At 60.8% G+C, this 118,179-nt stretch overlaps 3 protein-coding genes and 1 long non-coding RNA gene across 4 annotated transcripts; 3 read left to right on the top strand and 1 right to left on the bottom strand.

The window, feature by feature from the left end:
• Nucleotides 1-23,731: 23,731 nt before the first annotated feature.
• Nucleotides 23,732-25,308, bottom strand: LOC133069700 (uncharacterized). The gene is made up of 2 exons (XR_009695932.1): nt 25,108-25,308; nt 23,732-24,119 (listed from the first exon to the last, which is right to left on the bottom strand). It is a non-coding gene; the product is annotated as an uncharacterized LOC133069700 (long non-coding RNA).
• Nucleotides 25,309-25,777: 469 nt separating this feature from the next.
• TMEM9 (transmembrane protein 9) lies at nt 25,778-37,888 on the top strand. The gene is made up of 6 exons (XM_061161296.1): nt 25,778-25,826; nt 26,254-26,356; nt 27,367-27,458; nt 31,100-31,208; nt 32,044-32,175; nt 37,076-37,888. Exons 2-6 carry the CDS (start codon nt 26,291-26,293, stop codon nt 37,220-37,222), a joined length of 546 nt encoding a protein of 181 aa, XP_061017279.1. The 5' UTR covers nt 25,778-25,826; nt 26,254-26,290; the 3' UTR covers nt 37,223-37,888.
• A 16,193-nt stretch (nt 37,889-54,081) lies between these two features.
• ASCL5 (achaete-scute family bHLH transcription factor 5) lies at nt 54,082-54,624 on the top strand. The gene has a single exon (XM_061161295.1). The coding sequence runs from the start codon at nt 54,082-54,084 to the stop codon at nt 54,622-54,624; it is 543 nt and encodes a 180-aa protein (XP_061017278.1).
• Nucleotides 54,625-56,043: 1,419 nt separating this feature from the next.
• On the top strand, nt 56,044-112,431 carry CACNA1S (calcium voltage-gated channel subunit alpha1 S). The gene is made up of 44 exons (XM_061159814.1): nt 56,044-56,195; nt 57,468-57,573; nt 70,506-70,645; nt 72,746-72,888; nt 73,019-73,171; nt 73,566-73,771; nt 74,946-75,049; nt 77,303-77,448; nt 77,847-77,928; nt 79,651-79,811; nt 81,562-81,787; nt 82,360-82,567; nt 82,747-82,867; nt 83,184-83,298; nt 83,682-83,775; nt 84,357-84,426; nt 84,933-85,065; nt 85,632-85,761; nt 87,123-87,182; nt 88,831-88,937; nt 89,299-89,386; nt 89,635-89,742; nt 91,716-91,768; nt 91,977-92,123; nt 92,505-92,706; nt 93,024-93,182; nt 94,202-94,312; nt 94,827-94,910; nt 99,900-99,956; nt 100,753-100,881; nt 101,486-101,551; nt 102,191-102,282; nt 102,823-102,982; nt 104,331-104,458; nt 105,440-105,536; nt 106,230-106,332; nt 106,981-107,082; nt 107,283-107,407; nt 109,046-109,174; nt 109,788-110,038; nt 110,962-111,047; nt 111,669-111,760; nt 111,936-112,076; nt 112,180-112,431. Exons 1-44 carry the CDS (start codon nt 56,044-56,046, stop codon nt 112,429-112,431), a joined length of 5,619 nt encoding a protein of 1,872 aa, XP_061015797.1.
• Nucleotides 112,432-118,179: the final 5,748 nt, after the last annotated feature.

The raw sequence follows: 118,179 nt of genomic DNA, 5'->3' as shown, positions 1-118,179 counted from the left end.
TGAGTAGTAACCTGAAACTGTTACAGCGATGTTTGTTAATCGGCTGTGTGCTCAGTTGCCCAGTTGTGTCCGTCTCCTGTGGGCTCCTCTGTCTGTGAGGTTTTCCCAGCAAGAATACTTGAGTAGGTTGCCATTTCCTCCTCCAGGGGATCTTCCTCACTCAGGAATTGAACTCCCGTCTTCTGTGTCTCCTGCATTGCAGGCGGATTCTTTACGACTGAGCCAACTGGGAAGCCCCATTAATTAGCACTTAATTAGCACCCAATACAAACTTAAAAATAAATAAAACATGAGTAGCGTATTTTAAATGTTTACATTGGAGCACTCGGCACCTGTAGCCCAGAGACTCACACGCCAGACACCGTCCTGGCTCCAACCACAGATGACCACTGGCGATGAACGGCTAATCCTTGGTGCTCTGCCAGTAATGCAGCGTGGGTGTGAACACCATCTGTGCGTGGAGATGTAAAATGTGCCCTTGTCTTTCGCTCCCATCGGTATTTTCTCTGACCACGTGGATGACCTACTGGAGATCGTGGGGGCCCTGCCTCGGGAGCCCTGGAGGCAGCCCAGCTCAGTCTCCTGACTTAGACCCTGGGGCCCCTTGGAGCCCCCAGCGGTGCAGAGCCTGTTTGCCCTGAATCTGAGCTCCTGGTGGTGGCCGAGATTTCTCCACCCACCAACACCCTCCCCCACTCCCGACCCGCATGCTTGTCCGCTCCAGCTCAGGCACACCGGCCTCTCGACCCCTGCATTCACCCTCTCTCCTGTCCGCAGGATGACCCGCCTGCCCTCCTGTGACCCCCACATGGAGCATCCAGTCCCTGTGGCCCCACGGGCTCGCCTGCACTCGTCTCAGGCCTGCCTCCCCCCTAGCCAGGGGTCCCCCAGGGCCCGTGATGCCTGCCTCCACCCTGCACCCAGGCAGTTTCTCCCGCACCCACAGCCCCCAGGCTGGCAGCTGATCAGAACTGTCTTTACCCTGTGCCCTCCCCGCCCCCAAGGACGCGTCCCCTCTGGGCAAAGGAGAGCGCCGCCTGTCCTGGGGGGGCCTCTGGGCTGGAAGGGCCTTCACCAGCAGGCCCACCCCTGCCAGCACTCATAGTGATTTCTGCACCTGCCAGGAAGTTGGTATTTGTTTTGGAGTGGGTGAGGAGCCGCGAGAGGTTGCCAGGCAGAGAAGTGACAGGGCTGTGTTTTAGGAAGAACTCTTGGGTGTCAAATGTTGGCTAAATTGAGTGGAGAAATGCTGAAGTCAGGACCTGTCTCCCCAGTAGACTGGCACTCCCAGGGGAGGGGCTGGGTCTCCCTCATTAGCCCAGGGCTTCCAAGGGCGGGGACGGGGACCCCCACCCCTGTGCCTAAGCCCGAGACACCCCCAGGGAGAGCTCGATGCTGTGGGCTGCTTGACCCGGGGAAACTGAGGCCCACTGGGGTCATGGCTGCCCCCAGACCCCCATGCCCACTGCCCAGCTGGGGCCAGGACCCCGGCGGGGGGATCGTCTGAGGCCGCCCGCCTCTGGTCCCAAGGGCAGCAGGGCTGCCTCCCGGGGTCGGCTGTGTTCCGTCTGGCACCAGCTCCCCAAATTCCCAGCAGCCTGGCCGCACGCAGCTGGTGCTAAAGATCAGGCTGAAACCCCATCCCCGACCTGCGGTGCAGCCTGGGGGAGCCGTGCCCAAGCAGGACGCCGTGGGCAGGGTCCAGCCCAGGGCCGGGCAGGGAGCTAGGCTGCAGCCAGCACTCGGGTCCTCGGGGGCCCAGCCGTGGAGGAGACATGGCTGTCAGCACCCCACTGAGAGATCCATGGACGGGACCCTCCCAGGGGCCCGGAGTGGAGACCACCTGCCCTGGGGTGGGGGCGGGCTCCCCTTCCTCCTCAGAGAGCTCCCGTCCAACTGGGAGGCTTCAGCTGCATGGCCAGGCCGCAGTAAACGGCGTCTGTCCCTGCCCCAGGCGGCGCTGGCGGCCACAGTAGGGATGGGGAGCCACTGGTTCTGAGCCTCTGCAGCGGGTGGCTGAGCGGCATGGGCACTGTGGTGTCACTAATCACCTCGCCTGCCTTTCCGGTTCCCCCTGGGGCGGTGGGCAGCCTCTGCCCGCCTCCTCCTCCTCTGACTCTCCAAGGCCAAGTCGCTCCGGCCACTGTGCTGACCGAGCCCTGTGTTTGTTTACTGGCCCTCTCCCCAGTTCGCAATGTAACCCCCAGCCCCCTGGCAGAGATCGTCTTCTTTCCTAAGTTGAGAGTATGCTTGGCCCTCACTGGTTGAGGGAACGACCACCTCCCACCCCCACCTAGAGGGTATTCGGGGTGCAGACACTTCTGGTCACCACTGCTTGGTTTCAGGCGGGCACAGGGGGACCGCCTGGAAGGATGATGCCTGAACGGCAGGGAAGCAGGAGCCTCGTCTGTGCTCTGTACAGGAAAACTGGGGGGACAGGACCGGTGGGCCTCCAAATGGGGCGGGGCCACGAGGATCACACAGGTACGTCAGCAGCAGCTGTGAGAAGAGCGCTTGGTCACAGCCTCAGAGTGGGGCCTGGAGGGTGGGGGGCCGGGCACAGGATCAGTCGAGGGCACTTCCTTCCTCCACCCTTGCCGCATCGTCCCCGAGCCATCCACTCCCCTCCTTCTGCGTGGAGAGGAAAGTGAAGTGAAAGTGAACGTCACTCAGTCGGGTCCCACTGTTTGCGACCCCACGGACTGTACCCCGCCAGGCTCCTCTGTCCATGGGATTCTCCAGGCCAGAATACTGGAGTGGGTAGCCGTCCCCTTCTCCAGCGGATCTTCCCAACCCAGGAACTGAACTGGGGTCTCCTGCATTGCAGGCGGATTCTTTACCAGCTGAGCCACCAGGGAAGACCTGGGTGGAGAGGGGGGGTTGGTTAACATCAGAGGACACAGAGGGAACCACAGCCAACAGGCAAATCCAGCTTCCCTTCATTGATCAGGGGCTCAGCTCCCAACCCGAATCAGAGATGCAAAGTGTTGGAACTCCAGCAAAGAGTTAAATGTTCTCGAACACAGACACTAGAGCAGCAGCAGGCAGTAAGCACCGAGTCCGAGAGGACTCAGGTCACTACATAAGGATGAGAATTGCACTTTACGAGGGCCGTCCAGTGAGACACAGGCACGGTCTGCACACGCTGGAGGAGCCAGCCTGAGAGGTCTCAGCGCTTTAGACACACGTCCCCTCCCTAACCTCCGCCAAATGCTTCTACTGCAATTGGTCCCCACGCAGTTAACTTCTCAAACGTGGCTCCAAATAAATGCTTGATTTCTTTTCCAAAGCCTACAGTTCAAGATCCCAGGAGATGTGGGCTGCTGTCAGAGTCCAGGTGATGACGGAGCGGTCGGGCAGACGTGACAGCCTTGACCAGATGGTTGCCGAGGGCCCTGACCTCATGGCAGGCGCCTCCTGGGCTCTTGTAGGCTTGGGCACCTCAGCCCACAGCTATCCTGCGGGGGGTTCCTGTCGCCATGAGACGCTGGGGCTGGGGAGCCCTGACGACTCAGCCACACGGCTGGGAAGGGAGCCAGGAGGACACACCTCTTTGCCCCTCAAAACAGGGGTTTCTCCATTTATAAAATGAGAGACCCAGGTCTGCTCGCCCACAAGCCTGTCCAGTCCCCACTACAGATCTTCCTCCTAGGCACCAGAAAAGACAGAAAAAGAAAGAAAACGAGGAAGGAGCAAGAAAGAGAGAGAGAGAGAGAATCCCTACCACCCGTAAAACAAAGACTATTCCAGCAGAGCAATAATCCAGTGCCAGTCACGAAGGAAGGTCACTGAGCCTTTGGTTTGCTGGCTCAGTGACACTTTGGTGCTGCTCCTTCCAAACGCCCAGCCAGCAGCCACAAGTGATTTCAGGACCCAGAGGCGCACCTTTGCCTAGGTCCCCAGTTCCCTCTTCCTAAAACCCTCATGCCTCCCACTGTCCTCGCAGAGAATTCTAGAGAATGCCCCCAGGCCGCCCCGGGCTCCCCACCGACCACATCCGGGGAGGGGGCACCTGCCAGCCTAGGTCGTTGGATGCCTGCCCCGGGGAGATTGACAGCGGCCGGCTGGGTCTCACTAATGCCCATGGCGGAAAAGGAATTTACTGCCTGGTGACGGGTTTGTGCTCCTGGAGGCGTGCTTGATGGGGCCCTAGTGTGCTGGCTCCAGGGACTGGGAGCCTGACCACCTGAGGCCCAGTCGCGTCCCAGCCTGGTGTCCACCCTGGAGGAAGTAGCCCTGGGCCCATCTCCACGCGGGAGAAAGTAGGCCAGGGCCCTCTTGTACGGGCGTGATCTGAACCGTGTGGGTGGGACATGGCGTTCGGAGCTCGTGGGCCCCTCAGGGGCCTGGTACGCTTTCCTCTGCTCCCCGGCGACGGTTCCGCTGATGATGCAGCGAAGGCCGGCACCCTCTGAGACCGGCCTGGACTTAGCCTCTCTGCAGAGGCTGGGGGCAGGTGTGAGCTCAGGCCTCCCAGGGGCCAGAAGGCTTTTTATTTACAAAAATTATGGGGATGAAAAAATTGCCCTTACGTGGTGGGTAGCATGAGCATTTAAAGGAAGAAAATTGTCGTCTCCTGGCTTTCTGAGATGGGTTAAAAATGATCCCAGGCTAAAAAGACCAAGCCTACAAGTTGGACTGTTGAGGTGGTTGTTCAGTTGCTAAGTCGTGTCTGACTCTTCGCGACCCCATGGACTGCTGCACGCCCTGCAGCACTATCTCCTGGAGTTTTCTCAAACTCATGTCTATAGAGTCAGTGATGCCATCAGACCATCTCATCCGCTGTTGCTACCTTCTCCTGCCTTCAGTCTTTCCCAGCATCAGGGTCTTCTCCAATGAGTCGGCTCTTCGCATCAGGTGACCAAATATTGGAGCTTCAGCTTCAGCATCAGTCCTTCCAGTGAGTATTTAGGGTTGATTTCCTTTAGGACTGACTGATTGTTTGATCTCCTTGTTGTTCAAGGGGCTCTAAAGAGTCTTCTCCAGCACCACAATCCTGAAGCATCAATTCTCCGGCACTCAGCCTTCTTTATGGCCCAATAAGCTGGGCAGAGATAAAATCCAGAGGAATCTGGTGGTAGAAGCGAACAGCCAATGACCTTATTACCTGGTCAACACTAGTGGACATTTGTGATCTTCTAGAAGAAGTGGTGGGGTCTGCCCCAGGATTTAATTCTATGGATAATGCTGATATAATTTCCTAGTCACGTAAGCATAGCCTGGTCTCAAACTTATTTATTTGTTTATAGGTTGCATAGCAGGTGGGACTCGGCTCCCCAACCAGGGACTGAACCCCGGTCCACAGCAGTGAGACCACGCGTCCTAACCACTGGACCGCCAGGGATTCTCTAAACATGTTGAACATCTGTTTTCTCGTTGGTAAAAGAGGATGATACTGTTCTCAATGGAAAGGGTATGAACGCTTGAATCAGATGGACTCCGGTTTAAATACCACTTTTACAACTGGAAGGCTGTGAGCCTGGAGTGGTTGGGACAGAGGGAAGCAGAGGGAATTTTGTCAGCCAGGCAGAGGGTCATCAATCACCGGGGCCGCGGGCCGTGGTGATGAGTGGCCTTGTGCTCTGAATAAGACAGCAAGCCGCTGCGGTGTCCTGAGCGCAGGGATCATGAGATCTGACGTGAGCTGGTAGTTCTCAATATTTACTTATTTATTTTACGTATGTGGCCGTGCTGGGTCTCCGTTGCTGTGCGCGGGGTTTCTCTAGTTGTGGCGAGCAGGCTTCTCGCTGCAGTGGCGTCTCTTGTTGCTGACCTCGGGCTCTAGACACGTGGGCTCTGTAACTGGGGTGCACAGGTTTAGTCGTCCCACAGCATGAGGAACCTTCCCGAACCAGGGACGGAACCCATGTCCCCTGCATCGGCAGGCGGATTCTTAACCCCTGGACCACCAGGGAACTTGCAGACGTGCGTTTCTAAAGGACCCCTCCGGCTGCTGGGTAGAAAACAGATGGAAGGGAAATAGAGTGTGCAGGGGAGCAGATGGGCTTCCCGGAGGGCTCGTGGTAAAGAACCCTCTGCCAGTGTAGGAGACGCAAGAGACACAGGTGCGATCCCTGGGTCGGGAAATTGGGAGGAGGAAATGGCAACCACCTCAGTGTCCTTGTCTGGAAAATCCCACGGAAGAGAAGTCCATGGGGCCGCAAAAGAGTCAGACACGACTGAGTAGGCATGCACACGCCGCCGGGGGAGCAGATGAGTAGCCCCGCAGTCATTCGGAGAGAGGAGGTGCCCCTGGGACCGCAGGGGAGGGAGACCTGGTCAGGTCCTGGAAGCACCAGCGGGCAGGACGATGGCGGTCTGGCTGGACCGTCACAGTCTGTCATAGAGTACTGGGGGGTTACATCAGGTGTCAGTTCCCCTGGACTGAGCTCCCGGGCAGAAACGTGAGCTGCTATTGTCGTCCACCGATGGAGCCCAGCTCAGCCGTACTTGGTGAAGGACTGTGAACCGTGGCTGCACCCACGTGCCCCTGACCCCAGGCCCTCCTGCCCGCCCTGGCTGTTCTGACTCCAAGGCCAGAGGAACGGAGGGTGGGGTGGGGCTGCAGCCACAGCCAGGGGCCTGGAGGAGCCCCTGCTGAGGCGATGGGCAGGGAGGGCAGGAGCAGAAAACCCCCGAGGCTGCAAGAGGAGTGGTGAGGGGAGGGCCCGCGAGGAGAGAGAAACAGGCCTCTGCGAATACAGCTGGTGAGGACTTTCCCAGCGGTTTAGAGGTCAGGAATCTGCGCTTCCACTGCGGGAGTCGCAGGTTCAACCCCTGGTCGGGGACTAAGATCCCACGTGCTGTGTGGCACAGTGCAGCCAAAAGGAAAAGAGGAAGGAAGGCAACAAGAGGCGCATGGCTGACCTGACGCTGGTTCTAGGGCAGCCCACCAGCCCCGTGGTCAGGGGAACGGGGAGGGAGGGGGTTCCTGCACACCTCACGCAGGAGCTGGGCCCCGAGGACGCACCCACACCGTGGCACCAGGCGACTTAGCCTTTGGATGGAGGGCCTGCCTGGGTCCCATCTGCAGAGAAGAGTCTCGCACTGGCCAGCAAATCTCCAAGGGCTGTGGTCCTGCCCACCCGAGGCCCCCCAGTTGCCTTGAGCCCTGTTTGGATGTCACTTAAACTTCCCTGAAGCGGGGTCATTTTCTTTCTGTCAAGCACCATTCTTTAAGGCCTGCGAAGGCCCTCCTCTGCCAGAATCCTTCCCTGGTTCATCCGTCTTCACCCACACTGCCCCCTGTCCTCCCGTTCCAGCTGGTGCCATTCCAGCGTCGCACACACGCCAGGCTGCCTGCCCGCGTGCGGTCCCCTCTGTCCTCTGCGCCCCCCGAGGAGAGGATGGCGCCACCGTCTCCCTCTGGCCGTCCCCACCACCCCATCCTTGGGTGCCTCCTGGGAGTTACTCAGCCTTGGGAGCCGCGCCAGGAGATGGGAGCCTTCAGGCAGAAACCTGAGCAGATGCAGCTGATCACATGTTCGAGTGATGACTGCAAGGAGAGGGGAGGGTCGGGCCTGGCAGGTGGGATGGTGGTCGTGGCCGGCCCGGGGCTGCCGGGGAGCCAGGCCCAGCGCCCTTCCCACGTGACCTACGGGCGGTACCCTCGACAGCTGGAGAAGGTTTAACGGGTCTTAGCGCTGGCGTTTCATGAGCCAGCCAGGCTGTTAATTGCTTCGTCAGCTTTTCTGCCAGGGCCACTCTCTGGCGAGGACAGGAGGCGAGAGGCTGCAGTGCGGCCTGGAGTCCTGAGGGCAGGTGTCTGCGGGGCCGGGAAGGCCCTGAGGGCAGTCAGGCTCCTGCCTCCAGGGTCCCTGAGGAGAGTAGCAGAGCAGAGGACAGGAATAGGAGAGATGATGTCTTTGTCTGAGATCTATTTTTTGCTGTTTTGCTCATCACCAAGGCCTGGCTGAGTTGGCAGGCAGGCTCATCCCAGTTGCGGTCCACCCGCTCCCCCCCACCCACCCAAAGGTCATCCCATCAAAGACCCAGAACCCTGAAATCAAAAGAGGCAGCCACTGCCCAGTCTCAGGCTGGTGTAGTGGGGCTGTGACCCTGGGGGCCCTGGGGCTGTGACAGTGGCCGTGTAGCCTGGCCCCAACGAAGAGCTGACAGACATCCTCAGACAGGCTCACTGAGAGGTGAGCAGAGGTGGGCATGAAGGAGGGCAGCCTTCAGAGCGGGGGGACCCTCTCTCCGTCCCTCTCCCCGTCTGCCCCTCCCCCCACCACGTGGAGCCCATGCAGCCTCTCTGGACCTCGGCCCTGGGGGTGGTCCTGGGCTGGCAGGGAGCAGCGCTGCCCCTGCAGGGACCACGACAGGGGAGGGGGCCAAGGGACACAGCAGGAGCCAGACAGTGGCCTTGGAGGGTGGGCTGCGATTTCAATTCAAATTCCCGTGGACTTTTGACCTGATTTTCTTCAACTTGCCTCCCAGGCTACCCAACTCTACAGCACCCATGTCCGTCCCTCCTGTCCACTGGGGACACGGGCTAGCCTGGTGCTGAATCTTGGGGGACAGCTACTGTGCCCACTGGGGTACTTCAGGGCCCCTGGACCCTAAGCCTGGCCTCTGTGCCCCAGCCGGGAGGTGGGGGCCGCAGGTAACCAGCGGCAATGCGGAATCCTGACCCAGATACAGCCAGTGAGCTAACAACAGGCGAGTTCAGAAACCCCCTGTAACAAGAAGACCCTTCCAGCCACTCAGAGATAACATCCACTCTCCGGAGGGTTCCTTCACAGACGCAGATGCCAAGTCTGACTCCATGCTGGGTCTGTTTCTGTGACTTTCAGTTCAGTCACTCAGGGTGTCCAGCTCTTTGTGATCCCACGGACTGCAGCACGCCAGGCCTCCCTGTCCATCACCAACTCCTGGAGCTTGCTCAAACTCATGTCTATCAAGTCAGTGATGCCATCCAGCCATCTCATCCTCTGTCGTCCCCTTCTCCTCCCTCCTTCAGTCTTTCCCAGCATCAGGGTCTCTTCCAATGAGTGGGGTTTCTCGCATCCAGTCCCGTCACTTCATGGCAAATAGACGGGGAAACAATGTGGCCAAAGTATTGGAGCTTCAGCTTCAGCATCAGTGAATATTCAGGACTGATCTCCTTTACGATGGGCTGATTTGATCTCCTTTCAGTCCAAGGGACTCTCCAACACCACAGTTCAAATGCATCAGCTTTCTTCATGGTCCAACTCTCACGTCCATATATGACTACTGGAAAAACCATAGCTCTGACAGGATGGACCTTTGTTGGCAAAGTAATGTCTCTGCTTTTTAATATGCTGTCTAGGTTTGTTGTAGCTTTTCTTCCAAGGAGCAAGCATCTTTTAATTTCACGGCTGCAGTCACCATCTGCAGTGATTTTGGAGCCCAAGAAAATAAAGTCTGTCACCGTTTCCACTGTTTCCCCATCTATTTGCCATGAAGTGATGGGACTGGATGCCATGATCTTAATTTTTTGAATGTTGAGCTTTAAGCCAACTTTTTCACTCTCCTCTTTCACTTTCATCAAGAGGCTCTTTAGTTCCTCTTCACTTTCTGCCATAAGGGTGGTGTCATCTGCATATCTGAGATTATTGATATTTCTCCTGGAAATCTTGATTCCAGCTTGTGCTTCATACAGCCCAGAGTTTCTCATGATGTACTCTGCATATAAGTTAAATAAGCATATAAGTTGATATCTGTGACTTTAACCTTTGTTTTTCATTGCTTTTGTTATTATAATAACACATAATGACCTCCTAAGGAGCCCCACCCCTCTGTTGAAGAGATTAACACACCCCTTTCTGATGTTGGCCATTCCTGGAGATATTTGAAAGATAATGGTCTTTCTTTCCTCACCTCCTCCCCTTCTCTGTCCTATAAAAGAAACTGGCACCCAAACCCCAACAAGATGGTTATAATTGGAGACATTATTTGGCCATCTTCTCAGTCAGATCACTTTCTGACTAAAGTCATATTCCTCGCCTCAGCACCTCATCTCTGTTAATTGACCTGTCACGGGTCAAGCAGTTGGAGCTTGGACTCAGTAACACTACCACAAGCATATCACAACACCCCACGGATACACACCAGGAAAGTGAAAGTGAAGTCGCGCAGTCGTGTCTGACTCCCTGCGACCCCACGGGCTGTAGCCTACCAGGCTCCTCTGTCCATGGGGTTCTCCAGAATACCGGAGTGGGTTGCCATTTCCTTCTCCAGGGGATCTTCCCAACCCAGGGATCAAACCCAGGTCTCCCGCATTGCAGGCAGACGCTTTACCCTCTGAACCACCAGGGAATGCCACACACCACGAACACATTATAAATACACCCCCCCAAACCCCCCGCAAACACCCCACAAACACCCCCCCCAAACCCCCACAAACACTCCACAAACACCCCCACAAACACCCTACAAACACCCCACAAACACCCCACACAAACACCCCCACTGAAGAAGGAATTCACAGGGCCTGGACTCCATCTCAGGCCTGTCTGTGCTGATCGTGCGTGGCCACCTCTCCAGTGGACTCTGAACTCTGTGCTTAGCGCCTGTGGGAATGACAATGGAAGGATAAGACCCCCCTCTGGGCAGGGGAATCTTGAAGAAGAGAAAACAGACCCTAATCACCCCTGCCTCTGGACACTATCTATCAGAATGTAAGCACAGGCTTATCAGTTATTAACTATTTGGAATGTAACTGCGGGCTTATTGATTATTGACTGTTTGAACACATAACACGTGAATGATGGGGTTATTGTAGTTGTATTTACCCTTCCTTTGTTTATGTAAGTCTCAAGGGAATTGGGGTAGTGGGTTTGGACACATGGGGTATAAAGGATTTTCATAAATGCTGGTCGGAGTCCTTGGCTAAGAGGAGACTCTGCCTTGGGCCCGCCGGTGTAATAAACTGCACTCCACTATCTGCATTGTCCTTCTGAGTGAGTTTGTTTCCCGGAAAGTGTGGCTATAACACCACAAACACCCTACAAACACCCCACAAACACAGTAACTTTCCACTTGTGAAGGTGTCAACTACAGTCGGCACTTGCCAAGAGCATTTGCCAGCGACTGACCGACAACAGTGTTTGCCATCTGCCCCTGTGGAGACTGAACACCCGTTGCTGCAGCTGTTGACCTCAAGACCCCCTGGGGGAGTTCAGGGTGGAGTGAGGCACTCTGTGCTCCAGGGAATCCGGTGGATCTCTACATAGTTAGATATTTTCAGGACCTGGCTTCCTGATCCCAGTCCTTGTATCTCCTCATATCTGGAAAACCACTAGATCCCTTCATGGTGACATCAGCTCCACATGACTGGCAGAAACCCTTTTGTGAAGTAAGAGCTTGATTGCGCTGAAGGCCCCTTCGCGGTTTTCTCACCTGCGGACCTTCCCCACCGCCCCTCCAGAGCAGCCTCTCAGAGCTGCCTGATGTGCTGTCTCCCGGGCACACCCTCATCCACAGCCCTCATTTTGCCCCAAATAAAACTTCACTCACAAGTCGCAAGTTGTGCATGTGCTTTAGTTGACAAAGGAAAACGAAGTGACAGGAAGTGACAGGAAGCGACAGGGCACGAGGCAGGCGGGAAGCCTCGTTTCAGCAGAGCTGAGGGAAGCATCGCCCCAACCCCCGCCCTCCCCAGGCGAAGGCCACTGACAGAACGTGCCAGCCTCCGCCCAGACAACCCGGGCGTGTGTTCAGGTGTCAGTCCATGGAATCGAGCTGAAATGGAAAGTCTGTCTATATCACCACAGAAAGGACTGTGAACAGAGAAGGTGGCCGTCCCTGGAGAGAGGACTGGGCAGAGCCTTCTTGACAGAAGAGAAGCCATTTTTGGCCTGAGCCACTTTGTGATCTGAGCCTGGACACAGTGCTTGTCCTTGAATAGGTCTTAGAAACCAACGCTCTCAAGGGGCTCCCTTGAGAACAAATCGTTACTGGGCAAGAGCTGTAACAACAGCAATGACAATACATCAGTTGTGAAGACTCTCCAGTTCCGAGTCAATGGTGAAGATCAGCTTGAAGCTTGGCCACCGGATAGACAGGGACACACGGGAGGAGGACGCTGACCTTTTCTGACCCCATGACTTCAGTCAGCTAAAGGCTGGGCTCTGTGGACCTCTGCCCCGATCATGTGCTGACTTCTCCCCTGCTCAAGCCCCTTCATGAACATACCTGTGCCCTTAGCTTAAAAACCCCCGAGTCCTGCTGCTGAGGAGACACCACCTTGGGAAAGATCCCATTTTTCTTCTTACTTGTTACAGGAAAAATAATAATAATAACCCTTCCTTCTGATCTCTGGCTTGGTTGTGTCTTCTGGCTCAACACTCACCAAAAGGCAAACCCAATTTTGGGGGTAACTGTTTACCCCAGACGTGCTGGGACTTGAACCCAGCCAAAACCCATGGTACCTGGTTTCAGGACCTAATAAAGCTCAGGTTCTTGATGTCTCATCACAGGAAGAATTCAGTGAGAGACAAACTGATAGGTAAGAAGCAGATTTATTCCGATTCAAAGAGAGGTTCACTCCACAGACAGAGTGTGGGCCATGGCAGAGGGTGAGTGCAGCCCAAAAATTTGGCGTGGTTAGTTTTTATGAGCTGGGCAATTCATATGCTAATGGATGAGAGGATTATTCCAACTGTTTTGGGAAAGGGGTGGAGATTTCCAGGATTTGGGCCACCACCCACTCCTTGGTCTTTCAAGAATGCCTTGGAACTGTCATGGCACCTCTGGGTCTGTCATTTCACTTGCGGATTGAGGATCAAGGTCTAGCCTTAATCTGCCAACTTGGTCCCATTTGATTTCAATTGGTTTATGTTGTGCCCCTGGGTTATGTCATTCTTTCAAAAGTTGTGCCCTGCCCCTTTCCCTCCTGTCACAGCAGGACCTCTGCCCCCTCCAGCTTCTTGGGCAGTTTAAAGAGGGTGTGGCACACACATTTATTCCCACAGTAGTTATGGGAAATCTCTGCCTGTGACGCGGGTGAGATCCATGCATTCACCACATTAGTATTTGTCAAGCAGCTGCCGTGTGCTGGGCGAGAGCTGGGGTCCTGCCTCCCGGGTTTTCAGTCTGACTCACATTCTAGCCGGAGATCCGGGAAAGCATGCAATTGTGAAGCAGGAGGGAAGGGGGCAGGTCTCAACTTCTGAAAGAATGAAATAGCCTGAGGACACGCCAAAAACTGATTCGAACCAATGGGTCCAAGATGGCAGACGAGCCCACCTCCACTGGACCTGGAGCCTCAGTGCACACTCACCGTGACACACGGCAAGCTACGTGACACGCCCAGAGTCAGCGTGACTGTTCTGAGACTGACCACCGAGCACCAAAACGTGAGGTGTGTGTGCTCAGTCACTTATGTCCGACTCACGTCGCTCGTGTCCGCCTCTCTGCGACCCGGTAAAGTGCAGCCCGCCGGGATCCTCTCTCCGTGGGATTCTCCAAGCAAGAATGCTGGAGTGAGTGGGTGCTGGTCCAATTCCTGGAAATCCCACCTCTTCCCCCAAATACCTGGAATAATCCTCCCACTCATTAGTTTATGAAATTACTCAGCACATAAAAACTAACCATACCAGATTTTGGAGCCTCTCTCAACTTCTCGGATGACCCACACTCTGTACAGTGTGTTTCTCTCTAAATAAATCCACTTCTTACCTATCACTTTGTCTCTCACTGAATTCTTCCTGCCATGAGACAGCAAGAATCTGAGCTTCATGAAGTTCTGAGATCAGGTGTGTGATCTCAGTTAAAAGATCACAGGGTCAAGTCCCAATGTGAGGTTCAGTTCAGTTCAGTTGCTCAGCTGTGTCCAACTCTTTGCGACCCCATGGACTACAGCACGCCAGGCTTCCCTGTCCATCACCAACTCCTGGAGCTTACTCAAACTCATGTCTAATGAATCGGCAATGTCATCCAACCATCTCATCCTCTGTCATCCCCTTCTCCTCCTGCCTTCAATCTTTCCCAGCATCAGGGTCTTTTCCAATGAGTCAGTTCTTTGCATCAGGTGGCCAAAATATTGGAGCTTCAGCATCAGTCTTTCCAATGAATATTCAGGACTGATCTCCTTTAGGATGGACTGGTTTGATCTCCTTGCAGTCCAAGGGACTCTCAAGAGTCTTCTCCAACATCACAGTTCAAAAGCATCAATTCTTTGGCGCTCAGCTTTCTCTATGGTCCAACTCTCACATCCATACATGACTCCTGGAAAAACCATAGCTTTGACTAGATGAACCTTTATTGGCAAAGTAATGTCTCTGCTTTTTAATATGCTGTCTAGGCTGGTCATAGCTTTTCTTCCAAGGAGCAAGCGTCTTTTCATTTCATGGCTGCAGTCACCATCTGCAGTGATTTTGGGGCCCAGAAAAATAAAGTCTGACACTGTTTTCATTGTTTCCTCATCTATTTTCCATGAAGTGATGGGACCAGATGCCATGACCTTAGTTTTTTGAATGTTGAGTATTAAGCCAACTTTATCACTCTCCTCTTTCACTTTCATCAAAAGGCTCTTTAGTTCCTCTGCACTTTCTGCCATAAGGGTGGTGTCTCTGTGTATCTGAGGTTATTGATATTTCCCCCACCTATCTTGATTCCAGCTTGCACATCAACCAGCCTGGTATTTCACATGATGTACTCTGCATATAAGTTAAATAAGCAGGGTGACAATATACAGTGTTGACATACTCCTTTACCAAATTGGGAACCAGTCTGTTGCTCCATGTCCAGTTCTAACTGTTGTTTCTTGACCTGCATACAGATTTCTCAGGAGGCAGGTAAGGTGGTCTGGTATTCCCATCTCTTGAAGAATTTTCCATAGTTTGTTGTGATCTACACAGTGAAAAGCTTTGGTGTAATCAATAAAGCAGAAGTAGATGCTTTTCTGGAATTCTCTTGCTTTTTCAATGATCCAACAGATGTTGGCAACTTGATTTTTGGTTCTGCCTTTTCTAAATCCAGCTTACACATCTGGAGGTTCATGGTTCACATACTGATAAAGTCTGGCTTGGAGAATTTTGAGCATTATTTTGCTAGCATGTGAAATGAGTGCAATTTTGCGGTAGTTTAAACATTCTTTGGCATTGCCCTTCTTTGGGGTTGGAATGAAAACTGACCTTTTCCAGTCCTGTGGCCACTGCTGAGTTTTCCAAATTTGCTGACATATTGAGTGCATCACTTTCACTGCATCACCTTTTAGGATTTGAAATAGCTCAACTGGAGTTCCATCACTTTCACTAGCTTTGTTTGTAGTGATGCTTTCTAAGGCCCACTTGACTTCACATTCCAGGATGTCTGGCTATAGGTGAGTGATCACACCATTGTGGTTATCTGGGTCATGAAGATCTTTTTTGTACAGTTCTTCTATGTATTCTTGCCACCTCTTCTTAATATCTTCAGCTTCTGTTAGGTCCATACCATTTCTGTCCTTTATTGAGCCCATCTTTGCATGAAATGTTCCCTTGGTATCTCTAATTTTCTTGAAGAGATCTCTAGTCTTTCCCATTCTATTGTTTTTCTCTATTTCCTTGCATTGGTCACTGAGCAAGCCTTTCTTATCTCTCCTTGCTATTCTTTGGAACTCTGCACTCAAAAGGGTATGTCTTTCCTTTTCTCCTTTGCTTTTTGCTTCTCTTCTCTTCTCAGCTATTTGTAAGGCCTGCTCAGACAACCATTTTGCCTTTTTTGCATTTCTTTTTCTTGGGGATGGTCTTGATCACTGCCTCCTGTACAATGTCACAAACCTCTGTCCATAGTTCATCAGGCACTCTGTCTATCAGATCTAGTCCCTAAAATCTATTTCTCACTTCCACTGTATAATCGTATGGGATTTGATTTAGGTCACATCTGAATGGTCTAGTGGTTTTCCCCACTTTCTTCAATATAAGTCTGAATTTGGCAATAAGGAGTTCATGATCTAAGCCACAGTCAGCTCCCAGTCTTGTTTTGCTTCTCCATCTTTGGCTGCAAAGAATATAATCAGTCTGATTTCAGTATTGACCATCTGGTGATGTCCATGTGTAGAGTCTTCTCTTTTGTTGTTGGAAGAGGGTGTTTGCTATGACCAGTATGTTCTCCTGGAAAAACTCTGTTAGCCTTTGACCTGCTTCATTTTGTACTCCAAAGCCAAATTTGCCTGTTACTCCAGGTATCTCTTGACTTCCTGCAGTCCCCTATGATGAAAAGAACATCTTTTTGGGGTGTTAGTTCTAGAAGGTCTTGTAGGTCTTCACAGAACTATTCAACTTTAGCTTCTTTAGCATTACTGGTTGGGGCATAGACTTGGATTACTGTGATATTGAATGGTTTACGTTGAAAACAAACATAGATCATTCTGTCATTTTTGAGATTGCACCCAAGTACTGCATTTCGGACTCTTCTATTGACTATAAGGGCTACTCCATTTCTTCTAAGGGATTCTTGCCCACAGGAGTAGATATAATGGTCATCTGAATTAAATTCAACAGTATGAAAAGGCAATGTGAGGTACATAGTTTCGAGTACAATGAGGTAAGGGGACTTTTATTGACTATGCCAAAGCCTTTGACTGTGTGGATCACAATAAACTGTGGAAAATTCTGAAAGAGATGGGAATACCAAACCACCTGACCTGGCTCTTGAGATATCTGTATGCAGGTCAGGAAGGAACAGTTAGAACTGGACATGGAACAACAGACTGGTTCCAAATAGGAAAAGGAGTACGTCAAGGCTGTATATTGTCACCCTGCCTATTTAACTTATATGCACAGTATATCACGAGAAACTCTGGGCTGGAGGAAGCACAAGCTAGAATCAAGATTGCCGGGAGAAATATCAATAACCTCAGATATGCAGGTGACACAACCCTTATGGCAGAAAGTGAAGAAGAACTAAAGAGCCTCTTGATGAAAGTGGAAGAGGAGAGTGAAAAAGTTGGCTTAAAACTCAACATTCAGAAAACTAAGATCATGGCATCCGATCCCATCACTTCATGGCAAACAGATGGGGAAACAGTGGCAGACTTTATTTTTTGGGGCTCCAAAATCACTGCAGATGGTGACTGCAGCCATGAAATTAAAAGACGCTTACTCCTTGGAAGAAAAGTAGTGATCAACCTAGACAGCATATTAAAAAGCAGAGACATTACTTTGTCAACAAAGGTCTGTCTAGTCAAGGCTATGGTTTTTTCCAGTAGTCATGTGTGGATGTGAGAGTTGGACTCTAAAGAAAGCTGAGTGCCAAAGAATTGATGCTTTTGAAATGTGGTGTTGGAGAAGACTCTTGAGAGTCCCTTGGACTGCAAGGAGATCAAACCAGTCAATCCTAAAGGAAATCAGTCCTGAATATTCATTGGAAGGACTGATATTGAAGCTGAAACTCCAATACTTTGGTCACCTGATGCGAAGATCTGACTCATTTGAAAAGACCCTGATGCTGGGAAAGATTGAAGGCGGGAGAAGAAGGGGATGACAGAGGATGAGATTGTTGGATGGCATCACCGACTCGATGGACATGAGTTTGAGTAAGCTCTGGGAGTTGGTGATGGACAGGGAGGCCTGGCGTGCTGTGGTCAATGGGGTCGCAAAGAGTTGGACACAACCGAACGACTGAACTGAACTGAACTGAAGGGGACTTTCGGGGTTCAGAGGGAGCATGTGGGGTGACCCCAGGGACAAGACAGTCTGAGGAGCCTTCCTGGAGAAAGTGACTGGAGGAGCAGGGATTGGTGGTGGTTTAGTCACTAATTCATGTCCGACACTTGTGACCCCATGGACTATAGCCTGCCAGGCTCCCTTGTCCATGGGATTTCCCAAACAAGAGTTCTGGAGTGGGGTTGCCATTTCCTTCTCCAGGGGATCTTCCCAACCCAGGGATTGAACCCGGGTCTCCTGCATTGCAGGCAGATTCTTTACCAACTGAGTTAAAAGGAGGAAGATGGAGGAAGAGTGTTCCAGGAGAGGGAACAGCATCTGCAGAGGCCTCCAGGTAGAAAAGAGAAAGATGCCCCAGAGGAAAAGAAATAATTCTGTCTGGGAGGATTCCTCCGGCCCCTCCCCATTAAGGACAGGAAAGTCCTCACCAGCCACAGCCTCAGGAGCCCTGGCCTTGGGTTTTCTCCCAAGCCCGGCAGCAGCTGAGGGTGTCAGCCCACTATCAGGCGGGGGCCTCCCCCCCTCATCTGTGCAGGTCACCAGGGCTCCCCCCCGGGGTCGGCACCTTGGGGCCCCATTTCCAGCTGCTTCCAGCAGCAGCCCCGACCCTGCTCCCCAGAGGCTTCTGTCCGCTCAGGATCTCTGCAGGGGTGGGGGAGGCAGGTGCAGGGTGTGCCTTTGTGCCCCGCCTGGGGCGGTGTCGGTAACCCCGGCCCCCAGGCCAAATCCAGTGCAGCCTGTCTTTGTCAGGAAGGTTTTACTGGAAACAGCCTCACCCTTTCGCTAACAGGTCTTCTACCTTTGTTTCTGTGTTACAACAGAAGAGAGTGGCTTCCAGGGCGCTTGTAAGGCCTGAAAAAGTAGCCTGCAGACCTCTGGGCTAGGTGCACAGAGTACCTCAAAGCCTGTAAGGACCCTCAGTAAATTCCTGGAGACCTGCCGCTCCCCACCCTTCCCTGAGATCCCATCTCAGCAAAGCACTGGTCTCATGGCTTTGCCATGGCTGAGGCCTGTTGACCAGTTTCCTGAGGAATGTCCTACCAGGGAGATTTTCAGGGAGAGCTTTTGGTGGGCAGGGAGGAGGAGATGGGGGCTTCTTAGCCCTTGGAGTGAGCTGGGACCAGGTGGCCAGGGAGAACCTGGAGGGTCTCAGGAAAACAGCAGCTGTGTGGGGCGGGGCGGCTGGAAAGGAGAAGGGCCGGGTCACGGGGAGGCCAGGGCGGGAGCGGGCAGCAGGCTCGGGGCTCAGCCCTGGGGGCAGTGAAACGGAGACGCCTGTCAAGTGATCCCGCTCCCTGGCGGCTGCCTCGTCCGTCAGCACCCCTAATCCCGTGGAGTTTGCACAGCCCTCTGCCGGCCCACGACGACAGCTGATGGCCTTCATCGCGAGGCCGGACCAGCCTGGGGACGGGGCGGAAAGGAAAGCCAGCGAGGCCGGGGAGCCAGGGCCTCTCTCGGGAGGGTGTGAGGCCGGCTGGCCCCGCTCCGGGGACGGCTGCACCCGCGACTGGAGGGCAGCCTCCGGGTGAGGACTGAGTCTGGCCACCACGGCCGGGAGCCTCGCCCCAGGCCCGTCCTCTCCGAGCAGCTGCAGCGTGGTCCCTGGAGCCGGACAGCCGGGCGGGAAACCCAGCCCTGCCACTTCCTGCTCTGGGACTTTGATCAGATAATTCAACCTCTCTCCAGGTCCGTTTCCACACTTGCAAAATGAGGATGAAATAACACCTGCTTTGCGGGGTTGTTGGGAATGGAAGTGAGACGATACCTGAGTAACGTGCAGCAGGGCGGCTGGCATGGGGGAGTCCCTGCGCGTGGTGCGGGGGTCCCAGCCAGTTAGGCGATCCTTGCTCCTAGTTTATATTCACTTGCTGTTCTAGGCTAAAGCATCACAACGAGTAGTCAGAGTGAATCCTTGCTCCTAATCTATAGTCACTCGCTGATGTTCCAGGCTAAAGCATCACAACAAGGAGCTGGCAAAAGCAGTGGCAGATACTTCCTCTGATTTAGACCTTGAGGGGACCCGATGGCTCCGTGGTTGCTCTGGGGCACAGCCTGACTGTGGTAGAACATTCTAGAACAGGACAGCTGGCCTTCCTTCCCCCTCTGTTCTGAGAAATCCAGGACTCTGTGGGCAGGCCCGGAAGACCGGTCTTCCTGGTCTTGACCCCGAGAAATCCTGGAGGCACTTCGGACTTCAGGACCCAGAGCCCTCTGACTCCGAGGCTGTGGAGAGAGAAGGAAGCTCTGACTGTGATGTTCACATCGTGACCGCACTGGCCCGGCTGGGGCCCCACCCTGCTGCCCCTGGCAGGGCAGAATCTGCCCCACGCTAAGGGGCTGCCTCTCTGCCCTCAGGGCACTAACAGCTGCAGGGATCGCGCGTCCAGCCAGCAGCTGAAGCCCCCAGAACCTCTCCTTCCCTCTCTCCTGGTGGTTGGGGGGTGCAAAACCTCTCAAATACAGACTCCCTTCTAAAGCAGTCAGTAAGCACCTACTGTGCGCCAGCCACCGTGTCGGGCACTCTGCTCAGGCCAGGGCATCTGGGGGGGGTGGCGCGTACCAAGAGGGAGACCCCAGTCGCGCGAGTCACCACGTCCAGAGCACGTGTTCCCACCGGCTTCCCGGGACGGGTTTTCAGTTCGGGGTAACTGAAAGAGAAGGAGGCCCCTGTCTGAGCCAGCTGCCCGTGGCTGTGATTGATGGCCTCTATTAACAGCACGCTGTAAACTGATCGAGCGCGGGGGCCAAGCTCTCCCCCCTCGCCGAACCCCCACCAGGGAACACTCTTCACCCCCCCAGCCTGCTGGCCCCGGCGTGAGGACAGCGTCAGAGAACGCGCCGCTGTGCTGAGCCGCTCCTGAAGCCCAAGCCAGTCCACCAGCCCCTGGCAGAAGGGCCCAAACCCCGGAAGCCGACTCCTTGCGGGGGGCGGGGGCAGGCTGGTCAGGAAGGACATTCCAGAGCGACCCTGGCCGGCAGGTGTGTCCCTCGGGCAGGTCACACGCCCTGTCTGGCCTCAGCGTCCTGGTGCGTCACAGGAGCTGCCTCCTCACCGGGACCTTTACAGCGTCTCCCTCCCCGCCCTCCCACTCAGCATCCCTGAGACAGGGCCTGGGGATCAGAAGCCCTCACCCAGGAGAGCACCCCCACCTCCTCCCTCCCCTGGACAAGCAGGTAGCTGGGGGTCCTTCAAGTCAATACAGACTTTGCAAAGGGAAAATAGCAGGCAAGCCAGAGGGGTGTGAGGGTCCCAGGCAGAGGAGACCTCTTTACTCCAGATTGACAGGCTTTAGCTTTTCAATCTCGGTGGGGTCTCTCTTTCATCCTTACAAGGCAGTGATGTGCAACCAGCTTGGTCCACCCATTGAACAGGTGGGAAAACTGAGTCCAGAGAGAGGCTGCAATCTGGAGCAGGGGGGGCCCCCACCCCTGAGGCTCAGTCCCACCGCGGCCCTCGTGCTGAACCGACCCCAGCCCTGCCCCGATCCCTCCAGTTGTGAGAGGGAGGAGTGATGACGGTTAAAAGCCGGGGATGAGTGTCTCTGCAGGACCCGCTGGAGCGGTGACCTCAGGGCTCAGAAAGTCAGGCTGGCGCTAGAGCCCTCGGGCAGCGCCCCCCGCAGTGGCCTGCTGCTTCCTGCCCAAGTCTCTGCTTCCAGGTGCCATCTTGGGTGGGCCGGGGGCTAGCGCTGGAGCTGGGACCCCCACGGAACCACACTGGCCACCCCGTGGCTCCAGGAAAGGGAGGAGACCTCCCCCCCAGTTTTCTCCCCCCGTCTGCCAGACCCAGACCCGGGGCCTTGCCAAGGAGGCCCAGGGCTGGGCAGCGGCTGCAGGGCGGGCCCAGGGACCTGTCACATTTTTTCGGGGTTAATTACCACTGCTCGGAATCTGAGCTGTGCCCGTCTGGGCACAACAAGCCTTGTGGCCGGGTAGGGGCCCTCAGTCTTTCTCAGGTGACAGCTGCTGGCCCAGGACAGAGCTGTCCTCATTCTGGGGGCACCACCTCCCCAGGGGACCCCAGCCTTTGGTCGTGAGCAGGGCCTTGCAGGTGGAGGGTGGCAATCAGAGCGTCAAGATGTGAAGTGGCCCATGGGTGGCACAGGGGCCACGCGAGGGTGGCGGGGACCCAGGCCAGAAGGGCGTCCTCCAGGGCCGGCCAGTCGGTCCAGCCCCGGGCGCTGCAGTTGCCCTTTGCATCTGAAGGGGCAAGTATGTAACCTTTCCATTTTTGCACCGGCTTAAAGAGTCTCGGTGCCCAAGGCAGCGCTGGACGCTCAGCGGGCACCCGACACCGTGGTGGGTGGCGCGTCCCCCCACCCGCCTGTCCCCCAGGGGAGTCGTGTGCCCGGCGCTTTGGCACCCCAGCCCCCGCCCCCCCGTGGGTGAGGACGTGTCACATGTGCGGCTGGTGAAAACCGAAGCATCCAGGGGGATGCGTTTTCACTTCTAAAGATAAGCTAGAGCCGGCTGGAGAGGATTCCTGATGAGATGTGTCACATACTCATTCTCTCAGCACCGAGGTGTCACCCTGATACCCGAGACGAGGGCGGTGTGCGCGGGGACCCTGACTGTCGCTTCCCTGGAGAGGCGTCCCATCCCTATTTGTCTACAAGCCCCTGTGCATTGATTACTTCAGCCCAGGCTCACTGTTCTGTCTCTGGAAGTCCACCCGCCCCGGCACTGTTGGTTGAGAAGTTTATCGTTCCTCCACCGCTTTGCACTTTTGTCAAAAATCGGTCACATGTATTCGCATGGACCTATTCCTGGGTCTTCTGTTCTGTTCCATTGATCTATGCGTCCATTCCTCCACCAACAGCACACAGTCTTGATTATTGTGTCTTTTAAAAAGGTTCCTGGTGTGTAGAAGATGCTTGAGAAGTGGTCATTATCATTCATTCATTTGTCAGATATATATATAAACATCACTACTAACAGAATTGCTGATATTCTTTCTATTTCATTTGCAGGAAAATGTAATGAAAATGAAAATGAATGAAAGTGAAAATGAATGAAAGGAAAATGTAATGAAAATGAAAAATGAAAAATCCAGAGGCCAAAATTTTAGGATCCCAAGTTTCTTTGAGTCCTAGAAATGACTACCAAAAATGTCTTTACATTTAAAGAATCAAAAAAGTTATTTTCCAAAAAGTGTACATGTAGAATTTAACTGACAGAAAAATGGATTCCAGATGGTAGAGTCCTATCTGTTGATACTCAGGAAAAGTACCCAGGAGTTACTGGAGCAGCATTTCCCAAAGTATGCTCCTTGGTACATGAGTCTTTAAAGATGCTTCTCAAAAAAAAAAAAAAAAAGAATTTATCATCAAAATGTTGGGGAAACATCAGACACAATTATATGTATTTTTAAAGGGATTCACAATGTGTGTTATCACACTGAAGCATTCTAAAAAACCCTGTACTAAAATCCACATGTGCAATTTGCTTTAAACTAAGGTCTCCCAAGAAGCTTCCCAAAGGGCCTCCCAGGTGGCTCCAGTGGTGAAGAACCCCCTTGCCAATTCAGGAGACTCAGGAGACTCAGATTCGATCCCTGGGTCTGGAAGATCCCCTGGAGAAGAAAATGGCCACCCACTCCAGTACTCTTGCCAGGAAAATCCCATGGACAGAGAAGCCTGGCGGGCTACAGTCCATGAGGTTGCAGAGTCGGACACGACTGAAGTAACTTAGCATGCAAGGCTTCCCAAACTAATTTATTCATAGAAACCACATTTCTCCACCCCCCACAGTAACATCCCGTGATATTATTCCAGGGAACATATTTTGAAAAACACTATCATGGGGGATTGCCAGAAAGGCCACAGCATGTTAGGAGTCTGGGGCTTGTATATGAGCAGTGTTCACAGTGTGATCTGAGGACCCAGGGCATTCCCAAGGCTCTCTTGGGGAGATCAAACTGTTTCCTAGCAATTCTAAGAGGGGATTTGCCTTGTTCACCCTCATTCCGCTGCAAGTGCACCGTGCTCTTTCCCAGAGGGTGGGTGACATGTGATCTCACGAGGGGCTGAGGGCAGAAGCACATGTGTGAACCCAGCTGTCTCCTACTAAACCAGACGCAGAGGAGATTTACCAAAAAATGTCAGACAACACCACTCTTCTCACTTGATTTGTTTTCTTTTGGAAAATGTTAAGTTTTTAGAAAGCTCTTTATTGGTTTTGTTGCTACTTTCAGCTGCGCTGGATCTTCGTTGCCGCGTTCAGGCTTTCTCCAGCTGCAGCCAGGGCTGCACTCTGCTGACGTGCACAGGCTCTAGGCACACAGGCTTCAGAGGCTGCAGCTCACGGCCTCAGCAGCCGCTGCGTGGGCTCAGCAGGCGTGGCGTGCAGGCTCCAGAGCTCAGGCTCAGTAGCTGGGGTGCAAAGGCTGAGCTGCTTCACAGTATGTGAAATCTTCCCAGACCGGGGACCAGGAAACTGTGTCTCCTGTATTGGCAGGCGGATTCAGCGCCACTGGACCACCAGAAAAGTCCTATTACTGTCACTCTAAAACAAATACATGTGAAATCTCTGTTGTAATTTTAATGCTATAAATATTGATAGCTATGACCATATACACAAAGCTTTTTGGGGTCCTCAATAATTTCGAAGAGTGTAAAGGGGATGTGAAAATGGAGAAGACACTCCTGTATCCCTTACTGTACTCAGCCATTTAAATCAATACTTCTGTTACCAGATGTGGGTTTCCACAAAGCAAGCAATTCCTCAATACCCGCTGGGAGTCTGATGCTAACGGATTAGCACAGACTCACGGGCTCAAGACTCCGGCCCACAGGTGGACGCGTCTCCCCCAGCTTCAGAGTCAGTAACGAGTCCTGGTGGTCCTTGAGCTTCTGACTCGTGGGTGTAGACAAGGTGTTTTTCCAGGACCTAAACTGTCCCTCCTGCCCCTACATAGCAGGCATTCTCTGCCACAGCCTGCTCCCCAAAGCAGCCACTGTGACCTCCAGAATGAGCTGAGGTCTCCATTGAGAGAGCCCTCACTGTTCCAAGTGCTTTGCACAGGTAGACTCATTATACTGTGAAAGTAGGTCACTTCATGCACATTTAATGGATGTGGAAACAGAGGCTCCCTAAAGGATAAACCAACCACCCAAATTCCCCCAACTAGGAAGGAAAGAACTAGGATTGGGTGCCTCCTGCTGGGAGGACTTAAATTCTACCCAATCAGGGACACAGGGACCCTGCAGGTGCTAAGGATAAAGGGAGGGACACCGATCAGCAGGAGGAGCCAACACAAACCCCATGACCCCCACAGGAAGCGCCCACCCTGTCCACAGAGCCTGCGGAAGGCTGGGGCTGACCACTTCAGGCCTCCTGGACCCAGCTGACCCCCATGCAGGCCACATTAAGCACCCCCCGACTCCGGAATCCCAACATAGGGACTGAAAAGGTCTTTGCATCCAGCCAAAGTATTTCACAGACAAGGAAGTTGAGGCGGGGAGGTGTCTTCCAGGTTCACACCACTACTTACTTAGTGGCAGAGCAGGGCCAAAGCCCAGATGTCCTCACCGGGGTCGGCGTCCCAAACTGGGACAACTCCTCTCTTCCCTTCGCTGCTGGACCGAGCTCACCCCTGCCCCTCAGCGGCCCAGAGGCCCACCGCCCACCCCAGCCTCCCGCACACCCTGCCCCCGCCTGCGGGGTCCAGAACCCGCACCCGGCAGGGGGCAAGGCTGGGGGCTGCGGGGCGCACCCTTCACGGGTCCAGCCCCTCTCGCCGCCCTGGTCCCTCCTCCTGTGGGAGAAGGAAGGGGCCGCCTCTGCAGCAAACATGCGACTCTAATAACATTTCCGGATTGTGAGTGCGGAGACAGCCCTTGAATTTGCTTTTATCGTTGTCTTTGTTTATCAAGACATTTCTCTATAAAACGGCAAGACTGAACAGCCCAGGTCCTCTCCAGAACCCCGGCTTTTAAGTACTGCAAGGGGCGACCTCGGCGGTGGAACTCTGCTGCCGCAAGGAGGCCAGTCCCCTCCTGCTGCTCGTTCGCTTGGCCGACGCTCCCTTTTCCTGTTTGGTCGGGTTGAGAAATGCCTCCCTCTCCCTTGCGCGGATCCTCGGCGCCCCGGCGGAGGCGGGCCTTGTTGCCTTGGAGACAGCCAGGTAGCGTTGAGGGGTCGCCCCGGCAGCCAATAGAAGCGTGAGGGGCGGGGCCAGTCGGGTTTGTGCGGCCGCGGCGGGGCTTGCAGGTTAGCAGGGGCGCGTTGGGGGAGGGGTAGCGGGGGTTGTGGGGGTCCTAGGGTCCCGGATCCGCGGCCTGGTCGTGGGATCGGGGCTCGGAGACTCAGCGCCCCAGGGTCTCCTCCGCCCTGGGGGAGGAGCCGCGGGTGGCGATGGGGGAGGGCGGGGAGACGCGAGGCGGGGGTCGCCCGCCGGCCTCGTCCCGGAGATCCCAGGCTCTTCCTCCCGCCCAGGAGGCCCCGCCGCCGAGTCCGCGCGGTGGGCAGTCGGAGACCGAGGCCCGGGCGAGAGGGAAGCGCCTGAGCGGCCGGGCTTGGCATGCCCAGGACCCCGGGCCCAGCCCCCGCCCTCTTCCCGTGCCGGAGCAGGCCGGTTCGCACCGGGGCCGAGGGTGCCGCGTGGTCATCCGCCCCTTCCCCGCCTGCGTTTTTCCAGGTGGGGGATCTTGCCGGTCCCGTGAAGGCCCGAGAAGATGAAGCTCCTGTGTGTGGTGGCCGTGGTCGGAAGTCTGCTGGTGCCCCCAGCGCAAGCCAACAAGGTGCAGCGCCCATGCACAGCCCACCCTGCCTGGGCCCCGGCGTCCCGGAGGAGGGTGGAGGGGCTACCGCTCCAGGCCGGCCCCTCGCTGCCCTGCGGGCCGTGCCGGGCCAGGGGCGTGTTCTTTCGGGCCTAGGCTGCAGGCCCCTGGGGAGGGGTGGTCCGCAGGACCCATGTCTGGATCTGAAACGCTCAAGGTGGAGTTCCAGACAGGGTCCTGTGTTTGGGGAAGTTGTCTAGGCTCTCCGGCCCTTCCTTTGCTCTTGAATGTCTTTGGGCTGGTGCCAGTAGCACCGCTGTACTGGGAGCTTCAAGTCACCTAGGGAGTGGGTGTAATGTAAGGGGTGTGAGGTTTGTGCAGACGCAGGTTTCTGGGTGGAGAGTCCTCACCTCTGAGCAGGGATTCGAGATCACTTTCATTCTTTAGGGGTAATGACCCGGAGCTGGGTTTGAGTAGGTCTCTGGAATTTGAGCTTGTGAAAATTCCTGCGGCTTTTAATCCGACTGAGTCTGTGGTCTGCTTCCAGTTCCTCTGTGCAATTCCTAACTGGAATGAAAATTCTGTGTTGTCTCTGACCTGTTCCAGAGAGGGAGAACTTCCAGAGGGTTTGCTAGAGTGTTTCCACGGAAACATCCACTTTCTGTGGTTCACCCCAGCCTTTCCTTTCCCTGACCCTTACCTAAGAAGTTGGAGGTGGGGTGGGGAGAAGAGGCCGGCCACTAAGACTGCTGGACCCCGGTACACACAGGTGTGAGGCCCAGGGCAAAGGGCTGCCACCTTGCTTGCCCCTCCCTGAAGCTGTGAGTATCATTTGCAGCCCCAGACAGTTTCTTGAGGACCCTGTGGTGTAGCAGCCTTCCTGCAGATGTCATTCCTGCTGAACTTGGGCCTGGGAGAAGGTCGGGAGCGTTCATACAGTCACTTTACGGAAGAGGGAGCTGAAAGTTGACAGTCTTGCTTGAACTTGAACCCAGTGACCCTGCCCACCTGACCCGCGACTTCTCTTGCAGAGTTCTGAAGATATCCGTTGTAAATGCATCTGTCCGCCGTATAGGAACATCAGTGGGCATATTTACAACCAGAATGTGTCACAGAAGGACTGGTAAGGTGTTGCCCAGGCTGGCCCTTGAGGTTGTGGGTGCTGACTGGGCCTTGTGGACCCCTAGAGGATAAGCTCACTCCCCCATTTCCACGGAAAGCCTTACAAAAGAATATTTTGTCCCAGGTCATACATTTGATTGGAAATAAGACCCAGATGTCTTTAATTCTAGCTAAGGGGTTCCTGGTCTGAGGAGTGGATTTTGCTTTGTTTTGGGTGTTTGTTCATGTCTGCAGAATGGTAACACGTCGGGAGAGAGAGGTTTCAGGGCCACATACTGTGGGAGTTTTCTCGAAGCTCTGTTAGCTGAGTTCTTTGGTGCCAGGGTTGTAACCACCTTGTGAGACCATGCTCCCGTGAAAACTGCAGAGACGGAGGCCCAGAGAGAGTGTCCATTCTACTCCTGGAGTCTTGAATCCACTTCTGGATGCCTCACTTCAGAAAAGAGGGAAATAAATAAGCATTCATTCAGAGAAAGGAGGCCCGCTTGTTGAAGGGAAGTTTCAACGTGCTGTCCTGGGAAGAGCGGTTTAAGGACCTGTAGTCCTTAAAGGAGTCCTTAAAGGAGAGGCCTTGGGGGCACAGGTATCTGGAAGGGCGGGGAGTGGTGGTGTGCTCTGGGGGGGCTCCGTGTAGGTGCGTTAGAGCGGCGGGGGACCAGATTGCAGTGTGGTGTGAGGGGCCGCATCCAGGCCGTGTCAGGAGCTGGGGCGTGTGTCCTGAGGGCTCTGAGCACAGGGGGGCTGATGCCTGGGCCAGGTCCCTGTGGATGGGGTTCCTTCACATGGTGGGAGTTGGCCCAGGATCACCAGGGGGCTTTGAGAAAATAAAGAGTTCCAGCACCCCCTCCCTTGAGATTTTTGGGTTCTTGTTGTTGCCAGCTTTTCTGAGATAAATCAGACAAACGACGTTGTTTAAGGTTTCAACGGATGGTATGACTTGAACACACATATTGTGGGGTGAGGTTAGATAACATCTCCGTTGCCTCGCCTGATTACCGTGGTGGGGTGGGGGGTGGTAGATCGTTTAAGATCTCCTCTCTCAGCAGCTCTCCCATGTATATAATACAGTGTTGTTAACTGTAGTCACCACGCTGTACAGTTGATCCCCTCCCTGCAAAAGACTTGGATTCAGTGACTGTGGGGGGTGGGCACGACTGTGATGTGGTGCTGTGGCCCAGAGACCACGTGGGGATTTGAACCCATCCTGCCAGCCCTGAGTCGTCAGAGTGTGTGATTTTCTGAGAACCATTCTGGTCAGATGCAGACCCTGGATCCAGCCTGCCCGCCTTCAAACATAGCTCTGCTCCTCGTTCATTGGGAAACTGGTTGCTTAATCCCCAGTGTGTTCTGTTTCCTCATCTGTAAAGCAGTGGCAGTATTCCGAGTTTTGAATAAGAGTGTGTGTGTGGGTGTATGCATGCTTGCGCAGTGCGTGTACAAGCATAGCACTTGGAACAATTCCTGGCATGTGGTGAGTGCTGTATAAACGTTGGCTGATAGTAATGTATATTGTGGCAGTCTGAGCAGTTAGAGAAGAATTTCCAGACACAGAGTCTTGTAGAAAGGAGTGTTTATTAAGAGCAAAGAGCAGAGACGATGAGGGCACTGCACGCATAGTGGGCCATCCTCCTGGCAGACCAGGGACAGTTGATGCTTTTTGTGGGTTGTTGTCATTGTTGTTAAGTCGCTAAGTCATGTCCAACTCTGCGACCCCAGGGGCGATAGCCGGCTAGGCTCTTCTGTCCATGGGATTCTCCAGGCAAGAATACTGGAGTGGGTAGTCATTTCCTTCTCCAGGGAATCTTCCCAACCCAGGGATCAAACCCCGGTTTCCTGCATTGTAGGCAGATTCTTCATCTGAGCCACCAGGGAAGCCCCTTTGTATCTTGTGGTTTTCATTCAAATGGCATCAGGAATAAATGGATAGACTGTCCCAGCCTGACACCGGGTAATAAGGCTGCACCCCTCAGGTCCTGGGGCGAGAGTAAGGCCTGAAAACGCAAGCGTGGATTCCCCTGGAGGACAGGGTCCTTCCTGGGCCTCTCAGGCTGCGGTTCATCTCCTTCCTGAGCAGTCAGTGTTAGGGGCTCCAGTCCCATGAAGGCTGGTGGGTGGAAACATGCTGGGACGTTAGACCCCAGGGTCCTGCGACCCTGTGACCCTGGCCATGGGCTGTCACGAGGGGAGGCATCACAGACTGCCTGGAGTCCCTTCGGGAGGAGTGGGGCCTGGCCCTGTGATTCTTGACCCTGGTGCCGGGGCCAGAGGAGCCCAGCCGTGTCCTCAGCCCCTTCCCCGGGCCCCGGGTTGAGCAGGGGAAGCCTGGGCATCTGCGCTGCGCAGGCCTGCTCCTGTATTGCCGTGCTCTGCCATCTTGTGGTGGGGGTTCCCGTCCCTGTGAGGGGCAGAGACCCCAACACCTTCTCCCTGAGGGTGGGGCAGCCCCGGAGCAGCAGAACACCTGAGAAGCTGGCTAGGGCAAGTCTTCCATATTTCTAAAAAGAGAACCTTTTTTCAAACAAATCTGTTTGGAAACACACCGAGTAAAGCAGTCAGGACTGCCCTCCCTCCAGCCTCCCGCACAGAGGGCCCTCGGGTGCCCCAGGGAGCATAGTTCAGCCTGCTCTGTCTATGAGGATCCCGAGGCCCAGAGAAGTTATCCACATCACCTGCAGAAGACAGAGCCTTCAACCAGCTGGCGCCTCTGTGACCCTCTCCCCTAACGTGTTGTAACTGATCCCCCTGAAGGTGCATGTCACGGTTTCACCGATTCTCGGGGGGAGAGCACATCCCTGGTGGGGAACCCATAAATCCTGCTGACCTGCCAGAGTGACCTCCCAGACCCAGGGAGGAATCCGGGCCTCGGGAGGTTGGCCCCTGAGATGGGAGGCCCCAGGAGTGATTACCCAGTGCTGGGAGTGGGCCTGACCCTGTCCGCCTGTCGGCCCTTCCCTGGGTGCTGCGCTGAGTTAGAGCAGGGAGCCACACGTCCAGCGCGAGAACTGGAGTCATAGGGGTTTAGGTAAAATCACACCACATACTGGACTTCTAAGGGGACAGAGGCCACGGAGGACAGGCCATCCCACACTGTTGGTGCCTCTGCCAGAAACCCAGCCTCAGCCTGAGGGGCCCTGGGGCAGCTCAGGACAGGCCGGTTGATTTCAAGGATTCAGGTCAGAGCTGGAAGGGAGGGCCTGGAGGGCCATCTGGCACTAACCCTGCAGCTCCTTGGGAGGGTCAGGCCGGGGGCACGGTCAGGGCACGGTCAGCGCCAAGGCACAGCCCCGGCTGAGGCAGGAGTGGGAGGAGGTAGGGAAGTGGGGTTCAGAGACCTGGAAGGAGGCCAAGTCACCGGTGGGAACTTTGGTGGATTCATGGGTCTGACCTGGTCAGGGGAGCGGCTGGCGGAGGCGCTGTCTGCAGGGGGACAGACCTCGGACCCTCGGGACTGGAGGTGGGGTGGGGGTGGGGTTTGTGCCGGTGGGGCCCTCACCCAGTGAGTCACCGAGGGCAAGGGCCCTGAGGCTGTGGGCTGGGAAAGGGGTTCCGCCCCCGCCCCCAACCCGTCAGAGACCCTGCCCGCCCTGGGGAGCCTTCTTCCCCACGCCGCGCCTGGCCCCCACAGCCCTCTGTCTGTTGCAGCAACTGCCTGCACGTGGTGGAGCCCATGCCGGTGCCCGGCCACGACGTGGAGGCCTACTGCCTACTCTGCGAGTGCAAGTACGAGGAGCGGAGCACCACCACCATCAAGGTGCCCGGCCGGCCCCGCCCACCCGCGGCCCCGCCCACCGCTGCAGGCCCCGCCCCGCGGCGCCCTGGCCCCGCCCTGCACGCCGCGGCCCCGCCCCCCCAGCCTCTCGCTTCCTTTCGGAGCCGCTCTCCCCTCTGACACCGTCCCATCGCAGTTGCAGGGGGAACCCGGGAGAGGGGCTGGAGACCCCGCCCCCTACTTTTCCCTTTTCTCCTTCCCGCCTGCCACGTGCTGAGCGGACAGTGGCAGGGTTCCCGTTGTGCCGTGGGCACCGTGCGCCGTTCTGGGAGGGGAGGTAGCCGCCCTCCGGAACCCCAGGTTTGGTTAAGCTTCCAGAGCAACACCAGAGCCACAGGCCTGGCAGGACGGGTCCCAGACGCCCCCTTTCCTGCCCCTGAACCCCGTTCCCGTGGGTCACGGGGAGACTCGGCAGAGCTGGTGGGAGGCTGGGAGAGGCTGGTCCCTGGCCCCTGCCCCTGCCCCTGCTCCAGGCCAGCTTGCCTCCTCCCGCTCCACCCCTACCGTGGTGAGCCAGGCTTGCTTGCTGGTTTCCAGCATAAGCTCCTCCTGGTCCAGCCAGCCTTCACGGGCATGTCTGTGTGTGTTGTGAAGGGTCTGGAAATAATAGTGTCAGGAAAGAACCCTCCAGAATTTGGCAGCACTGCTGAGCCCTCATCGTCTGTCGCCTTGGTGCTGCCAGAGGATCCTCGTGGGGTCCCCTCCATCGAGGGCGTGGTCAGTGAAGGTGGGGTGCGCTGTCTCCCCACGTCCGAGGTCTCCTGGCCCGTCTGCAGGCCCACAGTCCACAGGGCAGCTGGGTCTCTTCCGCACGCAGGTCATCATCGTCATCTACCTGTCTGTGGTGGGCGCCCTCCTGCTCTACATGGCCTTCCTGATGCTGGTGGACCCTCTGATCCGGAAGCCGGACGCCTACACCGAGCGGCTGCACAATGAGGAGGAGAGTGAGGTACGGGCCCTGCCGGCCCCCCTGGTCCCCGAGTGGGGGCCGTGCTCCCCGCCCCCGGGCCCCCATTCACTCTCCTCCATTCAGCGTTCTCCCTTCTGCAGTGTTTTCCTCAGGGAGGGCTGCCCTTTGCCCTCCCAGGCGCAGCAGGGCTGCCCTGAACCCCGCTGACCTGGCATCAGGCAGCCTCGGCGCACTGGCAGAGGGGCGTGAGCCCGCCCACACGTGGGTGCTCAGGCCTAGCGTCCGGCTGACAGTGGGCTTGGAGCGGGCGCCTGAAGAGTCAGCAGAGCCCAGGGGGGCAGCTCTTTGTGGGCGTGGGGGCAGGGCACGCCAGGCCCAGGGTGCTTTCGATGTCGGGGGCCCCCTCGGGCCTGCACCTGTGCATCTGTGCCCGAGACAGGGGTGAGAGAGGAGCCCCAGCATCTGCACGGGGCGGGGCTCAGGGCGCCTCAGGCCCTGGGTTCGGGCTTCTGCGGGCAGGGGCCACGGGCTGCCCACTGCTGGGGGAGATGCTCCTGTGTTCTTCCAGGGGGGGACTGGGCCATGCATCCCCTGGGGGCTGTACCAGGGCCATCTGGTGGTGGAGGGTCTGAGTCCAGGGAGAGTTAGTGGGAAACATGGAAAGATGTTTTAGCATGAAAGAAAAACAAGTCCAGGCTGAAGAAGGTGCATGAGAGCCTTCCTTCCGGGTGTCTCACAGAGCTCGGCCTCAGCCTGGTTTACGTAAAACCAGGGCAGAGGGACCAGAGCCGGGAGGTTAGCGCCAGGTCAGAGGGCCTCCTTTCACAGAGACAGGGTGAGCCAGGGCGAGGGGTGCTCCGGTGAGGGGGTGAGTGGTCACTCAGGGCACCAGGCTTAGGCTGCCCTGCCACCGGCCTGCCCCCTTAAGAGCATCCCATGCAGTGCACGCCTGGAGCAGGGAAGGGCAGGTCCCCACCCAGAAGGTCCGGGACTGAGGCCTCAGGGTGAGGCTCCCGGCCAGGTGGGGCCCTGGCGGGGCCTTGGGCCTCCTGGCCCCTCCAGGGTGCGTGCCTCCAGCCTCCTGCTGACACGTGCTTAGCAAGGTGGAGCCAGGCCGGGAGGTGGCGAAGCTGGCAGTTGGGTGGTCCACATCCAGGAGGAAGCCTTGAGCACCTACCTGGTGATTAATGTGCGGTAATAGCAGCTCTGCTGGGGAGGAGCCCGCGGCTGAGCACCGGGCGATTAGGGGGAGGCGGTAATTGCAGTCCTGGCCGGGGAGCGGCTGAGAGATGGGCGATGATTACACACCCCACTGCCTCCCGGAATGCGTGCCTCGGGGCTGCGGGGCCCCAGGGGCGGGCGGCCCGTGTGGCTCTGTGTGCGCCCTGTCCTGGCGCCCCGGCCCCTCCTGCGTCCTTTCCCTTCCTCCTGCTGTGTCCGGGCCCTGCGGGTGCCCGTCCACACGGGCACAGACCTCGGGCTGAGCCCAGCAGGGGTGCAGGATGGATGTTAGGAGATGGCATGGGGGGCTGGGTGCCTGGGCGCTCCGGACAGGCAGGAGGTGGGCACTTCCTCTTTGGGTGTCAGTGGGCGAGGGCTTCCTGGCAGTGGGGCTCCACGGGGGGGTGCTCGAGTGCTGAGGGCGCTCGGGCTGAGTGAGTGGGTACTCGGGTGTCTCCCGCTGTGCAGTGCACGTAGGGTCTGGGAGGGGGGCCTGCCAGGCTCAGGCTGTGTGTCCGGGTGACTGGGGTCTGAAGAGCATGCCCCTTGGAAGGATGGGGTCCCCCTGACGCTGGTAGCCAACTTTCATCCCAAGAGGAAGAAAGGCTCTAGGCCTGGGCACCTCAGTGACCTTGAGGCAAAGGCCCCCCCCACTCTGGGAGTCGGGGTCAAAGGTGAGATGGGAGGGTCCACCGCGTCCCAGGACTGGCTCCCCTTGGTTCGGCGCCCCGTCCCTGTAGCCGGGAGCTCCTGCCCCGGGGCTCAAGGACTAGCAGGAAGGGGAGGCCTTGCCCGCCGCCTGCAGGAGATGAAAGCCTCGCTCCCTTTGAAGGCACCGGCGGGCTTCGGTGGGCCCCGCGCAGGGCGCTGCCTCCCCAGGATTCCAGCGTCATCGGCGGTAATCCCCGGGCTCAGACGCCCTTTGAAAGGAGGAAGCCAGCCTGTTTGCTGGGCAGAGATGGCAAACGGGGCCGCGTCACATGTGCAGTTTGGGCCCCTTTGAAGACAGGAGGGAGGGTTTCTGCACCTCACAGGCGTAGGCCTGAGCTCTGAGGGTCCCCCGAGATCGCAGCCCACGGTGGGGGGTGGGCAGAGGAGGGAGAGGGACTTGTGGAGGACATGACCTTGCTGGCAGCCGGGGCCCCCAGCCTCCGAGCAGCCCTCTCCTGGGCGGAGGGGAGCCCGAGATGGGCGGTGTGCTGGCCCGCTGGCCAGGGCAGGGCCAGTGGGCGCCCCTGGAACGGCTGTCAGGACCTCCCGGCCCGGGCGCTGGGGGCGCGGTGCTGGCGTTGTGGGCCGCCGCGGGCCGGAGCCCGCTCTGCACACGCTGCCCCGGGGTTAACCTGGTCAGCTCTCCAAGTCTGAGCTCCTGACCCAGTGTAGCTACGGCAGTGCTGTGTGTGCCTCGAGAAGGAGGCCCCTCGGTGGGGCCCCAGCACAAACCAGCGCCCTGACTGCTGGGGGGGAGGCCGGGCGAGGGTGGTCACCGGCGCGGCAAGGCTGGAGACCCGGAGCCGGGGAGGCCCGCCCGAGGTCTTGAGTGCGGGGCTCAGGACGTGTGGGTCCAAGTCCGCCATGACCTTGGGCAGCAGGCGCGTGGCCTCCGGAGCCGCGGACGGGCCAGTCTCCGAGCCTGGGGATGGTGCAGGTGACGCACCCACGGAGCGTCGGGTGCCTGGAACGCCCGTCCTGCCGCCCACATTCCTCCCGGTCGGCGGGGCTCCCCTCCCGCCCTGTGTCCAGAGGCCCAGCTCTAGCGTGGTAGCACCTGTCTGTCTGTCCTGCCCTGGGTCTCTAGGACAGGGGTGGCGTTTCTAATCACCACTAATCAGACTGTTAGCAGTGGAAGCGCGCAGCCGCTCAGCTGCAGCTCTCCCGCTTAGGAGCTGTTTATTAAGACTTTATGTGAAGGAGAAACCACGGTCTTGCGGGAATGTGGTGAATCTCAGCTGCTCACTTAATGCCCCGCTCTTGGCTCCCTCTGCCTCCCCCCAAGACAGGACAGGGAAGCAGCCAGGGCAAGAGTGGCCTGCCCGCCCGCTCCCAGGAGGGGCAAGGGCGGCCTGTCCCCGGCTCCCAGGAGGGGCGAGAGGATGGGCGGGCGGGCAGGGAGAGGACCCCCGGGGCCCCGGAGCCGGTGTGGCTCGGTCCTGGCGGGCCCACACCTCCATGGCGGGCTTCAGCACCCCGTCACCTAGGCGCCCACGCAGAGCCTGGTCCTGAGCCCGGAAGGAAGGGACCTGAAAGGTGGCTGTCCCCCTCCGCCTGCCTGGGGGCTCCCAGAGTGGGTCTCAGCTGGCGGTTGTTGCTGTGAATTGAGCAATCTGCCAGGCGCTGCTGACCACCGAGCTCACTGTCCCTGCGCGCCGCCCACGGCAGGGAGCAGGGGCGGAGGACGCTGGTGCCCGGCACTGCGCCCCCGCTCAGAGCCCAGGTGCAGGGGCAGCTTTGAGTCCACGGCCGTGTTCCCACCCAGGGCTGCTGCGGGCTGTGTGACCGCCGCGCCGGACGCCAGCGCAGCGATGAGGAGCGGGGCAGGGAGTGAGCGTCCTGTGAGGCTGTGTGTGTGTGTGTGTGTGTGTGTGTGCGCGCACGCGTGCTGGATCGCCTGGTGCATGTGATTCCTGCCGACAGTTTAGTCAAGTTGAAGACGGGCTTTATTAAGCTGGAGCCCGGGTAGGTAAGGTCGCTCGTTAGGGACACACAGCTGCTGAGTGGCTGGGGGCGGAGAGCGTGCCCCTCGGGGCCCAGGCCCGGAACCCAGGGGTCCTGAGACGCCGCCCGCTCGGCCCTGCGGCCCTGGTCCTCGCCCAGCCGGGCCGAGCGCGCTTCTTCGGGGTCTGGGGCAGTGCCCCTCTCCAGCTCCCCCGGGGCCAGCCCGCCAGCCTCGCCCCTCCTGCTGGTGCTCGGCCTGCTGTCCCCTCACCCCCACTCCCCACCCCCACCCCCGCCTGGCAGCTGCTTGGTGACAGAAGCCGTGCCAGCTCGGGGCATTAGCAGCAGTTGCATTTACTGGGCGGCTCTGGGCTTGGAGAGGTGTGCTAATCCCTTAAGAGACGTGTGGCAGGGGATGAGAGGCAGGCAGAGCTGGGGAGGAAATCCCCCGGGCTGTGGGCCTGGCCCTCGGCTCTAATTCCCCCAAAGATCAGCTTGGGTCCTGCAGGAAATGCGCGGGCTCTGGAGCCTCAGAGGCAGGGAGGTGGTAATTAGGGGACCACGCTGCCTTTGACAGCCGCAGCGTGAGGGCGGGCACAGCAGGGGGAGGCTGCGAGCCCCGGGGCGGAGGGGCCTGGGAGGGCATGCAGGGCGGGCCCCCCGCGCCGTCTCTGCCGGACACCACCCTTCCGGGAGCAGGCTGGGGTCCCGGCCTCCGCAGAGCAGTCCCGGGGGGCTCCCTGCTGTCTCTGGCCAGCACGGCCGGGGTGTCCAGCCTGGTCCCAGCCATGGGGCCACGTGCGTGCATTTCCTCACACGACATGATTGAGTCTGTGCTGACCAGGCGGGCCTGAGGCTGAGTCTCTGTGCTCCCCTCAAGGGTCAGGGATGCCGGGGGTGCAGCCGGGCCTCGCCCAAGCCCCGCTTCCCGGAGCCCTCGCGTGCCCCCCAGCCACTGCCCTGTGCTGGCGGGGCCCTCCGGGAGGCCGGACTTGAGGGCCGCTGTCCCCGCACCCCTTGGGTGTCGGGCGTTTGAGACACCCTGCTCTCCTTCCCACGACAGGACGCTCGCTCTGCGGCGGCCGCCGCCACCTTCGGGCCGCGGGCGAACACGGTCCTGGAGCGCGTGGAGGGCGCGCAGCAGCGGTGGAAGCTGCAGGTGCAAGAGCAGCGGAGGACCGTCTTTGACCGGCACAAGATGCTCAGCTAGGCGGCCGGCTCAGCCTCCGGGCCGATGGAGCCCGGCCACTCTCGAGCTCCATGCCCCCTCCGGGTCTTCCCCTTTAGAGCCCCGGGCAGCTTTCATTCTCTCCCTCTTTTGAAATGTCGTGCTCAGCTGGGTGACCCAGGAAGGGTGCTGGTTCCCCGCTCAGGGTGAAGGGGAGGAGAGCACAGCCAGCCAGGGTTCTTGGGGCTGGAGCAGGCCTGTCTCCTGGCTGGGCCGTCCCCACCCCAGCGCACGCACCACCCTCCCGCCTCCAGACCCTGGGTCATCGGGAGCTGCCTCCCGAGCGGACCCCCCAGCCCTCGGGCCGGCCCTGCTGGGAGGGCTGGGTACTCAGCCCGTTGGTCCTCAGGGCCCCTGGTTGTGTTCCGGCTCCTCCCCCCGTCGTCTTCTCTGGTTGACTCACTGCCCTGGCCCCCGCTCCCACCTCAGGAAGACAGGCTGCCCCCCCAAGCCCGTTCCTGCCCCGCAGGCTGCAGTTGCTGAGCTGTTGGTGGGACCACAGGACCCCGAGGCCGCGCGGTGGCCCCAAGCCCCTGGGCCCCTGTCCTCAGATGGCCACGTGTCCCTGAATTTCAGCGTCCCCGTGCATGGAGACAACTGTCCTTCTGTTACTCGCCATCATTAAATTGTCTTTTTTTTTTCCTCTCACTTTGTGGATTTTGAAAGATTCTGAGACCTCACTGTTTCACAGGCGGACCCAGGCGGGGCCTGGAGCGGTATCCTTGTGGACCCGGGGCTGGACGGCCCTCGGGGCGGGGGTGGGGTGTCTGCCCCTCTCAGGCCCTGTCCCCTGCAAGGAGCAGGTGGTGGGCTGGCCCGGGGGCTCTCCCGAGTTTGCGTCTCGTCTTCGTGAGTCTCCTGAGTGAACAGCGTCTGAGGTCAGCACCTTAGGGACGCCGCGCCCGGCGCTCACGGAGAAGCCCGCTGTTGGCCGTTTAGTCGCGGAGTCACTGCGACCCCATGGACTGCACCCCCCATGGAGTGACCCCATGCAGCACCGCGGGCTCCTCTGTCCGCCGCATTTCCCCAAATAAAAACAGCAGGTGCTCAGAGGGGAGCGGGGCCAGCAGGTGAGGCCGCGCCCCGGGAGAGGCTTCTAGCCCTCAGGGCTGAGGCACCTCCAGGCGTCCCGGACGTGCAGTGAGGGGCATTTCCGGCAGAAACAAGGACCTGGAGGCCCAATGGGATCTGTTTGAATCTCCACCCTTGGGGTTTGCCTGGGTCAGCGCGTTGAGGAGCCTGCTGTGGAGCCCTGAGCCGGGGTCTTGGTGAGGTGGGCATTTCAGGGGGCAGCAATGTGCCAAAGTTCAAAGTTCAGAGCCAAGTGCAGGTAGTGGGGGGTGTGTGGGGGGTGATGCGTCCATGGGGCTCCAGGAGGAACCTGGAGTCGGGGGCGGCACTGGAAGCTAGTGAGGGATGATCGGAGGGGTGGGTTTGACCGGGATCCTCGTCCAGCAGGGAGCTCGTGGCGGGTTACTGGGAGGTACGTGCCCGCGGGTGGCCGGTGGAGGGGCCCGCGCTGGCTGCATTCTTGTCCTCAGTCAGCCTGGCGTAGGCTCGGCTCCGGCCAGGTCACGTGCTGTTTCACAGGCCTCGGTGAGCCTGAGAATTCCTCCACAACGGGGACGCTTTCTGCTGGTTGGCACACAGGTGGCTCAGCGTATCAAGAATAACCCATCCAGAAACTGGCATCTCAGATTCCCAGATACCCCTGTAACCCCACCATGGGGGGACCTGGGTCCCCTGTGTCCCTGAGTTTCGGTTGAGTCCTACAAGCGCTCTGACCTGCCTGTGATGGTCTTAAAGGTTTGGTCTGTGGCAGGCAGCTGCTGTTGACTGTCAGGAAGCCCGATTCACGAGAAAACACTAACGTAAATGTTGAGGAGTACCTCTTCACTTTCCTTGATGGTTAAGCCAGAAGTCCAGCGTCTCCACACGCTTGGACTTCACACGAAAGCTGCTGTCAGACGCCCACCCTGATGTGCCTTGGAGGCTTCTGTGCATGACCCTGGAGCAGGGTCCCTGCAGCCATCTCACAGACACCAGGTGGAACTCTTCACCTCGTCTGTGGGATGAATTCTAGGGCTGTGTTCAGGAATCTTGTGTGTGTCCCATCAGCCCCACAGCCACGCTGATCTACGAGTGGTTGTTGCCACTTGGGACAGACAGACGGGTTGGTTTGGCCCAGGGGACCGAGCCTTGTGTGTCTGCTCAGGCGACCAGTCGTGTCTGACTCTTTGTGACCCCATACACTGTAGCCCGCCAGGCCCCTCTGTCCATGGGATTCTCCAGGCAAGAGTACTGCAGTGGATTGCCATTCCCTTCTCCAGGGAATCTTCCCGACCTAGGGATCAAATGCAGGGCTCCTGCATTGCAGGAGGATTCTTAACCTTCTGATCCACCAGAGAAGCCCTTGAATACTGGAGTGGGCAGCCTATCCCTTCTCCAGGCGATCTTCCCAACCCAGGAATGGAACCAGGGTCTCCTGCCTTGCAGGCGGATTCTTAGCCAGTAAGGTCAGTCATCCTGTACGGGGAGGGGATGGGGCAGAGAGGGAGGCGTCAGCCTGCTCCCCGGGGCCCCTACCTCTGCTCCTTACCCAGGTCAGCCCCAGCGCCTTGGCTCTCTTGCTTCCTTGGGTCCATTCTTACCCTGAAGCCCCCACTGCGGGTGTTCAGCCTGGCCTGTGCCCCCGGGCAGCTCAGTGCTTCTCCCAAGACTGAGCAAGACGCCTCGGGCTCCCGGTCTGCACCCGCGTCTCCCAGCCCTCCAGGGTGCTGTTAGCCCTTGGCGTTAATCCTGGGCCACCTTCCTGTTTGTTCTCCCTCTGCCCGCCCCGGCAAATCCTCCCCGACTGCTTCAGGAAAAGCCAGGCCATTAGGCGTGGTCTCGCTGCTTCCTAACCCCCACCCGCAAAGTCTCCTTCCTGCTTATCTCGACTGCTTTGCTTTGATCCTGGAGATGGCGTGTCCCTCCTGTTCAAAGCCAGCCCAGCGGTCCCCTGGGACTTCCATCACCTCCACGCTAGTCCCGCTTCCAGTCCCTTCCAGACTATCAGCTCGCTCAGTCTCCTGCCTGAAAGACCCGTCCGCGGGCTCCGTGCTCACCTCTGGCCCCGGGGGTCCCCTCTCCTTCCCTGCAGGACCCCGGGCGTGTCCCGGCTCAGCGCTCTGGCCCCCCGCTGCTCTGTGAGGGGTCCTCCTCCCCAGTACTGCAGTTTTCCGGGTGGTCCTGCTGAGCCCGCTCAGCTCCATCTACAGTTTAACGTCTGAGTTCTCTCCCTGAGACTGTTCTCGCCTGTGGTTTCGTGGTGTTAATTCTAGAATGCCTGTTTCTAGCCCAGACTTGACCCCCACCTCCAGACCATCTGCCTGGCTTTTAGCTGGACCCTCCCTTCGGGGACCACAGAGACTGTCAAAATCGGCACGTCTGGAAAGTAAACTCATCCTCTCCCGGAAACGGGCTGCCTTTTGGTTCCTTCATCTGGGCGCGTGGTGCTCCCACTGGCCGAGATGCTCAGGCCAGAAACCCGCCACACTTCGCAGCCCGTGGGATCCCAGTTCCCCGACAGGCAACCTTCCTGGGGCCTGAATTCTTCACTGAGGCCCTTGTCCGCCTGCCTCTCTGGCCTTTGACCCCAGGTGGATTGGTGGGAGTTGCTGGTGGGGCCCCTGAGGCCCTGGGAGGGGTGTCGATGGCCCCCAGACACGTGCTCACAGGGGGTGGGGGTGCCTGCCGTAGGGGCCCTGTGTCCCCCGCAGGAGACGCTGGCAGGAGCTGCCGCCTCCCCCAGGCTCCCCAGGGCCACTGCCCTGTCCAGGAGGGCTGGAGAGTGGGCAGAAACGGATGCCCAGGTCTGGCTTCTCTGCCCATCCCTGAGGAGCTTTTCTCCGGTGCCAGGGAGCTGGCAGGGTGGGCGGGCGGAGCCGGCCTGGAAGCAGGATGGATCTGGCTTCCTGACCCCGCTCAGCCATTCCACTCCTTCACGTCTGAGCCCATCTCCTCCATAGTATCCCGCGGCCTGCGGCCTCGTCAGATGAGGGGCAAGGATGAAAACCCCCAGAAGGCCGGTCTGCCATCTAGTAACGCAGGCAGGGCGTTAGAAGTGGGTGCAGACCGCAGCTCTGCCTCTCTCTCCACGGCTGTGTAAGGAACACTTTGCGTGTAAAATGCCTGGAACCACCCTGCACTCGGCGTCACTAAGACAGCACTCCGCCCGCCCAGCCAGAGGGCCGTCCTCGCCGAGAGCTCGGGGCCTAGGACGCCAGGGGCCCTGGCCCCTCGCTGGCCCCCCTGAGGGAGCTCTGCACTTCCTGGGGGCTGGGCCGCTGCGGCCCCCAGCTGGGTGTGGAGCAAGTGGCTGGAGGCGGGCTGACCCTAGGGACTCCTGCATCCGGCGGCACCGTGGGTGAGGCTCCCCCGGGCGTCAGGAGCCTGGCCCGGCCCGCCGCCCCTTGCCGTGTGACCGGCGCAGACGCGCAGACTCCAGCTGGTGCCCGGGAGAGCACTTGCTACTCTAGCGGTTGTGTGGTCATGCTAATAAACTAGGTCGAAACGTCGCTAGCACAAACGGCGTGACTGTGTGAATGTCAGTGTGAAGGGGGCAGGTGGGCACGTGCAAGGGGAGCATCAGGTGCTCAGATTCCGGAAGGAGCAACATGCAGCCCTGCCGCTCGGGACCCCCGCCCCTGAAGTTGGCTTGCAGGCCGCCGTTGGCCCTGACGCCTCCTCACTGCCGCCTCCCCGTCGGCCTAGTGGGTGACAGGGCACCAGGAGGCTCTCGGCCTGCTCTGCTGGCTGGGCACGGTGTCGATGGCCCCCAGACACGTGCTCACGGGGTGGGGGTGCCTGCCGTAGGGGCCCTGCGTCCCCGCAGGAGATGCTGGCAGGAGCTGCCGCCTCCCCCAGGCTCCCCAGGACCACTGGCCTGTCCAGGAGGGCTGGAGAGTGGGCAGAAACGGATGCCCTGGCAGAAACGTCAGTCTCCGCACGGACCCTGACGCGGAAACCCCGGACTTCCCCAGTCGGGAGAGGATTTGTCGTGCAGCGGCCAGGTCTGGCGGCACCGGGCCAGACTGCCTGGGTCCGGGGCCAGCGCCGACCCTCCCAGCTGCGTGGCCTGGGGAAGATCTGTGCCTCCGTCTCCTCAGCTGGGAGAACGGGAAGAGGAAGTCATGCCACAGACGAGCGTGTAAGTGCCAGGTGGCTGTGATTTGTGTCTACATCAAATGTGAGATGTGTCTCCCCACTGTGCTCCAGGGGGGCTGCAGGCCCGTCCACAAGGGAGCAGCTTGGGGCTCCGCCTGGGGCGAGGTGACAGGAGGGGCCGGAACACGGGGCTCCCTTCCCCCCGTCTCCCCCAGCGCAGTGGGTTTCATGTTAGGGCTGGGCGCCCAGGCCCAAAGCCATACCAGCCTGGCCTAGGCCACATCTGTCCGCTCTGGGTGCCAGCTTCCTCCACTGACCACCAAGGAGGGCGGCCTGGGTGGCCTCCAAGAGCCCCGCCGGCTTGGTGGCCACGAGTCCTGGCGGGTTGCCCGGCGGCCCCCAGCCCTGGAGCCACCTCCCTGGAGGGGCCACTGTTCTGGCTCCCAGTCAGCCCCAGGGGTGCCCAGTGACCGCCCACCCAAACTGGTCTCACTGCAGTCCGCCCGGAGACAGGGCCGTCTTCCCCTAAGCACGAGCACTTCCCCGCGGGAGCCCCTGCGTCTCCCCGAGCCCCAGGCCACGTCCTCCTGCCGCACAGGTGCCCGGTGAGAGGCTCTCCGGCCACGGGCCGGCTGTGTTGGCCCTCCCTCGGCCCCGGGCGGGCAGCCCTGGAGGACAGCATCCCCACCGCCCTGGGCTCCGGCCGGGGCTGCGTGTGTGTCCCTGGGACGTGGGAGCCAATCATTGAAGGCGGGGCGGTCCCCTCTCCCCCCACCCGGGGCCCATCCCAGATCAGAGGCGCCCCCAGCCCGCCCCCCGCCCTCCCCTTCTGGGTGTGTCGCCGTTTGAAGCTTAATCGGGTAGAGTGTACCTGGCTCCCGACGGCAGGAAGCCAGCCAGAGGCGGCCAAGGACGCAGCAGGGGACGGCGAGCCCTCCCGGAGAACCGGTCCCCGTTCCGCAGCGGAGCCCCCGTGCGGGGAGCAGCCCAGAGGGAACGGCCTCCTGACGCGTGGCGGGGGGCGCTCAGCCACTTGCAGGGGGGAGGGGGGAGGCCAGCACCTGCGCTAGGGGCAGCAGACGGGCCAGCCGTGCGGCCTGGGGCATCGCCGCCAGCGGGGTCCATCCGTGGGCTCACCCTCGGGGCCACTGCCCGCCGCCTGCCAGTCCCCGGAGACTGAAGTGTGGGCCTTCTGGGTGGAGATCGTCCCGGGAGGCGTCCTGAAAAGGAGCTGCAGGTGAGGGGTGATGGCTGGGGGAGGCTGGGCCCGGGGCTGACTTGGGAGTGGGCCCGGGGCTGCAGACAGCTGTGCAGTAGGCTGACGGGGTCTCATTCACGGCCCTGTCTCTTACGGGCTGAGGGACCACAGGCCGCTGGCTGGGCTGGCTTCCCCCATCACCTGTTAAATGGTACCTGCCTCGTCACATGGCAGTGAGGGTCAGACGAACCAAGAGGTCACACTCGTGTCCAGCACAGAACAAGGGCTAGAGAAGTGCTTCTGTTGCTTTTTCAATCCTGCCATTCATGCAAGCGTGGGCTTGCTTAAGCTCATGGAAGCTGTCCGAGCCTCGGTTTCCCCATCTGCAAAATGGGAATGAAAAGTCACCTCCAGGGGGTTAAATAGTTTCAAGCACAAGGCAGGTGCCCTGTGAGGGCTCCCTGTCAAGTCAGCTGAGGTCTGTCCCCGTTCAACCCCCACATTCCCTGCATTCTCACCCCGCTACCAAAGGAAGCCTCTGCATAGAAGTTGCACATGTTCAGCCCAGGGCCTCTGCAGAGCTGCTCTGCACGGATATTAGACGGCAGAGGTGGCCTGTGAGAGCACCTGCTTCCCAGTGGCGCCCTCCGATCAGGCTGGGGCCCTCACGTGTGACCACACACATGGGCACCCCTGGGAACCAGGAGAGGGGCCCGCCCTGCAGGAGGCGGCTGGGACGCGGCAGGCACCGGCCTTCTCCTGGGGGAGCGAGGCACACAGGTGGTGGGGGAACAGCAGGCCAGAGACCTCCCAGGGAGTGTCCCCAGAGGCACAGGCCTGAGGACTCGGGGAGAAGGAGAAAGCAGAGGGCAGGAGACGGCAGGGGCGTTGTGGACACGGAGAGACCAGACTGTCTGCAGGGGGGATGGGTGGCTGGGAGTCGGGGGTGCCCCAGGAGGGGAGCTGCCCAGCTGAGAGGGGAGATGGGGAGGAGAAGGGGGCCACGGGGCTGAGGGCCGGGCTGGGGGCGTGGGGTAGGGCAGCAGACACAAGGGCCTGCGGTCCAAGGGAGCAGTGGTTAAAGCGACCTCTGGAAGAGGGAGCTGAGTGCAGAGGAGTGTGTCCGGGTGGGCGTGCGGGCAGGCGGCGGCCGGGATGCTTCCTTGCAGGGTCCCCCAGGGCGGTGCCGCCCCACAGTGAGGGCCCGGCCGGCCCCAGGGCCTGGCTGGGAGGTGGTCGTAGAGGAGGTGGTCGTAGAGGCCGTGGTTGTAACCGCATTTCGGCCAGGCGCAGAGAGCTCCGACTCTCTCTAAAACGTGGAAACTTCGTGAGCGAGACAGACGGGAGGGTCCTGGGGCATCCTGAACCCACAGGGGAGGGACCCGGGGGCACCTGCCAGCCCACGTCCTTCCAGGGACTCGGGGTGAGGATCCTCCCTCGTAGGGACGTGCAGATGGCCCTGGGGGACGCACGTGTGAGCAGGGGAGTGCACTTCTCCCTGCAGACCCAGGCCACGGATCTGTGTCCCCGACGACCCGCGGCCCGGTGTTACCTCCCGCTGACAGATAGCCCGGATCCATGCAGGGGGGGCTCGGGAAACGAACTTCTATTCTGTGGCCCCCGAAGGTTTTTTCCCATGAGACCCCAGCCACCTAGAAGGGAGGCTCCCTTGGGCGGTGAAGGGAGCGGAACTTCCTCCTCCATCCCCAAGCCGGGGCCTTGGGTACCTGGGGGTCGGCGCAGGGCCGGGGCAGCAGCCCTGGTGGGAGACGGGCATGCCGCTGGCCTGGCAAGCAGCCCGCGGGGCTGGAGGCTTCTGTGCTGTCCCCCTCGCAGGGGGGACTGGTTGCCGGGTCACACAGCAGCCCCTGCAGAGTCGCCTACTTTAGGCTCACGGTGCCTTTACAGTCCCTGGAGGGTGATTTCCCTTCCTCTGTCTTCTCCCTGGTATCAGCCCTGACCAATCCCAAGTGCTCTGAACCCCCTGGAGGGCGAGTCCTGTGCTGGCAGCGACCGGAGGGCCCTGCGGGACGTGCCTGGGGCAGCAGTGTGCATCCCTCCAGCCGGCTAGGCCCCCGGCGCCCGCTGACCTTGTAGCTAGGGTCCCGCCTTTGCTTCCCTCCCCCAGCCCCCCACCTGCACCCCCAGCCCCATCCACTCCCACGAGCCTTTGGCGTCTCTGAGCTTTTGCTACCCGCACCTCTCTGGAGTCTGCTGAGGGCCCGCTTTAGCTTGGTGAGGCCTGTCACATTGGCGCTGGGGGGCTCTGGGCTAAGCGTCCAGATGTCCCAGCTCCTCCCCACCCCACTGTGTGCCGCTTACAGCGGGGGCGGGGGGCTGCAGCACACCCTCCTGAGCCGCCTTCGCTCCGAGTCTCGGGCTTCCCCTCTCCTCGGGCTGCTAAGGAACACGCATTCCTGGCAGCCTGAGGACGCCTGGCCAGCCCAAGGTGTACGCCAGCCTCTCTCGAATGCCACGTTCCAAATGCATCAGCTGTGTGACCCTGGGAAAGTCACTTCAGCTCTCTGTGCCTCAGCTCTCCTATCTGTAAAGCAAGTGTGACGATCATCCCTACTTGGAGGATTCAGTGACTGTGCATGCATGTGTGAGCGTGTGCATGCGTGTGCGAGCATGTGCAGGCGTGTGCGGGCGTGTTCATGCCCAGGCGTCACTGAGGAGAGCGCCTCCTGCCGAGGACACCGCCCTGTGTCTTCACTTGCTCCTCACCTCCTTCGGCTCTTGCCTCTCAGACGCCTGTAGCGAGCAGTGTTTACCCAGGAGCCCCAGGCCTGGGGGTGGATCTCCGCTCTGCGCTCTGCCAGCCGTGTGACCCTGGGCAGCTCTGTGACCTCCTTGGGCCTCCGCGTCCTCATCGGTAGCAAGGGGCCGCGGGCCCCCCAGGGCTGTGGGGAGCACGCTCAGAGCGGAAGTGAGGTGCTAGGCGCCGCCCTGCCTCACCCACCCCCCCCACGCCGGGCACAGCAGTCCAGGTGGTCCCCTGTGAGTGTCCCAGAAGGGGGTCAGGGGAGGTTTGGAGGGTGGATCCACCCAGCGGGAGGGTGCTCACCGGGTGCGTTCAGCTTCTTCAGAGACTTGTGTGAACGCAGTTACCCCAGTCCTTCAGAGACCTGAGGAAAGGGCTGGGCCCTCGTGTACGGAGTCTCCCCTCTGGACGATCCCCAGGACAGACGAGGCTCTGGGAGCCGCTGGACGCTGTCCGTGCTGGGCGGGGGGCGGCACCTGCTGCCTCAGGCCCGTCAGAGCCACACTGGAGGATCTAAGGGCTCCGGGGGTCCTCCCAGGGCCCGGCTGGCCGTGCTGGCAGTGCCAGCTGCCGGGGATCCCTGGCACGGTGCTCACGTACGGCTGAGGCGTCCGTGCCCCCATTCTGCGGGCGTGCAGACTGAGGCCTGTGCAGTGGCATCTTCACAGTCAGGCAGAGCCCAGGACCCAGGCTGGGAGGTCCGGCCTGCAGCCCCGCCTTCCCCTTGTGGGGCTGCCACTCGCCCGGGGCTCCTGGGCCATGAGCCGTTCCTGGGAGCCCAATAGTCCTCCTGGGGGCTGGGGGCAGCCACCTCCAAAATCACCCCTCCGTGACTTCCCATCGTCATAAATGCTGGGTACAGTCAGGGAGTTAGGAAGGATGAGCCCCTCTGCCAACGCTGGCCCCCAGGAAATCCTGTAAAGATGAGGACTCTTCCCCCAAGAGTGGGGCGCCCCTGCCTGGCTAGGAAGGTCCTCATGGCTCAGCCTGGACACAGTCTGGTGAGCCGACCCCCGCCTTGGGACCCGGGCGCTCCCGCAGCCCCCCTGAGCCGCAGCTCCTCCTCTGTAACAGGCTGAGGGCTCCGGGGCACAGACAGCCGGGCGCCCACCAGTCTGGCCTTGGAAGGGCCCTGCCCACGGCCTTCCTTCTGCGCTCCCCTCCCCCTTCCAGAGTCCCGGCAGGAAGCCCACTCAGGGCTCTGCAAGGCTCCTCTCCAGAAGTGGCTGCAGGCGGCAGCCTGGGGAAAACCGTGATGAGGAGGATGGCGTGGGGGGCTCACAAACAGCACGGCCTCGTTTGTTCATCACATGCCAGTGGGGCACAGGGGCTCAAACCAGGCACCCAAACCCTGCGGCTGCCCAGAGAACGGGGCGTCACTGTCTAGCCTCGAGGGCACTCATGGGCTCATGGTCGCCGGGCCTGATGCCCCTTCTCCTTGGTCAGATCCAGAGTATTTTAGAGATTCTGAAATGATCATTGTTGAGTTGAGCGTGTTGAATATAGATGGGGGGAGAGTGAGGCTATCCTCCTAGAAATAATCACCGGCTATCAGACAAACTCCCAAGGGAGATTGTGACATTTCTTATTTAAAAAAAGAAAAATCATTTGCTTATGCTGGAAATTTTAAGGTGAAATTCCCTGAAATGTATTCTACCCAATGTTGGGAGGCTTGAGAGGCCCACTGGCTTCTGGGTTAAAGGCAAGCAGTTCTCCACTGCAGGGTGTTGTCTGGGATGCGTCTCCAGGACAGGATGAAGGGGCTCGTTTCTCGAAGTGTCTGACCACGGAGCACTCTGGGGAGAGCTCTCAGCAAACACCTTCCCTGGAGGTGAAGGCCACGCGTGCTGTCACTCCCTTACAGGAAAGCAAGAGCGTAGGGCTGGGGGAAGGGGGCCGGGGGGCCAGGTGACAGTGGACACCTCGGAGCAGGAGGATCCGGGTGGGCAGGCCGTGCTCCGGAATCATCAATGAGAAGCTGAGATGATGCACTGTTGGGGTGGGGTGGGGGTGTGGGCAGTGAGAGCCTCCGGCAGGATGCGGACAAGGAGCTAACAGTGGGGCGGAGGGGTGGGGGGAGCAAATGCACCTGATGCAGAATTACGAGCAGCGAGGATGAGGGAAGGGAGCCCAGGAGACCCCGCTGGCAGCTGCCTGACCAGCGCCCAGGGCAAGGAGCCCAGCCTGCGAGGAGCCAGGTCTCTACAAGGGTGGAGAGTGTTACTTCAAGGCCTCCCTTCACTAGCCACTAGTGCCTCGTGGGCGGGGACAGCCCCCCAGGCACTATTTCAGAAGCACACTTTTAGCTAGTAAGTTGGTTCATACTGACACAATCTGCTGTTTTTTTGTTCAAACTCCAAAATATGTTTAATGATACATCTTTTCTGTATCTGTATATGACGAACGGTTAACTGATGTGAGCTGATCCACCCGCTCTGGGAGAAAAGTAGTCGATGTTAATGGAAAATCTCATGGCTCTTTTTGGGGATCCTCCCTTAAGCTGAAGTTTCCAAAAGCCCTGGGGACTCAGGTTCCGGGCGGGAGTCGCAGTGGATTCCCGACCTTGAATTTCAGCAAACTGCAGCTGCTATTGCTCCTCACCGCCACGCGGTGTCGCTGTCGACAATGGTTCCGCCCAGTCAGGGCGCAGAGGCCACGGACTGGTCCCCAGCCGCTGGTCAGATCCGGCTGGGGTTCTGCCAATGGAGGAGGAGCCCGGTTCTGGAGTTCTTAAGCTCAGGCAGGGGCCTCCTCGCCGGGCCCCCAGGGGTAGGGCTCCAGGTGCTTGACTGTCTACCTGGTCCTCTCCTCCCGCGGCCATCCTCCTTAGAGCACCTTCGAGGGGCATCATCTTCCCAGGACCACCAGCTGGCCTCTGGCTCCACTCTGGCCTGGCAGGAGCTCGGACAGCGCCCTCATCTGAACCTGCAGCAGAACAGCCCCTCCAACAGGAAGCATAGATTAGTAAGAGGTCAGCGCTGCTCTTTTGAACTTTTGATTCAAATAGGAAACTCTAGGAGAAAGAGAGGGGGAGCTGGGGTGTGTGAAGATGGACAGGAATGATAGTTCATGAGATCACTAACTGTGGAACCTTGGGTAAGTAACTTCACCTGCATGAGCCTCAGCTTTCTCACCTCTAAACCAGATGAAAGGAGCATCCCTGGTAGCTCAGTCAGTAAAGAATCTTCCTGCAATGCAGGAGCCCTGAGGTCCATCCCTGGGTGGGGAAGATCCCCTGGAGAAGGGATGGCAACCACTCCAGTATTCTTGCCTGGAGAATCCCACGGACAGAAGAGCCTGGAAGGCTACGGTCCATGGGGTCACAAGAGTAGGACACACGACTTAGCAACTAAACCACCACCAGCTCACAAGAATGGTGTGGGAATAAATGTGATGTTTCACTTGAAGCACTTGGCACGAAGCCATGCACATCAAGGGTAATAAATGACAACTGTTAGTGTTACTATTTCACTAAGCGTTTTGTGCCTGGCTCCATCCCAGTTCCCAGGGCAGTCCCACGCACAGACGCCCTCTTGAGGATAACCTACACCCTACATCCTTCTGCTCCTCACCAGGGTAGAGCGTTCCACAGAGGAAAACACGGATCACAGTTCACCTGCAGCCACGGCCTCACCTGAGCCCACTGCCACCTTATCAGTCCGTCAGGTCAGCCTCTCAGTCGCATCCGACTCTTTGCGACCCCATGGGCTGCAGCACGCCAGGCCTCCCTGTCCATCACCACCTCCCAGAGCTTACTCAAACCCATGTCCATTGAGTTGGTGATGCCATCCAACCATCTCACGCTCTATCGTCCCCTTCTCCTCCCGCCCTCAATCTTTCCCAGCATCAGGGTCTTTTCCAATGAGTCAGTTCTTTACATCAGGTGGCCAAAGTATTGGAGTTTCAGCTTCAGCATCAGTCCTTCCTAGGAACACCCAGGACTGATCTCCTTTAGGATGAACTGGTTGGATCTCCTTGCAGTCCAAGGGACTCTCAAGAGTCTTCTCCAACTCCACAGTTCAAAAGCATCAATTCTTTGGCACTCAGCTTTCTTTAGAGTCCAACTCTCACATCCATACATGACCACTGGAAAAACCATAGCCTTGACCAGATGGACCTTTGCTGGCAAAGTAATGTCTCTGCTTTTTAATATGCTGTCTAGGTTGGTCATAACTTTCCTTCCAAGGAGCAAGCGTCTTTTAATTTCACAGCTGCAATCACCGTCTGCAGTGATTTTGGAGCCCCCCAAAATAAAGTCAGCTACTGTTTCCACTGTTTCCCTATCTATTTGCCATGAAGTGATGGGACCAGATGCCATGGTCTTAGTTTTCTGAATGTTGAGCTTTAAGCCAACTTTTTCACTCTCCTCTTTCACTTTCGTCAAGAGGTTCTTTAGTTCTTCTTCACTTTCTGCATAAGGGTGATGTCATCTGCATATCTGAGGTTATTGATATTTCTCCTGGCAATCTTGATTCCAGCTTGGGCTTCTTCCATCCCAGTGTTTCTCATGAGGTACTCTGCATATAAGTTAAATAGGCAGGGTGACAATATACAGCCTTGACGTACTCCTTTTCCTATTTGGAACCAGTCTGTTGTTCCATGTCCAGTTCTAACTGTTGCTTCCTGACCTGCATACAGGTTTCTCAAGAGGCAGGTCAGGTGGTTTGGTATTCCCATCACTTTCAGAAATTTCCACAGTTTATTGTGATCCACACAGTCAAAGGCTTTGGCGTAGTCAATAAAGCAGAAATAGATGTTTTTCTGGAACTCTCTTGCTTTTTTGATGATCCAGCAGATGTTGGCAATTTGATCTCTGGTTCCTCTGCCTTTCCTAAAACCAGCTTGAACATCTGGAAGTTCATGGTTCACGTATTGCTGAAGCCTGGCTTGGAGAATTTTGAGCATTACTTTACTAGCATGTGAGATGAGTGCAATTGTGCGGTAGTTTGAGCATTCTTTGGCATTGCCTTTCTTTGGGATTGGAATAAAAACTGACCTTTTCCAGTCCTGTGGCCACTGCTAAGTTTTCCAAATTTGCTGACATATTGAGTGCAGCATTTTCACAGCATCATCTTTCAGGATTTGAAATAGCTCAACTGGAATTCCATCACCTCCACTAGCTTTGTTTGTAGTGATGCTTCCTAAGGCCCACTTGACTTTACATTCCAGGATGTCTGGCTCTAGGTGAGTGATCACACTATCGTGATTATCTGGGTCATGAAGATCTTTTTTGTACAGTTCTTCTGTGTATTCTTGCCACCTCTTCTTAATATCTTCTGCTTCTGTTAGGTCCCTACCATTTCTGTTCTTTATTGAGTCCATCTTTGCATGAAATGTTCCCTTGGTATCTCTAATTTTCTTGAAGAGATCTCTAGCCTTTCCCATTCTATTGTTTTCCTCTATTTCTTTGCATTGATTGCTGAGGAAGACTTTCTTATCTCTCCTAGCTATTCTTTCTCTTCTGCATTCAAATGGGTATATCTTTCCTATTCCTCTTTGCTTTTCGCTTCCCTTATTTTCACAGCTATTTGTAAGGCTTCCTCACACAGTCATTTTGCTTTTTTGCATTTCTTTTTCTTGGGTAATATCTTGATTCCTGTCTCCTGTACAATGTCATGAACCTCCATCCATAGTTCATCAGGGACTCTATCTATCAGATCTAGTCCCTAAAATCTATTTCTCACTTTCACTGTATAGTCATAAGGGATTTGATTTAGATCATACCTAAATGGTCTAGTGGTTTTCTCCACTTTCTTCAATTTCAGTCTGAATTTGGCAATAAGGAATTCATGATCTGAGCCACAGTCAGCTCCCAACTAATTGTCATTTATTTATTTATTTACAACTAATTGTCATTAGATGTAAATAAATGTCTGATCTCTATCAAATTATATTTAAATAAATTGAATATGAATAGGCAGGGATCACACGGGAGAGGACAGTCTGGATCTCATATTTTTATAAAACAAGAGGACTGAATGCAGATAATTTTGAGCACCCCTTCCATGCCCAGCTCTGGCAAGGGACTGAGGGGCACTGCCTAATAGTAAGAGCACGCCCTGCTCTCTGGCAGCTTACTGTCTGGCTAAAGACTCAGAACGCACAGCCTCGAACGCCCATGTCGAGGGCTGGAGAATCCAGGCAATCAGCACAGGCGGGACTGGGGAGGCAGAGGGGCCACGACCGGCCGGGTCTGTGTCAACCGAGGGGTGAGGTCAGGAGCATGCAGTGTCAGGGGAGACTGGTCCTGATGGAGCGAAGGGGCCATTTGGAAGAGATTGTCTGGAACCATCCCTTGAAGGAAACTTCCCTCGCAAGGGGGTCCCTTGGGGGCCATGGAGCGGGGAAGGGGTATGTGGTTTGTCCCGAAGCCTCATGCGCTCATTCGAGAGCAGGTGCTTAGGGGGCTGTTGACTCCCCAGAGCACCTCAGTGCAGAGGGCGGGGTAGCTGGGCCCAGCTTGGGAGCTGGAGGAGGAAGTGATGAGCAGGTGCAGGAGCCTCGCGAGGGTCTGAGCGCATCCCCCACTGGGGACAGAGTCGGCCCTCTGTCACACAGAAAGCCTGGCCCGGCTTCCGGCCCCCACTGCCCCATCACTGCCCATGGGGGTGGGAGGACCCTGAGGTCTCCGGTGGGGCGGGCATGATAGCAGAGCATGTGACGGGGCAGAGGGTACCGGCGGGGCATGCAGACACAGGGAGAGGGCGGGTCAGTGACAACAGAGTGGCAGCTGATAACCGTGGATGAGGGGGCTGGGGAGGGGGCGCATTTCTAAAGCAACAGCGCCCCGGAGTCTGGGAAAGGCTGTGTGTAACTTAGTCCCGCGACCAGCCCAGCTTCCTGCCTCATCCCCCCTGTCAGTTATTCAACAAGCACTTATCTGTGCAGACTGCCCTGGCAGGCTCTGTGCTCACGGAGGCAGGAGGGACAAACCCAGGAGGCCTGAGCCAGCACACGCCCCCTTCACCCCCTGCCCCCAGCTCCCCACTCCTCCCCCAGGCTGGGGGCCTCCGGGTGTGAGGCCCGGCAGGTGGGAGTGACCAGACCTGCCCCTCACTCTCAAGGGAGAGGACATCGCCAGGCACTTTTATAAGGCAGGCCCTGGAGGTGTCTTCAGGTGCATTTCTTTTCTTACTTGGTCCTCATACAGTATTATTCTGGGAAGGATGTTTTAATTCTCTCCCTACTGGAAACCGTGGCTCAGAGAGGTCACCCCAGCAAGAAGGGGTGAACGGGGGTCCAAACCCTGCTACACGTGTGTCTTCAGCAGCCTCTGCTCGTGATGCTTACAATCGCCTTGGAGGGTCGCGGGGGTGGGGGCCCCACAAAGGAGCCCACAAAGAAAGCCCTTTTCTAACTGACATGTCCACTCTCCTCTTTAGAGACGGTTCCCCGGGAGCCTCTGCGGCGTGGCGCACTCCAGGCAGCAGGCCAGGGTCCCCGAGGGCGGCGAGGACCAAGAGCGCAGCGCGGGGCCGCGGGAGCCACAGGGTTGAGCCCCTGCTAAGGCCCGCACCCTGCGCCGGATCCCGCCTCTGCGCGGCCGCCCAGTCCGCCGCAATGGTGCGCCTTAGGGGGACCTCGGAGCCTCCCCACAGAGCGGAAAAAAGCGCTGACCAGTCCGTGCGCCCCCAGCCGCGGCCGGCGATGTGACTCGCCCCGCGCGCAGGGCGCGCAGACCCCGAGCCGGGGCGACTCGGGGATCGCTTGGGTCCGGCTCCGAGCGGCACCATGAACGACGACTTCTGCCGAGCGCTGGCGGCTCGCCGGCCCGCGGCGGCCCCTGGGTGCCTACCGCTGGGCATCGGGCCCCCTCCGCGGCCGGCGACCCCGGCCGGCGCCGAGCCCCTGGGCGCAGTGCCCTTCCTGCTCTACCCGGGCGCCGCGGGGCCGCCCTACTGCGACGCCTACGCGGCCGCCTTCCCGGGCGCGCCCTTCCCCGGCGCCCTGGGCGCCTGCGACTACCCCTTCGAGCCCGCCTTCATCCAGAAGCGCAACGAGCGCGAGCGCCAGCGCGTCCGCTGCGTCAACGAGGGCTACGCGCGCCTCCGCGGCCACCTGCCCGGCGCCCTGGCCGAGAAGCGGCTCAGCAAGGTGGAGACCCTGCGCGCCGCCATCCGCTACATCAAGCACCTGCAGGAGCTGCTGAGCGCCGCCCCCGACGGCGCCGCGTCCCGCGAGCCCCGGGCGGCGCCCTCCCTGGCGCCCGACTCGGCCGAGCCCTCCTGCGGCTCCTCCTCGCCCTTCTTCGAGTCGGAAGAGTGCAGCCACTGAGCAGGCTGGGGCCGCCCGGGCTCAGGCGGCGCCGGGTCCCGGGGTCCCCGCCGTCCGGCGCTCCGGGGCCGCCGCATCCTCCCTGCGCCAGCGCCACCCCGGCCCCAGCCCTGACAGCCGGCGGACAAGGGGCACGAGAGAGGCCACCCCGGGGTCGGGCTCCCGCTCGGCCGGCCCCGCGCGGGAACATGTCTAAAAGCCCAGGTTCCGGTGTGTACCCAGCCATGGCGGCCCTGATCCGTACCCCCGGGCCACAGGCGCAGCCCAGAAGGCGAGCCTGCTTTGATGGGCGGGCCTTGCCTGGACTCTCCAGGAGACGGCCTCAGACACCAGCGTCTCTTTGGGAGCTTGCCAGCCCGCCTCCCAGGGACACCTAGAGGGTGAGCTGCAGGCCAGGCAGCTCGCACTCAGCCCCGGGGTGGCGAGGGGGGTGGTGGGGGGGGTGTAGAGCGTGTGGTCCATGCTGCTCTCTGACTTCCTTAATGGAGGACTCCCAGCCCCCAGCCCCCAGCCCCCAGTGTGGCCTTTTCCTTTTTTCCCAGGTGGGGAGAGGACTGCTTTTTCCCCTCATGCTGTACTCTGTGGGCATGCAGACCACGTGGGTGTGTAGCACCGTGTTTGCACCAAGGGGCTAAATAAAGATGCTGAGTTCTGTGGTTCCGGGTCATTGTCCACCCTCTTTTCCCTGGCGACCCAGTCTCCTTCCACTCAGAGCACTTGCCTCCGGGGTGTGTGGGGTGTTCTGCTCACTCATGCATTCAGCTGACGTTTATGGAGAACTCACTACCTTCCAGTAAACGGAGGGGACAGAGTCCTAGGGCAGACACCTGCCCCTTGCACAGTCGGGGCGGGTGGGGTGGGGTGGGGAATGGAGGTGTGCACGCCCAGGAGCCCCCACCCCGGGGCGTGGGGTGAGAGTGGAGGGTCTTGGCTGGACGGCTGCGGGCCAAGATGGCAGGAGGGCTGCGGACCCCTCCTGAGCCGGGCCACCCAGCACCTTTTCCGGACGGTGCCATGGGACAGGGAGGGGGGCTGATCCTGACACCCCGGAGCTGGTGTCAGCGGCCCCTCCGTGGGCCCAGTGAGGCTGGGGGCTCCCGATCACCTCCTGAACCCTCTGTCCGCTGCTCCAGCCTGGGCCCGTGTGTGACCCTCCCCCTGCCTCCTTGGGGACATACCGGGATGCCGCCGGCTGGGCCGGGGAGGGGTGACAGCTGCCTGGCTGCGGAGCCCAGGGCTGGCCAGCGGGGAGCCAGGGGAGGCTAATTTTACCCCTGGAGCAGCGAGAGTGATCCCGCCCCACCCGGCTGGCTCAGCAGGCCAGGCGCCCCAGCTCGGCCGCCCAGTCCCGGAGGCGGGGGCGCTGGGACGCGGGGAGGAGAGGGCAGCGGTGGGGGAGCAGGACAGGCCACGGGAGCCATGGAGCCGTCCCCGGCCCAGGATGAGGGCCTGCGGAGGAAGCAGGCCAAGAAGCCCGTCCCGGAGGTCCTGCCCAGGCCGCCCCGGGCCCTGTTCTGCTTGACCCTCCAGAACCCCGTGCGGAAAGCCTGCATCAGCATCGTGGAGTGGAAGTATCCTTCAGGGGCCGTGCGGAGGGGAACAGGGGGCTCACAGATCTCAGGCTCTGGGGGCCGGCACTGGGGCCCGGGGTGCAGCCGGGGGCCTTTGGGAAGGCAGCCCTGACGGAGGCCCAGGGGCTGGGGGTGAGGCGCAGGGCCCCGAGGCCGCCTCTGGAAGGTGCTGGAAGGTGTGGAGGCCCTGACATGGGAGGGGGTGGCGGGGGCCGGCGGGCTGGCTGGGAGGCTGGGGGTGGGCACCGAGCCCTATGCGGCCGCACACCCTGGGCACGGGGGCGGGAACCCCCCCTCACGCTGGCATCAGCTCCGGGAGGAAGAATGATGAAAATGCCTGTCTTGCTGGGGACGGGGGGCGGCGGGGGGGAATGGAGATGAGGACAGAGGGAAGGCCATTGTCATGGGGTTGCTGAGGGCGCTGGCTGGGAATATTTGGAATATTTCTGAGGGGTTTTGGAAGACTGGGCTCCCACCAGCTGTTGCCTAGAAGACAGTGAGGGAGCTGGAGCGGGCAGGGAAACCCGGGAGCCGGGACGCCTGGGTGGGACCGGGCCTGCCCCCACACCACTGTGCCCACCCCGGGCCCCCTGCCCGCTCCATCTGGGGAGCCGGGGGCCTCTCTCGCCTGCCTCCCGGCGCCTCTCCAGGCCTCTGCCCTGAGGCCACCTCTCTTCAAACCCAAGGAAGGAGGCTGGGAAGGGCACGGGGCCTTCCCGCCAGCCGTGGACACAGGGCGCTCCCCCACCGCCCACTCACGCACAGCTCTGCTCCTCGTCTCCACCCCCACCTCCCATGGTGGCCTCCCCAAGGGCCCCTGCTGCTCGCCAGCAAGTCCAGGGAGCCTGCGGGTAGTCTCCCCTGCTCAGGCCGCAGAGGTTTCAGGGCGCACACCCGCTCCCCGTCCCGCCCCGGGGGCCTCGCCCGGCTCACACCAGCCCAGCCTCCCCGGCTGCTCCTCCGAGGCCCCGAGGACTGTCTGACTGTAGCGTCTTCGAGGGGACAGAGGGGCTGGGGGCTGGGCGAGGGGTGGGGGTGTAGGGACTGAGATGGGACTCAAGACTCCCTGAGCGTTGGAGCCGAGTAGCCCCTGGACAGGGGCCAGCGCCTCACGGTCCCTGAACGTCTCAGTCACCCCCTGTTGGAGGAGGGTCCCCGCCCCCCCACCCCAGGAGCATAAGAGCCCGGCCTTGTGGTCCGCACAGACCCCCAGCACACTCTCCGATCCACCCGCAAGTCCCAGGCCTCACTCGCTCCTTAACTCCGCCCCAGACCCTTCGAGACCATCATCTTACTCACCATCTTCGCCAACTGCGTGGCGCTGGCCGTGTACCTACCCATGCCGGAGGACGACAGCAACAGGCTGAACCTCGGCCTGGTAAGAGCGTGGTCCTTCCCTTGCTGGCCATCCCCCTCGCCGCGCCCGGTGGGGGATGCTGGAGCTTCACCCCCACCCCCCGGGAGGATAGAGACCCCTGTCCCCGAGACCTGCAGGGCGGGCTGAGCAGCTCTGAGCTCCTCAGGGAGGCCTGGCTGGGCTGGACTCCGTCATGTCCGGGGCCAGCACTGAGCGAGCACCGCCGAGCCAGCTCCGTGCCCAGCGCTGAGGCAGTCCAAGCGCGGGCTGCAAAGGAGTGTCCGGACTCAGGGCATTTCAGAAGGGAATGAGTTTGCTAAGAACAAAGATCAGAGAAAATGTGGGCACTGCGAGCTCAGCGGGGCTGACCTCCTAACAGACCTGAGACAGGCAACGCTTTCCTGGTTTAGAAGCCAACTTTTACAGCCTCAAGACAAAGCAAGTTCCTGCTGGAAGGTTGCTGTTAGGTGACTGGTTAGGGTGGGCTTCCCAGCTGGCACTAGGGGTAAAAAATCCCCCTGCCGAAGCAGGAGGTGTGAGCGACATGGGTTCATCCCTGGGTCGGGAAGATCCCCTGGAGGAGGGCATGGCAACCCGCTCCAGTATCTTGCCTGGAGAATCCCAGGGACAGAGGGCCCTGGTGGGCTACAGTCCGTGGGGCCGCAAAGAGTCGGACACGATTGAATTGACTTAGCTCGCACGCATGCATGATTGGTTAGGGTGCTATAGGGTGAGCATGGGGGTCAGCATTTTGGCCTAATTTGGAGTCAGGAAGCTTGTTAGTGATGATCAGGGGGCTTTGGCAAAGGTTACAAAGGGCCTCGGTCAGCCTCGGAGGTGACCTTAGTTCTGGCTCCACTTCTGTGGCCGTGGGGCCTCGCGCCTGTGGCCTTGGGACTCACCGCTGTGAGTGAGCTGTGTCCCCTGCACCACAGCCCCTAAACCAGTCCCATTTGACAGATGCAGAAACTGAGGCTTAGTAAGGCCAGTAACGGGGCTGAATGCTGACCTCCCTTCCCTGGATGTAACTCGGAAGAAACTTGCTTCTGTGGAGCTTGCTTTTCTGGGAGAGTTTGTGTTAGCACCGTGCTCCCTTCAGCCCAGCACCCACAACACGTCCACAGGCCAGGAAAGGCCGCAGCTGGAGGGGGTTTTCCAGGGTCAGGTTGTCCTGGCTCCTCCCCACCTCAGCCTGTTTGTGATGAGAAAACTGAGGCTTGGAGAGGATAAAAGATGGATTTACCCGAAAACCAGGTCATAGTCAAATGCCCGACTTTGCCCAAGTGCTTATTAGATGCCCAGTTCTGCACTAAATATTTTGCATTATTGTCTCTTTTACTCCCCCGTGAAGTCATTAGACCCATTACGAGACAAGAAAGCTGAGACGCAGGGGGTCCTGGTACCCTGCCCGGGGCTCCCGCACATGTCCGTCTTCCCAGAGAGTCTCAGACTCAGGTTCTGACTTTCAGACTTGACTGGATCACTGTGCCACCAACGTGGCGACAGCCCGGATGCCCTGGGAAAGCCCCTGGAGACCGTGGCCCCGGGCATCTACCGCCCAAGCTCCCGGGGGGCAGGGCAGTGGGCACCCCTCATTTCAGCAGGCTTTTCGGGCACTATCTCTGCATGGTGGGCAGGGGGAAGCTGGCCGCGTGCGTCCAGGGCCTGGAAGGACAGCGTCATCTCTGCCTCTGCGTGGCGCCCGTCTCCATGGGACCCATCTATCTTCAGTTGGGGAGAAGCTGGGAGTCTTGAGTGTGTGCTTGATGATAACTGGAAAAATGCAGAAAGTGGGGTCCGACGTGGGCAAAGCGGATGTGGGGAGGCGCTCCTCGGAGCCCTGGGCCCCCATGACAGGTCCCTTCTCTATGCCCTGCGTCCACCCCGCCCTTCAGGGGTTTGTGCCTGGGGGCGTTGGTTCCATTTCAAGTCCCTAAGAGGTTGATGGCTTTGGAAAGGTGCTCCATCCTCCGGAGAGCGTCAGAGATCTTAGCGGGCACGTCGCCTTTCGTCTTGAAACAAAGCAGCCCCCTCAGAAAGTCCAGACGGTGCTGTGGGCTGAGTGACAGAGCCTGCAGAGAGGAGGCGATGCGTTCCCGGGCAGGACCACGCGGGAAGACTTCCCAGACAGCCAGCGCCATGGCGAGGGTCGGAGATGGATGGTCTGTCGCTTGTCCGCGAGGGACCCCCACTGTGATGGCCCGAGAGGCGGGGACGCTGACAGTCCCACGGCAGGCTCCCCGCTGAGGCCTCCCAGCCCCCTTGTCTGTTACGTGTTCATCGTCACAAAACCGGCAAGAGGGAAGTGAGGGTAGGCAGAGCAAGTGGTCGGGGTCAGGGGTCTTTTTCTCTTCTTCCCACAGTTGGCTGCTTTACAAGATTCTGAGGGAGGCCAGAGAACTCCTGTCCCCCCCAGCCACCCAACAGAGCCACGGTGGGAGAAGGGAGGCCCCCGGACCACCATGCACTCTCTTGTTCATTTAACAAACATTTGTCATGTATCTGTTACGTCCCCGGCACCTACGGGGGACGGCCTTGTGAACCAGAGTTACCCGTCTTCACAGAGATCAGTCCAGTCCATCAAACAAGCAGTTAAAAGGACAGGAGACGTGCGGGGTCGGGGGCCATGAGCATGCTGTCCTGGAGGAAAACCTGGGCGAGCCATGGGGTCAGGGAGGCCCCAGAGGGTGGCAGGTCTGACCTGGGCCGGGAGGGCAGAGCCGGTGTCCTGGAGTGTGACCTGCCCGGGGAGGGGGGGCGCCGCGTGAGGGGACAATGCTCTGCCGTGGTGGTTGCATTGAATCATTTCATCATCTCGTCTTTGTGTTTTGTAAGTGGGGCCCGGGGGGGCAGGTGCACGCACCAGGAGCTCGGGGCAGTGGCTCACTCACAGTCCAGCCTTCTGCCACCTCCCCACCTTCCCTGCCTCGAAGAGCAGACTCTCAGCTGGGGCCCTGGCCCCCTGGCAGGACCTGCCCAAGGTCCTGGGAGGGTCAGGGTTTGCCCATGTGCCGTGTGGGGTGTCCGGACAGCTGTCCCCCACTGGGGCTGCCAGGACCACGGCCAGAGGAGCCCCACAGGGTCCAGCCCACCCCCACCCCTCGGCTGTCAGCATACCCCTGGGGGAGGCCTGTCCCCCTCGGGCAGAGGCAGTGGGCCTATGTGCAGGGGGACAGCCAGTTCTGCTCCCCACATCAGGCCTGGGCACAGCCGGGTCACGGGGTGGGGGGTGCCTGGGCGGGTCTGCACCCGCCAACATTAAACAGGCCACAGCCCCCCACCAGGAGAGGCTGCTGGGGGGAGCGCGGCAGGAAGGCATCCCAGGACCTTCAATGGCACTGGTCCTGGACCAGGCCCGCATGGGCACCGTCCCTGGGCACGCCAGCCCTGCAGCCGTCCAGAGGGACGCTGGGGCTGCAAGGACCCCCAGGCCCGCAGGGAGGGGGCCCCAGGTGAGGGCCACATGGACACAGGGCTGGGGGCATGAGGTGGAGGCGTGAGCTGGGGCCGGAGCGGCTCTCAGGCGCCTCGGAGAGTGGGCTTGGGGCAGGGGGCGCAGCAAAGCCGTGTCTGGTGAGCAGAGGCCTTGGAGACAGTGAGGGGGGTGGTTAGGAGGTGGGCTCCATGGACCCGGCGCCTGATGGGCGTGGGACGGAGAGTGCAGGGGTGGAGGGAGGCGGGGGTTTCAGGGAGGGTGACGGGCAGGCGGTGGTGTCACAGGCGTTCCCGGGGGAGGGGACAGCCAGGGCCACCCCCGGCCCTGCAGGTGCGGCCGGAGCCTTCCCGCCCTTGGACGTGCGGGTTGGAGCCCCGGGCCGCAGAGGCTCCCCCACTCCAGGTGACCGCAGACTCCCAGGGGCGGGCCTTGTGCAGTCCCGGGCAGCTGGCCCCGCGCTCGGGAGGGCAGCTCTGACACCCGCTCTGGGAACGGGTCCCCCCAGGAGCCACTGCGGCCCCACCCACCAGCTCTCACCCAAGCTGACGGGCTGAACTGCGGGCCCCTGTGATGCTGCGTCAGGGGGAAGCCCGGGGTCAGAGCAGCTGGGGAAGCTGAGGCCCAGAGAGGCCCAGGAGGCCCGGGGAGACACCATGGTCAGAGGCCTGTGAAGGCGCGATCGGTGCCCACGTACCGGCCACTGTGATGCTGTCCTAGCCGGCAGAGGGGGCGTGGGCCCTGCCTCAGCCAGGCTGGAGACGCAGATGGCAGCTCAGAGAGGGGGCCCTGGGGCTGCAGCTGGGTGATCTCTGGCGAGTTGCTTTGCTTCTCTGCGCCCTCACCTGTGGAAGGGGTTAGCGTTAGCACCATAAACTTCCGAGAAGGTTCTGCATGAGTCAAGACCTTGTGGGTTGTGCTACCTCATCTGCCAACACAGGAGCCTTTATTGTGCTGGGTCTCAGTACCCCTGTGGGGGCTTCCCAGCCACAGGGCCCCGGTTACAGAGGCGAGGCCCTGGGTTGTTCTGGACTCAAAGCATGTAACTCGTAGCGATGACCAAAGGATTATCTCAGACGAAATCTTCCTCTTCACCCCACCCACCATCTGTGTCCGACCACTTCAACCCATTTCTTCTCCTTCCAACATCTCACTTATCTGGATGGCTTTCCTGGCCTCCACCCCCTCCTCCAGCCGAACACCATCATCACCATCTTTGTCTTGGGCGTCATCCGTTGGGCACCTGCCCTGTGCCGGGCGCAGGTCTGACACGCTCAGGGCCTCGCCCCCTGAACGCCCGCCGCGGCCCCAGAGGGCAGCAGGTTACTAACTGAGGCACAGTGCCCGTCAGTGGGCTCTGCGGGCAGACCTGGACCCTTGGTTGGGCACTGCGTGTAGCTCCCTCCACACGCAGGGGAGGGGATGCAGGGGGTCTCTGCTTCCCTGGGGAGTGGCCCTGGGCGGGGCTGGAGGAGGGGGCGTCCAGGACAGCAGCTGCCGGCCCCTTCCCAGGACCCCTCTCTCTAGGCTGTGGAGTTGCTGCCACACAGGACAGGGAGGATGCTCAGAGATCCAGCCCCACCTCCAGGACCCCCAGAGGGCAGGCTGCTTTATGTCTGCAGGACTGACTGACCCTGACTGCGCCAGGCTCCCCCAGCCTAGTGGAGGCTGCGGACATCGGTTACACAGGGCCAGCATGTGTCAGGGAAGCAAGAGGACGGAATAGACCCTGAGCCCTCCTGGGGCCAGGGGAGGGGCAGCGGGATGGAAGCCCAACTAGGACCCAAGGCGCTGGCTGCAGCCCAGCCCAGGACCCCGGGAGGTCAGCTCTGCCCCTCGAAGGCCCACCTGCTCCCTGAGGCCTGAAGGGGCCTGCCCCTGGGGACCCCCGACTGAAAGAACGAAAGGAAACCTTTGGGAGTGTCTTCATCCAGCCAGGGCCAGACCGAGGGGACCCACGCAGAAAAACTGGCGGCGGTGACCAGAGAGACCAGCTCTGGGACAGGCTAGAAACATCGCTTTACCTGCTTATCTGTCACTTTGCCCGCAAGCAGAGAGTAAAGACAAGACTGATAAAAAAATAGAGAAGGAACACATGTTATAGGTTGATTCAATGCACAGACATCAAGGAGGAGGGTACAGCTGGTTCAAAGAGAATTCAAGAAACAGAAATCTATGGCCCTGGAGGAAGCATGACAGGCTAGGGTTGCCGGGTGAACACACAGCGGGCCAGCGTCCTACAGGGCGGTGAGTGCGTCCATCAGGGACGGTGTCTATCAGGCAGGAGTCTGCGCTCCTACTGGGCAGAGTCCTGAGGGTCAGAGGGACAGACCCCGGTCAGTGGTGTTCAGGGTGGGAAGGGGAGGGGCTCTCGCTGACAGTCTAGAGACTGGAGGGAGCGTGCGTCCTAGGCGTGTGCCCTGAGCGTGTATCCTGGGTGTGTGTAAGCGTGCATCCTAGGCATGTGTCCTGAGCATGTCTCCTGCGCGTGCGTCCTGAGTGTGTCTCCTGAGCATGTCTCCTGGGCGTGCGTCCTAGGCATGTCTCCTGAGCATGTATCCTCGGCATGTATCCTGAGTGTGTGTCCTGGGCGTGTGTCCTGAGCGTGTCTCCTGAGCGTGTATCCTCGGTGTGTATCCTGGGCGTGTATCCTGAGCGTGTGTCCTGGGCGTGTGTCCTGAGCGTGTCTCCTGGGTGTGTGTCCTGAGCGTGTCTCCTGAGCGTGTCTTCTGGGTGTGTGTCCTGAGCGTGTCTCCTGAGCGTGTATCCTCGGTGTGTATCCTGGGCGTGTATCCTGAGCGTGTCTCCTGGGTGTGTGTCCTGAGCGTGTGTCCTGAGCACACCGCTAGTGTCTACAGGGCAGAGGCTGGGGGTCTGCCCTGCCACCCCCCAGTGCCCAGGACCGCCCCCTGCTGCCGACCAAGAGCCGTCCACCCGCGGGAGAGGCCGGGCGGAGGTCCCGACAGACCCCTCGGCCAGGCCTGCTAGCAGAGGTTCCAGCAAGGACCCAGTGCTGATTTCCGAGGTCTGGAGGGTTTGCTGACTCCGGTCAGGCCGGCCTGGGGCAGCCATGGGGCTGAGGGGCCGGCCGTCCCCGCCCCCGCCCCGCGCCTGCCCTCCGACGGGCCCCTGACATTCCTGGGCTCGGGTTGCCGTCTTTTTATAGGGTCTGGAATGCGCCCACTGCCGCTCAGCCGCCCCACCTCCCCGGGAAGCGGCCCACGCTGGCCTGGCCCATCAGAGACCCCGGGTCAGCCGGGCACAGGAGTCCGAGCCGGGACCACTGTTTGGGGGCCTGGCGAAATGCCTGCCCTCTCCTGCCAGGGGGCTCAGAGTTCCCCATGCTCCTCCTTGCCCCCCTCAGCCCAGGTGCCATGTGGGCACCGAGACGGCGGGTGGGCAGAGTCAGAGCTGCCCTGCACACCTGGCCCAAGCGGGTCAGCCCAGGGCCCCGGCGGAGCCCAGACCTCAGGCAGCCTCGGTGCCTGCCGCCCCCACCCCGTCTGGCTCGGGCTCAGATCCCTGCAGTCTGTGAGCCCCAGCCGGGGTGGGGGCCGTCCTCCAGAACTGTTGGGGGAGAGTGTCTGTCCAGCCACACGGAGGTGGCTGAGGAGGTGGCTGTCCCTTCCCCTCTGTCCCCTCCCTGCATTCCCAGCCCACCGCCAAGCCCTGAGGAACGCAGGCCTGGAGGGCAGAGGACGGGATCTGACGAGCCCCCTGGGTCCCTGTGTGAATGTTCTTACCTCCCAGCATGACGCGGTGGTTGAGGCCACGGGGCCTGGGTTCTCATCATGGGCCTGCCAGTCGGCCGCTGTGTGATCCTGGAGAAATTACTTAACCCTGCTGTGGTTTGGTTTCCTCATCCGTTCGGTGGGGGTAGGAGCGCCGCCCTCCCAGGCCCCGTGAGGATGATGTGCATGCGTGCGTGTGCATGTGTGTGCGTGTGCGCATGCATGTGTGTGCATGCACATGTGCATGTGTGTGCGTGCACATGTGTGCACGCGCACGATTGTGCATGTGCACGTGTGCGTGCATGTGTGCACATGTGAGTGCGTGTACGCGTGTGTATGCGTGCGTGTGCGTGTGTGTGCACATGTGCATGCATGTGTGTGTGCGTGCGTGTGCATGTGTGACTACAGCAGGGCCTGGCACATGAGCTCAGTGAACCAGCGCAGCCGTCACCACGCCAGCCCAGGCCCCGTCTCCTGCCCACCATGTGGGGGCCTCACTTTCCTGCCCCCCCAGGTGACCGGGCTCCCCCACTGTGGCCCTCAGCCCTGCCGGCCTCTTCTGGACACACTGCGGACCCCTGACCCCAGCGTGGGCCCCGCAGGAGCTGGCTCTCCTGGGAAGGGAAGGGGAGGCTGGAGGGTGGGGACTCAAGTCCCGTCCATGCTGGGGAGGGTGCTTCAGGATGAATGCAGACACTGCTCTCCCACCAGCGGGCTCTACTCCCAGCCTGGAGGCTGACGGGTCCTGCAGACACACCCCAGGGCCTGCACTCCCCAGGCCAGCTCCCCGGGACGCCTGGGGCTGAGGCAGGGCAGGCGGGCCGGGACCTCGCCCCTCGACCCCTCGCCCCTCACCTCTGCGTAGGAAAAGCAGCAGAGTAGGGGTGCCCAAGAGGTGCGCTCTTTGCTCCCAGAGGCCGACTTTGCCCGGGCCCCAGGCCCAGCCCTCCGGGATGGACAGAACTGGGCTGTGCTTGTTCTCCGCTTGCTCACCCTGCGGCCCGACGCCGGTCTCAGGCGGCGCCTGGGAGCAGCGGCCACTGACCCCGTCCACCCTCGAGGCCACAGCGTTCTAGATACGTGGTTCCCCAGGCCACTGTCTGCTGTCCCCACGGGCAGCTCAGGAAGCAGGAGTCCTTGGCAGGGCTGCCCCCTGCTGTCTCGGGGGTCCCCCGGTGCCCTCAGACGCTGCCGCAGCTCAGGGTGCTGTGAGGAAGCAGGCCCTTGAACCTCCAAACCCTGGGCTGAGGCTCTATTTTGCTGGGGAGACGGTCGCTCCCTTCAAGCCCTCCCACATGCCGGGGTGGGGGCTTTAGGAGACAAAGCTCCGGACGTGCCCCCTACCTCTCCTAGGGCAGCAGGCCCAGCGACTGCTTGGGGAGCACACTGGGGAGGATGCGGCGGGGAGCATCTTAGAGCCGCAGCGCCCGGGGGCCACTGAGTGAGACCCCACCGGCGCCCCCTGCCCACAGGCTCCCTCCCTCAGCCAAACCCGCTCCGGCCCTAATAGTGAATGACTGTGACTGGAAAAGTGGAATGCCCCACGCCCACCCCAGTAAGATTTGTGTCCAAACAGGCCACAGCGCCTGGACCCTAAGGGAGGAGCCTCAGGCCTGGGGGTTGGGGAGGACCCGCCGCCTTCGGGACTCTGACAGGAGCTACCCCACTCCATGCGCCCTGCCCTGGACAAGCCTGGGGTCCTTTCTGTGGACCCCGCAGAGCCCAGAGCCCTCCAAGGGGCCATGGGCGTCAGGGATGCTGGCGTCCAGGCCCGCTGTCCTGAAGGCCCCAGTGTGGTCAGACAGGGGGGCTGAGGCCCGCAGACCCCCGGAGGGAGCCCCACCCTGCCCCCATCTCCCCTCGGAGCCCAGGGCCTCGGGGCATGAAGAGTCAGGCCAGGACGGCAGACCCTTGGAGACAGAGGCAGCGGCGGGTGGGGTGCGGTCTGAGCCCCGCTGTTCCCAGCCCAGGGCTCCAACGCCCCCAGGAGCAGCTGCACGGTCTGTGGGTCAGGGTCGCAGAGCAGGCCCACCTCCAGCCAACAATGGCCCTGGAGCCCCAGTGAGCAGCCTGTCTGTGGAGGGACGTTTGCTAGTTAAGGCCCTTCCTTGCTGGGATTTCCCTGGTCTCTCAGTGGCAAAGAATCTGCCTGCGATACAGGAAAGCCAGGTTGGACCCCTGGGTCAGAAGGATCCCCTGGAGGAGGGCACGGCAACCCGCTCAGTGCTTCTGCCTGGGGAGCCCCATGGACAGAGGAGCCTCGCGGGCTGCAGTCCACAGGGCCACAGAGTCGGACACGACTGGAGCGACTCAGCACGCACTGCGGGGAGCTGGTCTTGGCTCCCGCTCAGACAGGCTCGTGGTCTCGCCCGGGCAGTGCCAGGGCTCCGAGGCCGGCACTGTCTCCCTACGTGGGCATCGCACTCTGGGGTCCAGCATCCCTTCTCAGAAACGGAGATGGTGAGGCCTCTGATGGCTGCCTCTGAGGCGTGTGGCGTCAGGGATGGATTTTCTGCTGTGTATTCATTCAGCAAACATTGCTTGAGGCCCTACTGTGTGCCAGGTGGTCCTGAGTGCCCCAGCACGGAGCTTTGCAGACGACCTGTGAGACCAGCACCGTCTGTGGCTGGCGCGTCCTGGCCCCCGTGGTCTGCTGCTCCCCCGCGGACCTCGTAGGCGGTGAGCTGTGGGCTGGCCCCGGGGCTCGCCGCGTGACTTCCGCGAGCCCACCTTGGCCTGTGATCCGCCCGTGTGCCTGGGGGTAGTGCGCAATGCTCTGACGGTTCCCAAAGGCCACTTCTGGAGCCTGCGTGGCACCCACCGCAGGCGAGGACCGAGGGTCAGCGCCGGGGACACCGACACCCACAGACGCCCACGCGGCTGCTGGGTGCCAGACGCAGGGGACGGGGCAGCGGCTCTGGGCGGTACAGTCAGGCGGGTGGACGGTCAGAAAGGACGAGATGGGGCGTGGCGAGCGGGGATGGCTGCGGACAGACACCCCAAGCGGGGCAAGAAGACAGCCGGCGGAGGGGAGGAGAGGTCCTGGGGCCCAGTGATGACACTGGAGTTGGGGTCCCTGAGAGAGAAGGCTGCAGTCCCGGGGCTCTCTCAGGAGGACAGTCCTGGCAGGGGAACAGCAAAGGCGGAAGCCCTGAGCCCCAGCGCCTTCATCAGGATTTGGGGGGAGCCGTGCCTGGCGTGGGGGTGGGGGTGGAGTCCCCCCACGAAACCTCCCCTCGCCCCCCACAGCAGAGACTCAGGGACACCGCCTAAGGTGACCTTTGCCCGCTCCCCAATCCCATTGCTGATGGGGACTGCCGCCGAGAAACCACGGGCAGCCCCGAGCTTTGGGAGGCATGGGGGCACAGGTTGTGTGAGTTTGGGGGCAGGCGGATCAGAAAACGTTAGGGTGCAGAAAGGTCTGGACGTGGTGGGTGCTGGGGCCCAGGGCAGAGCGGTGGGAGGCGTCCAGAAAGAGCCAGGTGGGAGTCCGGCTCAGCAAGTTGGTGCCATCAGCTGAGCCGGGGACCCTGTAGAGAGGCAGGACCTGGGAGGGGCGTTCAGGTCAGAGGCAGGACACTTGGGGCCCAGACCTGGCCACCCCCGGACGCGACCGCGAACCACAGCTCCGTGAGAACCAGCGGGGCGGTGCAGGGGGACACAGGCGCAGCAGAAGGGAAGGGGGTGCGGGGGGAGCAGGAAGCTGGGGAGCTCCGGGAAGGCTGGCCTCCGGGGCCACCGTCACAGATGGCCTCCAGGGCGGCCCTCAGTGAGCCCCGGGCAGAGAGCCGGGGCTGGGGGGCTGGGGGTGACTCCATGTGACCCCATTCCTGTGACGAAGGAAGGGGCCCGGCCCCCTGCCTCCGGCGGGGGGGGGGTGCACGTGTACACAGGGCACCCACCCAGAGTTCAGTGACTCCACGCACTTCAGGGCCGGGCCAGGAGCTATCGGCCGCAGACCCTGAGTGACCCGCGGCCTCCACGAGCTCCCTGGTGGCCAAGCGGAAGCAGGATGGGCAGGGGCAGGTGTGGGCCCTGCCCCTGGTGCGTGGCCGGCCGCCCGGCCTGTGAGGTCTGCAGCTATTCTGGGCCCTGTTTTCCCTCCACTGAGCCCACTTCTGCCCCCGGGGCAGCAGCCGCTGCAGGGTTTAAATGCTGACTTGACTTCACTCGCTGCTCCTGCCTGCCCCCTCGGGCTGCCGGACTCCCAGTGGCCTGCCCTGCAGGGGCCGGGACCCCCACCCCCTCAGCTCTGCTGTGCGGCCCCCACCCTTGCAGGGAGCCGTGGGACGGCCCCTGGACAGTGACCAACCCCCCCGGGCGATGGCCCCAGTTCCCGGCTGCCTTATCTAGCTCAAGCACAGGCCCCACACAAGCCCTTCAGTAGGATGGTGCAGCTTTGCATTCCAGACCTACAGTGCCGTTTTCTGGAAGAAGGAGGAAGCTTTGGGCTTACAAGTTGGTGGAAAAATGAGGGGCCCATTGAGGAAAGCAGGCTTAGCCCATATGTGCCTGTTTCCTCCTCTGGATAGAAGGGGAAATCGTGCTTTCAGGAAAATGCTGTAAATACTAAATGGGGAGGTCTCTGCAACTGGATCCGTGTGAGTGAGCTGTTGGGGACCTTGCCTCCCACGGCCACCCTCTTGGAAGTTAAAGTGACTTCCCGTCCGGGTCGTTAGCCAGGCGGCCCTAACGCAGCGACGGCTCTGCCGGGTGCTGGCCTGGTGGGGGCGGGTGACCTGTGGGGACGCAGGCGTGGGTGGTGGGGCTCAGGCCTCCTTGGGGGTCGGCTCCGGAGGACGCTGTCTGTGCTCCCGCGGGCGGTTGTGCAGGGCTGTCCAGGGATCAAGCCTGTGGGGGGCGTGGGGCAGGGGCGGGTACAGAGCTCTGAAGCCTGGCTCAGAAGTCGGTGGTGTCAGTCTGGAGCCCTGACAGGGTGAGCTGCTACTTTGGAAATAGCTGCCTCCTGGGCCCGGGACAGCGAGGGGTCACTGGGCGGGGTCAGGAGAGGCCTGGAGGAGGCCCTGTTCTGTCGGGGTCGGGGTGGTGGGGGCTGAGCCAGGAGCCTTAGCCCCTGGACTGCAGGGCCCCCTCCACGGCAGTGACCCCACAATGCCCCCACCATCCGTGACGGTGCCTGTGCCCACCGAGTGGTGCCTGTCGACCTTGGATGTGGGCACGTGGGATGGGTGGAGGGTGTCACAGAAAGTGGATGAAAGGAAAGACTCTGACCAGCCTGGAAGGCCCCTCTGGAACCCCAGTGAGTGCTCCCCCACCCTCCTCCCATGAGTCCTCGGGATGAGGGAGAAGACACCTGCACAGAGCCACCTGGGGCCTTCATCCAGGGGCTGTCAGGCTGTTCATCCATTCATCCCACTCTAGTCTTTTTCTAAAAAAGGAGGAACTTCCCTAGTGGTCAGGGTTGACTCTGTCCTTCCACCGCAGGCATCGTCATTTTGGTCCCTGGTCCTTGAACCAAGGTTCCACAAGGCAGCATGGCCAAAAAATAAAAGCGCAAAAAATCAACAATACCCCCTCTCCCCCGGTAGTTTATAGTCTAGTGAGGAAGACGGGAAAGGAACCAGATAGAAAAGCGTGTGGTTTTTTCAGCTGGGGATACGCTCAGGAGACAGAGTGGGAGGAGGAGCAGAGGATGTCAGAGGCGGCCCCAGGGCCCGGTGTGGCCCCCGGGGGAGGGGCCCCACGGGAGGGAGGGACCCAGGTGGTAGGGCAGCAGGGGCGGGGGTCCCGAGGCGGCTGAGCCCTGGTGTGACCCCCTCACCCCGCAGGAGAAGCTGGAGTACTTCTTCCTCATCGTCTTCTCCATCGAGGCCGCCATGAAGATCATCGCCTACGGCTTCCTGTTCCACCAGGACGCCTACCTGCGCAGCGGCTGGAACGTGCTGGATTTCATCATCGTCTTCCTGGGGTGAGCGAGGCCGGGGTGCGGGGCTGAGCCTGGCAGGGACCCCAGGGCCCAGAGGCGGGTGCAGAGGTGGGGGGGTGGGGGCAGTGGGGGCGCCAGCAAGTCACACCCTCCCCAGCCTGGCATCGCCAGCCTGCTTGCTCTCTGCACACACGGCTGGAAACGCGTGCGTGCTTCCAGGGCCCAGCAGCTTCTGGACGTTCATAAATTTCTCAGCCTTCATTATCATCTCTCCACGGACCTGTGTGGAGCACATGTCACTTGAGTTCACGAGAACGGACATTTAGTAGTAACCTGTGGGAGCCTGCTTGGGCTTCCCAGGTGGTGCTGGTGGTAAAGAACCGCCTGCCAATGCTGGAGACGTAAGAGAAGCAGGTTCGGGCCCTGGGTCGGGAAGATCCCCTGGAGGAGGGCGTGGCAGCCTGCTGCAGTGTTCTTGCTGGAGAATCCCAGGGACAGAGGAGCCTGGGGGGCTCCTGGTGCACAGCCCCTGGGCTCACAGAGAGTCAGACGCGACTGGAGTGACTGAGCGTGCAGGAAGCACACGACAAGATGCCACAGACTGGGGGCTGATACCACAAACACGTATTTTCTGACGTTCTGGAGGCTGGACATCCAAGGTCAAGGTGTTGCCAGGCTCCTCCTGAGGCCTCCCTTCTTGGCTTGCCGATGGCCACCTTCTTGCTGTGTCCCCACATGCCCTTCCTCCATCCACACGCACCCCCAGTGTGTGCCCACATGGTGTGTGCCCACATTTCCTCTTGTTCTAAGGACACCAGTCGGACAATCAGAGCCCACCCTAACAGCCTCCTCTTCACTGAGCCGCTTCTTTAAAATCCTTTCTTCAAATACAGTCATATTCTGAGATCCCAGAAGTTAGGGTTTCAGCATATGAACTGGGAGTGGGGGGTGGGGAGCATGGCTAAGCCCATGACATAAGATCTAGCAGCCACCACCTAATTATAACAGGGCTTCCCAGTGGGCATGGGGTGTGAGAGCTGGACGGTAAAGAAGGCAGAACGCCAAAGAACTGATGCCTTTGAACTGTGGTGCTGGAGAAGACTCCTGAAGGTCTTGCTCAGACAGCAAGGAGATCAAACCAGTCAATCTCACGGGAGATCAACCCTGAATATTCACTGGAAGGACTGATGCTCCAGTATTGTGATCATCTGATGCCAACAACCAACTCATCGGAAAAGTCCCTGATGCTGGGAAAGATGGAGGGCAGAAGGAAAACAGGGCATCAGAGGATGAGATGGCGGGACGGCATCACTGACTCCATGGACATGAGTTTGAGCAAGCTCCAGGAGATAGTGAGGGATGGGGAGGCCTGGCGTGCTGCAGTCCATGGGGTCGCAAAGAGTCAGACACGACTGAGCCACTGAACCGAACACACAACTCTTACTCCAGAGGCTGCTGTCTTAACCACTAAGCTGCCCTGAAAGTCAATAAAAGCCGTGGTGCTTACTTGCCAATTGTACAGTACTGCTCCGAGCAGAACACAGGAAGGAGCGGGATTCGCGAGTCAGCCTCTGCCCTGGACGGACTCCTGGCTGGAGGCCGCGCTCCCGCGTGGTGCGGGCTGGCGGCGGCTGTCAACAGGATACAGAAGGCCTTGAGACGGACCTCAGAGTGACCGGAGAGCAGGAAGGACGGTCCCAGGCTTTGTCAGAGGGGCAGCAGGAGGAAGGCCCACAGGAGAGCCAGCCCCGGGCTCTCTCCTCCGCGTCCGCCCTCCCCCCCGCCCCGCCCTCCGGGGTGGGGCCGCTGGAACCGCCCACCCACCCCGGGGTGCGCTCCGCCCCCAGGCCTGACACAGATGCTGCGACACCCGCAGCTCCACCCGCACCTTCAGGGCCAGAGTGGACATCACAGATGGACCCAGTGTTCGTCTCACTGAGCCTGAACACGGTGGCTGGGGCTTCTATAAACTTCCCGAGACAGACAGACGTCACCAGAGCAGCCCCGGGTCTGGGGCTCCATACCTGCCCCGCGCCCCCCGCCGCCCCGCCCCTCTACAGGTCCCCGGACGGGACAAGGGCCCCGACCCCGGGCAGAGGCCTAGCTGACCGCGGGCCCCGCCTCCCCCTCTCGTCGCCGCAGGGTCTTCACCGTGATCCTGGAGCAGGTCAACCTCATCCAGAGCAACACGGCCCCGATGAGCAGCAAAGGCGCCGGCCTGGACGTCAAGGCGCTGCGGGCCTTCCGCGTGCTCCGCCCGCTCCGGCTGGTGTCCGGGGTGCCCAGTGGGTGGCGCCGCCCCGCCCCTCCCCCGGCCTGCTCCCTGCCCCGGTTCTGGGCCCCTCCCGGCTGGGCGTCCCGGGGAGGGCCGGGCGAGCGGGAGCGAGGCTGAGTCCGCGCCGCCCCGCCCCGCAGGCCTGCAGGTGGTCCTCAACTCCATCTTCAAGGCCATGTTGCCGCTCTTCCACATCGCGCTGCTCGTGCTCTTCATGGTCGTCATCTACGCCATCATCGGCCTCGAGCTCTTCAAGGGCAAGATGCACAAGACCTGCTACTTCATCGGCACGGGTGCGCGGCGGGGCGGGACGGGGCGGGGCGGGGCGGGGGCGGGCTCCAGTTCAGCGGCCCAGACAGAGCTCTCAAGTGCCGGCGGGAGGCGCTGCCCACACCTCCGTCCCGCTGCAAAGTCTGTGCATACAAGTGATCCGTGGCGTGCCTCGCAGCCTGTGGTCCCTAGAAGCCTCGCCTCCAGGGAGGTCTGCCCGGAGCTGCTGCCCGCAGGCGCCGCCTTGCCTACCCGTATCCGTGGATCCGTGTCCGGATCCATACGCACGCCCTCCGCCCAGCCTCCCTGCGGTCTGCACTGCACTCTCCCGGGGCTGTCCTCCCGACTTCATACTCTTGTTGAGATGCCCCCTCCCATTCCCGCCGGGGGCTCACTGCTCTCGCCTCCCGCCCTCAGACATCGTGGCCACGGTGGAGAACGAGAAGCCGTCCCCCTGCGCCCGGACGGGCTCCGGCCGCCCCTGCACCATCAGCGGCAGCGAATGCCGGGGCGGTTGGCCCGGCCCCAACCACGGCATCACCCACTTCGACAACTTTGGCTTCTCCATGCTCACCGTGTACCAGTGCATCACCATGGAGGGCTGGACCGACGTCCTCTACTGGGTGGGTCTGGGCCCGAGCCCGCCGGCTGCCCCTACCCGTGGGCTCCGGCCGTGGGTGGGCCTGTCAGTCCTGGACCCTAGAGGGCCCGCTGCTCCCCCTCCCCCTCCCAGGCGAGTGTCCCAGCATCCCGGGGGGGAGGGGCTGAGGTACCACCTGTGTCCGCAGCCCCAAGAGCGGTGAGGATGGAAACCCGGAGCTTGGCAGCTTCTGTCTCAGCCCCCACATTGTCCCCAAGGCTGGCTATGAGTGACTCACCCTTGATGGCCAGGAATCTCAGATTTCCCGAGGGAGGAAGGGCCCTGTGAGTCTCTCTCCTCACTGCTGGGCAAGGTTGCTCTCCCATAAAAAGACGATTGGATATTAGGTCCCTCGTCTGTAGAATAAAAATACCAGCTCCATCATCGGGTAGTTATGACAGTCAGTGAGGCTGTTAACTGAGTCCCCACATTGCCGATGCACACCCAGAGTGTAGTCCTCCTGTTGAGAAGGCTCTTTATTTGGTGTTACTCAGAGCTATTTGATCTTCCAGTAATGGAAGGCATGATCCCATTTTCTGGATAAGGAAACTAAGGCTCAGAGAGCTTCGGTGACTTGGCCTCTGGTGGCTAGTGAGCAACATGGCCAAGACTGACCTCTAATCCACCGGCTCCAACCCCGGAGCCTGGCCACGGGGCGACACTGCCTATGGGGGACAGTCGTAGAACTGTCAAATGCTTTGCAAATGCAAAGGATTAGTGTGACTGGCTCCCGTGAGCTCAGATTATAGGAGCCAATTATTAAATGTTTCAAAGGACTGTCACTCGTGTCGTTTCGCCTGTGACCAGCCTGTGAGGAGCGAGGTCACGTCATCAGCCCGGGAGGTGCTGGGACAGGGCTCAGAGATGCCGGGGACTCATCAGAGCCACAGGTGGTTCCTGAAGGAGCCGGCCGAGTGCAGACCGAGGCTTGGAGTGTTTGTACTTGGAGAAATCTTGGCTGGAAAGGAGGCTGGAGGCAGCCGGCAGGACGGGGTCCAGGCAGGGAGCCGGGCGGTTGGAGGGAGGCAGGGCTCCGTCCCGCCGGCCAGGTAGCCGTCAGCAAGGCCCCAGTGCTGCATTTCAGGCCGGACCCGGGTGGCCAGCTTGCGGAGGGCCTGGGCCCGCACGCCGGGGACTCACACCCATGTCTGGACCAGGTGAACGATGCCATTGGGAACGAGTGGCCCTGGATCTACTTTGTCACCCTCATCCTGCTGGGCTCCTTCTTCATCCTCAACCTGGTGCTGGGCGTCCTGAGTGGGTGAGGGGCTAGAGGCAGCTGGGGGAGGGGGGATGGAGGGGGAGGGGAGGGAGAGAGGGAAGAGGGCAGGGGGTGTGACTTAGACCTCCCACTCCTCCCCGGTCCCCTTTAGCCAGGAGCAGGCTCCCCGCTAGCAAGGGAGAGCGAAGGTGCAGGGAGAGCCCCCCTTTCTCCACCCCCCTCCTCCTCGAGCCTTCTTCTGTCCTCGCTTCTTTCGACCCCCCTGCGTGAAGCCCCCGAGACCCCAGCTTGCTGCCCCTGGAGGTGCAAGGTCTGAGGCTCAGCTCCAAGAATGGCCTCCAGGCTGAGCACGCAGACTGGGGCACGAGGTCCCAGTTTAAGCCCTTGCACTGCTGCTCGCTGACTGTGGGACCGTTGCTAATTCCCGAACCCCTCTGTGCCTCGGGGTCCACCTCTGTCACAGAGGAGTAATGTCAAGGTCTGATCTACGGGCTTGTTGGGAGAACCGCACGAGTCAGTTCCTGTAATGTACTCGGGCAGAGCCCGGCACACCGCGGGCACTGAGTGCTCATGGTCATTCCTCTCTGAGGCTGCACCCTAGCCTCGGCGGGCAGCCTGGAAGTGGCCACCACCTGCCCCAGGAGCTGCCTTCCTGGCATTGGTGGGGGTTGCTGTCTGTGGACTTGGAGAAGAAGGACATGCTTTTGTTTTTATTGCCTCTAACTGGAACTTGACACTTCCTTTCAGGAAGCGGTCACAGCGCCGCCCGTGACTGGTCCCAGTAGGAAGCCCTTGTCAGATCCCAGTGTTGCAAGTTTCACTACCTTAAAGTTATGATGGTTATTAGACCTGCAACTAGATCTTGCCAGTTAATGAATTACTGAAGCAGCATTTGTTCAGCCGCTAAGTCGTGTCCGACTCTTTGCAACCCCACGGACTGCAGCACGCCAGGCTTCCCTGTCTCTCACCAACTCCCAGAGTTCTCTATGTAATTTTAACACTATTTCTTTATGTCTCAACAACCACGTTTTCATAGCACTGGTTCTGTTGCCAGGCTCTGGTTTCTAAATGAAACAATTTACAATGCCCCCCAAATCCTCCCAAAGAGAGCATTTTCCCCATGGCTCTGAGGAGGGACCCACAGCTTTCACAGGAGCACCGAAGGGACCAGGGCACGAGGTGGCCAAGAACCCTCTTGGACACTGCCCCAGCAGTGTGAGGGCAGGCGGGTTGAGCAGACCCTCCAGCGGCACCCACGCCCCTCCGGCTGGCTGCCCCCCACCCAGCTCAAAGCCTTCCCCGACCCTCGGTCCCCCCGCCCCAGTGCAGCCTGGTTTCTTCCAGGACCAGGACCCCACCCCATCCCCGAGGCCTTAGGTCTGTAAGCAGGACTAAATTCGTCAGGCGGCCTAAAGGGTCAGGGCTGCAGGGAAAACAAGTGACCCCAGGCAGTTCTGGGCCTTCCCCAGACAACATAAGCTGGCCAGGGCCAGACCCGGAAGTCAGGCCAGACGCCACTGGGGCTCCTGCACAGCTCAGGAGGGAGCCACAGCCAGAGCCTGCCTCGCTAGCTCCTGGGGTGGGATGGACGCAGTGGTGTGTCCAGGGGCTGGGCCAGAGGAGGGGCCTGAGGTGGTGTGCTCACCCCTTTGTGGTGTTGAGCACGGGGCGTGTGCAATAACCTGCTTTTACTCCTGGCTCTTCAGAAATGGCAGTTGGGGGCGGGGGTTTGTCTTGGTATCTTTTGATCCAGAGTTTGCCCCAGCTACACATGCACGCAGATATTTTTAGTCCCAAGTTCTTGCCTGGAGAATCCCAGGGACTGCGGAGCCTGATGGGCTGCCGTCTATGGGGTCACACAGAGTCGGACATGACTGAAGTGACTTAGCAGCAGCAGCAGCAGTTTCTTTGTATCGTGTTCCTGGAGGAGAGGTGTGTCCAGGTGCAAGCAGGGTACAAAGGGTCGCAGGTCCCAGCCTGTCTTGGGAGGGCCCAGGCAGTTCTGTTAGGCAGTGGATGGTCGTGTCACTAACCCCTGCCCAAGGTCACCCAAGATGAGCTGGGAGCAATGAGATGGGATGAGAAGAAGGAACAACAGAGGGGGGCTGAGTGTGACAAGTATCCTGGAGGGCGGGGCTGGGGGGAGGGCTGCCCTTGGCCCCCGGAAGGTCCCTGGACCCGGCAATAGCCGGGCCAGGAGGATGGGCGCGTCCAGCCTCAGAATGGGCTCGGTGACCCGAGAAGCTCCATCTCCCCAACTGGTTCCTCCTCCTCCTCCCCGGCCCCCTGCAGGGAATTCACCAAGGAGCGGGAGAAGGCCAAGTCCAGGGGAACCTTCCAGAAGCTGCGGGAGAAGCAGCAGCTGGATGAGGACCTCCGGGGCTACCTGAGCTGGATCACACAGGGCGAGGTCATGGATGTGGACGACTTGAGAGAAGGTGGGAGCCGCGGGCCACGGTCAGCACCCCGCCCTGAGCTGCCCTTGCACCAACCCCATAAGGGCAACCCCGCGCCCTGCTCCCCCACGGCCCCGGGGCCTGACGAGCAGGACTGACGGCTCCCTTTGCAGATAAGGAAGCGTGGCCCCTAGAGGGCAAGCCTGGCGGCTCGAGGTGGAGGCGGCCAGGTGGGCCCAGGGCCTGCCCAGAGCCCTGACTACTAAAGTGCCTCGCTGCCCCCAGGAACCGCCCTCCCAGCGGTGCAGGCTCTCTGGCTCCCAGGAGGGAGGGGTCCAGGCCCACCCTGGGCCGCTGCCCCAGGTGTCCCCGGTCAGTGCCCTTTCCTGGTGCGTCCAGCCCAGAGGGGAGCAAGGCCGCCTCTGCCTCTCTGTCCCCAGGGAAGCTGGCTCTGGATGAAGGTGGCTCCGACACGGAGAGCCTGTACGAAATCGCGGGCTTGAACAAAGTCATCCAGTTCGTGTGAGTGTCTGCCCGGCTCCGGACCCCTAGCCCCAGTCACCACCCCCCTGCCCGCCCCCCCCCATGAGTGGCTTCTGGGTCACGTTCCCTGAGTGCGGGTGGAGGGCACTGAGCAGATGACCTATTTCCACATCACGTGAGGAAGACACTGGGAGCCTCGGCTCCAGCAGGGCAGGCGGGCAGCATCGCAGGCCTCTGGGGCAGGGGGCTGGGGCCGCGGCACCTTTGTCTCAAGAGGACTGTGTGTTTATTTGATTGGCTGCTTCCAAATTCACACACAATTGTGACTTTGAGAGATCCAACAATAGAGAAATGCATCAAAGAAAAGATGAAATCCTTGCTGCCCTTTAAAGAGGTAACCATGGTAACAGATTTGCATCCCTCCAAGGCTGCTTCTACGCATTCATCTTACACACACATGCACGGGTGTGCACACACACACCTACACACACGAGTTTTTTACATGACAGGGTTTCTCATATTAACCCCTGTCACTTCAGAACCAACAAAAGTACCCAACACACAGGAGGGCTTGCTGGATAAATGAATACGATCCACACATAAACTAGTAACTGACATTCTAAATTTAGAATGGTCTATTTAGGGCAAATTTATACACACGAAAACTTGCTTTTTTAAAAAAAGACTTTCTTTTTTTGGAGCAGTTTCAGATTCACAGCAAAACTGAGCAGAAGGCACAGAGACGGCCCACCTGTCCCCCACCCCCCGACCCTGCCCGGGGCCCCCACCATCAGAACCTCCACCAGATGGTCTGTTTGTTACAACTGATGAACCTGCGTGGACAGCATCATCACCCTGAGTCCAGTTTATGTTGGGGCTCATCCTGTGTTTGATGATGCATACCCACCATTATAATATCATATGGAGTATTTTTGCTGTCCTAAAAAGACTCTCTTTCTGCCTATTCACACCTCCACCCCCCATCCCTGGCAACCTACCACTGAGCTTACTGTCTCCAAAGACTTGCCTTTCCCAGAATGTCACAGAGTGTGATCTCAGGCAGGCTCTTTTTACTTAGTGACACATATTTAAGGTCCCTCTGCAGCTTTGCAAGGTGTGATAGCTCAGACACACACCTGGTGGTAGATCTTTGAACATAAAATATTCCACAGCATGAATATGTTGTAGTCTAGTTAACCTGTCCAGTCTGGGGCAGTATACACAGTGCTGAAGGGAACAGTTATAAGAGTGAACATCTCTGCCCAGTGGATTCCTAGAAACAGACTTGCTGGGTCAGAGGGCATGGAGAGTCTGAACCCTGGTAAACGCTGCAGAAAGGCTGTGCCAGTGATGGAGGTGCCCTTTCTGTGAGCCCTCCCCAACACCAATATGAGCAATTTGCTGAAGAATTGACTTTATGACCAGCGAAATGGGGCATGCCAGTGTGGCTTTACTTAAGATGGAAACGTACGGAGCCCTACTCTGGGCCCGGCACTTCGCTAAACTCGGCACCTGCGTTGTCTCTAGTGTCCCCCAAGGTCAGCATCGCTGCTGTTCTCCTCTGAAATGTGAAGATATTTGCTCTAGGAGGCAAGATTTGCCACCTGTCTCTGCAGCTCACATTCTTGTGTCCTCTGGTGTGGCTGGAGGAGAGAGTGGGTGGTCAGACTAAGTGTGGCCGGAGTGGCCTGAAGGCAGCCTTGGGAAGGTGGGGGCTCTGGTAACACCACCTTTTCCCCTCCCTCCCTGCCTGCTTCTCAGCCGACACTGGAGGCAGTGGAACCGTGTCTTCCGCTGGAAGTGCCACGACGTGGTGAAGTCCAGGGTCTTCTACTGGCTGGTCATCCTGATCGTCGCCCTCAACACGCTGTCGATCGCCTCGGAGCACCACCACCAGCCCCTGTGGTTGACCCACCTGCAAGGTGAGACACGTGGCTGAGGGCCAAAGCCAACGGTGCCTCAGGTTCTGTGAAGTCAGTTAGATGTCGACATCATTTTCTAGGAACTCTAGTGGTGGTCCTCTCCTCTGCGTGGCATTACCAGGGGAAATATTAGTAACAGCAACACACTGGGGACATGCCAGGTGCTTGCCAGGTGCCTGGGCAAGTGATCACAAACACAGCTCCTGGATGGACCGGTGAGCAGTAACTGAGCGCTTCACACATCCAAGTTCGCTCAAGCTCTACTGCAGACACAGCAGCCTCTCACCAAGCGTTTATGGCATACACGCTCTGTGTGAGGCCTAGTAAAGAATGCGGGGAACACAGAGAAGGAAGGTACCTCTCCCACCTTCAGGGAGCTTCCTGAGCCAAAGAAGAAGACAGATATTGATGAGTGATGTCAGGTCACATAGGGAGGGCAACGGTGGAGGTAAATGTAAGAGGAGGATTACAGAGGAGGGGAGGCTAGATAGGAGCAAGACACTCTGGTTAAAATGATGAAAAAGATAAAAAGAAGGAAAATTGCTAGAACACTATCTTTTTCTGTGGGGAGGAGACAGGAAATGTTACAGATCAGATGCAAGTATGCATTCATCCATCTGTTCATCTGTCCACTCATCCATCAATCTATCCATGCATCTGTCCATCTGTTCATCCACCCATCCATCCATCCATCCATCCTCCCATCCATCCATCCACCCTCCCATCCATCTAACCATCCACCCACCCACCATCCATCCATCCATTCATCCATCTAACCATCCACCCGCCTAACTATCCATCCATCCATTCATTGCAGCCAATATTCTTGAGAACCCCTTAAGTGTGTCAAGCATCGTCAATGCATTGTCAATAACTAACGTGGACAAAATGTGGACACTGTCCACCAAGAGGGGTCCGAGATGAATTTGAGGTCCCTGGCCTATGCTAAATGAATGGCAGTGCCACTTGCTGAGATGGGGAACACAGTCATTTTTTGGGGGTGGGGGAGGACAGGCAGTCCCCATCAGCTTAGTCTTGGGCCTGTTGAGTTTGAGGTTCCTCTGAGACACCCCAAGAGATGTTGAGGAGACAGACGCAAAGTAGGTCTGGGACCCAGCGGAGAGGTCTGGGTTGAAAAGTCAGAGTCTGGAGTCGCTGGCAGGCATGATAATCGAAGCTTGCCCTTAGAAGACATCACCAGGTCCCTAGATGGCGATATGTACTCATGTGCTCAGCTCAAGTGCAGCACTCAGGGTGAGGTGGGGGTGCCTCTGTAGAGGGGTACAGGAGAAGCTGGAGGAATCCCAGGGGGATGTGGTGTCCAGGATGCAAAGGAAGCAAACGTTTTAAAACTCAAGAGGGGACTTCCCTGGCAGCCCAGTGGTTACGACTCTGCCCTTCCACTGCAGGGGTCATGGGTTCGATCCCTGGTTGCTGTGTTTCTGGGAGGTCAAGGAAATGGGGTTAAAATGTCCGTGGCTTGATTGCTGGAGTGAGGAGGATGGGCCTGCCAAACACAGTACGGTTTACCTTGTTAGAAATCTAGTCTGTGTTCCTTCAATGGGGAAAATTCACCAGGTTTTACTGGATCTGGAGGGCAGGGAGAGGAGGATGCCCTGGAAACGCAGGGAGGGTGCTGGGTGCGGGGCCCTTGTGTCGCCGGCAGTGGGGGGGGGGGGGGGGTCACTGGGGGTCTGGCCCAGGCGGACGCGCAGGGGAGTGGCGCTGAGCTGCGCGGGCCTCCCTGCAGACGTGGCCAACCGGGTGCTGCTGGCCCTGTTCACCGTGGAGATGCTGATGAAGATGTACGGGCTGGGCCTGCGCCAGTACTTCATGTCCATCTTCAACCGCTTCGACTGCTTCGTGGTGTGCAGCGGCCTCCTAGAGATCCTGCTGGTGGAGTCGGGCGCCATGACGCCCCTGGGCATCTCGGTGCTGCGCTGCATCCGCCTGCTGCGGATCTTCAAGATCACCAAGTGAGCGGGGGCGTGGTCCCGGCGCCTCTTCCACCGGCCCGTCCCTCCCGCCTTGCCCCGCCCCTCCCATCCACCCTTCCCGCAGGGGCGTGGTCCCGGCGCCCCGCCCTCCAGGCACCCCGCCCCTTCCGCCTCGCCCCTCCCAGTAGGGGCGTGGTCCCGCCCGCGATGCCCCGCCCCTCCCACCGCCCTGCCCCGCCCCTCCACCCTTCCCCCTTCTCCTTCTCATCTGTTTCCTTACCTCTCACAAGGTTTATTGAGGGTCATGGAAAAGAGGGAGGAAAAGGGAAGAGACTGGAAGAGGAAGGAAAGGAAGACGGAAGGAGAGGAGGAGAAGGGGGTGGTGAGGAAGGATACAAAGAAGGGGGCATGGAGTGGTCGCAGGCCGTGGGTGCAGGGGAGGAGTGGGCCTCACCCCCTTGGGGTTTAGAGTCTAGTGGTGGCCCCGGAAGTCAAACAGCCACCCCACTAAGGAGACTGAAATGACAAACCGGGATGGGAGCTTTGGATCCGGGCAGCCCCAGCCTCCCCGGCCGCCTCACCTCAGCGCCCCGGGCCGCCTCATCTTCCAGGTACTGGACGTCGCTGAGCAACCTGGTGGCGTCGCTGCTCAACTCCATCCGCTCCATCGCCTCGCTGCTGCTGCTGCTCTTCCTCTTCATCGTCATCTTCGCCCTGCTGGGCATGCAGCTCTTCGGGGGCAGGTACGACTTCGAGGACACCGAGGTGCGGCGCAGCAACTTCGACAGCTTCCCGCAGGCCCTCATCAGCGTCTTCCAGGTAGGCCCGAGCCGCTCGCTGCCTGCCCTGCCAGGCGGGGCCTCGCTTCCTCTGATGCGCCCCCCGCCCCCTCCATTGCGGGCGACGTTGGAAGGGGACTCTTGGACAACGTAGTCCCCAGGGAAGACCCTCACATCCCTCTGTTCCCCTCCCCCCCCCCCCCCCCCCCCCGACCCCAGGTGCTGACAGGCGAGGACTGGAACTCCGTGATGTACAACGGGATCATGGCCTACGGCGGCCCGTCCTACCCCGGGGTGCTCGTCTGCATTTACTTCATCATCCTGTTTGTCTGCGGCAACTGTATCCCCTGGGGCGCAGGGCTCAGAAGAGAGCCCGGAGTGGGGAGGGGCCGGGAGAGGGGCTGGGACCGGGGGTCCAGGTGCCCAGGCTCTCTGCAGGAAGCGGGGAGCACCCAGGATCCGGAGCGGGGGAGGGGACACAGCAGGTGCCGTGTGGGGACAGCGGTAAGGCAGTTCCTTCCAGCAGGAGGTTAGGCGACCTCAGGGTGACTAGTGACAGCGGGGAGGAGTCAGCCCCAGAAAGACGGGGGGCCCGGAGCACCGGGGCGGGCAGGTCCTGCCAAGCCCAGCACCCCAGCTCCTTAGCAGCGCCCCAGACATCCTGCTCAACGTCTTCCTGGCCATCGCTGTGGACAACCTGGCAGAGGCCGAGAGCCTGACTTCCGCCCAGAAGGCCAAGGCTGAGGAGCGGAGACGCAGGAAGATGTCCAAGTGAGTGGGTGACCCAGCGGGAGGGACCTGCGAGAGGGACGGAGGGAGGGCGGCCTGCACAGGAGAGCTGAGCCGTCCTGGACCAAACCGCGCTCCGTGCTGTGAACCCAGACAGTGCCACCCCGACGGTGCCACGGCTGCACCCTCACCGGCCAGCAGGCCCTGGGCTGGCTGACACCGAGGCTGCTGGCGCTGCTCGCTCATCGCGGGGGGAGGACGCGCTCGGCCTGTGCTGCCCCTGCCCCCACGGAGCGCCCCCCTCCTCGAGCCCTGGGTGGGGTCGGGGAGGGCACCCTCAGGCTGAGCGGACCCCAGAATGTGGAGGTTCTCTTCCATGGAGTAGCGGGGCCTCCACTTTGGGTTTGCTTGGTTTTCCAACTCAGGGGGCTCCCGGACAAGTCGGAGGAGGAGAAGGCAACGGTGGCCAAGAAGCTGGAGCAGAAACCCAAGGGGGAGGGCATCCCCACCACCGCCAAGGTGAGCCCGTCAGCCCATGGGGTGCTCTCAGGGGCCGCAGGGAGGGGCCTCTGAAAGTCCCCCTTTCATCCATGCCTTATGGTGGGTGCTGGGGAAGGGGGCTGTCTGCCTGGGCACCAGCCAGGTGAGGGCAGCTCCATCGCAGGGACGCCTTTGCGCTGAGGGCGCACACTCCCCAACCCAGGAAGCAGACTTCCTCTGTAGCGTGCCCCCTTCCCATCTGATACTGTCTGCTCCGCGGAGCAGCGCAGACCAGCTTCCAGCCCTGCCATCCTGATCCAGCCTGGGGGCTGAGGGAGTAGAGCTCATAGGGGCAGGGGGTGGGGGGTGGTTCCTGGCCTGGGGACTCCTCTGTCTTCTGAGAACTAAGCGGGTATGGGGGGGGGGGGGCAGTGCTCAGGCTCAGACAGGCAGGGGTCCCGGTGGCTTTCTGGGCCTGGCTTCCCCTTTGTGAGACGGGAATGACAGTGACAGCAGCAGCCCAGGCCGGAGGGAGGCTCAGGTGAGCCCACACCTGCACGCCCTCCAGCCGGTGGGGACCACAACTCTGGTTTTCATCTTCCTCCTGTTCCTCCTTCCAGCTGAAAATTGACGAGTTTGAATCCAACGTCAACGAGGTGAAGGACCCCTACCCCTCGGCCGACTTCCCAGGTAAGGGTCTTGAGACTGAGGGTGGGATATGCTGGGGTGGCTCCTCCTGCTGGCTGTCCCACCCCCCTCCGAAGGAGGGTTTGTGGAACCCGACCCCAGGAGAGAGAAGCTCAGAGTCCATTTATCTCAACGGGACTCCTGCCCTTATCAACGGCACGAGCTGGGGGCCTGCCTGGCGGGCAAGGCGGGGCGGAGCCGGGCCCAGCATTGCAGTCGCTTGCAGAGCAGGGCCCCCTGAAACCTCAGCTTGTGAGTCACCCCAGGGGGGTGCATCCAGCCCAGAGACAGGAGCTACAGCAGCAAGGCTCTGCGACCTTGCTCCTGGCCCCACTTCTGGAAGGTCCTGAGGCCAACAGCTCTCAGGCCAGTGTGCTGTGGGGAAGGGAGGTGCCCGGCTGGACCCTGCTGGCACCCCCCTGCCCTGTTCACGGTTGGGTTCAGAGCACAAGAGCTAAGGGGAGAGCGAAACATGGAAAGACACCCCAGCCTCTCTCCCCTCCCCACAGGGGATGATGAGGAAGACGAGCCCGAGGTCCCAATAAGCCCCCGGCCCCGTCCGCTGGCTGAGCTGCAGCTGAAGGAGAAGGCGGTGCCCATTCCAGAAGCCAGCGCCTTCTTCATCTTCAGCCCCACCAACAAGTGGGTGGCCCCTCGGCAGTGGGGCAGGGTGGTGATGGGGTCTCAGAGAAGGCTGCTTTTTGCTCCGAGAAGCCCACCTTCTCCCAACTTTCTGGGCCTAGTTACACTGTGAGAAAGGCACTCCTTCAACTTTGGATCTCTTGCCCCATTTAAAGTGCCAGCATCCCCAGGAGACATATATTTTAAGCCTCACGCATTACTTACACCCGAGAAGGACCGGATATGTTGGTTCCTTTCTGACAGCAGAGTGGGGCTGTATGTCTCACGGGCTTCAGTCTGACACCTTAGATAACAGACCATAGTTCTCCTGGAGTTTCAGCCACCAGCCTCAGGGCTGGAGAGCAGCCTGCCCGTGTTTCAATGGGAGCCATGGGATGGGCAGAGTGTTGGGGGAGGGCTTGTTGGGGGATGGGATAGGGCTGCGTAGCAACAGAAGGTGGGGCGGGGCCCGGCGTGCCCAGCCAGAGGCCGCCTGGCTGCAGGCTGACCTTCCCCACTGGCCAGGGCGGAGGCTGCTGAGGCCCGAAGGCCCCGGGCAGAGCCTCCCGACCGCCCCTCGCCCGCAGGATCCGCGTCCTGTGTCACCGCATCGTCAATGCCACCTGGTTCACCAACTTCATCCTGCTCTTCATCCTGCTCAGCAGCGCCGCCCTGGCCGCCGAGGACCCCCTCCGGGCTGAGTCCGTGAGGAACCAGGTGACGGCAGCCAACTCAGCGCCCCCCACTCCAGGCACCCACACCTCACCCTGAGGCCCCATGTTCAGCTGTATCCACTACATGGCCCCCCGCATCACAGTTGCTTAGAGTTTAAGTCCCCAGAGGGCCAAGACTGCCCAACTCACTCCTTCTGGACAGTGTGGTCACAGCATGCACCCTAGACCAGCTCTGGGTGCTGGGTTTTAGCAGTGATGATGGTAGGGATGGTGGTGGTGATGGTGGGGATGGTGAAGATAACGGTGGAGATGGTGGAGGATGGAGGAGGTGGTGCTGGTCCTAGTGGTGGAGGGGTGGGGAAGGTGGTGGTGCTGCTGACAGTGAGGGTGGTGGTGATGCTGGGGGGGGGGTGGTGATGGGGGATGGTGGTGATGGGGGATGGTGATGGGGGATGGTGATGGTGGTGTTGACCATGTTGATGGGGAGATGGTGATGGTGGGGGGGATGGTGGTGATGATGGGAGGATGGTGGTGATGATGGGGGGATGGTGGTATTGGGGTGGGGGTGGTCTTGACGGTGACGGTGGTATGGTGGTGATGGGGGATGGTGGTGGGGATGGGGGGGATGGTGGGGGGATGGGGGATGGTGGTAGTGGGGTGGGGTGGTCTTGACGGTGATGGTGCTGATGATGGTGGGGATGGTGGTGATGGTGGGGGGGATGGTGATGGGGGATGGTGGTGATGGTGGGGGGATGGTGGTGATGGTGGGGGGGATGGTGGTGATGGTGATGATGGTGGGGATGGTGGTGATGGTGGTGGGGATGGTGGTGATGGTGGGGGGGATGGTGGTGATGGTGGGGGGGATGGTGATGGGGGATGGTGGTGGGGATGGGGGTGATGGTGGGGGGGATGGTGATGGGGGATGGTGGTGGGGATGGGGGGATGGGGGGATGGTGGTGGGGATGGGGGGTGATGGGGGATGGTGGTGGGGATGGGGGGTGATGGTGGGGGGGATGGAGGCAGTGGGGTGGGGGTGGTCTTGACGGTGACGGTGGTGTGGTGGTGGGGGCAATGGTGGTGATGGGGGATGGTGGGGGGGATGGGGGGTGATGGAGGTAGTGGGGTGGGGGTGGTGATGGGGGGATGGTGATGGTGGTATTGACCATGTTGATGGGGGTGATGGTGGGGATGGGGGGTGATGGGGGGTGGTGATGGGGGATGGTGGTGGGGATGGTGGATGGTGGTGGGGGATGGTGGGGGGATGGGGGGATGGGGGGGATGGAGGCAGTGGGGTGGGGTGGTCTTGACCGTCACGGTGGTGTGGTGGTGGTGCTGATGCTGATGAGGGTAATGATGCCATTCCTGCTCTGCTCCTTCTCTTGCTGACTTCTGCCCTGCCACCAGATCCTTGGGTATTTTGACATCGGATTCACCTCTGTCTTCACTGTGGAGATTGTCCTCAAGGTGCGTGAAGGCCATGAGACGACATCCCGGGCTGGCTGGGACCCCTGCTTACACAGGCTGTGCTCCCTCGGGGGCTGGGTCGCAGGGAGGAGGGACAAGCTGGAAGGCTGCGGAGAGCAGCAGGGACAGACTCTCAGAACCCAGGGGACCGGGTGGTCTCAGCTCAGAGCTGGCATGAGCGGGCAAGCAGGCGGGTGGGTGCAGGCCTGGGGTACGGTCAGTGGGCAGCCCGTGCGCCTCTCAGCAGAGCGCCCTGCGTGTCTGTGATGCCTTGGGCACCTTCTTCCACCGTCCAGGCTCGGCTCGCCCAAGTGCGGATGGGGAGCAGTGATCTGTTCCCAGGCCTGGGTTGTCAGTAACTGAAAGGGCTCCCCCAGGGTCCCAGAGAAGCAGCTGTTGCCCTGGGCAGGGTTTCTGGCAGCTCCGCCCTCTCACGACCCCCCCAGCCCATCCCCTGCATCCATAGCACACCGCTGCCCTCCTGTTCTCACAGCGGACCCACTGGGTTCACACCATCATGGTGGGGGGTTTGGGGGCAGAGGCCTCCCATCTGTGACCGGGACCCAGAGGGTCACCTCCACGAACCCGGAGGGGAGAGGGGAGCCATGCAAGGGGAGCAGGCCCAGAGCCGGCTGCAGAGTTAAGGGAGGACAGTCCCTTCATTCAGGGGCCTGTTTATTGAAGGAATTGATCAGAGGAAAATAGTGACTCCTTGGGGTCCAGGAGGACTTCTTGGAGGTGGTGACGTTAGAGTTAGGCCTTGAAATTGGACAGGACTTCATCAGACAGACAGCAGGGCAGTCCAGGATGAAACAGTGACTGATGCATTGTGCAGAGATGTTTGAGACGTGCTCAGAGAGGAGAAAGTGGCCCCTCTGGGCTGAGATACAGCAGGTTTGGGGTGGGGGGTGGCACTGGGCAAGGTCTCCAGTCTTGACGGGCTGTTGAACCTGACCCAACCACGCCTAGGACACTTTCCAGGGAGGAAGAGGAGGAGGGAGGAGGAAGAAGAAGAGGAGGGGGAATTGTATCTGCAGGGCAGAGGGCAGGGCTTCCATAAGAAGGAGACCCGGGGCTCCCATGGCCTCGCTGCCCAAAAGAGAGGTCCCTGAGTTTCCAGAACTGGGCGCTGAGGATGGGGCAGTGCCCTGAGGACTCAGCTCGGTGTGTCCCCAGGCGTCTCCACCAGGGGGAGTGTCCCAGCCCCCCACCAAGGAGGTGTGTCCCAGGCTCCACCCCCACCAGGGAGAGCGTCCCAGGCTACATCCCCAGGGGGGAGTGTCCCCAGGCTCCATCCCCACTAAGGGCATACCTCCAGGCTCCATCCCACCAGGGAGGTGTGTCCCAGGCTCCACCCCCACCAGGGAGAGCGCCCCAGGCTCCATCCACCCCCAGGGGGGAGTGTCCCCAGGCTCCACCTACCCAGGGGCGTGTCCCCAGACTCCACCCACCCAGGGAGTGTCTCCAGGCTCCACCCCCACTTAGGGGCTTATCTCCAGGCTCCACCCACCCGGGGCGTGTCCCAGGCTCCACCCACCCGGGGGCGTGTCCCCAGGCTCCACCCACCCAGGGCGTGTCCCCAGGCTCCACCCACCCAGGGCGTGTCCCCAGGCTCCACCACCCCCCAGCATGTCGCCTCTCCCCCTAGATGACCACCTACGGGGCCTTCCTGCACAAGGGCTCCTTCTGCCGCAACTACTTCAACATCCTGGACCTGGTGGTGGTGGCCGTGTCCCTCATCTCCATGGGGCTCGAGTGAGTGGGGCAGCCGCCCGTGTTGGTTGGTGGGCACGAAGCTGCCCCGGGGATGGCGTTCAGAGTCCCTTGGGCTGGCACCAACTGGCCTGAGTGACAGGTTCGGCGTGCAGAGTGTGTGGGAGACCGGGAGGGCATGTGGAGAGAGGGCAGTCGCCCCCAGCCGCGTGGGGAACACGGCGCTCGCGCCGGGGAGCTCCTGTCTGACAGAGGGGCAGGTCTGTGGGCTGCCTGGAGGGAGGCAGCCCGAGGCGGGAGGCCCCTCTGTCCCAGGACATACGCAGCCCCAGGGGAGGGCCAGGCGGACAGGCGGGGGTGCAGGGAGTTGGGGTCAGGGGGAGGCTGAGCAGGCCGCCCCCAGGTCCAGCGCCATCTCCGTGGTGAAGATCCTGAGGGTCCTGAGGGTGCTCCGACCGCTCCGGGCCATCAACAGAGCGAAAGGCCTGAAGGTGAGAGGGGCCCAGAGGGACCCTCGGGGGGAGGGGACCCCAGGCCTGACTCCAGACTCGGCCCAGACAGCACCGGCTCGGCCCGCCCCCTTTGTTCAGTGAGGATGGGGGTGCACCTGGGCACTCTGTCCCTGTGAGCCCCTCTGTCCTTGACAAGCTGGGAGGCAGCTAGGGTTGCACCGGGGGGCCCTGGGCTGGGCTGGGAGGCGAGGAGGGGCAGGTGCCAACCAGGGCTCCCACACCCGCAGCACGTAGTGCAGTGTGTGTTCGTGGCCATCCGCACCATCGGGAACATCGTCCTGGTCACCACCCTCCTGCAGTTCATGTTCGCCTGCATCGGCGTCCAGCTCTTCAAGGTGAGCCCCGCCGGCCCCCGGCCCAGCGCTCGCCAGCCCACGTCCCCTCCAAGCAAAGGGAGGCCGCTATGAGGGCGGGTGTCCCGAACGTATGGGTGCAAGGCGTGCTGTGAGGAGCCTGAGCGCGGACCCTCAGGGGTGGCCCCCCCGCTGCCCCGCTGGGTCTGCGGATCGAGGCCCCGGTCTACCAGCCCGAGCAGCATCCTCCCCGCTATTGTCCCCTCCACCCTTGGGGACAGGGCCGGGCCTAACCCTCGCCCACCATGCGTCTGCAACCCGAGGTTGCCCTGCAACCCTCTGCAGGGCGGGGGTGGGGGTCTGCTGTGTCCCATCTGGGAGCTGCTCCCTCCAGTTCTGTTTCCTGGGAGAACTCAGCCATTCACTCCCGTCTGGGACTCAGCCAGCCCTGCAGTCCAGCTTCTCTTCCAGAGCTGACTGCTGGATGCCTCTGGCTTTTAGATCACATGCAGGACATATCACGGACCCCGAGGACACATCCACATTCATGACCTTCCGGGTCCCTCCAGAACCCTCTGCTCCCGCCCCCAAAGCACTATCTTTTCAATCGCGATTGTATAACCTCAATCATTCTTAGACATGCAATAGCTTCATTTTACAATCCTTCCTTCATTCAACTAACATTTCAGGAGCAATTTCTCTGGGTCCAGGCCTCTGCCAGGGCTTAAGAGGACCATGCAGCAAACCCCACCATGTCGTCCCTGCAGGCACGGGCAGGCTTTGGGGAGAGCTGTCAGGGTGGGACTCCCAGAGGACATTTAGGGGCCAGGTCCTATGGGTTTCTGTCCTGGAGGGGCAAGAGGGGTATCTGGACTGACAGCTTAGTCTCAAAACAGTGCTCCCAGCGGGCTGCACACGGCCCATCCCCAGCTCCAGCCAGACTGCCCCACACTCCTGCCCAGCCTTGGCCTCTGCAGCCTGGGGACCCTGGCCCCCCTGAGGGCAGGGTCTCAATGTGACCAACTCATGCTCACCTTGGCACCATCTGGGCCGCCGCATAGGAGCCCTCTAGACTCGCTCCCCAAGGAACAAGCAGCAGCTGCCCTTCCACCCTCAACCCCCTCTGTGCCTTAGTCTCTTGTCAACCCACCCCCGGTTCCCACCCGCCCACATCGCTGTCAAACAGCAGGTGCTGGTGGCATGCGCACCGCGTCTGTAACGCGCTTGTCTCGTGCATCTGTATCACATCTGCCTTCCATGCTAGACTGGCCGTTTGGCTTCAAGTGCCCGGAGACCTGCCCAGGGGCAGCCGCGTCCTCTGCCTCACCTTCACTTTCTGCTCTGAGATGTCAGGGGAGGTGGTGACAGGGCAGGGTGTGGCCTTCAGCTTGTCCTGTGTCCCTGGCCGAGGCAGTCCCCTCTCCTGGCCCTCGAGGGACCCGGAGCAGTATCTGCGGGTTCACACTTAATTTAGCCACAGTCAGACTGGCAATCACCCCCTTTTGCCCAAATGAAGCCTTCTGTGGGTGCCCAGTGTGTGAGGCAGATCAGAGGAGAAGCTGCTCAGGCTGAAATCCGCAGAGCCGCTCACAGGGCCCACCCACTGAGCCCTGGGGGTGGGCGTGCCAGGACCCCTGCGGCACGTGGCGATAAGAGGTCTCATCCGGCCCAGCTGGGTTCTGTCCCCCGGGCCTGAGCGGGGTGTGGGGAGGCAGGGCAGCCTGGTCCTTGCCCTGTGACAGGAGACCCAGCAGAGGGGGCAGGGGCTGTGCCAACGCTTCCCTTCCTCGGGCTGGCCTGGGCGCCAGCAGCGCCATCACCCAGGTGCCGGTGCCCAGCCTCGCTGCCGTCTGCCTGGTGGGGAGCAGGGTGTGACAGACGGTCCTGGGTGCTGCCCCATGGCCAGGCCGCCCTGCAGAGACAGGCCCAGATCCCACCCTCCTTCCTCCCTCCCGCCCCATCTTTCCACCCTGTTTCCATGACAACCGGTCTCCCTACCTCCCTCCGGGATGCAGGGGAAGTTCTTCAGCTGCAACGACTTGTCCAAGATGACAGAGGAAGAATGCAGGTGTGCGGGGGTTGGGGAGGGTGCCTCGTGCGGTGCAGGGTGGCCCTCCGCTGGGGAACTGGGAAGCCTGAGCCCCTCAGGCTCAGAGGCCCCTTCCTCGGGTGACCTTGGGAAGGGTCCCGGGTCCGGACCACACTCACTGCCCAGGGCTGGGACGACATGGTGGGGGAGCCATGTGGAGTGTGGTGACCTGGCTCCCCAACCCCAGGGGCTACTACTACGTGTACAAGGATGGGGACCCCACACAGATAGAGGTGCGTCCCCGCCAGTGGGTACACAACGCCTTCCACTTCGACAACGTGCTTTCGGCCATGATGTCCCTCTTCACTGTGTCCACCTTCGAGGGATGGCCTGAGTGAGTGAGCGGGGACCCTGGGGACACGGCCACGCCTGGGGGAGGCCCGAGAACCACCCGCCCCCCATACCAGCCGGGCGTGGCGGGGGCTCTCAAGGCATATGTGCGGGACGGGGTGCTGGTGGCTCACTCCAGGGACAGCCTGACCGGGGTCACGCAGGGCTGGGCCTCTCCGGCCACAGGGGCGCCCCCCTGAGTGACTGGGGGAACATGGCACCCCGTGCAGGACAGGAGGCAGGCCCCTTCCCAGATCAGCCGCAGCTTTTGCGGGCAGGGTCCTAACTTCTCCCCCACGGCCGGTGGGACGGCGCCCGCCCTTCCTAGCCGGGCTCGGCCTCAGCCTAGCCTGTCCAGCCCACCTGTGTCCTCTGCCCACCCCAGGCTGCTGTACAAGGCCATCGACTCTCACGAGGAGGACAAGGGCCCCGTGTACAACCACCGCGTGGAGATGGCCATCTTCTTCATCATCTACATCATCCTCATCGCCTTCTTCATGATGAACATCTTCGTGGGCTTTGTCATCGTCACCTTCCAGGAGCAGGGGGAGACTGAGTATAAGAACTGCGAGCTGGACAAGAACCAGGTGCTGGGCCCCTGCCGCCGGGCTGAGGCTCGGGCCAGGGACAAGCGCCCTCCCCCAACCCAGCTCCCACCTGGAGCAGCACCTGGTGGCCGGGTGGGGTCCCCTGTGGGCCTGCCGTGATGCCCAGAGCCCCTAGAAATGGGCATTGTCGGCGCCAGAGGAACCACAGCCTGAGGGGCACCCTTCCCTGGACAGCCCGGCAAAGGCCACAGCCGCCCTTGGTCTGCTGAGGGCAGGACCCTCCGGCCCGGGGCGTGGGTGTGGGTGTGGGCGGGGGCGGGGCCCCAGCACTGACCTGCCGGATGCTCCCATCTCAGCGCCAGTGCGTGCAGTACGCCCTGAAGGCCCGCCCCCTGAGATGCTACATCCCCAAGAACCCCTACCAGTACAAGGTGTGGTACATCGTCACTTCCTCCTACTTCGAGTACCTGATGTTTGCCCTCATCATGCTCAACACCATCTGCTTGGGCATGCAGGTGAGGCCGTCGGGACCAGGGCCCCCAGTGGAGGGGCCTGGGCAGCCCGGGGGAGGGGGCTCCAGGCTGGACGGCCCGCTCTGTGCCAAGCATTGTGCTGAGGTGCCCCGCGGGGCAGAGAGGGGAGCGGGACGCAGGCCCGGGTGCCAGGCACTCGGCGGTGATTCAGGCACACACGTGGCCGCGCCCACTCTGGGACGGGGCCGGCCGCACAGGGGGTGGGCCGTGTGGGAAGCCCGAAGTGCCTTCTCTGTTTTCCTTCTGCTGTTGCACGTCTGGGTGGTAGAGGTAGTTGGAATGTTGGTTCCAGTCCCAAGAAAAGTGGGTTTAACATGCACAGAGCAGGTGTCTGAGGAGACCTCAAGCACAGTTTGTAGACAAGTCAGTCAGCAGCATCACTACGTGCTCAGTCCCTCAGGCGTGTCCGACTCTCTGAGGACCCCGTGGACTGTAGCCCGCCAGGCTCCTCTGTCCATGGGCTTCTCCAGGCAAGAGTACTGGAGTGGGTTGTCAAGCCCTCCTCCAAGGGATCTTCCCCTCCCAGGGATCGAACCTGGGTCTCCTGCATTGGCAGGTGGGTTCTTTGCCGCTAAGCCACCAGGGAAGCCCCTCAAGCAGCATGGTTATCAGGCCTTAATTAAGCATCTGATCCCTTACGCCCGTGAATCAATAGAATCGCACAGCAAGGCTCCTGGGCCAGGCGCCACCCACGGGTGGTGGTGGTCGTCCCAGCCTAGAACCAGGGGGTTTGCCTCCTGGTCCTGCACCCAGGCAGCTCCAGGGAGCTGGCCACAGAGCCTCCCCTCTGGCTTCCCAGAACAGATGTGTGTGGGTAACCTGCTCACGGGACTGGGGCTGGGCCCCCCTCTCCTCCCCTCACCGTCCTTCCAGGGAGAGGGCATGGCCATCAGGCTGGTAGGATTCTGGACGTGGCCGGAGCAGGCTCCCGTGGGGCAGGGGCTGGGGAAGAAGGCAGGGTTCTGGGGGAGCTGCCCAGCCCCTCCTTGTGCCCCCAACAGCACTACAACCAGTCGGAGCAAATGAACCACATCTCCGACATCCTCAACGTGGCCTTCACCATCATCTTCACGCTGGAGATGATCCTCAAGCTCATGGCATTCAAGGCCAGGGTGAGTCCTGGGCTCTGGGGAGAGGCGGGCGCATGTGGCTGGTGTTGGGGGGGCCTTCCCATGGAGCCCCCCACAGCCTCGTCCTCCCAGGCAGCCCCTCGGGCACTCAGACCTGGCTGGCCACTCAGTTCTGGCCGCAGGAGTGGGCAGTATGTGCCGGTGCCCCTTCGGTCGCAGAGCGTCTGAGCGGCAGCCCCAGGGCCCAGGAGTGTCCTGGTCCCCAAGTCCACGCTGCCCTCCCCCCACCCCGTCAGGTCTGCCTGCAAGCCCCAGACTGGGTTTCAGGGGGTTGGGCGGGGAGACTTCCCTGTGTGGAAGGACCCCAATCCTGAGTCTCCCAGGCATGCTGCCTTCCCATTGGGCCACTTTATGCTCTGGAGGGAAGGGGGCAGAAGAGGGGCCCTGCAGCATCCCTGGGAAGTGGCATCGTGCCCCCCCCAGCAATTCTGCATCCCTCGGGCAGGGCCGCTGAGCTCCATCCTTCTACAGCTCACCCTGAGACTCCCTCCCCCAGGGCTATTTTGGGGACCCCTGGAACGTGTTTGACTTCCTGATTGTCATTGGCAGCATCATCGACGTCATCCTCAGTGAGATCGACGTGAGTACCGGGCGGGCGGAGCCATCGCTGGGGCGGGGCTGAGGCCACAGACCCTGGTGGGGCACCCACTGGTGTGCGGCCCGGCACCCCAGGCCACACGCCCTGCAGGGCGGACACTTCAGAGTCCAGGCACAATGAGGGTGCCAGGCGGCCCGCGGCAAGTGCCACAGTGGACAGGGGATGTCCTTTCCGGGCGGGGTGGTCAGGGAAGGCTTCGTGGAGGTGGCGCCACATGAGGGGACCATCAGGAAAGGAAGGTGGGGCGGGGACAAGCCGCAGGGTGGCTGCAGGAGGCAGATCAATAGACAGAAGGTCCAGGGCGTGGAGAACTCAGCTCAGTAGAAGCAGGCAAGCATGCGGGGGTGGGGGGACTGCGGGAGAGGCACGTGGGGGGCTCGAACCTTCTGTCCCTGGCAGTGGGGGGGTCACTGGGGGTCTCTGAGCAGGGCAGTGGAAGGATCAAAGCTGCACTTCTAAAAAGTGAGTCTGGAGGTGAGGGCCGGAGGTGAGACGGCTGAGAGCAGGTGCAGTCAGGGAGGCGGTCGTCTCCTCCTCAGACACTCTCCTCGTGCCCCACATGGGCTGGAGATACAGCAACGAACAGGGCACCAGGGCAGACGGGCAGTGAAAGCCAACCCACCACGTGGCAGGTGTGGCCAGTGAAGGGGCGGGAGGTGGTGTCAGCTGGCCCCAGTCCAGCCCTGCAGGAGGCATGGGTGGGTGGAGGGGGCAGTGCACGGCCCCACGGTACGGGGGAGCTAGGAGGGTGTGGGCTGAGGCCGAGGGCGGGGAGCTGAGCTCAGACACAGGGCGGGGGCTGGACCGGCCCTTTAATCAGTTCAGTCGCTCAGTCGTGTCCGATTCTTCGCGACGCCAGGCTTCCCCATCCTTCACTGTCTTCCGGAGCTCGCCCAAGTTCATGTTCATTGAGGTGGTGATGCCATCCGACCGTCTCATCCTCTGTCGCCCCCTTCTCCTCCTGCCCTCAATCTTTCCCAGCATCAGGGTCTTTTCTAATCAGTCAGTTCTTCACATCAGGTGGCCAAAGTACTGGAGTTTCAGCTTCAGCCTCAGTCCTTCCAATGAATATTCAGGACTGATTTCCTTTAGGATGGACTGGTTGGATCTCCTTGCAGTCCAAGGGACTCTCAAGAGTCTTCTCCAACACCACAGTTCAAAAGCATCAATTCTTCCATGCTCAGCTTTCCTTATAATCCAACTCTCACATCCATACGTGACTACTGGAAAAACCATTGCTTTGAATAGACAGACCTTTGTCGGCAAAGTAATGTCTCTGCTTTTTAATATGCTGTCCAGGTTGGTCATAGCTTTTTTTCCAAGGAGCCAGTGTCTTTCAATTTTATGGCCACAGTCACCATCTGCAGTGATTTTGGAGCCCAAGAAAATAAAGTCTGTCACTGTTTCCATTGTTTGCCCATCTGTTTGCCATGAAGTGATGGGACTGGATGCCATGAACTTCATTTTTTGAATGTTGAGTTTTAAGCCAACTTTTTCACTCTCCTCTTTCACTTTCGTCAAGAGACTCTTTAGTTCTTCTTTTCTTTCTGCCATAAGGGTGGTGTCATCTGCATATCTGAGGTTATTGGTATTTCTCCTGGCAGTCTTGATTCCAGCTTGTGCTTCATCCAGCCCAGTGTTTCTCATATGTACTCTGCATAGAAGTTAAATAAGCAGGGTGACAATATATAGCCTTGACGTACTCCTTTCCCAATTTGGAACCAGTCTGTTGTTCTGTGTCCGGTTCTAACTGTTGTTTCTTGACCTGCATACAGACTTCTCAGATAAGGTGGTCTGGTATTCCCATCTCTTGAAGAATCTTCCACAATTTGTTAATCAGTCCTTTGTTAGAGTCTGAGATTTTGTTCTGGGGGGATGAGAGCCCCTGGAGGCACTTACACCTGGTCTGACTTTGGTTCTCAGAGGCCCCTTTGGATGCTGAGCTGACAGCAGGGTGCAGGGAACACTGGGGGTCACCCGGGGGAGCGGTCAGGAGGCACCCCGAGCACCTGACAAGGGGTAGCGGGTGAGCTGTGAAGGGGCCAGGTGACCAGCAGCTGGATCTGCTTGGAGCATTGAGCTGACAGCATTTGTTGATGAACTTGATTTAGGCGGGGAGGAAAAGTAATCAACCGTGACTGCAAGGATCTTGCCCAAGAAACTGAGCTTCCGTTTTCTGAGACATGGAAACTCCGGGAGGAGTGGGAGGAGGGCAGGAACCAAGAGTCCTGTTCGGGGCGTGACAGCTCAGGGTGCTTGCGGGGCGACACGGAGCTGGCTTGGATTCACAGGCCGGGAGCGCTGAGGCTGCTCAGGCTGGAGCCCTAAGCCGGAGGCTCTGGGAAGGAGCCAGCACTTAGGGTCGCAGGCGGTGAGGCAAGTGGCAGAGGGCAGGGCGTCTGAAGGGCGAGGTCCGGGGCTGGATGGTGGTGCTCCTCCAGGAGCCCTGCCCCACGGCCTCCCGGGGAAGGACGCCCGTCGGGAGTCGGGACAGGTGAGAGGCAGAGCAGGCTGCGGGCCTGGACGGGTCTCTCTTTTTCCTACAAAGAGAAAGAGCCTCAAAGTTGGAGAGAGTGTGCAGCCAAGGAGAGTTTCTTTAGAAAATGGGAGAAATTACAGCACATCCTGGGCTCAGGGGAGAGTCAGGCTGTGGGCAGGGGGTGGGGGCGGCGACTGCAGGAGCCACGTCCTTGGGTGAGAGGGCGGGAGCCCTGGGGTCCCGGGGGAACGCTGGCTCTGGGAACCTGGTTCATCCGCCAGCAGGAAGGGGACGTGAGTCCCGTGGGCCTGTGGGCAGCGGGATGAGTTGAGTGCTGCCCAGGCCCACAGGAAGGAAGGCGTCAAGGACACGGGCGGGGGTGGGGGTAGGCACCTCCATGACTCTGTGCTGGGGCTTGGGGTTCGGGAGCTGCCCTGCGTGTGGGGGGTAGGTCATGCGTCATTGGAAACACAGGCCAGGAAACATGGGTCTCTGCCCCCAGCAAGTGGCAGCCGCCCCATGAACGAAGGGAGGGGACGGCTGGAGCCCAGGGAATGGAGGTTCCCAGGCATCCAGCCAGCAGGGCCTCTGGGCCGTGGCCAGGGAGCACCCAGGCCGTGGGCTGTGGGGGTGACAGACGGCAGGGCGGCCTCGCCGAGGACCTGAAGCTGGGGAGGCTGCAGGTGAAGGTGGGGAGCAGGGGACAGGAAGGGCATCCCGGAGCCCGAGACTGGGATCACAAGGCCGCGTCCCCCAGACCGCGTGGGGAAGAGCATCCCGCCTGGGACGTGGGTGGCCGTGGCGAGGTGACTGCAGGGGTCTAGGAGAGGACCAGCCCCCAAGCTAGCGCGCACCACGGCCCACCAATGAGCACCGCAGCCCTGCCAGCCCAGGGCTGGCCCTCGTGGTGGTGGGGGGGCAGTATGGGGGGCTGGGGGGAGGGGCAGCCAGGACAAGTCTGGAGTCTGCAAGGGAGGGGCCTGGCAGAGAGCGGCGCCTTCGGTGGTGGGGGGCAGGCCTGGCCTGGGGTCCGGTTCACCCCACACGCAGGACAGACTTTAGGCACTCCCGGCTGGAGGGGGCAGGGCCGAGGCAGCAGACCAGGGCGCCCCTGGGCCTGTGTGCGCGTCTTCTTCACACTCAGGCCTTCCTGGGAAGTAGCCCCTGCGGGCCCAGGGTTTGGGGCAGCACCTCTTGCTGGCTCAATCTTGGCCTGAATGACAATCAGTCACTTCTTGGAGCTTGAGGTCCATGTGGGGGGTGGGGGGTGTCGGGGTCAGGCGGAGCCCTTTCTTCCGTGCAGGAGGGCCAAGGGCGTCGTTGGTCACTGTGGGATTTTTAGGGACAGCAGATGTCCATCACCAGGCCTGTCTGCTTAAAGTCATGTTAAGACTTTGAATTAAAATGCTGACTTACATTCCTGCCGTATAATCCAGAGAGCAGGAGGGCGGCACCGTCTGTTAGCACTTTCTGCCAGAAGGGCTCTGCTCTGTCCGTGGTGGCAGCCATGAGCCACGGGTGCCTGCTGGTCATGTGAAATGTGGCCAGTGCAGCCGGGGACGTGAATATCTACATCTGTGTCATTTTCACCATAATCCAAATGGCCACATGTGGCTGCGGTCACCTCGTTGGCAGCACAGGTCTGGCACATGGCTTGTCATCCCTGGCGTCTTAAATCACCTGGGTGCAACACCTTGGAAGCCAGGCCCAGTCCCCAGGAGCTGACTTAATCAGCCAGGTGGGGACCCAGCGAAGGTGCATATTTTTTTAAGTTCTCTGTGTGATTCTGATGTGCCGCCTGGGCTGAGAACCCTTGGTCCAGGAGAAAGCTACCCAGGGAACCAGTCTCCCAAATAATTAAAGATAAAACCCAGGGCTCCAGAAATAGGGCTTCTCTGGAAATGTGGCCCCAGGGAGGAGCTCCGAGTAGACAGGAGAAAAGGCTGGCCCACAGCCCAGCTGGTCTGGGAGGCTGGCCCCTGAGGTGGAAGCCTTGGTTCAGCTCCCCACACAGCCGAGCCCGTCTGGGAGGCTGGCCCCTGAGATGGAAGCCTTGGTCCGGCTCCCAGGCAGGGGTTCTCAGACTCTCCCAGGCCTTTGCCTGGAGCATGGGACCCCCCCCGTGGGGGCCAGCACCCCTGGCTTGTCCTGCGACCGTGAGCAGGGCTCTCCTCCATGCCCTCAAACACACAGCCCCGGCTCCACAAACCCCAGACGCACAGGCTGCATCTTGGAGGCGAGCGGAGCCTGCCTGTGTTCCGTCTTCCCTCCTCTTCTTGCTCCCCGGCCCCCGGCCTGTCGCCTCACTGTCCCCACAGCTTCCTTCTCACCCCCGCCCACCCACCCACCCAGCCCCTAACCGGCAGCCACCAGGGGTCCTCACCCCCGCCTCACCGCCTTGTTCTCTCTGTAACTCTCTGTCTGTCCTCTCTGACGCCTCACCTCCCTCCCACCGTGTCCCTCCTCTCTCCCCTCCCCCTCTCTCTCCACAGACTTTCCTGGCCTCCAGCGGGGGACTATATTGCCTGGGTGGCGGCTGCGGGAACGTTGTAATTCCAGGCTGCATGAGCCTGCCCAGCTCGCCCGCCAGCTCTGCCCTGCAGCTTGCATGCCCGGGCCTGGCCGCTGGACTGCATGGGGCAGACGCACTCAGGGCCCCCTGCCCCGAGGAGGCCCCCGAGGGTCCGGTTGGGGGTGGGCAGAGACTCTGTGCCACCAGAGTGTGCATGGGTGCGGTGGGAAGTGGGGCTCTGTGCTGGCGGGAGCATCCAGAGGGGACTGGATGGCAGAGAACATCAGTGACGGGTCACCAGCACCAAGCTTGTGGGGACTCCAAAGGCCAGGCAGGGGTCTCCCTGGCCATTCATCCAGTGTCTCAGGGGGGCACAGGGCAGAGGCCTTCCGGCTTGGGACAGCCACGTGCGGGGCAGGGTGGGCGTGGAGTGGCCATTGAATCGATGGCCACAGAGCAGCTGAGCTTCTGGGAGACTCTGCGCTGGGGGGGCACTGGGGAGGGGCGGGAGCGCTGCCGGGGTCCTCAGCTGAGTGGCAGCTTGGGGAGGAGGTGACACGAGGCAGGACAGAGGGCAGGTACGGGGCCTGGCCGCTGCCTCTCCCAGGGCGGACGGAATGCCTGTCCGCCCAGCTCACCGCTTGGCGCCCCGCCCACCCCGCCTCGGCTGAGCAAGTCCAGGGCCCCGGGCCCCGCGAGGGCCCAGCAGGCCCCGCGGGGTGGGCTGCAAGACCTCCACCGCGACACGTCCCGCACACACTGCCCTCCCCGCCTGCCTGCCCTCTCCCCGCCCGCCCCCAGTCCCAGACTGACCCTGGGGCTGCGCCCCGCAGGACCCCGATGAGAGCGCCCGCATCTCCAGCGCCTTCTTCCGCCTGTTCCGCGTCATGAGGCTGATCAAGCTGCTGAGCCGCGCGGAGGGCGTGCGCACGCTGCTCTGGACCTTTATCAAGTCCTTCCAGGTGTGCAATCCCGGCCACCCGGGACCCCACCCACCACGGTCCCCGCCCACCCGGGTCCCCGCCCACCACGGGTCCCCGCCCACTTTGGACCACACCCACAAATCGCACCCCAGGACCCTGCCCATCATGGAACCCGGTCCACCCAGGGACAACACCCACCCAGGGACCCTACTCACCCACAGGACCCCGCCCACCCACGGGACCCCCCCACCCATGGGACTGTCCACCCTGGAACCCTGCCCACCCACGGAAACCCCGTCCACCTATGGGATCTCACCCACCCAGGGGACCCCAGCCCACTTACGAGACCCTGCCCACTCATGGGACCCCACCCACCCACAGGACCCCGCCCACCCAGGGATAACACCCACCCAGGGACCCCGCCCACCCCGGGGAACCCGCCCACCAGGGGACCCTGCCCACCCGGGGGACCGCACCCATGGGGCCCCGCCCACCCACCAGACTGTATCCGCAGGGTTTGTGGGGACGTCCGGGCCACCCTGGGTGCGGCCCGTGGGCCTCGGGGCCCTGGTGAGCTAAGGGAGGGCCCCGAGCCGGGCGCATGGTGGAGCCCTGCACCCTGAGCCGCCGTCCTCACCCGCAGGCCCTGCCCTATGTGGCCCTGCTCATCGTCATGCTCTTCTTCATCTATGCGGTCATCGGCATGCAGGTGAGGGGCCAGAGGGGCCCCGGGAGGCCAGCCGGCCTGCAGCCTGGACCCTCACCCAGTCTGCCTCCTGCATCCTGGCAGCCCAGGGCTTGGCCACAGCCCCAGAGGAGGAGGTGGTTCCCAGACGGGCCAGCATCAGTCAGGAGGAGGCAGCCCAGGGGAAGTTTGTGGGCAGATGGACAAGGCCGGAGCTGCCCTCCAAGGCCCCTGTTGGAGGCTCTGGTGGTCTCGGCTACCCTCTCCTGGAGCACCCTGCTCCCTGCATTGAGACTCTAAGTCAGCTCTTGGTTAGGAACACTGTACCCCCTCCCAGATTTATTTGGCTTGAGGGGAAAAACTTCACCAACCTTGGAAACACAAGTGAGCCTTGAACAAGGCAGGTTTGAACTTTGGGTGTCCATGTATCCATGCATTTTTCAGGGAACATGTACTAGGGCTCCATGGGATTCATGGTTGGTTGAATCCATGGATGTGGAACCGTGGATACAGCGCAGGGGGCTGACTGTAGACTTACACCCTGGCGTTGCTCAGGGGTCAGCTGCAGCCCGGTTTGTGTGACCTGAGGTGGAGGGTATTGGGGGAGCTGGGGACAGTGGGAGACCTGTCCAGGTCCACAGTCCAGCCCTTCGTGGCCTGCAGATGTTCGGGAAGATCGCCTTGGTGGACGGGACCCAGATCAACCGCAACAACAACTTCCAGACCTTCCCCCAGGCGGTGCTGCTGCTCTTCAGGCAGGAGGCCCCCTCCCCGCTGCCCGCTCCCCCAGTCCATGGGAGGCCAGCTGGCTTCCTACACCTGGGCCCTGCGCTCACTCAGAAGGGCCAAGGCTTTGCTGTCCTTCTCGATGTTCACCCTGGAAAGCCCACGCCCCCGTTTTAGTCACTCCAGGACGAGCACTCCATGGTGCTCTGGGGTCCTGCATGTCCCCCACCCTCATTGCACCAAGGTGGGAGGCAGAGGTCCAGGGTTAGGAGGGTGAGGCCCTGACGACCTCTGACCCCATGTTCCGGGGTCAGCTCTCTTGCTGCCCCACTGATGACGTGAGTCCTGGACTGATTTTGCACCTCCGTCCAGAAGCCCCCTTTCTGTTTAGCCCCTGCCCGGGGCACCCCACGTGGGGTAGAGCAGGGGAGCCTCAGTGCAGAGGGGCGGCCCGGGGACCCCAGGTCCCGAGGGGCGCCAACCTGCTCCCAAACGTCCTGCTCGCTTGGGGCTGGCGGCTCCCTCCCCCGGGGCCCAGAGTGAGAGGCGCGGGGACCTGTGCCTTCCAGGTGCGCCACGGGCGAGGCGTGGCAGGAGATCCTGCTGGCCTGCAGCTATGGCCAGCTCTGTGACCCCGAGTCGGACTACGCCCCCGGCGAGGAGCACACCTGCGGCACGGACTTCGCCTACTATTACTTCCTCAGCTTCTACATGCTGTGCGCCTTCCTGGTGAGGGCCCGGAGGCAGGCGGGACGCGCCGAGCCCGGGGGGAGCCCCACGCCCCGCCCCGGCCGCCTCTGCCCCTCCAGGGACGCAGCTCAGGGACACAGGAGACAGACGGGGCTCCGGCTGGCGTCCCTGCTGTGGTCAGTCAGGGTGTGGCTTCTTTTCCTAGGTGTGATTCTCAGGCTCCAGAGGAGTTGTTCAAAGGTTTTACCTTTTTGTTGTTGTCATTAGCAATTAGTAATCAAAAAATCAAAAGAATTTACTGAGACTCTGCACTAAAACAGAGGCTTCTATTTTACTTCCTAAAATAGAGAGCAAAGCCATCTGCCCCTCTCTCTTCCCTTGGAAGAGAAGCTTGCCGTCCCTGAGAGGTTGAGTCTGGAGGCAGAGCCATGGCGGGGGCCTGGAGCAGAGCACAGACGGCTTTGCGGCTTCAGGGCGCCGTCTCCCACACGGGCGGCAGAGCGCCCCACAGCCCCGGGCCCTCGCTTGTTTTCTTTCCTATGTTTATTAAAACAGTTTGAGCATCTCACGTTCCCTGAGCTCAGGGCAGAGGACAGAAACGTGAACGTGAATAGGACACTGTCCTGGCCCTGAAGACACCCCCGGGTGCCAGGGGTCCATGTGCAACAAAGCTTGCCTTTCAGAGGCACACCCAGTGATACAGAACAGGCGAGAACAGCACAGGGGCAGTGTCCGGGGGGACCAGCGTCCCTCGGGGGTGAAGGCGAGAGGCTGAGGTTGGGACGTAAAGCATGAGTCCTGGAGCCCTGGCAGAGGGCGGTGACGGGCTGCTCGTGTGCGGACGCGATTGCCAGAAGGGCGGGGAGACAGGGCCCCCGGAGAAGCTATGGGCCCAGGCCCCGTGGACACCCCAGGCCCCGTGGACACCCCCAGGCCCCGTGGACACCCCCAAACCCCGTGGACATCCCCAGGCCCCGTGAACACCCGCAGGCCCTGTGGACACCTCCAGGCCCCGTGGACACCCACAGGCCCCGTTGACACCCCCAGGCCCCGTGGACACCCCAGGCCCCGTGGACACCCCCAAACGCCGTGGACACCCCCAGGCCCCGTGGACACCCGCAGGCCCCATGGACACCCCCAGGCCCCGTGGACACCCCCAAACCCCGTGGACATCCCCAGGCCCCGTGGACACCCGCAGGCCCCGTGGACACCCCCAAACCCCGTGGACACCCCCAGGCCCCGTGGACACCCCCAAACCCCGTGGACACCCCCAGGCCCCGTGGACACCCCCAGGCCCCGTGGACACCCCAGGCCCTGTGGACACCCGCAGCCCATCACTGTGCCACCTGCCTTTCCGTGCAGGGACCCCTCTGCTCTCCTCCCACAGATCATCAACCTCTTCGTGGCCGTCATCATGGACAACTTTGACTACCTCACGCGGGACTGGTCCATCCTGGGCCCTCATCACCTGGACGAGTTCAAGGCCATCTGGGCGGAGTACGACCCGGAGGCTACGTGAGTCCAGGCTGCCGGCCCGGGGCTGGACCGTCCCTCCACCAACTCCTCAGATTCTAGAGGGAGAGTTAGGTCCCCCTCCCAGCCTGGCGTCTGACAGCGAGCCACCCTCCAGTCCAACAGGAGGGAGCGGGCTTTCCCTCCCTTTGCTACCCAAGGGCCCAGAGCAGAGAAGTGGAGTCTCTCTGGGTTAGGAGGGAACCCACCACCCCCGGGGCAGAAGCCCCCTGCTCTTCACTGGGAGATGGTCGTCCAGCTTCGCTTGGACACTTCTAGGAGCAGAGAGCTCACTACCTCCCCAGGCATTCTAGGCCCCACTGCTCAGGATGTGGGCACCGGGCAAGCAGCTGAGCTTGAGGAGAGTTCAGGCCCCAGCCTCGCCCAACACTGACCGGACCAGGGTCTGTGCTGGGGTAACCTGGCCTCCGGGCCTTGAGTGCACTTGAACTCTGGGGAGGCTGGCTGCCTTACGCTCTTGCCAAGAAGGCCGCCTGCTCACGGGTGATGACTTCCCAGGTGCCAGGTGCCGTGCCAACCGGGACGCGTTCGTTAGCCTGTGACTGCACTGCCGTCCCCACCCGTCTCTGCGAGTGGGCTTTACCCTCCCCTGATCCACACCCTCTGCTTCTGTTAATACAACCCACGAGCCCCCAAACAGCTTGACTAAAGCCCAAGGAAGGCTCCCCCGTGGGAAAAATGAGGTCTGGATCCCAGCCCTGGAGATCCCGTATCTGAAGGGACACTGGCCTCTTCTCACCTGCTGCCCCCCCAACCCCCGCCAACAGAGAGCCCATTCTGTGTGCTGGGCAGTGGTGAATTAGAACATTGTTCCTGCTTCAGAAAGGAAACAGTTTCCGCTGCCCACACAGGGCTGGAAGGCAGGAGGCGTCCCGGTCTCCTGGCTCCCTCCCCAGGGCCCTTCTCCAAGCAGGGAGGGAGGTCCTGGGCTGCACGCTGCACAGGTCTGGTGTCCCCCTGCAGGGGCAGAATCAAGCACCTGGACGTCGTGACCCTGCTGAGGAGGATCCAGCCCCCGCTGGGCTTCGGGAAGTTCTGCCCCCACCGGGTAGCATGTAAGGTAACCAGCGCTGCCGGCGAGGGGTGGGCACCCCCTCCCACCTCCACCGACCCCCACCCCGGGCAGGAGGAGGAGGCAGGGGCCCTGGGGCGGGGCGAGTGGGTGAGTCACTTTAGAGCAGCTGTCCCCTGGGTGCCCACATCACTGCCTGGGACCTAAATCTCAGCAGCGTCCCCAGCTCACATTTTACCCCCTCAGGGAAGGGACGGTGGCCACCCCGCACCCCAGCCCCTCCCCTCATGCTCAGCCTCCCCCAGCCCCGCCCCCTCCCCATGGTCAGTCTCCCCAAGCCCCGCCCCATGGTCAGTCTCCTCCAGCCCCATCCCCCCGCTCATGGTCAGTCTCCCCCGTCCCTGTCCCCACCCTCACGGTCAGCCTCCCCCAGACCCCTCTTCATGGTCAGTCTCCCCCAGCCCCGCCCCTCCCCCATGGTCGGCCTCCCCCAGCCCCGCCCCCTCCCCCATGGTCAGTCTCCCCCAGCCCCGCCCCTCCCCCATGGTCGGCCTCCCCCATCCCCGCCCCCTCCCCCATGGTCAGTCTCCCCCAGCCCCGCCCCTCCCCCATGGTCGGCCTCCCCCATCCCCGCCCCCTCCCCCATGGTCAGTCTCCCCCAGCCCCGCCCCCCGCCCCCTCCCGGCGAGGACCAGCACCTGCCCGGTGGCCCCGCCCGCAGTGAGCCCCCCTCTCGCACAGCGGCTGGTGGGCATGAACATGCCCCTCAACAGCGACGGCACGGTCACCTTCAACGCCACGCTCTTCGCCCTGGTGCGCACGGCGCTGAAGATCAAGACGGAAGGTGTGGGCGGCCCCTCCCCGGGAGCCAGGCTTTCCCGCAGGTCCCGCCAGGCCCTCTGAGCTGAAGGTCGGGCTCGGGGGTCTTGGGGAGAAGCAAAGGGCGGACCCCGGCCGAGGCCACGTTGGGCTCAGCGGGCGCCCCCGGGTTCTGTAGGGCAGAGTCCCCCAGCCTCGGTCCTCACACGGCCAGCTCTGACGGGGGTGGGGCGGGAGGCGTGGGCCCCGGGGGGGGCGTCAGACCGGAGGACAGCCGGGGTGGGGGGGTGGGGGTGGCAGCGGCAGGGAAGGCTTCCTCGGGAGGGCAAGGAGAGCGGGGCCGGGGTCAGGGAGGGGCCGAGGCCGAGCACCTGGAGGGCTGCCTGGAGGAGGCAGAACAGACCAAGTGTGCAGGGGATTGATGACTGTCCTGGGACGGCAGGGAGGACGGGAGGGGACAGCCTCTGCAGTCGGCCACTCTAGGTGCTGGAAGCCAAGGCCTGGGGCAAATGTGACCTGAGGCTGGGCTGCCCAGGGGCACAGCAATCGTCCCCCCCTCCCCCAGCAAAGTCTGTGCCCAGGGCAGCCGCCGCCACAGGGGAAAGCCAGCCACCGTCTGCTGAGCGAGAGGTGGCCCTGTCGAGTGCGCTGACCCGGCCTGTCCACTGCCCAGGTAACTTCGAGCAGGCCAACGAGGAGCTGCGGGCCATCATCAAGAAGGTCTGGAAGAGAACCAGCATGAAGCTCCTGGACCAGGTCATCCCTCCCATAGGAGGTGGGCGCGCGGGGGCCCAGAGGCAGCCCTGCCTGCATGGGGAGCCCGGGGTGTCAGGGTGCAGCCCGGCCCTCTGTAGCCTTGGGCGGACCCTGTGTGCTCAGTCCAGTGAGAGGAGGGGAGCTGGGGGCCAGTCCCAGCTTGGCCCCACGCAGACCCCAGCCTCAGACGCCCGCCGGCCGCGGTCGGCCCCTCTGCAGATGACGAGGTGACGGTGGGGAAGTTCTACGCCACGTTCCTCATCCAGGAGCACTTCCGGAAGTTCATGAGGCGCCAGGAGGAGTATTATGGGTACCGGCCCAAGAAGGACACCGTCCAGATCCAGGTAAGCCGGGGCCTCCGCTGCCAAGCTGGGCTCCGGGCTCCAGCTCCCTCTCTGCGTGTCTGGGGGCCGGCAGGGAAGGCAGGCAGGGCGGGAGGGGCCGGGACGCGTGGAGGTGAGATGATGGCTCTGGATGGAAGATGCTTCAAGCTCAAGGGAGGAACCCGGAGCCCTTCCGTCCCTGGGATGATATGACCCAGAGCCATGGTCCTACCCCCTGAACACAAGGGAGAGGTTGGGCTCGGTGACAGCCGTGGTCTCCAAAGAGGGCAGGTTTCCCAGGGGAGGGAAGGGCTTGAAATGACCCACTGGGTATGCAAATATATGTAGAATTTTGTGTTATCTTGCCCATGTTTCTTCTTACAATTTTTATTTTATTTATTTATTTTTTGGTTGCGCTGGGTCTTCACTGCTTCGCGGGCTCTCCTCTCGTTGTGGCGAGCAGGGGCTGCGCTTGGTTGCACGGACTTCTCACTGCAGTGGCTTCTCTTGGTGTGGAGCACAGGCTCTAGGGCACTCAGGATTAGGAGTTCCAGTGCGTGGGTTCAGTAGCTGTGGCTCCAAGGCTCCAGAGCACAGATTCACTGGTGGTGGTGCACGGGCGTAGCTGCTTCACGGCACGTGAGATCTTCCCAGACCAGGGGTCAAACCTGTGCCTCCTGCATTGGCAGGAGGGCTCTTGACCACAAACCACCAGGGAAGCCCTTGTCTGTTTTTAATTTCAATGTTTTAAGTATAGTGCACATAATGGATAAATTAAAAAAGCATCCACATAATTGGGCTGTGTGTTCAAAATTTTATTTCAATTTTTACTGTGAAACGATCTTAGAGTTTTAAAAGTTGCATGTGCAATATAAAAGTCTTTTTTTTTTCTGAACCATTTGAGAGTCATGCCCAGAGTTCCATCGGTCCCGAACAAGTCAGTGTCCATTTCCTGAAAACAAGGGCATGTTCCTCCGTAAGCCTCCTGCATACCCGTGATGCAGCCACCAAGATCAGGAAATGGATGTGTTTAGTCCCATGGAATCCTTAGGCCCCATGCACGTTTCACCAGTGGTCCCAATAACGTCCTTCACGGCAAAAGGATTGGACCTAGAATCACGTGTTGTGTTTAGCTGTGCAGTCTCTTTAGTCTTTAGCTCCTCAGTCTTTCCTTGATGCGACCTTGACACTGGGAAGATTCCAGCCAGGTTTGTGGGACGTTCCCTCGTGACAGGTCAAGGGCTTGCTTCCTGGACAGGAAAGTCCCAGCATGGATGCTGTGTTCTCTTTGCAGACTGTCAGGTGACACCAACCTTGATTTGTCCCATTGCTGATGAGATGAACTCTGATCAGCTCTCAGTGTGGCATTAATGACACTGCAATCCAAAGAAGTCATGTGTATGAAGATGGTGTGGAGTGAGAGGATTTCCCAGCCTGGAGACCTGGGCAGGGATGAAGTCCCCTTGAGGGCAAAAGAAGACAGCTTGAGAGCTTAGGGCTTGGATGATCCCAAAGCCTGGAGGAGGAGCCCCGGGGCATGAAAGAACGGGCCTGGGCCTTCAGGGAAGCCCCGGTTGCCAGTATTAGGAGAGAGTGAGGGAAGCAGTCTATCCTCCCCTCCTGGCCTGGAGTGCCCCTGAGTCCCTTCTCTGTCCCCAGGCTGGACTGAGGACCATCGAGGAAGAGGCAGCCCCCGAGATCCGCCGCACCATCTCGGGAGACCTGACGGCCGAGGAGGAGCTGGAGAGGGCCATGGTGGAGGCCGCGATGGAGGAAGGGATCTTCCGGGTGAGCGAGGCGGTGGCCCTTGGTGTGTGTGCTCCAGGACAGAGCCTGGGAGCCCCGCCACGCCCTCAGGGCTGAGGACGCCCGCTGCCCCACTGCCCGCGGCTCCTGGGACGCCCACCCAGTGACCCTCCTGCTTGAGGTGCCCCGTCCCTCCCCCTGTCCCCTCCCAACCTCCCCCTCCTCCCCCGCCTGAGCCCGAGGCAGCTCCACCCATCAGATGCCCACCCACCTCGCTGGAGGGTCTCTGAGGACCACCTTGCTGAAGCTTCTTGGGTTATTCATGGGAATGGGGCCCAGAGAGACCCTCTGATGTCCAGCGCCGCTCTCCAAGTGACTTTCGGAGGTGGGACTAGAGCCCTTCCTCCAGATGCCCGGCTCCAGGCTTCCCACTCCCCACATTCCTGTCCGAATATCTGGTACCCTACAGTTCTTAGTGGTGTCTAGTCTATTCCCCAAACTGAGGACACCCAGAGGGCACCAGTCCCTCCTGTGACCTCAGCCTGGCCCGCTCCCCTGGCCCGTCCCCAGCACGGGCCTGAGTCCAGGTGCTGGTCCCTCCACTCCCAGCCCCGGTCCCCGCTCTCAGTCCCCCCCCCTCTCCTCCTCACCCCAGAGGACCGGCGGCCTGTTTGGCCAGGTGGATAGCTTCCTGGAAAGGACCAACTCGTTGGCCCCGCACATGGCCAACCAGAGACCCCTCCAGTTTACTGAAATTGAGATGGAGGAGATGGAATCGCCCGTCTTCCTGGAGGACTTCCCTCAACGTCCGAGCACCCACCCCCTTGCTCGCGCCAACACCAACAATGCCAACGCCAACGTTGCCAGTGGCAACAGCAACCATGGCAACAGCCAGGCATTTCCCAGGTAGTGGCAGCAGCCAGCAGCCCGGGATGTAGGGGCTGGGGTGGGGCCAGGTAGACGTGGCTGGTGGGCTCCGGGCTTTTGAGGGGCACTCTCTGGGGTCCAGCCTTTGCCATGCTGCGAGAGACTGGCCTGGACGGCAGAGACGCGTATGGCCAGCAGGGGGCAGCCTCGGGTCGGCCTCAGTCAGCGCCCAGTGGCTTTTCTTCCATTGTCTTGGCTGGTCCAGAATACGACCCGCAAGGTTAGGAGAGGCACATCCTATGAAAACCTGATCAGTTACGGTTCTGTTGTTGGATCTGGGCTCCGGTGGTTCCCCTGTCGCCAGCCCCGGGCTGCGGACTGGATATAACCTGTGACTGAGAGCCAGGGATCGAGGGATGAGCAGAGAGGGCCTTGGCCCTCCACGCAGACCTTCTGTTCTAGACCTGAGGCCTAGGGCTGGGGTGTGCTTGGCCTGGAGAGTCTGGGTTCCTCACCCTCCATAACGGGTATGACAGGGCAGAGGTCAGGGGAAATGCCACTTCCCAGGCCAGGCTGCTTGCACCCCGTTCCAGCCAGAGAGCCCCTGAATTAAGTCCACACGCCTAGGAGGGTGCCTGCACTCCCACGCCTGCAGGGTCAGTGTGGTGTGGGGTGCTACGGACGTGCAGATCCGGGCCTGTACCCAGACCGTTCCAGTCTTGTCGGGGCTGTGCCATGGGGTACATCTGTGACCAAATGACCTCAGAGAGTACGTCCTGAGAAGACAGAGGGCCTGGGACCCAACTAGCTAGGGACACTGAGGGAGCTTCCAAAACCAAGGACTCGGGAGTCAAGGCCACTCCACAGCAACGGGCCCAGGCCCAAGGGGAGGCTGTGGGGCCCAGGAGGGCCGGGGTGGAGCAGCAGCAGCCCGCGGCTCACTGGCCCCACTCCCGTTTCAGCGTCCACTACGAAGGGGAGCTTGCAGAGGAGACAGAGACGCCTGCCACCAGAGGAGGACCCTTCGGCCGGCCCCAGGGGGCCCTGGGTCAGTCTCTCCTGTGCCCCTGAGGGGCTGGCCTTCTCCCAGCTGGGGGCAGCTCGTCACCCAGGCAGAGGAAGGGGCCACACAGGGGCCAGAGTGAAGGGGGGGGGGGGTGGTGTCTGCACTGTGAAAGGGCCCTCCCCGGGCACGCCCCTCCCCGGCCAGAGGAGAGCCCCTGGACGCACTGGCAGCTCAGCTCTGCCCTTCAGCAGCTGACCTGGCGGCTGCCCCGTGGGTCCTAGACTGCCGCGCGGGACAGGAGGGAACTGAGGAAGCTGCAGTTCACGGGGGACAAGGGTGCTCAGCACGTGTTCCGACCCTGACACACTTTCACACTCATGGACACCCACACACACCTCGCATGTTCACCCATGCATGCTCACACAAAGATCAGCTTGGCCAAAGCTGGTCAGGGTCTGGCCTTGATCCCCTCCCAAGCCCACAAGGACAGAGACCAGGGCAAATGGGGGTGGGGAGGTGCGGTGGGGGGGTGGTCCTGCCTGGCCCCGGGTAGGTGGACCTCTAGGACCCTGAGGGCCTCAGGGTGGGGCTGGCTGGCCGAGGGGAGCTCTGTGGACCCAAGGCCCCAAGGAGGACAGAGCCCTGAGCCCACTCTGCCAACAGGGCCCCACAGCAAGTCCCGAGTAGAGAGGCTGCAGGGACAGCAGCCCTGGAGAAGGATGCCCGGAGCCCAGGCCCCCGCCGCCTCCTGCCAGGTAACAGGCCAGAGACGACAGGAAGCAGGCTCCAGGCAGAGAGTGGGTAGCAGTGACTCAACAGCAGAAGGGATGGGACCCCCATCCTCTCCCGCCTGGGTCTTGGCTGGGGCTTCCCCATCCCCATGGGCTCCAGCCTCCCTGAGGGGTCTCTGCCTTGTTGCTTTCTGAACAGCTCATGGGAGAAGAGTCTCCGGTGCCTGAGGCGAGGAGCCCCACCCCAGGGTCCCTGCCCGGGGAGGCACCCCCCGGCAGCAGGATGGAGGACGGAACCCCCGGGGGCCCAGCTCCAGCCACCGCCCTGCTGATCCGCGAGGTGAGGGTGCTGCGTCCGGGGCAGCCCTGCCATGGCCTGGGGTGGAGGCGGGGGGGGGGGGGGGGCGCCTCGGGACCACCCACCCGGCCTGCCTTCCCTGCAGGCTCTGGTTCGAGGGGGCCTGGACAGCTTGGCGGTGGATGCTAACTTCGTCATGGCCACGGGCCAGGCGCTGGCGGAGGCCTGCCAGATGGAACCGCGGGAAGTGGAGGTGGCAGCTGCAGAGCTTCTGCAGGGACGCGAGGCCCCGGAGGGCGTTCCTGGTGCCCAGGGGTGGTCGGGCCTTGGGTCCTCCCTGGGCAGCATCGACCAGCGTGAGGGCTCCCAGGAGACCCTGATTCCCCGCAGGCCATGAGGGCCCCGGCATCAGCGTTGGCCCGGGCTGGCGAGAGTGAGGGTGGGGGAGCTGGAGTGGGAGGGTTAGCCCAACTCAGCAGCCTCGATGGACAGAGGATGGGCTGGGGGCGGGCAGGGGGGTCAGGAAACACATCCAAGGTCAGCGGGCAGAAGGTGAAGCCGCTCTGCTCACCAGCAAGCTGCGTGAGTGGACAGAGCTTCTGTATTGTTCAGAGGCCTGGTCAGTGCCGGCAGGACATTAAAGTCTCCAGGCCTGCGATAGGGCGCTGCCTCTGCTTGTCTCCTTCCGGGGGCCCCTGTATACCTCCCCCCACCCTGCTCCCACGGAGGGGCCTCCGGATGGTCCTCCTGCAGGGGCGGAGGGGCCGCTGAAGACAGCGTGGAGCTTCTGCCTGGCCAGGCCTCTCACAGCCGCCCTTCCCCGAAGCCTGACCGGAATCCACTGCCTGCCCGCCTCCCAGAGCCTCAGGGGGTCTGCCCCCGGGGGCGGGGGGGGGGGGGGGGGCGGGGGAGGCCCTGGCATCCACCTCCTCGCTCTGCCTGGTGGTGCTCGCCTGTCACATGCTCCCTTGCCGGCTTCCCGGTGACCTCCCCTAGGCCGCCCACCTCACACGCGAGGGCGTCCTCAGGGTTCTGGGTCCTCCCTCCTTCTTGCAGGGTCAGCCCCCTGTCTGGACATCACCTTCCTCACTTAGTGCCGAGCACCCCCGCCCCCACGGCCCGGCCCCGCCCCCATGCTCGTCCCCACCCTCGTGGCCCGGCCCCACCCCCACGGCCCCGCCCCGCCCCGTGGCCCCGCCCCGCCCCGTGGCCCGACCGCATCCCTGTGCTCGGCCCCGCCCCCGTGGCCCGGCCCGCCCCCGTGGCCTGGCCCCTACCCCACAGCTCGGCCCCGCCCCTGTGCTCGTCCCCACCCTCGTGGCCCGGCCCCACCCCCACGGCCCCGCCCCGCCCCGTGGCCCCGCCCCGCCCCGTGGCCCGACCGCATCCCTGTGCTCGGCCCCGCCCCCGTGGCCTGGCCCCTACCCCACAGCTCGGCCCCGCCCCTGTGCTCGTCCCCACCCTCGTGGCCCGGCCCCACCCCTACGGCCCCGCCCCGCCCCGTGGCCCCGCCCCGCCCCGTGGCCCGCCCCGCCCCCGTGACCCAGCCCCACCCCCGTGGCCCGCCCCGCCCCCATGCTCGTCCCCACCCTCGTGGCCCGGCCCCGCCCCCAAGGCCGCGCCCCGCCCCCGTGGCCCGGTCCATCTCGCCTAGACGCCGCCGGGTGTCTTGCTCCTCAGCTCCGAGGATGTCCTGCTTGAGCCGAAAGCCCGTCATGCCCAGAGCCGACCTCCTCATCCGTCCCTGCAGCCTGCGACCTGGGGCCCCACTCTGCTCAGACCTCGCGTCTGAGGCGGACCCTCCCCCGCCCTGCCCCATGGGCCCCTGTCCCGCTGTTTCTCGGCCCGGCCCCTCCCGCGGAGGCGCCCCTGACACTCGGTCCTCGTTCCAGGCCTCACCTACAGCCACAGCCGCCCAAAGGCCTCGCAGCTTCCTGCCCGCCCCCAGCCTAACCTTGATCCATCTCAGTGGAGAAACCTGCCATCTTAGCCCCTCGCTTAAATCCCCTGAAGCCCCCAAAGCCTCAGCATAGGGTGCTCAACCCTTGCCTGGGTTGACAGGCTGCCCTGGACCCAGCCCCGGCCCTCGGGCCTGTCTACCCACCCTCCAGCCACTGCAGCCCAGCTGGGGACAGCTGCCCCGCCTTTTAGCCAACCCTGAGCCCAACAGACCCCTCGCCTGTCGTCAGCTTCGCTGTTACTTCCTTCAGAAAGCACCCTGCAAATGCTTCCAAAGGCTTGGGCGCTCCATGACACACGTCCCCATTGCAGCAGGTCACCACTGTGACATTATTTCACACCAGCCCGGGGCCTTCCCTGGTGGTTCAGCTGGTAAAAAATCTGCCTGCAATCCAGGAGACCTGGGTTCAGTCCCTGGGTTGAGAAGATCCCCTAAAGAAGGGAATGGCTACCCACTCCACTATTCTGGCCTGGAGAATCCCATGGACAGAGGAGCCTGGCAGGCTGTAGTCCATGGGGTCACAAAGAGTCAGACACGACTGAGCAACTAAAGCTTTTCCTTTCAGCCTGAGGCCACGTTGTACCAAGGCAGGAGCAGGTCCCCCAGGCTTATCCTGAACCCCAGAGCTGAGCACTCTTCTACACAAAGTGTTCAGACACTGTCAAATAAATGCAGGGAAATGCTGACCAGTGTGCCTCTGCCCTGGCTGGTGCCCACCCCTGGCCTGGGGTCACCCACCCAGGGCTGCAGCCTTGCGCCCCGTCTGTCCAGAACCCAGGGAGGGGGCACGGGCATGGGCCTCCCGAGGTGAGGGCTGCCTCCACAGCTCCACTGTCTCGGAGAGGACTCACACGTCCCTGCCCCCCTGCCTCCTCCGGGGAAGAGAGAAAATAGTCCACCTGCAGCCTGGCTGAAAACTGACGGGAAAAAGTCTATAAAAGGAGGTTTCCATTCACAAGCAGAATTATTAATGAGCGTAATGCCCAGCTTACAGAATGCCAGCGCTATGGCAGGCCCTGCTCCAGGGGCCCCACATCCATTTCCTCTTGTTCTCAACATGAAGCGTCATCCTCCTTTTGCAAGTACGACCAGGACAGGACAGGACAGGTAATGCGCCAGAGGCCCCGCGTTGGTAGGAGGGCCCAGGTGGGACTCAACCCCACGCCGTGGCTCCACGGCCCTCACGGGAGGTCTGGCTGGCCTCCCAGCCTGAGGGCCGGGTGCATGCCAGCTCCAAAGAAGCCTAGCTCTCACTCTCTGGGAGAGTCCAGGCCGTTTCCTCCGCCACACACAGGACCTTCTGATGGCCGCTTGTACACAGTCTTGCCTATCCCCAGCTCCCCTTCAAATGATCAGTGGGTGTCTCCATGGAGGGCTGTCAGACCCCCAAATAAAAGACAAAGGGAACACAGTGTGGAAGGCTGCAGGCGGGGGGCCACGGTGGGGGGCAGGCAGGCCCCTCTGGTCAGCAGAGCCTTCCAACCAGGTTCCCAGCCAGAGTGCTGTCTGCTGCACCCCAGCTTCTCCCAGCCTGTCCCCTGCAGACCTGGGGCCCAGCTGTGCTGGGGGATCTGCAGAAGGGGCAAGGTGAAGGGGAGGGGGCAGTCACTGAGCCATGTTTGGGGCCCGGGAAGCCCCCTCTCTCATCTGGAAGCTGTGGAGCTCAGATGGAGCATCTCTGAACCTAGGAGGCGGGCCCAGCTCCCAAGTGCAGAGGCGCCCTGGCTCTGGTCCCGGTGCATCTCCAGGCCCAGCTCTGGCCGGGCCGAGTGGTCCTTGAAGCCGAGCTGCTCTGTGCAAGGTGACAGAGCACAGCCCTGGAGCCGGGCCGGTGAAGCCCCAAGGCTGCCCCATGCCCCAAGCTTCTTCCTTCTGTAAATGGGGGAATGATTTCTGTTCCCAGGCTGCTGGGAGGCATGAGGGTGACTGTGGAAGGGCCCGGCCCTCCAAGAAGTGGCTGCTTGGACTGGGTCAGAGCTGGTCACTGAGAGAGCCCAACCTCATGGGGCGGAGGCTGACCTGATGGGGCTCTGAGTCTCTCGTTGGGGAGCTGGGCGGCTCGGCCCCCAGCCGCACATCTCAGCATCGGGCTGGTCCTCTCACAGGCTCTGCAGCTCCGACCCTCAGCGAGCAGGTGTGGAGGCCAGGCACACAGGTCACTGGAAAAGCCACAGTCAACCCAGATCTTACCCTGGCCCCATTCCCTGGCATCTGACCCCAGTTACACATCACTCCTGCCTTGGGCCTGACAGCTATGGTGGCAGGGGACACTCACTCCCCCTCCCCTGCAAGGGTCCTGCTGCCAGTTTACTGATGAGCCAGCTGAGGGTGGCGTTTGCCCGGCAGGGCTGGATTCATCCTCCAGCTCCCTACCCCATCGCGTCTTCATCCTATGCCATACAGCTGTCCCCCAGTGGAGCCTAAATCCGGTTTAGAAGCATTCTAAAAGAAGTTGGCCTAGATACATAGGGCAAATAATAATCTTGGTGTCAAACAAGAATTGAAAACACTAGGATGACAGAGAAGCACGTGGAGGATCAGCTGCTGGGGTTTGGAGGGTTCAGAGGAAGGAGAGCCAAGCAGTGTTTGTTTAAAATGATCAGAAGAGGAGATTTCATCATGGTCAGAAAAGAAGCCAAGACCCAGAGGAGGAACGTGCATCAGAGTCCATGCAAGGAGCCCGGTTCCAGGAGGAGGCCCGAGAGACAGGCTGGCCCAGCGGAGGGGCTGCCCAGTCCACTTCTAGTCATGAGCCCTTTAAAACACCTCCGCCAGTTTATCGTTGTCATCATAGAATGATAGTAGCGACCTTATCAAACCCAGTTCATTAAGCGCCTGATGCAATGTCTCATTCAGCCTTGCGACACCATCCAGGAAGTGGGTTATTAATAAACTCATTCCAGGAAAGGCCGAGTTAGCTTTCAGGCCAGGGGTCCAGCAGGGGCCCGGACACCACTCTGGGGCTGCTGACTTCCCGTTATCAGGAGGATGGCAGGACAGTCCCTAACCCAGCCCCACCGCACCCCCTACTGATCTGGGCCACGCCCTGCCCAGCACCCACCCAGAATGGGTACCCCAATGCTCTCGGCACCTCTGTGCACCCAGCAACCTTCCTCCTCCGTCCCAGCCCATCTCCTCTGGTGGGCCTTCTCCGATGACCCTGGGAAACTCTGTCTATTTGAGAGGGCCACTGGCTACCTGGTTCCATAAGAATGACGTCATTGGCCACTGCAGTCGCCAACCTTCAACACTCCCTGAAAGAGCTCAGGGCAGAGATCAGAAATGAGGCCCTCTGTGCTCCAGAAAAGCCTGCAGAGCAGACCTTCAGAGTTAGATAGTTTCAGATTTTATGAGCCTAATTTCTTGTATCTTCTCATACCTAGAAAAGCACTAAAATCATCATCAGAGACATCCGTCCCCCATGACTAGCAAACCCTTAGTGAGATGTTTGCGCGGGGGGACATACCCCTTCTCCAAATCACATGAGGCTGACCTGCTCTCACCTCTTCTGAGCAGCTCCGTGTTGCTGCCAAGAGCCTGTCTCCCAGGCTGTAGTCTTCAGGAAGTCCCGAAGCAGAACTGACCTCACAGCTCTCAGCTGATGACTCTTTCTCGTTGTTCAGTTGCTCAGTCTTGTCCGAGTCTTTGTGACCCCATGGACTGCCGCATGCAGGCCTCCCTGTCCATCACCAACTCCCAGAGCTTGCTCAACCTCATGTCCATCAAGTCAGTGATGCCATCCAACCATCTCATCCTCTGTCGCTCCCTTCTCCTCCCGCCTTCAATCTTTCCCAACATCAGGGTCTTTTCCAATGAGTTGTCTCTTCGCATCAGGTGACCAAAATAGTGAAGCTTCAACTTCAGCATCAGTCCTTCCTACGAATATTCAGGATTGATTTCCTTTAGGATGGACTGGTTTGATCTCTCTGCAGTCCAAGGGACTCTCAAGAGTCTTCTCCAACACCACAGTTCAAAAGCATCAATTCTTCGATGCCCAGTACCATGGTCAGAAATGGCAGCAGCTGGTACTCTGTCTCTGAGAAGACAGATCTGTCTGGGGTCTCCAGGTAGTTACCCAGCCCTTTGCAGAGGCCCTGTTTCACAGAGGACTGACGGAGTGCTATGGGGAAGGCTGAATGAGCAGGGCCAGGGTCAGTGTTTGGGGAACCACTGTCCAAGACCACC

The sequence above is a fragment of the Dama dama genome, chromosome 14 (genome assembly GCF_033118175.1).
Source record: "Dama dama isolate Ldn47 chromosome 14, ASM3311817v1, whole genome shotgun sequence".
NCBI lineage: Eukaryota > Metazoa > Chordata > Mammalia > Artiodactyla > Cervidae > Dama > Dama dama.
The sequence above is the reverse complement of the archived record's forward strand: the minus strand, read 5'-3'. Positions and strand labels throughout refer to the sequence as shown.

Bases quoted from the DNA above. Each gene is read 5' to 3' on its own strand.
- TMEM9 (XM_061161296.1), top strand. From the start codon at position 26,291: ATGAAGCTCCTGTGTGTGGTGGCCGTGGTCGGAAGTCTGCTGGTGCCC. The intron at 26,357-27,366 runs GTGCAGCGCCCA...CTTCTCTTGCAG, and splicing joins CCCCAGCGCAAGCCAACAAG to AGTTCTGAAGATATCCGTTG. The intron at 32,176-37,075 runs GTACGGGCCCTG...TTCCCACGACAG, and splicing joins ACAATGAGGAGGAGAGTGAG to GACGCTCGCTCTGCGGCGGC.
- ASCL5 (XM_061161295.1), top strand. From the start codon at position 54,082: ATGAACGACGACTTCTGCCGAGCGCTGGCGGCTCGCCGGCCCGCGGCG.
- CACNA1S (XM_061159814.1), top strand. From the start codon at position 56,044: ATGGAGCCGTCCCCGGCCCAGGATGAGGGCCTGCGGAGGAAGCAGGCC. The intron at 75,050-77,302 runs GTGAGGGGCTAG...GGCCCCCTGCAG, and splicing joins GTGCTGGGCGTCCTGAGTGG to GGAATTCACCAAGGAGCGGG. The intron at 109,175-109,787 runs GTGAGCGAGGCG...TCCTCACCCCAG, and splicing joins TGGAGGAAGGGATCTTCCGG to AGGACCGGCGGCCTGTTTGG.